Source organism: Macaca fascicularis, chromosome 15 (genome assembly GCF_037993035.2).
Source record: "Macaca fascicularis isolate 582-1 chromosome 15, T2T-MFA8v1.1".
NCBI lineage: Eukaryota > Metazoa > Chordata > Mammalia > Primates > Cercopithecidae > Macaca > Macaca fascicularis.
The window spans coordinates 5,759,055-5,897,683 of NC_088389.1; the positions used below are offsets into that span (position 1 = coordinate 5,759,055).

The 138,629-nt window shown below is 57.1% G+C and overlaps 4 protein-coding genes across 27 annotated transcripts in view; 3 read left to right on the forward strand and 1 right to left on the reverse strand.

Moving 5' to 3' along the window:
* The first annotated feature begins 215 nt into the window (after positions 1-215).
* On the forward strand, positions 216-35,067 carry FAM163B (family with sequence similarity 163 member B). 4 transcript variants are annotated; one of them, XM_074016078.1, is made up of 5 exons: positions 216-525; positions 27,772-27,909; positions 31,872-31,987; positions 32,691-33,131; positions 34,938-35,067. In XM_074016078.1, exons 3-4 carry the CDS (start codon positions 31,895-31,897, stop codon positions 33,096-33,098), a joined length of 501 nt encoding a protein of 166 aa, XP_073872179.1. In that variant the 5' UTR covers positions 216-525; positions 27,772-27,909; positions 31,872-31,894; the 3' UTR covers positions 33,099-33,131; positions 34,938-35,067. The 4 variants fall into 4 exon arrangements, with proteins under 4 accessions (XP_073872179.1, XP_015291733.1, XP_045228720.1 ...); XM_015436247.3 differs by having other exon boundaries at positions 32,691-35,067; XM_045372785.2 differs by lacking the exon at positions 27,772-27,909.
* Positions 35,068-36,577: 1,510 nt separating this feature from the next.
* ADAMTSL2 (ADAMTS like 2) lies at positions 36,578-76,898 on the reverse strand. 12 transcript variants are annotated; one of them, XR_012424141.1, is made up of 20 exons: positions 76,685-76,898; positions 74,803-74,893; positions 74,048-74,190; positions 73,169-73,244; positions 71,734-71,836; positions 70,868-71,013; positions 70,610-70,733; positions 67,000-67,080; positions 64,229-64,404; positions 55,907-56,264; positions 54,680-55,052; positions 49,346-49,443; positions 45,045-45,171; positions 43,618-43,831; positions 43,347-43,502; positions 42,546-42,716; positions 41,620-41,796; positions 38,424-38,706; positions 38,115-38,259; positions 36,578-37,347 (listed from the first exon to the last, which is right to left on the reverse strand). XR_012424141.1 is itself a non-coding variant. In XM_074016075.1 (19 exons), the coding sequence occupies exons 6-19, from the start codon at positions 71,011-71,013 to the stop codon at positions 37,229-37,231; spliced, it is 2,460 nt and encodes an 819-aa protein (XP_073872176.1). In that variant the 5' UTR covers positions 71,734-71,836; positions 73,169-73,244; positions 74,048-74,190; positions 74,803-74,893; positions 76,685-76,898; the 3' UTR covers positions 36,578-37,228. The 12 variants fall into 12 exon arrangements, 7 of the variants coding, with proteins under 7 accessions (XP_073872176.1, XP_005580557.3, XP_065385967.1 ...); XR_012424142.1 differs by having other exon boundaries at positions 41,620-41,867; XR_012424144.1 differs by lacking the exon at positions 38,424-38,706 and having other exon boundaries at positions 41,620-41,867; positions 70,873-71,013.
* A 6,058-nt stretch (positions 76,899-82,956) lies between these two features.
* On the forward strand, positions 82,957-97,483 carry MYMK (myomaker, myoblast fusion factor). Of its 2 annotated transcripts, none has more exons than XM_065529897.2 (5): positions 82,957-83,145; positions 91,269-91,383; positions 92,529-92,677; positions 95,909-96,025; positions 96,735-97,023. In XM_065529897.2, exons 1-5 carry the CDS (start codon positions 83,086-83,088, stop codon positions 96,882-96,884), a joined length of 591 nt encoding a protein of 196 aa, XP_065385969.1. In that variant the 5' UTR covers positions 82,957-83,085; the 3' UTR covers positions 96,885-97,023. The 2 variants fall into 2 exon arrangements, with proteins under 2 accessions (XP_065385969.1, XP_005580559.1); XM_005580502.5 differs by lacking the exon at positions 82,957-83,145 and adding an exon at positions 86,672-86,921 and having other exon boundaries at positions 96,735-97,483.
* A 36,334-nt stretch (positions 97,484-133,817) lies between these two features.
* Positions 133,818-138,629, forward strand: part of SLC2A6 (solute carrier family 2 member 6) — an 8,033-nt gene continuing 3,221 nt past the window's right edge. For 3 of the 9 annotated variants that reach the window (XR_012424163.1, XM_005580503.4, XM_005580504.4), the window contains exons 1-6: positions 133,818-133,949; positions 134,500-134,662; positions 135,648-135,854; positions 136,542-136,641; positions 137,267-137,478; positions 137,766-137,918. Coding sequence is in view for 6 of the 9 variants with exons in the window: in XM_005580503.4 (XP_005580560.3) it covers positions 133,858-133,949; positions 134,500-134,662; positions 135,648-135,854; positions 136,542-136,641; positions 137,267-137,478; positions 137,766-137,918 (927 nt within the window). In the remaining 3 variants the exon portion in view is untranslated. Of the gene's footprint in view, positions 133,950-134,062; positions 134,663-135,647; positions 135,855-136,541; positions 136,646-137,266; positions 137,479-137,765; positions 137,919-138,629 lie in introns of those variants that run through there. The other 6 variants (XR_012424164.1, XR_012424165.1, XM_074016100.1 and 3 more) reach the window with 4 other exon arrangements.

The following is a 138,629-nucleotide window of genomic DNA, read 5'->3' on the forward strand; positions in this document are numbered from 1 at the left end:
AACAGGCGGAGAGCAGAGGGAGCACCGCTCGGGCGCGGGCCGGGTTGGGGGCGCCCCCAGGCCTCCAGGAGGTCGCGCGGCCCCGGCGAGAGCGGACGAGCCGTCAGCACCAGGGACAGCTCCCCGGGCCGCTCCCGGCATCCCTCGACGACTGCGCGCGCGGGCCGGTGACGCGCGCTCCCCGCCAGACTCGGGCGCGCGCCCTCCCCGCCAGCGCGCGCCCTGCGCTCGGGACCAGGCTGGAGCCGCGCTTGCCGCTCGCAGGGAGCCAGCCCGGGCGTCCGGAGTCGCGGCCGCAGCGCGGAGCTGGCAGGGGTGCCCCCCCGGGCACGCAGTCGCCTCCCCGGGGGCCTCCAGGGCCTCTCAGCGCTCGCCTCGCCCGCCCAGCCCCACCAGGCGCCACCGCCGTGGCCTGGGCATGAGCGGCCGCCGCTAGCTGCGCCCTGCCCGGGACGGACGCCCGCCCGCCCCATCACGTGCGCCCAAGTCCTCGCGGCCGGGGCAGCGCCGTTCCCTTGCTTCAAGGTAAGGGCCGAGCGGGCCGCGGGTCACGGGGTGTGGGGCAGAAGATGCAGGCTGGAAAGCTCCAGCGGGGTGCCCACTTGTCCAGAGTGCCAACTGCAGCCTGCCCCGGCTGCCTCGCACCAGGTCCCCTGACCCAGCTGGCGTCACCCATCCCCTGGTTTCCACCCTCCTCCCTGAGGAGGAGACTGAGACCCAGGTGGGCACGAGGGCCTAGGGAGAGGCGGGGGACCCACTTTAGGAAGGGAGGCTTCATTTCCCTCGGAACAGTGGCCTGGGGGCGAGGGGGCAGTGGGGAGGGAAAGTTTCCCAGAAGAGCCCACTGGAAACCTGGCCCCCTTCTTTTCCTGCCAAGAGCAAAGACTTATTTGTTAAGCTTTGCCTTCTGCCAGAGCTGGTGCTGCATTTTCATCCCATCCCATTCACCCAACACCCATGAGAAAGGGGCCTTGGCCCCACTTCACAGATGCAGAAACTGATTCTTAGAGAAGTTTGGTCTCTTACCCAAGGTCACAGAGTGGGGAAGTAGTGGAGCTGGCCTCAAACATGCCAGCCTCTCTCACCACCACCTCACACCTTTGTCTGTTAGGAATCTCTGCTTCAGTGACAGGTGGGGGGTGCCTGATTGACACTGGGTTTCCTCGGCCAGAAAGGAAAAGACTGTACACATCAAAAACCCAAGAGATATTCGACATGGGTCCTCCGGACTCCACTGTCTTACCCCACTCATGTCCTGTCCTCCCACGGCCAGGGACTGCCTGGGCACAAGTGGTCCTGCTAATGTGTGTGTCCTGTAGCAGCCCCGGTGGCTCTGACACAAGAAACTCAAGGGTCAAGTTCATGAAACCTCCTGCAGGGTAAAGGGAGTATCCTTGAGGCCTGAGCCTCAGCATTCATCCTGGCACCTTCCCCAGGAAGTAGGAGCTCAGGAGAGTCAGGGAGCCACCCTGCCAGCCTTCTCCCCTGCATTTCCCTCAGCCCCTGCCAGCCCAGGCTCTTCAGGGCTTCTGGGGAGAGCAGTAATTGCCAACACCAAAGAAGTTCAGGGTTGCTGGGAAAGCACCTTTGCCTATCTTCCCACCTTCTCCCTCTTATAGAATAGAGTGGAGTGGAGGTGACCAGGGCTCTACCCACCTGAAAAGGTGAGAACCAGCACTTCCTGGGCTGGGCAAGGGTTGGTTTTAACTCTTGGTGCACTGACTGCAAGCTTCCTAAACAGCTTAGGTGCTGGCGGCTTGTGAAGAAATCTCACCCTAAGGCTTGGGGGCCCAGGAAATGTGGGGTTTTGTTCATTTGGTCTTGCACTTGCTGGCAGTTTGTTGAGCATCTGCACGACACGATGAAAAAGACCGACAGGGCAGTCTGTGTACCCTGGATCCAGCTGGGTTTTGGGTTCCCTATCAGCTGAGTTTCCAACGGGGCTGGCTTGTCTGGACTTACTTAGAAAGCTTGGAAATGGCTCCTGAAGGATTTGGGGGTCTGGGAAGGATCCGCAGGCTCCCAGCCTCAGTGCCCCAGTTGCATGGGGAGGGAGTGGGAGCTCCAGGGTGCACTGCTGGACTCTCAGGACCTGCCAACACCACTCAGAATCCTGGTACACAGAGGTGTTGCATCTTCTCCAGCCTCCCCTCTCCAGCAAGTAGGTAAAGGAGCCCCACAGAGCTCTTCCTACCCTTGAGGCTGGAGTCCCCAACACACGTCTGTCATGCCGGTACCATCAGCAAACATGAACAAGGGCGCCTGGGGAAAGGTAGGCACAGGTGGAGAAGTCGGGACTCATCTGCTGAGTTCTGTCCACCTTCTGGGTGACCTTGGGCAAGTCACTTTCCTCTCTAGACCTCAGTCTCCCATCGACAAAATTATGGGGTGGATCATTTAATGTCCCCTCTGAGCCATTGCAGTTGTGTTCGTCTAAGCCCTGGATGGAGTATGGAAGCTGAGAGGAATGCGGTTCCTCCCTTTTTGCCACGGTATTGAGGGGGTGCAGAGCGGTTTTGAAATCTTCCTACTGACCGGAATCCAAGCCCCCAATCCCTGCCAACCCTACTCCCTACTCATGTGATCACCCCTGTTTTGTATATTTAGGGCCGGCTCTATATTCCTGACTTTTCTGGTGCTGGTTCTGGGTGAGGCTTCACAGCAGGGGCACCCACTCCTGCAGTGAGACCTCTGGCTCCTGCCACGTGGGCCTGCCTCTGCAGCCTCATGGCAGCCGGTTCCAGCGAAGAATAATTACAGCACTCGGGAGGGGAGAGATTTATTTCATCTCAGTCAATTACCTCTGACTCTAAACTCTCGGGGCAGGAGGGGAGGCAGAGTAGCAGCCGTCCTCCACTCAGCTCCTGGCCCCACTGCCACTTCCCTCTTCAGAGTAGCAAGTCCTGATCTATGTGTCAGTAAAATGGCAATTTGTGTGGCAGAGAGAGTGGATTCCAGGCCAGACCACGGGCACATCACTCCACATCCCCATCTGCAAAATGAGGGTGCCCCTGCCTTTCCTGCTGGCACATGGGACACCAGGGCAACCGTGAGCCCGGCCGAAAGGCTTTTGGACACCGAGAGCATGTAGTCCCGGGGCCCACCCTACAGAGGCCAGGGTGGGGCTGGGGGGCTTCTCTACCAGCTGCTGCCACACTTGGCGCTGGTCCTTCTTGCAGTGTCTCAGTCCTTTTGGATTTGCTCCAGAGGGGATTTGATGAGTTCTGAGGCCTCAGTGTTTGCCAGCTCCCTCCCTCCACTGCCGAATCCTCCCGCAGGCCTTGGCCCAATCCCCGCTTGCTGGGGGTTGCTCGAGAGAGGAAGGAATCCTGTTGCCCCTGGGGTGATGTGGGCTGGTGGAGGTAGAGTTCAAAGCCCGGCTTTGCTGCTTTCTGGCTGTGGAACCCTGGGTCTGAAGCTCGTGGGCTGGAAAATGGAGATTGTGCCTCCTCCTTCCCTGGGGCCTCATCAGTGAAGGAGGAGGCCGGAGAGGCAGGTGGGGTCCAATTCCGCCAGGCTTGTAAGCCCTGCTCAGTGGTTGGACTTTCCGCCGAAGTACACAGGAACCAGGGCCTGTGAGCCTGGAGGGTCACGGTCGCCTCTGGCCTTTAGGGACCCTCTCTGGCTGCACCATGGGGAATGACTTGGAGAGGGAGCCCTGCAGGCAGGAAGCTGGGAAGGAAGGGAAACAATGGGGGCCTGGACCAGGGTGGTAAGAAGAGGGCAAGTGATAAGCATGTAGGGGGCTGGATGTTTGTGTTGGGGTGATGGGAGATGGCCTAAGACTGCCCAAATGTCCCTCCTATACTACTCCCTTAAGTCAGGCTCAGGCAGTGCCGGACACTCGGGATGGGCCACGTGTAGGCAGTGAGGATGCGGCCCCAGGGACCTGGGGGAGGACTGTTATCTCAGCAGCAGCTCAGTGTCAGAGCTGTCATTCCACTGGGCTGGATGTTACCGCCTGTGCTCTGGGCGCTCCCAGCCCTCAGGGAACCGTGCCTGTGGGAGTGGGTCCCTGCCGGACCGAGCTAGTCACCTCTGCCTTTGTGCTCAGTTTTCCCAGGTGGCAGAGGTGGAAGAAGGCTGCACCAGCTGGGAGGCTCCAGTGGAGGCTGGGCAGGGACTGGGACAGAGGCCCCAAAACAAGCCAGGCTCCCGGGGCTGCCACCTCGTCCACCACATTCCCTGGCTACCAAGGGTGGCAGTGTGGCTGAGTGGACAAGAGCACAGCTTCTGTGGCTAAGCAGAGCCGTGTTTCCATCCAAGCTGTGTGTCCCTCGTGAGGTTACTCAGCCTCTCTGGGCCCCAGGTTCTTCATTCATAAAATGGCAATCATTACATCCGCCTCAGATGTGCCAGCTTACCTCCCAGCCAGCAGACCGGGAGAAGAGCCCAGGCCCGGCCGAGCCAGGTGCCAGGTGCACCCCACGCAACCCCGACCCGTGCTCACTTCCTGGCTCTGCTGTGAGGTGGCCTCAGGGCCCACAGGCCTCGGACTGCACGCGGCAAACAGGCAAACCCCACACTGTGGGGCGGCCTTGGCTCCTGACCTCAGTGTTCACACAGGCATAACCATCGCCACCTCCATCTCTGTTTCTCATGAGCAGGTCCACAGTTTCTGCATGCAACAGGCTGGCCCTGTCTGGGAGCTGGGCCTGCTGGCAGGTCCCGGGTCCCTGGAGAACCGTCCTCTCTCTTTTGTAATCATCCTCATTTGCATTTGCTGTATTTGGCTGCACTACCTTATAGACATCAATCTGAAATTGGGCTACTCCAGATGGGGTTTGAGGACCAGCAGCAGCAGCAGCAGCATCCCTAGGAACCCGTGAGAAATGCAGGTTCCCAGGCCCCCAGACCTGTTGTAACCAGCCCCCAGGTGATTCCTGTGTTCCGTGGAGTTTGAGACTCACCACCCACCACAGCAGAAAAGAGGTTCTATTTGCATAAAGCAAGGGTGATTGTCTCCTTCATGTTCCTTATATATTTAACGTCATATATTAAAGGGTGTTTGAATAAAAGAAATACATGCTTGCGGTAAGAGAAAAGCCAAGCTATTCAGCTTTTGTTCGTTGGTTGGTTGGTTGGTTGGTTGGTTGTTTTTACACAAAGTAGAAGCCCCCGGTTTCCTGGGTGTGGCCTGCCCCCCAGTGCTTGGCTGTGTCAGTGACGTGTGTGTCAGCCACACTGGGCACCACCGAGGGACCAGTCTGTGTGTGTTCTTCCCTGTCCTTTGACTTCACAGGTCTTGGTTGTGTCTGCGTGTCGACACCCTAGTCTGTCATTGATTGACCTGGACCCCTATCAGTAAACAGTCATGTAGGCCATCCACAGGTTTTATGTTTTGTGTGTGTTCATTTTATATACTCGTCCACTCAAGTAATCACTCCAGGGAAGGATTTCGTAGTTGGACGAGGGATGTGCAGTGTGAATAGAAATAAATAGGCCGGGCGCAGTGGCTCATGCCTGTAATCCCAGCACTTTGGGAGGCCAAGGCAGGCGGATCACTTGAAGTCAGGAGTTTGAGACCAGCCTGGCCAACATGGTGAAACCTCTCTAATAAAAACACAAAAAATGAGCCAGGCGTGGTGGTGTGAGCCTGTAATCCCAGCTACTCAGGAGGCTGAGGCATGACAATTGCTTGAACCTGGGAGGCAGAGGTTACAGTGAGCCAAGATCACACCACTGCACTCCAGTCTGGGTGACAGAGTGAGACTCTGTGTCCCCCGCCCCCACACACAAAAAAAAAAACCAACAAAGAAAAGAAAAGAAATAGCAATGCAAAAGCAGCTGTCCATGGATTAGAAGATGGGTGCAAGGTAGCAGGTACCCAGATTCGAAGGAACGTATGCCCTGGGCTGGAGCAGGCAGGGAAGGCTTCCTGGAGGTGGGGCTTAAGCTAAGCCCTGAAGGATGAGTATGGAGCAGGAAGGAGTCGGTGTGGCATAGACATGGGGTCTCCTGTCATCACCAGGAGGCAGGAGGACTAGTCTGTCGACTTTGGCTAATGAGCGGTGGCCCCGCTAAAGATGCCCCTGAATTTCCTCTACTCCCTTTGAGGGTGGGAGAGAACAGGCTGGGCCACTTCCCTGTCATCTCATTGGCTTTTAGCTTTCCAAGCTGCATTGTGGCTGGGGTTGCTTTTCCCGCGTGCTGTCCCCCGACTCTCATCCCCTGGTCTCCACTCCGCTCACCAGCCATGCAGACCCTCCGCAGTTCCTGCCAACGCATCCCCCTAGCGTTAGCTCTGATTATTTTGCCAAGAGTGATCTGAAGCTCTGGAGGAAAAGGCCCGCTGCGGTGGGACGCGCTGGGGATGCACTGGACCCACAGCAGCAGGTGGGGAGGCGTCTGGGAATGGTTTCTCTGTAGCATTTGTCAAGGGCCTCACCTTTGTGTTTGAAATGTCATGTTTACATCCTGTTTTCGAGTCCTCCAGTTGGCGTTGGCAAATGCAGTCTCACTTGATTCATTAGGGAACTTTACTAAGGCAAAATAAAGATGTTCATTTTCCCAATCTGAAGGCGAGCACCCACCCACCCCAGGGGCCCTTTCTCCCTGGGCCAACCTCTTGCACTGGCCCCTCCTCTGCCCTGGAGCCCAGCAGACTCCACTGAAAGGAGACCCCATATTTAGGGCCAGAATCCCATCTCAGGTCTCCCCTCTAAACGGTTCAAAACTAGCCACTGCTTTAAGAGGGCTGATTCTGGGATATAATGATTCAATTCTGATTCAAAGGAAGGCAGAAAAGAGCATCCAGTATTTTACTAGAAAAATATCAGCTTCTCTGCAACATTGTCGACTGTGAGCTTCTGGTATTTACCTGTGTTTAGAGTTTGTTTGGTTAAACACTCATTACGCAGAAGTCTCCTGCCTCCGTGTGAACCCATTTACAAAATTAAAAATGTAGTCAACTTTAATTTTACCTTCATGGAACTTCCCACATGAGAGTTCCCTCTAATTACTGAACAGATCTCTATTTCAAAAAAAAAAAAAAAATTGTTTTCCAACGCAGAGTCTTGAACAATCACTCGCGTGGTCTTTTTTGTCACCCCTGGGCTGTGCCGTCCTGTTCACTGCTGGCCCTTCTCTTCCTGGGAAAATGCCTATCATTGCCCAGGCGCCAGAAGGGGAGGGGGTAGCACTGGTGGACGGAAGCAGGGGGAGGGAGGAGCAGGGAGGGCACATCCAGAGAACCAGTCAGATGCACTGAACAGTCGCAAGCGTGGGACCCCATAGCTCAACCCCACCAGCTGGATTCGAACTCTTCCAGCTGGTGAGCGTAGGCATGTTACTGAACCTCTCTGTGCCCTAGTTTCCCAGTCTATGAAACTGGGCCTGGCTCTTTCCTGCTTGCAGAGTGATGAGGACTCATGCATCGTCACCCATGGGAGATCCCAGGCCCAGGTAGAAGTGTGGCAGATGGAACTTGTTATATTGCGGGGTCTTGGGCATGGCTGGAGGCAAGGCCTGCCAAGTGGCCCTGTGGCAGTGCTAAAACTCCCTGTGTGTGTGTGTGTGGCGGGGGGGGCAGGGTTCAAACCCTGCTTAAAATCATTCCCAGCTGAGGATAGAACCCAGCCCCCGTGCAGCCCGTGGAGCCCCACCCAGGACAGACCCTGCCAGCCCCCAGCTTCCCTGCTGGTCCTCCCTGCGGTACTCCGTGTGCTGGCTACTGCCTGTTTCTGGAACTCTCAGAGTCCCTTCCTCCCTGAGGCTCCTCCCACCTACTCCCCTCTCTGCCTGAAGGACCTCCTGGCCAGTGCCAGGTCCCAGCTTTAGTCAGCCCTTCCGAGACGTGCCCTGACGCCATGGTGGTCAGATGGCTGGGTGTTTTGTGTGGCTGTGGCTCCCCCGGACCAAGACACCCCATGGTTAGGGACAGAGACGGCATCTGGTTTCCCATCAAAGTCTTCCCTCAAATGTTCAAAACCAGCAAAATGTCCTCAGGGAAGAAGGGACTTGCAGTGTTCCAGAAATGGGAGGCGAGCCGGCGTGTGGGAGCAATCCGGGGGGCAGCTGCGTCTGACCCGTGTGGCACTTGCCATTCTCCAGTTATGGGGGTTTCAGTAATCGGAAGGGAACTCCAGAGGGGGTGGGTCTCGCCTGGCCAGGCCCCTGGGGTTAATGCTGCTACTTGTATTGACAGCACGACCAGTTTCTAAAAAATCCTCTCATCTGCAACACAGACCCTTTCAATAGCACGCCTCCGCTCGTTTAAAAATGGCTGAGCCCAATTTCTTTAAAAAGGAAAATTAATGTTAAAAAAATTGCTCCGGGCGGGGTCTTTGCTGAAGGCTTGGCCAAAGACTGCTCAGGGCAGCGGAGTTACCGCACAAGTTATAACAGAATGGCTGAGTTGGCTCCACAGGCGCGCCCTGCCCAGAGAGCTCAGAGGCTCAGGAAGGGGGCCCGGTGGGTCTTTGTAACCCCTGTGCCTAGTACGGGGCAGTGGGTGGTCAGGGCTCCAGGAGGAGTGAATGAGAGTGAGGAATGGATGAAGGGTTGTCAGCTCACAGGCCCTGCTCTCAGACAGCTTGCAGGTGAGTAGGGCCCTCCCAGGGGTCCTCATGGCTGGTACTTGAGAGAGAACTTGGGGTGACCTCAGGGAGACACAAAATGTCTGGAGTTCAGCGAGGAACTCGAGGCAATGAAGCACCTGTCTACCCCCTACCAAGGGAGAGTTGAGTCAATGGCCTTGGATGAATTGTTATTTGCGAGGGGAAGAGGGGGTTAGGGGGCGTCTGCGATTGTTCACTGAGCACGCGATGACACCAGTTATCTTCTGAAGTCCCTTCTGAACCTAAGAGGAAAGGAGTCTCAGATTCTGAGCCGCCATTGGTTGTATGTTCTGATTTTCTAAGACTCTCAAATGTGGCTTTAAGATTCTGGGAGGCTGTGACTCCAGGAGCTTAGACCAACCTCTCCTCAAGCCCCATCACTCCCTGGGCTTCCACCCATCCTTTTACCCTCTGGTTTCACCCCTGCTCCCACCCCGTCCCACTGCAGACCCCATCTAAAACTCCAGGGAACACGCTGGGCCCAGCTTCAAATGAACTGCAGGAATCTAGAGGCCCAGCTGCAGGGGCCATCTGGGGCTTCTCTCGTAAGTGCCAGGTGCCCTGGGCTCCACTGAACTGAGAGTGGGTGACACCACAGGGAAACGGGTACCATGGCACACGCCCCTGCCCCGGCTGCCATGTGGGCCAGCCAGTCTCTTTGAGATGGGCCAGGCTGCTGGACTCTACCTTTGCCCCTGCATGCTGCTCTTCATCCACCCTCAGCACTACACACACACTCAAACACACACATACGCACACAGACCACACTCACACACCTGCACACAGACCGCACTCACACATGGACACATACACATATGCACACAGACCACATTCCCACACACACATGCACACAGACTCATATTCATGCACACACATTCACACACATGCACACATACACCACACACGCACACGCACACATGCACACAGTTCACATGCACACAGACCCACACACATGTGCACACACAAACTCACATTTGCACATGCACACAGACCACACACACATATGCACACAGAGACACACACACGTACACAGACACGCATGCACACATGCACACAGGCCACATGCTCACACTCACGTATGCACACACACATGCATACACACACACACATATGCACACAGACCACACTCACCCATACATTCACAGACACATGCACACAGACCACACCCACACTTGCACATGCATACACATGCACACAGACACCAGCACACACATGCACACAGACCACATGCACACACACATGCACAAAAACACACTTGTACATGCATACAGACCACACACATGCACACAGACATACACATGCGCATGCTTACACATGCACACACTTTCACACACATGAACACATGCACAGATACATGCACACACATATTCACACATGCACACAGACACATACATATGCACACATACACACACCCTTTACACATTGACACACATAGACACAGACACCCACAGACACAGATACACAGACAGACATTCACAGACACACAGACAGGCAAACACACAGACACAGGCGTCAGCTGCTGTCAGGCTTGCAGTGGGGTCCCGGGATCCAGGTTCCCTTTGTGGCACAATGCAGCACCGTGTGCTGGGAAGGGGAACCCAGAGGAGGCCTGGGAGGGCAGCAAAGCTTCCCCGAAGTCACGTCTGAGCTGAGAGCTGAGCAGGAGCCTGGCCTGACCATGCAAGGAGTGGATGGAAGTTCTGGGTCGATGGAGCAGTGTGTGCAAAGGCCAGGAGGCAGAGGCGAACTCTGTGCAGGTGAGGCATTTAAAGGCCAGAATGGCTACAGCCCGGAGGCAGGACAGGAGGAGGGTAGGAGACAAAGCTGAAAGTGCAGGGCTCAGACCAGGTGGAAGGTGCCCCCAGGGCACAGGTGCGAGGGCCACTCACAGGGAAGGGGAAAAGGCCCTTGGGGGAGGGGGCGCTGCCTGCATCCAGCAGGGGCAGGCTGGCACCCTTCCCCTCCATCTGCCCTGGGCTCTCCCTGATGGGGGTAGAGATCTCAGGGCACCTCTGAGCAGCCTGAGAGGGGGCACTGAAAGGAGCCCTGAGTGACAGGCACATGAACCAGCAGCCCAGGTATTCATTTACCACCTGTTTGCTGGTGCCTCAGGTCCCTGTCCCCAGTGCCCCACCTGTGAAATAAGATAAGGACTCCTGTCTCTAACTCTCAGGCTGCTCTCTCCGGGTAGATATAGACCCAAGAACTCAACCAAAACTACAGTGGGCCGAGGAGCATGAGCGTGTTATTCTAATTCACCACCAACATCACAGTCCTGGGAGAGCAGTCCCTCTCTCTCTCCCTCCCTCCCTCTCTCTCTCCCTCCCTCCCTCCCCCATTCTCTCCTGCCAGCAGCAGGTGTCTGGCTCCCGGGCCGAAATTGTCCAAGTGTCCCAACTGTTGGGTTAAGGAGAGCCCCACCTCCTCACCCTAGCACATGCAGTGCACAGCTGTAGCCATGGAAACTGCCTGTAACCTTGTGAACAGCTAAAATAGACGTTATATATTTTTTGGCTTGTTGTTTTTTCTAAAAAAAATTGCACGTCTCTTTTGTTTTCACACTCTTGTGGTGACGGGTAAGGATGCATAAGGGTCAGGGTTGGTGTGCAGAACGTACCTCGCACCCCAGCCTGTGATTTGTTCCACCCCATGCTCGCTCTGAAGGGCCTGGGCCCAAGGGACTGGGGTCCCCGGGGGAGAGGCCCTGAGGAGCTGCTGCTTCCTCAACCCTGCCTCTCACAAGACTAGCGTGATTCTACCCAGTCCCCCACGAGCAAAGCACCTCCCGCTGTCTGGCTCCCAGGGAGGCCTTGAAGCTGGGTTTTGTGAGATTGAAGGCTGAGCAGGGAGCCCCCCAGACTGGCCACTTCGATGTTGTCACCATGGCTCAGGTTAGGATCCAAACCCAGTGAGAAAATTAGAATCCACAGTGGTAGGTCCAGACCTGTGTGTCTGAGAAGGAGCTGGGTTTTGGGCCCTGTCCCCTGGACAAGTCTAGAAAAGGAGACAGTGTAAATGCTGCTCTTCATCTCCCCTTCATTTTGGAAGGGTTTTTTTTTTTTCTTTTTCTGGATTGGACATTCCAGGTTGATGGCCTTTCTTTTTTTAGTACTCAAGAGACACCACTCCACTGTCTCCTGGCTCTCATTGTCTCCAGCAAGGGGTCTGCCGTTATTCTTCCCTTCGGGCTCCTGTAGGTCATTCAGCCCTTCTCTCTGTGTTTAGATTTTTCTCTTCATTGCTGATTTTAAGCAATTTGATTATAATGTTCCCTGGTGTTGTTTTCTTCCTGTTTCTTGTGTTTGTGGTTTGTGGAGCTTTTTGGATCTGTGGGTTTATAATATCCAATTTGGAAATTTTTCAGCCAATATTTATTCTAATTGTTTTTTGCACCAGCCCCAACTTCTTTGGAGATTCCAGTTATACATATATCAGACCCCTTGAACTTCTCCACACCTCACTGACGTTCTGTTTGTTTTTTCATTTATTGATGTTTTTCTCTCTATTTTATTTTGGATCGTTTCTACTGCTCTCTGCAAGTTCACTAATCTTTTCTTCTGCCATATCTAGTCTGAGGTTAATTCCATCCACTGTATTTTTCATCTTAGGCATTGTCACGTTTTCATCTCTAGAAGTTTGGTGGGTTCTTTTTCATATCTTCTATGTCTCTACTTAATACACTCAAGTTTTCCTCTGGTGTTTTGAACCTATGAGCTACAGTTAATAACTGTTTTAATACCCTTGTCTCCTAATTCTATCATCTGTGCCACTTCTGGGTTAGTTCCAATGAATTGATTTTCTGTTCATTGTGGTTTGTATTTTTCTGCTTCTTTCCATGCCAGGTACATTTTTTACTGGATGCCAGGCATTGTGAATTCCACTTCATAGTTATATTGCAATACATATTTGTGAGGTCTGTTGTGGGATGCAGCTCAGTTACTGGGAAACAGTTCGATCCTTTCAGGCCTTGCTTTTAAGCTTTGTTAGGCAAGACTAGAGCAGCTGTTAGTCCAAACCCTTCTGAGTGCTGTACCCAGTGCTTCATGAATTAGAAACCTTCCCTGATTGGTGGGAAGAGGAACTATTTCTGGACCTGTGAGAGCTTCAAATATTGTTCCCTGGAATCCTATCAACTAGTTCTTTCTCTTGCCTCAGGTAGTTTTGTTCACATTAGAGTCACTGTTCAGCCAGCTACTCATGGGGGACCCTTTGCAGAGCCCTGTGGCCCCATGGTCCCCCACGGAGCAGTAGGCTACTCCCCAGTTCTGTGTCCTGTGACCTCCAGTGACTTTGGTCTCCTTGGGCTATCATCTCTCTCCGCAACTCAGGGAGACCAGCGGGCTGCACCTGAGCTCCCTGCACCATAGCCTGGGATTCCAGCTGGAGGGAGCTGGGGCCACCACAGGACCCTCCTTGTCTCTCCCCCATGGTTTGAGGAGTGCTTCCCTTCGTCACCTGGTGTCACCTTCAAGCGGGAGGGCAAGCCTGGTCCCCATTACCCCATCTTGGCTGAAACTCTGGCTAATGCTGCTTTGCACAACAAGGGTGAGGCCCCCCCACCGATTATGGAGTGACTTCTACTGTCATCTCCATTTTATCAAATTGAAACATGGAGGAACCAAGAAATTTAGCCAAGGTGATGCACAGCCCGGATTCAAGTGGCACCCACCTTGGTGCTCCCAGACAGGAGCATGGCAAACTCGGGGGCTCCCCGCTCACAGCCGCCCAGGCCAGAAGCCTCTGGTTTCCCAGGACTCCTCCCTGTTCCCCATCAAACCACCACCGAGCCCTGTTAGTGCTCCCTCCCACTCATCCCCCATCCCCTTCTCTCCAGCCCACCACCTCCTCCCTACAGTTGACCATGACAGCCTCTGAACGACTTCCTCCCACTCTGCCTCCACACCCACCCCACCGTACCTGCCTTGCACCCGCAGCCACAGAGCCACTCCCAAAAGCAGAACCGGTCCAGTGACTCTCCTGGCCAGCACCCTTCTGACCCTTCCCCTGGACGCATTCACTCCTCATTCAGCTGAGAGTCAACAGGTGCCCACCATGGGCCCAGGACACTGTTCCAGGCACCAGAATAAAGAGACTGAGCTCCTATCCTCAGCAACTCCAATTCCAGAGGGAAGAAACGACAGTAAATGAGGGTATACTATGCCAAGTATGGGGTAAAGGTACCAACCAAGCAGGTTAAGCGGGTGGAGAGTAACCATGGATCAGGGAATATTTTTGATACATGGCTTGGCAGCTGTAAAGAGCAGGAAGCCATCGTGGGAAGGGTGGATATGGGGTTGGGTGGATATGGGGAAGGAAGGGGAATCTGAGGCCTGACCCTGGGCCCCTTCACGCTTAGAGGTCAGGAGAGGAGGAGAAGCCAGCCAAGGAGGGAGGGAGAAATCGGGGAGAGCGCAATGTCCCAGAAGCCAAGGGCTGCAGCCCCTTGTCCTCAAAGTGTGATCCGAGGATGCCGCACCAGCAACACCAGGTGCTTGTTAGAAATGCACAGTCCTGGCTGGGATGCAGCTCAGTTACTGGGAAGCAGTTTGATCCCACAGGCCCGGTGGCCCACGCCTGTAATCCTAGCACTTTGGGAGGCCAAGGCAGGAGGATCACTTGAGGTCAAGAGTTGAAGGACAGCCTGACCAACATGGCAAAAACCCCGTCTCTACTCAAACTACAAAATCAGCCAGGTGTGCTGGCACACACCTGTAGTCCCAGCTACTCGGGAGGCTGAGGCAGGAGAATCACTTGAACCCGGGAGGCAGAGGTTGCAGTGAGCCGAGATCCTACCACTGCACTCCAGCCTGGGCAACAGAGGGAGATTCCATCTCAAAAACATAACAAACAAAAACAAATGCACAATCCTGCAGCCCTGCTCCCCAGGCAACTCGATGCACGTAAAATGTGAGGAAGACTGACCTGGAAAGTGTTTTGGAGAGGAAGGAGCACCAAGCTGTAACAGGGAAGGTAGGGACAGGGCTCCAGGAAGGCTGGCTTAGGCACCAACGCCCTGCTGCCTGCCAGGTCTCTGTTGACCTCACCCCTCTTGTCTTGTCCCCTTCCTGCTCTTATGCTCCAAGCAGGATGAGCTTCTCCAGGTCCTGCCTTGTCCTGCCCACCTCTGGACCTTTGCACATGCCATTTCCTGCGCAGGGTGCTCTTTCCCATCTTCTTGCTACTCATCCTCAGGTTTCAGCATCTGGGCCCCTCACTCAGGGCCATCTCTCCTGGCTGCCACCCCTGTTAACACTCCCCATTCTCCCTCTCTGCACTCCCAAAATCACAGTACGCATTCATGTCCCCCCACAAGACTGAAACCTTCACAAAAGCAGGGACCCAAAGCTAGGCCCAGGATGCAGTAAGAGCTCAAGGAATATTTGCTGCTGAATTATTGATAAACTGTAAATGCCAAACGTGGTGCAGACAGTGGGTGCTACTAGAGCCCAGAAGAGGGAGCCATCTTCAGGGGTGGGAATCAGGAAAGGCTTGCTCAAGGAGCATGGAGACAGATGGCCAGGAATCTCAGTATGCAGAGCTGGAGGGGAGTTCGAGGTCCTGGGAATGGCACTAGCAAAGACCCAGAAACAAGAAAATGCAAAGTTGGTGGCTGGGAGGCCAGAGGAACAACCTCTTACCCAGACAAGTCTAAAGGGCATTGGGGCAGTGCAGGTGAGGCTAGAAATGTAAATCAGGAGCAACCTTGGATGACCCAGGACATCAGATGTTTGGGGCCTAGGTCAGGAGCTGCGTTCCAGAGAGATTCCTTGGATGGACTGATGGGGATGCCTTACGGGAAACAAATGTGCTGCAAAGGAAACCTTAGCACTATTCCGAGAGCACGGCTCTGGACGTAGCCACTGGGACAGGAAACCAAACCGCAGCATGGTCTACACAAGCTGATCTTGTCTTGTTAAAACATAATTGAAGTCCTACCAGTTGGCACAGTCACAGAAATGTCCCCACAGCCCCAGAGCCTGCTCCACACGGGCCACCCCGTCATCTCTCACTGAGAGCCTGCCCCGTGGATCTGGGGGTGGCAGAGGGGGAGTAGATGTGGCTGAGACGGGCCTGCCCTGGAGCTTCCAGCCCAGACTTAGCAAGGGAAATTCCAAGGAGAGGCCAGTGAGGTGCCATCGAAGCCACTGGCACCGCCAGCCCCTGGGCAGTGTCTGAGGTTCAGGGCTGGGGTGCGAATCTAGCCTGCCGACAGCCCATCTCCCTCGGCCAGGATGAAGTAGGGACCCTGGCCCCGGCACCGGACTGTGCTTGGCACACAGCTGGCTCTCAGCAGATGCCATGGAGAGGAGGGAGGAAAGCTGGAGATTGTCATAATTCTCCTGTTTTAGAGACAAGACTGAGGCCATGGTCGCCCCGATGCTAATGGGGAGAGTCTGGATTCCTGCCCAACTCTTTCTGACTCCCAGGCAGATGTGGACACAGCCTCAGAGGCATCCAGGGCTGGGAGGGAGAGGTGGTATCAACAAGCATGAGCACAGGCTGCCTGGAGCAGGGGGCATGGAGGTGAGGGCCTGGGAGCAGGTGCATGACCTAGGCTGTCAGAGGAGGCAGTAGAGGTGGCCTGGGCTGGGGCTGGCAGAGGGCATGGATGGCAGTGGACAGACGCTGGACTCTGGAGCTACTCAGGAAATTAAATGGGCAGGATTTGCTGGAGATGAGATACAGGAGGAAACAGCCGACTCCAGGCGTCACTTTGCTTGGTTGGCTGAGCAAGAAGAGTTGCTGAGACGGGGGAGTCTGCCTCCTGCTGGCTGCGTTTCCTTGGCAAATCACTTCCCTGCTGTTTGCTCATCTGCAGAATGGGCACAGCAATACAGCGGGGAAACCTTCAACATGACCCAGGTCCCTATAAAGACTGATGAGGGGGCGCTCTGCTTCCTGCTGACCCGCACTGCACAGGCGCACACTGCATTCACACACGTTCCACGTTCCTAACTCAGAGGGCCTCGGCCTGGCCTGCACGTTGGTGCCACCAGCAAAGCTATGCACGTATTGGTTCCTGGGCCCACCCCTGGAGCTTGTCCTGTCAGTGGCCTGGGATGCTGCCAGGTCTGGGGCAGATGTAACTGCCTGAGGTGATTCGAATGTGCAGCCCGGGATCAGCCTGTTGCTCTCTAGGAGCATCGGTCAGAATCCTCTCGGGGGCTTGCTGGGCCTCACCCCCAGAGTTTCTGACCCCATGGGCCTGGGTAGGACTTGGAACTCTGCATTTTAATAAGCTCCTAGTTGATGCTGATGGTGCTTTAAGTAAAGAAGTCACAGGCCTGGGGGAGGCACAGACTGATAGTTATCTGCAAGGCTGCAGGACCAGGGTGGTGGCTGAAAGGCAAGGAGGGTGGCTGCGAGTCAGCAGTCGGCAGGCCCTTGGCTGGAGAGGGAAATGTTCACAGGCTCAGCCTCCCCACCCCTTTGAACTTCTTGTGTGAGCCCCTCGGCACAGCCAGCGTGGGCATCCTCCTGGAAGAGGGAAGGCACTCATCTATGGCTCCAGGCTGCCAGTCTGCCTGACCAGTGGGGTGGACATTAGTGGCTGCTGGACACACCCTCGGCCTCCCTCTCAGGCCGCCCAGGAGTGAGCTCAATTCTGAGCTCAGATTGACTTTTCCAAAACTTCCTCGATGGCAGAGGGGGGTGCATCTCTGCTCCCTGGAGTTGCAGTCGTGATTCTCTTACACAAGAAGTCCCACAGGGGCATGGCACCACCTCAGCCCTCCCAGGGTGCTTGGCTCCCAGGGGCTCTGCCTCGGCCAGTGATTCAGCCCACAGGCATCTATGGAGCACCCACTATTTACTAGGCCTGTGTATCAAGGTGAGACTGGGGGCCCACCCTTGTGGAGCTGGACACGAGGTCATAGTGTCCTCGGGAGGCTGGCCAAGGGAGTAGCTCCAGAAAAACAAGGAAAACGAACAGGGTGGGCCAAGCAGGAAGCAGTGGGGGAGGCCACGCAGGCTTCCTGGAGAAGGCGAGGCCCAGCATCATCTTAAAGGGCCAGAAGGAGTCAGTCACCTCGAAGGGAGAGGGCAGTGGGGGTGCCAGGGGTCTCCCAGGCCAAGGGACAGCCCCTGAGGCCAGCAGGTGCATCCCCAGAGCGGTCCCTGTCCTGAGGCGGAGGCCACACGGACAGGCCTAGGGTGAGGGCCAGGTTGGTCCCAAGGAGTGAGGATTCACTCAGAGGAGCCCCTGCTGGGCCGGGCCTGCTTTGGGGGCCATCCTTCGGGGCAGTGGTTCTCCCAGTGTGCTCCCCACGCCCGCAGCATCAGCATCCCCTGGGCACTTGGGAGAAAGGCATGTTCCCGGCCCACCTGAGTCCGAAGCTGCAGGGTAGAGCCTGCAGTCAGGTTTCAGTGCATTCGGGGGGTGCTGGTGCAATCCCAGTGTGAGGGACAGGCCGCTATGGGGGCACCAGGGAAGACCGGACAACCTCTCCTGTGGAGAGCTCACACTGGCTGTGGAGAAGGCCAGGCAGGGTCCCCTGCAGGGAGACAAGCCAGGAGGAGGGGCAGGATGAGCTTTTCTGTGCACGGCCCCAACAGGAGCAATGTGGGTGTCATTTCAGCCGCAGTTACCGCCCCCCCAAAACACCCAGGTGGGCAGTGCCCTGAGGCTGGGCCCTGATGTCTCCCCCATCTGGAACAGCACCTGGTTCCTGGCCTAGGTAAATACAAAGCCCGCGGTGGTGGACCCAGGATGGAGAAGGTTGGGAGGCAGGGGCCCAGTGCCAGAGCATAGCAGGTGCCTGCCACTGCGGAAGAGGCTGCCCCGGCCCCGGGAGGCTGGCTGCTTGGCAGGGGGTGGTCATGGCAGTGCAAGGTAGATCCAGAAGGGAGGCAGCTGCTTGTGAGTGGGGTGGGCTGGGCTTGGGCCTTGGAAGACAGACCAGGATACCCCAGTAGCTGGGCCCTGCCCTGTCCAGAGCCTGCCTGCCTGCTGAGGGACCCAAGGAGAGAGGCTTTTCTGCCAACGCAGGGGGCAGGGCCAGCAGCTTCAGGGCTGGTGCCTCTCTCAGGATCCCCGGAAGCTTCCTTCACAAAAGGCAATGGGAGTATCCAGGGTTCTTTCTCAACCTGGCCCCATGTGTCCCATGTCCTGGCCGAGAATGCTGTTCTGTTGGCCCCTTGACACCCAGCGGCCCCTCAGGCAGAGGAGAGCTTGGTAAGGGCTGGAATTCCTAGCTGGGGGCAGAGTTTCCAGCCCACGCTGCTGGCTGGGGTCTGGGGTGCCTTCCATGTGTCTACTCGCTCTCAGGGTTCTCCTGGGACTCCAGGCATGTCCCCGGTGAGCAGAGACTCCATCTGCTCCTATTCGTAAGGCTGAGTCAAAAAGGGCTTTACTGAGCACGCAGGAGTTTTATCGAACATTATCTCAACGTGCTAGGCCATTTTGGTGGGTAAAGGCCTGGAATTGTATAAAGCCTGCACTTCTTCCTTCTTTGTGCCTCCGTTTCCTCGTCTTTGCGTGAGGATGCTCAAAGTATCTATGCCAGCCGTGCCTATGGGATTCACTGAAGCACCGGGAGTCCCCAGCCCAGCACGGGGCTAAGTTATTTGTTTAATAAACGAAAGCTCTGGTAGTTCCAGCAAGTCCTGGCCTGGCCCTCCCTCCCGTCCACCTTCCAGGTCCTGAACTGGGACTAGGATCTGGGCTCAGTTTGAGGAAGAGGAAAAGAAAGAAAAGAAAAGAAAAGAGAAAAGAAAAGGGAGGGGAGGGGAAAGAAAAGAGAAAAGAAAGGAAGGAAAGAGAGAGAGAAAGAGGGAGAAAGGAAAGAAAGAAGGAAGAGAGGGAGGGAGGAAGGAAGGAAGGACGGAAGGAAGGAAGGAAGGACGGAAGGAAGGAAGGAAGGACAGAAGGAAGGAAGGAAGGAAGGACAGAAGGAAGGAAGGACGGAAGGAAGGAAGGAAGGAAGGATGGAAGGAAGGAGGAAGGAAGGACGGAAGGAAGGAAGGAAGGACGGAAGGAAGGAAGGGAGGGAGGGAAGGAGGGAGGGAGGAAGGAAGGGAGGGAGGGAAGGAGGGAGGGAGGAAGGAGGAAGGAAGGAAGGAAGGATGGAAGGAAGGAAGGAAGGACGGAAGGAAGGGAGGGAGGGAAGGAGGGAGGGAGGAAGGAAGGGAGGGAGGGAAGGAGGGAGGGAGGAAGGGAGGGAGGGAGGGAAAGAGGGAGGGAGGAAGGAAGGGAGGGAGGAAGGGAGGGAAGGAGGGAGGAAGGAAGGAAGGGAGGGAGGAAGGAAGGAAGGGAGGGAGGAAGGAAGGAAGGAAGGGAGGGAGGGAGGAAGGGAAGGAGGGAGGAAGGAAGGGAGGGAGGGAGGAAGGAAGGAAAGGAGGGAAGGAGGGAGGGAGGGAGGGAGGAAGGGAGGGAAGGAGGGAGGAAGGAAGGAAGGGAGGGAGGAAGGAAGGAAGGGAGGGAGGAAGGAAGGAAGGAAGGGAGGGAAGGAGGGAGGGAGGGAGGGAGGAAGGAAGGGAGGGAGGGAGAGGGGAAGGAGGGAGGGAGGGAGGGAGGAAGGAAGGGAGGGAGGGAGAGAGGAAGGGAGGGAGGGAGGGAAGGAGGGAGGAAGGAAGGGAGGGAGGGAGGGAGGAAGGAAGGAAGGGAGGGAGGAAGGAAGGAAGGGAGGGAGGGAGGAAGGAAGGGAGGGAGGAAGGAAGGAAGGGAGGGAGGAAGGAAGGGAGGGAGGAAGGGAAGGAGGGAGGAAGGAAGGAAGGGAGGAAGGAAGGAAGGGAGGGAATGAGGGAGGGAAGGAGGGAGGAAGGAAGGGAGGGAGGGAGAGAGGAAGGGAGGGAGGGAGGGAGGGAAGGAGGGAGGAAGGAAGGAAGGGAGGGAGGGAGGGAGGAAGGGAGGGAGGGAGGGAGGGAGGAAGGAAGGAAGGAAGGAAGGAAGGAAGGAAGGAAGGAAGGAAGGAAGGAAGGAAGGAAAGTTAAGTCCAGCAGCAGAGAAGGTTTTACAAACCCAACTTCTGCACGTTGTTATTTTTAAGGGAGAGAAAAAACCTGCCCCGTGGGCAGCTGAGCTGGGACTTGCCCGGAGTTTTCAAGCCCCACTGTCCCGCCCCCCATTTCCTGACCCACGGCCGGGAGATCGGGAAACCACAGCCCAGAAAGTTCTTGATGCATCTCATCTACCTTCTCCTGGCGGCCTGGAGCCCTGGCCTGGCCTACAGCTCTGTGCTGCTGTTACCGCCCCCTGGGAAACACTGGGGATCAGCTAGGTGAGGGTGGGGGTCACGGGGGCAGGAGCCCAGCCCACTCAGGGCCTGCAGTGCAAGTGTGCCCAGCGGCCCTCCACGCATTGGAATCAGCGCCAATGCTGCCCTACTGTGTGCGTGCACTGTGCCGCCCCCTGGTGGCCAGAGGACTGCAGTGGGAAACCAGGTTCTTGCCTTCATGAGGCTTAGGTTTGATGCAGGGAAGTGGGTGAGTTTACCCCGTCCCTACAGGCAAGCTGAGGGTGGGGATGGAAGGAAAAGGAGGGACATCAGATTTGATGTGGCACACCATGTTCACCCCTGGAGCCCTCACCCTTCACCATGTGACGTTGTGCTTTTCTCTCCCCACACTAGGCTCCTTGGCTCTCTTGTTTCCTTGCTTGCAAAATGAGCATAATAATAATCCTTGCCTTGGCTGTCCCAGCAATTAAAGGAGACGTTGGTGAAGGGTGCCATGCCCTCCTGGCACAGAGATAGTGGTGCTTGGCACAGGATCCTGTGCTTATTATTACTAAGAGGTATGGGGAGCCATGCAGGGTGTTTGAGCGAGGTAGCGACCTGTTCAGACTTACAGTTCGGGAACCCCAGTGGGGCAACACAGGATGGCATGGGCAGGAGCCCCAGCTCACGGGATTTCCCAGGTCCCAGGGGTATTGCTGAGCATTCTGCTTGTTGAAGAGCAGGTTTCTCTGCTGTGTTGAAATCACCAGTGTCAACAGTTGTAGGGCCTGACAGAAAGATGGGCCTGAACCACGAGCTTCTTCAGGGATGTGCATAAATATTTCAGATCACGAGGTGGTCAGAGCAGGAGAGGAGGGGTTTTTGGGAGAGACTGCTGAGCTCAGCATCCAGAAATCCAGTCCTTTGCCCTCCTCCCATTCCCTCTACCAACAACTTAGTGCCCACGACCATTCAGGGTGACTGGCCTGTGTCTCACTCTGCAGCAGATGTGCCCAGTGACCCTGGGCAAGGCCCCCTCTCTGGTGAGCACAGCCACCCAACTGCACAATGAGTGGGTCAGCAGCATGCTAGATGCCTCAATATGCTAGATCCCTCAACACACTAGATCTTTCAACCTGCTAGATTCCTCAACACACTAGATCATTCAACATGCTAGATCCCTCAACATGATAGATCCTTCAACATGCTAGATCCCTCAACATGCTAGATCCCTCAACACACTAGATCCTACAACATGCTAGATCCCTCAACACACTAGAGCCCTCAGCATCAACCTGCTAAATCCCTCAACATGCTAGATCCTTCAACATGCTAGTGCTAGATGCTTCAACGTGCTAGATCCCTAAACACACTAGATCTCTCAACATGCTAGACCCTCAACATGCCCGATCCCTCAGCATGCTAGATTCTTCAACATGCTAGATCCCTCAACATGCTAGATCTTTCAGCATGCTAGTGCTGGATCCTTCAACATGCTAGGTTGTTCAACATGCTAGATCCCTCAGCATGCTAGATCCTTCAACATACTAGTGCTAGATCCTTCAACATGCTAGATCCCTAAACATGCTAGATCTCTCAATATGCTAGATCCCTTAGCATGCTAGATCGCTTAACATGCTAGATCCTTCAGCATGCTAAATCCCTCAACACTCTAGATATCTCAACATGCTAGATCCCTCAACATGCTAGATCCTTTGGCGTGCTAGATCTCTCAACATGCTAGATCTCTCAGCATGCTAGATCCCTCAACATGTTAGATCTCTCAACATGCTGGATCCTTCAGCATGCTAGATCCCTTAACATGCTAGATCTCTCAACATGCTAGATCCCTTAACATGATAGATCCTTCAGCATGCTAAATCCCTCAACACATTAGATATCTCAACATGCTAGATCCCTCAACATGCTAGATCCTTCAGTGTGCTAGATCTCTCAACATGCTAGATCTCTCAACATGCTAGATCTCTCAGTGTGATAGATCCCTCAACATGCTAGACCCTTAACACATTAGATCCTTCAACATGCTAGATCCCTCAGCACAGTAGATCTCTCAACATGCTAGATCCCTCAACATGTTAGATCTCTGAACATGCTAGATCCTTCAGCATGCTAGACCCCTTAACATGCTAGATCTCTTAACATGCCAGATTCCTTAACATGATAGATCTTTCATTATGCTAGATCCCTCAACACACTAGATCTCTCAACATGCTAGATCTTTCAGCGTGCTAGATCCCTCAACATACTAGACCTTTAACAGGCTAGATCCTTCAGCACACTAGATCCTTCAACATGCTAGATATCTCAACAAGCTAGATCCCTCAACATGCTGGATCCTTCAGCATGCTAGATCCCTCAACATGCTAGATCCTTCCGCATGCTAGATCTCTCAACATGCTAGATCATTAAGCATGCTAGATCCCTCAACATGCTAGATCTCTCAACCTGCTAGACCCTCAACATGTTAGATCCTTCAACATGCTAGATCCTTCAACATGCTAGATCCTTCAGCATGCTAGATCCCTCAACATGCTAGATCTAGCAACATGCTAGATCCCTCAACATGCTAGATCCTTCAGCATGCTAGATCCCTTAACACACTAGATCTCTCAACATGCTAGATCCCTTAACATGCTAGATCCCTCAACATTCTAGATCCTTCAGCATGATAGATCCCTCCGCATGCTAGATCCCTCAACAGGCTAGATCTGTCAACATGCTAGATCCCTTAACATGCTAGATCCTTCAGCATTCTAGATCCCTCGACATGGTAGATCCTTCAGCATGCTAGATCCCTTAATAAGCTAGATCCTTCAGCATTCTAGATCCCTCAGCACACTAGATCTCTCAACGTGCTACATCCCTCCACATGCTGGATCCCCCAGCATGCTAGATCCCTCAACATGCTAGATTCTTCTGTACCACTGAGCCCACCCCCACCCCAGAGTTGAGATCCCACCTCCTTGGGCCAGACAGCCCAGGTGTTCCCTCCTCTGGGCAAGCAGAACCTGGAGCCAGAGGTGGCAACTCCAGGCCTGACAGCAGCGGCCACAACTCAAGCTTTATTTTTCCAAGTTATTCCCCAAATCTTTCTGTTCAAGGTCCTTAAGCAGCGTGGTAGCCTGCCTGACGGAAGGGCCCTACAGGCCAGGTGTCCTGCCAGCATGATCTTTCTGAGCCCTCCATGGCACACTGCCTGCTGCTCTGCCCCAGACAGGGCCAGTGGTGTCCCCATCTCCCACCATCTCTGACTCGGTCTCAGCAGAAAGGGGCTGGGACTGGCCAGTGGTTTTTGAGCAGACTCTGCGATTCCCTGGTGCCAAAGCAGGGAGTGCCACCAGCTTCCCCATTGCCCGACCTCACGGCTCAGGGTGTGGGGATTTCTCACCTTTGCCTCCATGGCCACTCCTGGCCTCCTGGGCAGATGGCAGCAGTGAGGTCCTGGCGAGCACTGGGCTCCCACCTTCCCCTCCCCTCCCAGGCTCGTCTCCCATTCCCCCATCACCGTTTCCTTTTTTCTGTCTCCTTTCCCTCTCTCTGCTCCAGGGACTCCCAGGGAGATCCCAGGAAAGAGCCTCAGGGACTCTAGCCTGAGAAAGTAGGGTCAGCTAGACTGGGCAGAAGCTGACGTTTGAGGCAGGCCTGACTCTTGGGGTGATGGTCTGAGTGCCCCACCTCCCTCAGACCACCCAAAGCTCCAGCCCAGGAGTCCCAGCCACTCATCTCCAGGAGACCCAGGGAGCAGCCAGGGAGCCCTCAGCCAGGGCCCCCTCTCCTCCCACACCTTCCTGGCGGGGGCTCTCTCAGCTCCACCTGACTCAGTCTCTAACTACACTGAAGGCTAGGCCCTGCCCACTGGGTCAGAGGAAGCAGTGACCCCTGAGGACCAGGGAGCCCCCAGGAGGCTTTGGCACAGCCCCATGACAGAGGCCAGGAGGCCTGATCCTGACACTCCCTGTCCCGCCCTATGGTTCCTGAGGTTGGCAGACAGTGATTTCCTGGGGACCAGGTCAGGGGGGACAATCACCTACTCCTTTCAGCTTCTTGCTTCCTGATTATGGCTCCAGGGCCTCCCAGCCATCCACAGCTTTGGCGTTGGTTCCAGCTCCTCTCCTCCTGGTCCACAGCACCCCTCGACTCCCCTTCTCAGCTCCACACCATGCCCATGGTGGGCCAGGCAGGGCTCCAGCCCTGGGTCGCCCTGGTTGCGTGTCAGCTGAAACTGGTCTTGAGACTGGCCTCTGTGGCTTGGACTCCAGACAGGGATGGGCTTTGAGCTTCAACAAGACTCCTTGAAGAGCAAGGTCAGGCGTCTGTCCAGTCGGGTTTTCCGTTGCTCAGTGGATCTTCTCACTCTTCTGGCCTCAGTTTACTCCCTAGAAAATATGGGTCAGGTCATCTCCTTGCAGAGATGTGTCAGACCCCCTGCTTCCCCGATGGCCTGGGGAGTGGGCTCTGGACGGTGGCTGAACCACTCTTGCCTCAGTTCACGCCACCACCTGGGAAAGCCGCCCGCGCTGGGGGGTCCCAGGGTGAAATGAGATGAATGTACAGAGTCCCACGAAGCCTGGCTGAGGTCACGCTGGTTCTTACGACCCCCGACATGGTTGAATGACAGTCCTGAGAAAGGCAGGGACCCATTGCTCCCCATCACATCCCACCCCTGCCTCACTCCCACCCAACTGCCCAGCTCCAGCTGGCCCAACATGGAAACGGCTTCCATGCTTCAAGAGCACAGAGACCCCCAGGCATCACCATTTGCGCTTTTGTGCCAAACACACTCCTGCTAGGCAGTGAACCACAGACCCTAAGAGCCCCTCCATGGTACTGACCCTAGGGGGCTCTCCAGCTGCTATCTGGGGGGAGCTTCTGGAAATCCGTGAAACCTCAGAAATGGCCAGCAACATGCCGTGGTCCCTGTGCTCTTTCTGGGGGCCCCTCAAGGAATCCAGGCAACCACGGGGGCAAACCCTGGGCACAGGCAAGTTTTCCGAACACCAGCTCCCCACTCCGTGCCAAGCCTGGCAGCACCAGTCCCCCTGCTATGGGCATTTTCTGTCTCCTAGACAGACCGCAAGACCCTCAGAACCTATAGTGGGCAGGGGTCTGATTCACTGCCCCCATTTCCCCCGCCGCTGAGCTGGGGATAGAGCTGGGAAGACAGACATTCCAGGTGCTGTGGGGAACTGCCCTCCAGGCCCCCAGACTCCCTCCTGCCGGCCCACTCCCAGCCGGGCTCTGGATAACGTCTCAGAGACCAACCGCGGCAGCGCAGGGCAGCCGAGCACTTCCTCGTCTGTTTATTACTGAACGCCGGCATCTGGGAGCCCGCGGAGCATGAAATTAGGAACAAATGTGCAGGAGGTCTAGACAGGAACTCTGCGGGCTGCTCTCCTTCGATCGAGGACACCGGGGCCCTTGGGCTTCCAGGTAGTGGGAGCGCGTTTGTAACCAGACAGATGTGTTTGTGGAGGAAAAGGCATTCTGAGTCTCCGTAAGCCCTCGACGAGACGCCAGCATGGGGAGGAGTCTGACCGTGAGGCAACAAGCCTAGGTTCCAGGTCCAGCTCTGCCCTGGGCCCCCAGGGTTGGCCTTCTCTGCCCTGGCCTCGGTTTCCCCATCTGGAAATGGTGGGCACCCGCCTCACCTGGTTAGAGGGGCCGCTTGTGAAGCTGTCAGATTGCAGGGCCTGTGTAACTGCACTGCCGTCGGGGCGTCTGTGTGTTGACCAGGCTTTCCTGTCCTGGGGCCCGGTTGGTTTGGAAGGCACGGGGCTGGATGAGCCAGAGGGCACAGCCAGTGCCGAGGATGCAGGCCTTGGCTTCTCCCTGGCTCCTACCACGAGCGCTGGGCATCTCAGGTGAATGAGGCAGACAGAAGCCTTCATTAAACGTCGCCTGGGCCCTGCACCATGCAAGGCAGTGGCAGGGGCTGGGGCTGGGGCACAAAATAAATAGGCTCTGGGGGTCCGTTCCTGTGGGCTTTAAGGCAAGTGAGGGAACATCTCCCTCAAGAGGCAAGAGGGACAGAAAACTAGCAGAGTCTGAAATTCAGCACAGGATGTGTGGCCCAGATGGCGGTGAGCAGGGGTTCTCCTGCCAGGGAAAGGCGGGTGTGGGGAGGGGGCTCCTGGGGGAGGCAGGTGAAGGCCGGTGTCTGGCTCTGCTGCCAGGTGTTTCCTGCCCCACCCCCAGCTCCACGCCATTCATTCCTCGGTGCCGGTGCCGCAGGAGACAACTGAAGCTTGTAAACGCAGCTGGCTCTCCCTGCCGGCTGCAGAGACTAGACAGGGCCCTCAGAAGGGGACTGTTGCCCGCCCAGGCCCCCTCGCCACAGACTCTGTGGACAGGGGTGGGGGACGCACAGGGGAGCCCCGTCTCACAACCTGTCCCTGTAAAAACCCGGGGTGGGAACAGGGAAGCAAAGCCACTTATAAAGCTTTAAAACCAATTATGGTCCCAGGGGGCAGATAAACAATTCAGCGCTATTCTCGCCAAATTGCCTTGGCTGGCAGTGCAGAGGCTTCAAGGGAGCTGGAAGAGGGGGGTGGCCCGAGTCACAACCAGGCGGCAGAGTGGCCTCCGCCAGGCTGTCACTAGGCCTGACCCGCATGGCTCTGCCTCCAAGGCTTGGCCTGGGCTGTTCCCAGCACCAACAGACCCTCTCCGTCTCCCAGCCCATCCTTCACGGCCCAGCTCAGAAACTTCCTCCTCCAGGAAGTCTCCTTCGGTTCCTCCCCTATCCATTACCACCCTGAGCACCCAAGTCCTCCCCTGTTCTCTGAGGCACTCAGCTTTCTCAGCGCACAAGTATCCTTGGGAGCCAAAGTGTCTGTGGCCCTTTCCCTTCTCTGCCTACCCTTGGAGGGTGTCATCTGGCTTTATTGCTTTATCACTTGATGCTTGTTTACATTTTCATAATCCTGACTTTGTTGGGTGTCTAAATCATCTGGATTCCTGGCAGGGCCGATTAAAACTCCACGTCCCCCAGAGTTGGGAGGAATCAGTGTCTAAACCCTGCCACACCCATCTTACAGATAAGAAAACTGAACCCAGGGAGAGGCCTCTGACCCAAGGTCGCCAGCAAGAGTAGAGCAGGACGGAGGCCCCTCAGGCGCGTGTCACCTGGGCCACAGCTGAGTAGAGTCCTGGAGTCCCCAGGGAGGAGGCTGAAGGTGAGCACTCAGGGAGGGCAGCAGGCGGTCCGTATTCTTCCCTCATTAAATGAAGGGGTGGGATGTGGTCCTTCTCAGCTCTGGTGTTTGAAGTTTTGAAGTTCTGTGGTGTGTGTTAAAGTTCAGGAAGGCTTCCTGGAGGAGGAGGGCGCGTGCTGGGCTTTGATGGTGTGGTAGGCCCGGGGGGGTAGGCATCCCAGAGGGTGCGGCACAGCAAGAGCAGAGGGGAGGCAGGAGGGTGGGGGCCCAGGGAGGCCATGTTGCTGGGAGCTGCTCGGAGTGAACTGTGGGCTGATGTCAGGCCGGGCGCTGGTGGAGCTGCCAACGGAGTGTGTGTCTGTCGGCCATGCCTGGCCCTGGGACCTGGCGCCGTCTCGGGCGTTGCTGCTCCTCGGCGGGCGTGTATCTGCCGAGCGAGGCTGAGAGGCTCCAGCTGGACCAGCCCGGGTGTTGGAGGGTGGCTGCTGACAGCCCTGGGCACCTGGCCTGAGCCGGCACCCTTCCCGTCACACCGCCAGGCCGCTCGCTGCTGGAGGAGACCTGGACCCAGAGGAGCTGCAGCCGGGCGGAGCCAGGGGCCAGCTGCATCTCAGACCTGAGAGAGAGCTTTGCAGCGAGCGGGGCCAGCTCCCTCAGGGACCCGAAGAAGGACTCAGACCCGGGGAGGGATGCGATCCTAACCACATCAGCACAGCACTGAGCACGGTGCAGCTGCTGTCCCACACAAACCCTGGGGGTCTCCCGTTTTATAGAGGAGGGAACTGAGGCAGAGGAATGGAGGCGTTGAAGGCCCATTCTTGCAGCTAACCGGAGGCAGAGCCAGGCTGGCACTTGAGGGCCCAGCCTGAGTGTCCTGTATGGCTCCGCAGTACCTGTCCCTGAGGGAGCGCCTCAGCCCAGCCACGGCCACCTGCAGTCTCCATCGTCCCTGCAGTCTCAGCCTGACAGCAGTGGGAGCCCCTCCACCCAGGGACATGCTCCCTATGGGAAAGCCGTGGCCCCCACTGCTGTCAGTAAGCCCCAGCCGTGGGCCCCCAGCCATGGCCCCTAGTGGAGGGTGGTGCTGAATTTTAATCCCTGCATGATCACAGACAACACTCGGGCATGAGCCTCAACCTCCCTGAACCCCTCCCAAGCTGTGCGAGTGCCCTCATTGGTGAAGTGGGGCCATAATTACCTGGGTGCAAATAGCAAAAATGCACTCCAGGTGACAGGCACACAGCAGGAGTCACTCTGCGGGTGTCAGGGAGGGATTGGTACCTGAGTCAGGACCACAACGGCAATCTCTCCCGCAGCTGTGACTGGCCTTCCTCGCCCCCTCCGGGGACCAGCGCCTTCTGTCTCTCCAACATGTGGCTGAAAACTCCACCCGTGGCTACAGCCTGGCCACAGCCTGAGCACTCATGTCTCTACCCAAGGTCAAGCGACCAGCAGGAACCGGCCAGTGTCTCAGGTTTTAATTCCATTTCCCAGGAGAGAGGCCAGCTGACCCAGTGTGGGGTGCACGTCCATCCTGAACCCAGTAAACTGGCCCAAAGGGCAGCAGCAGAGGGCTCAGATGTGGCCACCAGCCTCTTGGCTCAGAGCACAAAGAAGAGGGCCATGGCTAGGCCAGCACCCCCAAACCTGATATCAGCACAGCGTGTGCTTCCCCAAAGGTGCTGTGGTATTCAGGACATTCATATGGAGGAGATATGGGGTTCAGCAGTCGGGGTAGGGCGGCAGGGGCCCCAAGGTGGATGGTAGCAGCGGATCCACCCTGACCTGACCCAGATCCCTCATCTTACTGGTGCTGGGGCCTGGGCAGGTCACTTCTCTCCAGGCCTCAGTTTGCTCTCTAGTGGGATCATTTGAATATCAAAAAGAATCATGACTGCAGTGGATTGAAACACATCAAATATATTTTCAAAAATCAGTGAGATTGCACTGGTGAGTTTCCACACAGAAAGGCAAGCTGGGGCAGACAACAGGCTGGGACCAACAGGGACGCGGGGCCTGCACACGGGACGGGGCAGCCTTTGGTTCACTGAGAGGTGCGGGTCTGGGCTGGCCATCCTCCCGGCACACACACAGCCACAAACCTCAGGGCACCAGCTCATTCTGATCCCTGATAAAGAGAGGAACGGAACCTCTAAGACTTCCCTCTGCAGGCCACATGCTAGGGTAGTCACACAGATGATAAGGGAATGTGCTTTCGAGCTTTTTCAAGAAGAACTGGAGCTCATAAACGCGGAAGGAAGGACACCATTTGGAAAGTTACTACTTTGTAACTCCCAGTGAAGTAACAGATCCAGGTCATGCACAGGAGGCTACAGCAATGGTCCGGGAGACCCATGGGAACCTGGCGACGGGAGAACGGGCCGAGAGCAGCTGCGCCCATTAGCTGATTGTGATGTCAAGATGAGAGGGACAGCAGACATCAGGCCCCTGGAAATGATGCAACAGGAAGCCAGTTTAGAGGAGAAACACTGATAAAGGAGCATGTTCAATGCCATGCAAGGAATTGCGGCCAGTTCCAGTGCATGGAAAATTCCGTCAGATAAACAACCCAGTTTCTCTAATAAACAACGTGGGGGTGTGGGGCGTGAATGGGTTTCGAGCCGTTCTAGAGCAAAAGGAGCCAAACGCAACTACATCCTGATTTGAACTAACCAACTGTAAAAAAGGCATTTCCAAGATGACAGGAGAAAGCTAAACGTAGGCTGGGTAATTTTTTAAAAATCCTCCTCCGTCAGATTCTGCACTGAAGTATTTATGGATAAAGTGATATGCTCTGTGATTTCCTTTAAAATACTCCAATCTCTTCCTCCACCCCATCCCCCAGCAAGAAAAAAAAATGAGGCTTGGGAAATTGAGGAAGGGAAGTGGCGCCAGCTCCTACTGTTTTGTGAGAGGTGATTGTGAAGCATTCAGGAATGCTGTAAGCTGCTTGTCAAACCTTGCTTGAACTGCAACTGGCCATGGTAAGAAAATCTACACCACAAAAATCAGCAAATGCTCCCAGCTGGGAGCTTTGAGAGCTGGTTTATCAGCACACCCCAGGACAGGGATGAGCTGAATGCAGCAGCCACTGACAGCATCACTCCAGCCTCCCTGCATCATGTTTGGTGGACGTTCTCCGTAAGAAGGAGTTTGCAAAGGGCATGTCCCTAGGCCTGGAAATCCCACTTCTAAGAATGTATCCTGAAAGCCACTGAAGCAGGTTCCAATGGTTCCCATTACTTAGCTACAAAGACGCTTATTAAAACATTGCTAGAAATATTTCTTTAATGTAAGAAACCCAAACGTCAGGCAGGAACTGGTTTTCAGTTTCGCAAGATGAAAAATTCTGGAGATTAGTTGCCCAACAGTGTGAAATATACCTCATGCTACTGAGCTGCACATTTACAAATGGCGAAGATGGTACATTTTATGTGTGCTTTACCACAATTAAGCATTTTAAAGAAAAGGGGTCGGTTACATGAAACAATGGAATCGGGTTAGAGATTATGTTGCAGAAGAAAATGTAAGGATATGACAGAATAATGGTGACTGTGTGAGATGAAAATGCAGGGAAGCAGGTTACAAAACCATATGTTCGGCTTGACTGCATTTGGGTAAATTTTAAAACGTGCGAGCTTGTAGAGCCAGGCTGGAAGGACGCCATTCATTGAGAGCATGCTACGCTGAGCATGGAGAGACACGCTTGTAAAAGCGTCACAAAACCCTGGGCTATTAGCGTCCACCTTCTACAGATGTGGAAGCTGAGTCTGGGAGAGGGGCAGGGACAGAGGCCAGCTGAGGCAGAGCAGGGCCTGGGGCTGCTCCTGCAGCCCGTCCCAGGCAGAGCCCCTGCTTCTCCCGGGCACATCCTGGAGTGCTTTTTTTCCCCTCAGGCTTGTCTTCTCAGTTCTCTAGAATAGCACGGGTGACTTTTGTGGTGAGGAAGCGTGATGCTCTAAAGCTGGCGGCGTGTGTTGCAGGCTGTTGATGGAGAAGGGGGCGGATGACAGCCGGGACCGTGGTCATCACCGGGGGCATCTTGGCGACTGTGATTCTGCTCTGCATCATCGCTGTTCTGTGCTACTGTCGGCTCCAGGTACTCCCGGGCGGCAGGGAAGGGGATAGGGCGGGGAGGCCCGGAGGGTGCCCCTACCTCGGGAGGGAGCCCCGCGTGAAGGCCACAAGGGTCACGGCCCGGGAAAGTGGGAAAGCCCTGTGTCAGAGAAGACGCACAGCAGAAGGCAGCCAGGACCCTACCACGGGGTTCAGTAAGACATGCCTGACTCCCCTCACCCAGAGCTTTTAATGAGGCTCAGAGACGGGAAGGGACTTAGCCAAGGGCACCAGCTGCCCAGAGCGGGTGCCGCAGTAAGCACTCCCTTCCCGCCTGCACTCCAGGGCCATCCAGGGTCCCCATGTCTCCCTGAGAGATAATGGGGAGCCATCGGGGCAGGGCGAGGCAACACAGCTGCCAGTGCCTGTGACCCCCAGCTCTGCTGATGTGGGGCTGCGAACCCCTCCATGCCTCAGTCTCCCCACCTGCAAAATGAGATAACAGTCACATCTGCGTGTTGCTGGGCGGAAGAGATGAGTGTGGATCGTCGTGAAGTGCTCAGCACTGTGCCTGGCCTGAGCCAGACCCATAGCACTGGTTAAACAGCTGAGGTGTCAGGCCTGGGCTTGGGCCACCCGACTCCCGCTGTGCCTGTCTCCCCTCCCCAGTCAGGGGTAGCCTTTCCCGCGTGTGGGTTCTGGGGTGGGAGCAGGCGGCCACACGGTCACCGTCCCTCTGCCCGCAGTACTACTGCTGCAAGAAGGACGAGTCGGAGGAGGACGAGGAGGAGCCGGACTTCGCCGTTCACTCGCACCTGCCCCCACTGCACTCCAACCGCAACCTGGTGCTGACCAACGGGCCGGCGCTCTACCCCACTGCCTCCACCTCCTTCAGCCAGAAGTCTCCGCAGGCCCGGGCCCTGTGCCGCAGCTGCTCCCACTGCGAGCCCCCCGCCTTCTTCCTGCAGGAGCCGCCGGAGGAGGAAGAGGACGTGCTGAACGGCGGGGAGCGCGTGCTCTACAAGAGCGTGAGCCAGGAGGACGTGGAGCTGCCCGCGGGGGGCTTCGGGGGCCTGCAGGCGCTCAACCCCAACCGCCTCTCGGCCATGCGGGAGGCCTTCGCCCGGAGCCGCAGCATCAGCACCGATGTGTGACCCGGGCCCGCCCCCGGGACCCTGGCCTGGAAGGTCCTGAGACCATGGGGGGATTCCTGTGGCACACCCACCTGGCCCCAGGCCCCAAGTGGGGCTTGGCTGAGCCCTCCTCGAATCCCTGTCCTCAGGGGAGGCCCAGGCTTGGGGAGCCCCCAGGCTCACGGCAGGGATAAGGCTCACTGAACACAAACGTGTCCTGGGGGGAGGCACAGCTGGGGCCTGGGGCTGGAAGGACCAGGTGACCATACAGCCAGCCGGGCGTGCACCAGGGCTCTCAGGCTCGGAGGCCACCGATACTCCTGATGCTTCTGTCTCAGACCCAACAACTTGGCCATCCCAGGAGGTCTCCATGTGTCACCCCCTCCCTGGGTCTCAGCCTTCTCACCTGCTCAAGGAAGGGATGACCTCAGTGAGGCCCAGGGCTCTGCAGCAAGGCCCTTCCTGGCAATTGCAGACCAAGGATTCTGCCCCTCCACCCTGAACTCCGGCCTCTCTCTCTTCCTCTATTTTTCCCTTTCTCTCTCTCCCCTACCCGTCTGTCCCTCTCACACACACGCTCTCCAGGGTTCAAGTGCCAAATATCTGCCCAGGCTGAGACACATTGTGCTGAGCCCCCTGCAGATGGACAGGTTGCCCCCTAGAAGGGAGACTTTCAGGGGCAGCAGGGCCCTTGGGATGCTCAGCCCCAACCGGCTTTTTAGGGGAAGAGGGAGGCACGGGGAGAGGGAGAGGCCATGTCGCAGCCCACCTGCCGTGGGAGAGGCAACGCGGAAACGTATAGACCCAGTGCTCAGCCAGAAACAGGGCCAGCAAGCAGCAGTGCATGGAGGCAGCCCGAGGCTCGTTAGGTTGGGCAGAGCCGTGGCCCAGGGCTTGAAAACCGCCGAGTTCCCCATGAGACTTGGCTGACCCTTCCCACCTTGGGCCTCAGTCTCCCCATCTTGTGTGATGAGGGGCTGGTCACAGAGAGACCCTGAGGACAGAGGTCTTCAGGCTCTGGGTCTCAACAGGAACTGTGAGCTCCAAGGGAGACAGAGCTGCAGGTCACCTCCCCTACCTGCTTCTCAGCAGGACCTAGGAGGCCCGTCCCAGCTCCTGGTGGACCCCAAGCAGCTGGAACCTACTGCTGCCATCTGAAGACCTCATCTGAGCCCACTCTCCCTCAAGCACACCCACCCAGGCTGAGGTCTCCTGGGAATTTTCACCCGCTCTCCTGCTGCTAAGGAAATGACGTCAGTGGTTACCCCAGAGAAATGCCCCAAACCCCGGGACACTAGCTGTCAGGAAGGCAGCCCTTCCTCAACCAGAAAGAGGCAACTATTTCCTCTCAGCAATCTGGCCCCAGGAGCCCCCTTCCCTCTCTGGGGCTCTCCCTCTCCTTCTGGGCCCTGCCATGGAGCCCCAGGGCCGGGGCAGCCCCTCTCTGCCCAGGGAAGGCACCGTCCTCAAAGACAAGGCTTTGCAGGGCAGTGGCCTTCCCTGAGCTGAGGGGGGGCCTGCGCAGGACACTTCTTGCCCTTACTCAAAAATGAAATCACCAGTTTCCAGAGGCTGGCGAAGACATAATTGTTATGTTTTCAGTTGTTTACCTCTTCTTACTTTCTCCCCTGCCTGGTTGGGATAGGCCAGTGGCATTCACCCTTGAGGTCCCTCGAAGCCCTGGCCCCCGGGCCCGCCCACACCTCTGGCTTCCTCTGTGCATCCTGTGAAGTGTGTTTCTGATGCGTCAGCGTGGGGGGTGGGCTGGGTGGGGTGGGGGTGAGGGCCCAGAGCTGGCCCGTGCTGTGGCTGTTCTGATTCAATTTCCCACTTCCTTTCTGGTCTCCATTCTCTCTGTAGATATGTAGATCTCTTTGAAACGAAGTAAACACCCATCCCTCCCAGCTCACTCTTCTCCACCGTGGGGACCTGCTGGGGGAGCCGCTGGCTCCCTGAGGAAAGTGAAGGCCAATAAAACATCTCCCACGTTCCCGTGCAGCGTCTTCAGTCCTCCCGGGTGTCCAGGCCGTCCACACCCACGCTCTTCCAACTTCTAGGAGGCAGAGTCAGCTTCTCCCTCAGGATGCAGCCAGTCAGGCCAGGGCTCTGCCCGGCGGGGCCGAGAGCTGCTCTCTGGCTGGGGGGCACAGCAGTGGGCCACGTTTGATTTTGAGTTTCCCCGGTGGCTATCCATCTTCCAGCATTGAGAACTACCAGGATGGACTCTGAGCCCCTGGACAGAGGGTGGTTGGGGACAGGCTGGGTCCCCTGGGACAAGTGACTGAGCATCTCTGGACCTCAGTTTTAGCCTCCTGGGGACCTTTGGAAGATAAACCCAGGCACAGCCAAGGAGGTGCTGGGCACAGAACCTGGCATACAGTAAGGGTGCAGTAAGTGTTGGCAGAAAGGAGAAGCTGGGAGGAAAACAGTAAGACAGGAAGAAGATGTGGATGGCGGGAGAGAGGAGGAGAGAAGAACAGCGAGGTGAGGGGGGACACAGGGTGAGGTGGACAGAGAGGCCTCAGACCCCCAGGTCTCAGCGACTTGGCTCTGCCCGGCCCAAGCTGGGGACCTTAAGCAAGTCCATCCCAGGGGCCCCTAACTCTTGGACTTTAGGGATGGAAAGGACCATCCTGATTGCAGCCCCTCAATGCACACACATGCAGGCACACTCAGAGACAAGAACGCACTGGCAGGGGGTGCTGCCTCAGTTTCCCCAGAGCCCCAAGTCCTTCAGAAGCCACCCTAAAGCTGCGACGGACCCTGCTCTGGCTCCCAGTCTGAGGACAACCTGGCCTCACATTGAGGAAGCAGCCTGGCAACCACTCCCCTCCTGGCCGCCTGTGTGCACGGAAACACCTCCTGGGGCCCTCTCCAGGCAGTACAGCCCCGTCCTTCCTCCCATGTGGCATCCTCCAGCGGTGTCGCTTTCCTCTCCCAAGTGCTCTTTCCCACCCTCTTGTCTGGAAAAGCCACTCCTGCTGCTGGGTCCACGAAGCAGCCCCTCCCCAGAAGCCCGGGTGTTCCTGCAGCCATGAGTCCAGGTCAGGAAGTCCTCCATGAGCTCCAGGAATGGCAGTGACGGTGCTGCTTCCCAGAGCTTGAGGTGGGCCCCGCCCCGCGCCCCGAATACCTGCCTCATCTCCTCTGTTCTTGCCCACGTGCTTGGAGGTGGGTGCCCTACACCTTAGCCAAGGTCCCTGACCCCTGCTCCCACAGGTCCTGTACCACTTGCTGATGGGCTCGAGATGTCAACTCCACTCCTCCTCCGGTGCCTGAGTCCCAATGTCCCCAAACGCCTTCCCTGTATGCTTCCCACGCCTCTCGTTGCCTTTCATCTGCACCTGTCTTTCTCCTCGGAGCAGGTGCTGTGGCCCCCGCCGGCCCACCCTTGCACTCCAGGCCTCAGCAAGCTGGAGAGACCCCACAGAGCCAGGCCCGGGCCCACCACGCCCCCAAGCAACCCACTCCTCCAGCCAGAAGCAACTGAGACCCCATGATGCCACCATAAATAGGACCACTTTATTAACGTAGATGAGCACTGACGATGACTGCAGGGGCGGGGCCCGCGGACCATCCCCAAACGTCCCGTGGGCAAGCGCCTCTGCCCGGGGTAGAAAGTGCGGCGGGAAGAGAGCTCCACGGGAGGGGCTCTATAGGAGGGAGCACGCCTGGGCCTCCTTGGCTGCCTGTGTCCCTCTCACCCTGTGGTCTCCGAGGGAGGGAGGCTCCCCCCACATTGGGCTCGCCTGCAAGTTTCCTTGAGAAGGCCCTGCCACCTAGAGAGGGCGTGGGCTGCCGGCCCGGGGCAAGACACCTCCACTGCTGGCTGTGGGCCTCGGGCCCCTCGGCTGGGGGCTGCTGGGGGCTGGGGAGTGGGAGCCACACACACAGGATCCACGCAGGAACACAGACAGGTTCCCACGGCACGGGTGGCCCTGTCTGGGGGAGGCCAGTGGGTGCCGGAGTCTCTGCCCCAGGAGCCCAAAAGTCCATGGGCCGTGGGAAGTCCCCTCTTGACAGCCGAGACTCAGTGCCACGTCTCAGGCCAGCATGCCCTGCAGGAGGGGGGTCTGTGGAGGCCCCAGAAGCTGCAGCAGCCCCAGGAGGGGCGCTGGGTCTTCGTCTGGAAGGGGCTGCAGCTGCCGGGCCTAGGAGTGGGGGGGCCTGCAGGAGCGGCAGCACGCCTTGCTGTAGTACCAGTGCCCGCAGAGGTTCACCTTGATGGCCAGGGCACAGTTGGTACCTGGCTGGTCCTGGCAGCTGTCATCTGGAGAAGGAACACAGGGTGAAGCGGGGCAGTTTCAGGCGGTGCCCAAGGGGTGAAAACCCCAAGGACCCCGACGTGAAGTTTTCCAGGGGCAGGTGCCGTGGGCCTCCCACCCCATGGTGGGTCTCCATCTCTAGCTCTCTGCCACCTCTTTCCTGGCCCATCTCTGTCCCCAAGATGTCGCTGTCCCAGATCACAACAGGTGATTTGATCTGTGTCCCAAGAGGAGTGATGCCTAGAGGAGCTACAGATGCCACACCTGGAGGCCTAAGCATCCCCACGCGGTCCACAAGGGCCGTCCACGTCCACCACTCAATGTATCCAAAACAGAACTCATCACGTGCCCTGCACCTGGTACCCCCTTGGAGCCTGTCCCCTGTCCCTCCTCCAGATGCCCAGGCCCTGCTTCAGCTGTTCCCCTCCCTGCCCCCTGTGTGCCAGCCCCTGGCCATTCCAGCTGAGTCATCCTGGATTCAGTGGCCCCGCCATCTGAAGCTGACACTTTTCCCAAAGTACAGGTCTCAGCATGGCTCCTGGGGCCACGGAATCCCAGTCAGGCCTCCTCCATTCCCCTTCCCACTCTCCCCTCCCAGTGGGGCTCAGCCATGCTGGGAGGGAGCCTCCACTCCCGGCACACCTTGGTCTCTCAAGCTGGTTCCCAGGTTCGCCATCAACGTGAGCAATGCCTGCTCACCCTTCAGACCCTGATTCTGTCCTCACCTCCCCCGGGAGGCCCCAGACCCACTCTCAGCCTCCCCGCTCCTCACCTGGGGGCTCCGTGGGGCAGGGCTGCAGATCACAGGCCTGTCTGCCAACAGGTTTCACCAGTGGATCGCAACCACGGACAATGTCGGTCCCCTGGTAGCACTTGACATCTCGCATCCTCACGCCCACCCCGCAGGTCTTGGTGCACTAGTGTGGGAGAGACAGAGGGCCTGGGGAAAGCCTCCTGATGCAGCAGGGGCCTTGGCAGGAGGCGGGGAGCCTGCGCATCCCCCCTTCCCCACCCCACCCTTCCCAGGTGGCTGTGAGTCCCAGCTGACACAGGTCCCGTGGAAGCCAATTTGAAACCCGACCTGCAGCTCCAGGGCTGAGTGGAGGTGCCGACAAAAGGGCATTGGCTGGCAGTCGGGAGGCTCTGATTGTCTCCCACCGAGGGCTGCCTCAGTCTCCCCGGATGCACAGTGAGGGGTGGTCCTTCCTCTCTCATCTCCCAGGGGTTCCGGGCACTGGCTGGCAGTCAGGAGGCTCTGATTCTCTCCCCACGCAGGGCTGCCTCAGTCTCCCCAGATGCACAGTGAGGGGTGGTCCCTCCTCTCCCATCTCCCCGAGGGTCCTCTGGCCCCAGCTTTCCTGGGTCTGTGGTGCAGACTGTTTGTTGTGGGCCGATCAAATGCATCTCGCGAAGCCACCACCCCCTCCAGTGGCTCCCTGTCCAGATGTTCCCCTTGGAAAACCCCGCTGAGCTCCCCAGAACACCAGAGACATGTGGTGGCCCCAGTCACCCTGCTGTCCTCCTGCCAAGATCCCACAGGCGGTGGCTCCTTCACACTTCCCCCCACGTGGGTGACCCCACGTCACCCAGGCACGTCTGGGACCTGAGCCCTCGGTTCTCTGAGGTGGGCGGGGTGGGAGGCCCTGGCCCTGGGGCCCACTCTCCACTTCTGTTTGCAAAGGAGCAGGAGGACCGATTAAGACTTGGCAGAAAGACTGCCGCCTGCCTGCCTGCCTGCTCCGAGCCAGGGGGTGGGGGCTGGCACCGTCTGCAGGCGAGGAGAGGCCGGCTTGGCGCTGACGGCGTGAGGACAATCAGCCTTTGGCAGGGCCCCGAGGAGCCTCTGGACGTGCCTCTGGAGAGCAGCACATTCCCGGCCAGCCCTGGTGCCAGCTCCTCTGCCCCTGGGGAGTGGATGGGACTGGGCAGCTTCGGGAACAAACACTGACTGAGCCGCCGCCGTGCACCGGCATCGGGGGGGCAGCCGCCAGGAAGGAGGAGTCCATGTGCCCACCAGCCATCTGTGCCAGCCACGCCTCATCCAGCCCTGCCACCTCCTCATCAGGGCTAGGAGGATGCTCCTCCCCAGCGTCCCAGGCTGTCCTTCTGGGGTCCCCCCTTCATGGTCTCCCCGTGCCATGGCTCATCACCCTCTGGGGTCGCCCCTTCATGGTCTCCCCGTGCCATGGCTCATCACCCTCTGGGGTCCCCCCTTCATGGCTTCATGGCCCCCCACGCCATGGCTCATCACCCAGCAAGGTACCTGCACCGAGTGGGTCCCAGTTTCCTGGCCCCACAGTGGCCCCCCATCTGAAGCTAGTGCTCTTCCCAAACTACAGACCTGGGCTGACTCCCTGGGGCCCTGGAACCCCAGTCAGCCCCCCTGCCCCTTCCCACTCTCCCCTCCCACCGGGCTTAGCCTTTCCAGGAGCCTTCATGACCCAGCACACTGTGGTCTCTCCAGCTGACTCCCAGCAAAAGCCGGCTCACCCTTCAGGTCCTGGCTCTGCCCAGGCCTCCCCCGGGAAGCCCCAGGCCCACGCTTAGCCTTTCCCCTCCTCACTTGGGTGTCCTTTGGTGGGCAACAGGGAATGAGTGGGTGGGTGTTCTCCCTCCTGAATAAGCATGTGTGCAATAGGGCAGGCAGAGGCCCTGGGGGATCAGGGTGGACGCCAGACACCACCCAGTGTGCACGGAGAGCCTGGGGCCTGGCGAGGGCCCAGGACCTGGACCCCAATCTCTGAGCAGGGCCACACTGGGGTCCCCGCTCACTCCTCACAGACTCTTGGACTCTCTGCCTTGAACTCATAAGGTTTAGGATTTGGCACCCACCCGCCACAGTGACCAAGACATAGAGCCCTCGGGTACCAGGGCCTGAGACACAGTGGGGCACTTCACCATGAACGTTCCAGGCCCCGAGTCCCATCTGACACCCCTATTTTGTCGCCTGGGTATTCAGAGTTGGCCCATGAGGAAACTGAGGCTACAGGTAGCTGGAGACCCCAGGTAAACAGCCTGGCTATGGCAGCCCCTGCCCAGTGATTCCCAGATACCCTCTGGACACTCCCAGGTCCCCCTCTCAGAAGCTCATGGCATCGCCAGGTGGGAGGGGCTGGGACTGGCGCCAGGGCTGGCGCTGCTGTGAAAGGGGCATGGAGGGCTGGCGTGTCACAGCCGATGTGAGTTATTCAAGCTGGAGTCTAGACGGGACTGCCTCCGTGGGGCCCAGAAGGCGGAGGGGCACCCACTGGCACAGGGCAGGGCTCTGGAGTCTCCTGGAGGCCCCACAGGAAGTGGCACAGAAGGGGAAAACAGCAGGGGAGGTGAAAGTAACCTGTTTGCTCTGCAAGACAACTGGGGGTGAGGGGGCGCCCAGTTTGCCACCCCCTCTGTGAAACCAGGGCTGCCCACCCACCTCGGGGCTCCCTGCCCAGGGCCCCTCAGGATGAGCTGGTCCAGGCCCCCCTTCCCTTGCAGATGCCACACCCCACCTAGGTTTCACTCTAGGGCCATGGACAGGCCTGGCCTCCAATGTCTGCTACAGCCCCCAGTAACTGTGGGACCCCGAGTGGGCCAGAGAGTTCTCTGAACTTCAGTTTCTTCCTCTGAGGAATGGGGAAAAGGACCCCTCCTCATGGCACTACTGGGAGAGAGGAGACCCTTCCGGCAAAGAGCTGGGCCAGGGTGGCCACACATGCCTCAAGGCCCCAGGATGGGAGGGCTCTCCTCCCCTCTACAAAGACAGCCAAGATCTCAGCTCTGTCCTGCCTGACATCCTGACGCTGGGGCATTCTGGGGGCCCAAGAGTCAAAGAATCTCGGAGGGGCCAGACCTGTGCAGGAAACTTACTGCCCTTTCCTCTGGCCCCGCCGGTGTCCTGACCTGGGGTGCATGTGTATTACGGTCTCCCTAAATCCCAAGTCCTACCTTGGCTGTGGCTCCCGGAGGGCCAACCCTGTGTGTGCCTCAGCCCAATCTGCTCCTCCCGCCCACCTGGGGCCTGTCTATCCCGTGGTGTCAGGCGCATGGGCTGCCAGGCGCAGGATGAGTGCCACAGGGATCCCAGGGACAGGATCAGAGAAGGCTTCCCGGAGGTGCTGGCTCTGGCACCAGCTGACGTGGTGGAGTTGAGCAACCTTCCTGGGAAGGAAGGCCCTCACAGAGGCTGTCGGGGAGGGAGGAGCGGGAAGCACTTAAGGAGCCTTGAGGCAGGAGGGGCGGGATCAAAATTCAGGTCTGGCCTCAGGCAGCCTCAGAGGGGCCAGCTGGGAGCTCACCTCTGACCACGGGCTGGTGTACCACTTGAAGCAGGGCCTCTCGAAACACGTGCTCTCCTCGGGAGGCTTCTTGGCGAGCCCACACTCGGGGCCGCTGCGCGTCTGCGGCTTCCCGTTGGCCAGCTCCATGCAGAGCACCAGCCGCTTCTTGACCCCGCGCCCACAGGTGGTGTTGCACTGAGGCCGGGGCAGAGGGAGCGGGTCAGCGCCAGGGCCCAGCAGGACCCTATACAGGGCCCACGGCGACTCTGGTGACAACGGTCTGGTCAATAGCAATTGGGTGAGAATGCTCCAATGCATTACAAACTGGCTGAGAACTCTCTGTTCGATAACCATTTGGCCCCAAATGGATTTGATCAAAAGCAATTTAGCACAAAACCATCTGTTTTGAAACAAATTGGCTAATGACAATTTGGCCAATGATGATTTGGCCAAAATCAATTTAGCAGAAAACAATTTGGCCCGAGATTATCTGGTTTAGTGATCTGCCTGGAGCTGCTGGTTGAAAGCAATTTGTGGAGAGCAACTCGTCTGAAATGGCAAGTTGATGACGACGACAGGTGGGCGGGGAAGACACACTGGTCATGATCAAAGGTTGCACAGGCCCCTGGGCCAGGAGCAGGCAGCCGGAACATCCCCCGTCCTTAGCTTTCTGCATCCCAGGGACTTGGGGGCCCAGGCTGGGGACAATGCCAATTCTGCACACACCACTGAGCCATGCAAAATTGGGATTTGGGGACTTGAAAGGTGTTTTCCTACCTTTTAAGCCTTTTGTATTCGAAACTAATTTTTAGGGAATGGTCCCTCATAATTTGCAATGAATTCCTCTTTTCCACCCATCTGTGGTCCCAGCCACCTGGCTCTCCTCTCCGGCCAAATGTTCTCCAGACACTGGGAGGCCCTTCAGCGGGCTCTGGGGCACTCACCCGCTCCCAGTCCTGGGCCAGCCAGTGGGCGGGACAGTTTTTGTCCCCACAGGGGTGGATGGCCAGAGGCTTGGTCTCCATCTGGCACTGGGACTCAGGTACCACTCGTCCGTCGCTGGTCTTGCAGTACACGTGCCTGATGGTGCGGCCTTGCCCGCAGCTTCCACTGCACTGCAGGGGAGAGAACAGGCAGGGGACATCGAGTGAGAGGCAGCCACGCCAGGAGGGGCCCTGGATGTCAGTCCCAAGGGAGAGGAGTGGCTCCCAGGCAGTGTCGAAGCGGTTGCCATGGTAACCACTTTTTAAATAACATTTTCTGTTCTAATTACAGAAATAATGCATGCTTGATGAAAAGCACACAGAGAAAAGCACACTTAAAAAGATCTGTGCACCCACCACCCAGAGGCGACCCCAGCTAGCATCTGAGTATCTCTCTCGATGAGAGAGACCGGGAAAGAGACAGAGACACAGAGAGACAGAGATAGGGGGAGACAGAGAGACTCGGAGACAAACAGAGACAGGGAGACAGAGACAGACAGAGGGACAGAGACACAGACACAGACAGGGAGATAACGGCAGAGAGAGACACAGAGAGATAAACAGGTGATAGAGGGAAGGTGATGCTGGTCACGTGTTTGGAGAGAAGTTTTGATTCCTATGGTAACACGGGAGAAGGCTGGTTGGACAGTCTTCACCTCACACCCTTGCCTCAGAAAAAATGGAAACAGAGGCACATCAAGGCAAAGCTCTGGGACCCCCTCACCAGCCACACGCCCAGCCACCCCTCAGTGCAGGCCTCACCGGTCCCCAATCGGAGACAGTCCACTGCCGGTCACAGGGCGGGCCCGTGCAGTTCTTCTCCCCTACAGGCCTGGTGTTGGGGTCACACAGCTTCTCATCCTCTGAGCAGCGGATGTCCCTGGTCACCACACTGCGCTCCCCACACTTGGCAGTGCACTGTGGCAGCAGGGGGAGGGGGTGGGGGGGCATGGTGAAGGTGTAGCCACCTCCATTTCCCAAGCCCAGCTCCCCAGCTCTTCCTGACCCCCGGCTTGCTCCCGCAGGCACTCACCTCGGACCACTCTGACATCTCCCACTGGGGCCCGCAGGCGGGGTTCCGGCAGGTCTTTCGTTCCTCAGGCCGCACGGCCTCGGCTGCCTCACACAGGTCGCTGTACACGGAGCTGTCGAAGCCGGGCGAGAGCATCTTCCAGCAGCGCACGACGCGGAACTGGTAGCCCTCTCCGCAGGTGCGCGAACACTCGCTCCAGCTGCTCGTCTCCCACCTGCCCCGGGAGCAGATGGCCTTCAACGATCCCCCTGTGGTGACCGGGACCCCATGCAACCCACACCCCTAGAGAAAACACGGTTCCTCCCTCCCTCCCCCATGTGGTCCAAAACCACACGCCACAAGCTAAGCTGGACAGGAGGGTGTCGAGGCCCAAGGGTGCAGGCTGGGCCATGACGGCCCTGGAGGTCTTCAGGGAGCACCTTAGCAAGGTGGTTGGCGGGTGCCCTGAGTGTGGGCTCGGCATTCCTGCCCCTTTGTGCCCTGCTGTGTCACACAGGTGGCTGTGCCCCCATGGGACTCTGACGAGGGTGGAAGTGAGCAGAAGGCACATTTCTGGATCTGTGTCCAGAAAGGGGGCCTGGCCAGCGTGCTGGGGAAAGACCTTGTTCCCCTCAGCCTGAGCTGGGAGAGGTTATGAACAAGACTTGGAAGTCTTCCAGGCAGATAGACTTGGAATAAGAGGTCCAAAGCTGATGGGCTCTGAGCGGAAGGACAGGGCCTGCTGGACGCCACCCCTGGGCCAGGCTTAGCAGCATTCTGGAGACCCTGGGCGTTCTGCCCTTCCCAGAAAGGAGCAAACGTGCAGGATGCGGGAGGCCCTGGATGGAGCAGCCCAGAAAAGAAGAGGCAGTGTGGTTGTGTGCAGGGAGCAGGAGAGCTCAGCCTCCAAGGAGCGTGGGATCCTCGTTGGTGGAGGCCGGCACCCTCAGGCTCATCTGGGGACCCCACTTGTCACTAGGGGTAGGATGCACTCAGCTCAGTCTGACTGCGTCCACAAGGCAGGAGACGAGGCCCAGGGGTCAAGAAAACAGGCCTCCACCCACATCCAAGGGACAGTCAATAGGCATGGAATCGTGGAAATAATCCCTTTGGGTTTCTAAAAATCCTAGATGTGCCAAGCGGACCTGGTGGGGCAAAGAGATCTCTGTAACATAGAGTAATGTTGAGAATGGTTTCTAAATCTATGGTGGCAAGCATTTATGGAGCACCTACTGTATACGAGGCACAGTGACAGATTAAACTGCAACTCCTGGGAAGACACAGAAGGTCTCTGAGAGGTGAGGTCTCTATGCCCCTCCTCAAAGCACCCCCACGGTCCTGCACACAAAGCACCTCTACGGGGCAGCGGGGTAAGTCTGACTGCTTCTCTGGGCAGAGCCCCGCACGCCCCTTCCAAGCCCCTGCCCAGGGCCCCCGGTGGCAGGTACCTGGGCTGGCACTCCCTCCCGGCACAGAACTCGTGTACAGGCTCGGGACGAGTCAGGGCATCGCAGTAGCTGTCATCCACCTCGACCCCATCGTAGCGGACACACATGGCGTACGTAGACATGACCCCTGGGTTCGGGACAGGGGAGGGCCTGTAAGCCATGCCAGCACCTCGGAGCCCAGGAGACAGGCCTCAGGACTTGGGGCAAGTCACCTGACCTCCAGCTCAGCTTTCTGGCTTGGGGATCAGTCACAGCTTGTGGAACTGCAGCATTAGAGCAGCACTGTGGGTCTAAGCTGTGCGGGTCCGAGCTCTTCTCTTTGCCCCCCGACCCCGCCCCACCCATCCCGGCTGGGCTCCCAGTTCCCACGTCACGGAGTCCGGGCTTTGAGTCCACTCCAGCTGGCCGCCGTGGAGGTGCAGAGGCAAACACAGTCAGGTGTCCCCCATTGCCAGGCGTTCAGCAACCACCCATTGCTGGGTGGACGGGCAGGTGGGAGTGAAACCTGACCGCTCCAGCCCTGTCAGCCCCCTCAGAGGTCATGGTGGGGGCTTGGGTGCGCCCTGCCCTCTACGGCATGCCCCGGACTTAGCAAGCATCATCTTGAACTTTATTTTTTTGAGATAGAGCCTCACTCCGTGGCCCAGGCTGGAGTGCACTGGTGCAATCTCAGCTCACTGCAACCTCCCCCTCCTGGGTTCAAGCAATTCTCCTGCCTCAGCCTCCTGAGCAGCTGGGATTACAGGGACCTGTCATCACGCCCGGCTAATTTGTGTATTTTCATAGAGACAGGGTTTCACCATGTTGGTCAGGCTGGTCTTGAACTCCTGACCTCAGGTGATCTGCCCGCCTCGGCCTCCCACAGTGCTGGGATGACAGGCGTGAGCCACCATGCCAGGCCTGAACTTTCTTTAATCATCACTGTGTGCCTGTCTTTGCTGGTGCCCCATACTCTGTAATCCCATCGGGGGACAGTGGGTGACAGGCAGCCCTCACCTAGCAGTGCCACTTCCTTGACCACATCTCCACCTTTTGCTTCTCTTGTCCTCGCCCTGACACCCTCACCTGGTACCGAACTGCCACACAGGCCCAGCTCCCTGCCCAGGAGCAGGATGATGCTGGGGGAGCCGGCAGCAGTGGGAACAGGCTTGGGCTGGGGTTAGGGTTTGCTGCTTCTGCTGTGTGTGTGTGTGTGAGAATGTGAGAGTGTGTGTGTGTGTGTGTGTGTGTGTGTGTGTGTGGCCACCGGAGACAGACCCAGCCTTCCGGGATGACGGGCATCATGGAACGGTCTTGGCTGCAGCTGCCAGTTCCCCCAGAAGGAAATCGGTTTCCCCATACCCAGAGAGCCCAGCCACCCAGCGGCGCGTGTCTGCAGGCCAGCGGCTCCTGCCTCTCCAAGCCCCAGCCCTGGATGGAACGAAACAGCCTGGGAAGCAGCCGACAACGGGATTTTTTCTTTTTTCCGTCAAGGACGAGCCAGGCTGCAATCACGGTTCCTCTCCCGCCAGAGCTGGGCCGTGCAGCCTTTAGCCTTCTCTGAGGGGGAGGCAGGCTTCCCGGCCAGGTCTGCTCGGAATGTTCCAGGCCTCAGAGACACCCGCTCTGGGGCCCAGGGAGGTGCGGGGCTGGGGACTTGCAGACCATCGCCAAGTGCCTGGTTATTCATTCGCTCCTCGTCATGGAGTGGAAACGCGGCAGGCCTTGGTCAAGAGAGACTGGAATCCAAGTCCCAGCTCAGTGCCTCCCTGGGGTGACGTGACCGTGACCGGACTCCAGGCCTCAGCGTGCTCCTTCCCAAAATGAGAACCTTCCAGAAAGCGGGTGAGAATCCAATGCCAGGATGTTTTTTCCTGGGCACCCTCTTCATGACACCCATCTCGAAAAGGGTGCTTTTCAAACCTCCTGAGCCACAGAACCCTCCCTGAAACAAAAGAAAGGGGAGGATGAAGCCTGGGGGCTGCGGGATCCACTGTCCTCACCACGGTGCCCTGGAGCACCGAAGGGCAGCAGACACTTCCGCCTGTGACCCAAGCTGAGGCCAAACTCACGCCCCTCTGTTGCTGTGGCTCCAAAAGAGTGTCTTCAAAGAAAAATCTAAAAGCAAGCCTCCCCACCGTGGCCAAAGCTCAGGGCAGGCTGACCCGCCCCACTGATGGCACTGCCCTGTGCCTGGGTTCTTGCGAAGCACAAGATGGAGGGTGCGCCAATGACCATCCATGAGACATCCACATGGACACAACCTATGAAAAGGGTAGACCCTGACTCTGTTATTTCTGCCCAGTGCCATTCAGCACCTCCCACAGTGACAGGGAACTCTCCCTCCCTCCTGCCCTCTCCCTTTCTCTCTCTCTCTCTCTCTGTCTCTCTGGGTGGCTCATCTCTATTTCTGAACAGCCTCCTCTAAAGCAGGCTTCCTTCTTCCAGAGCCAAAACCTGTCTTTCTGATTTCCTGTTGTCCTCTGCTCCACTGCACCTTGGGCCACGCTGCACAGACCCAGTCCAGCCCCCTCCCTGCCATTCTCTGGGTGTTGGGAGACGGTACTGTGTCCTCCCTGGGGACGTCTTCCACACAGGGCTGCCCATCAGGCCCCTCGCCACCGAGGCTGCCTCACCCTGCAGACGTCTCGAGCGACATCCCCTCCCCAGCCAGCGATGTGTCTGGGAGGAATCACAGATGTTTGCAGACACTTAGTGACAACGCCCACAGGCTTGACACTTACTGACAACGCCCACACACTTGGAGTCCCCTGGCCGGGAAGTGTGGAGGAACTCAGGGCAGGTCCGCAAAGGACTTGGCAAAGCAGACCCCCGTGCTGACACCCCGCCACCAAGCTCAGCTACCCTCGGGGCCTGCCCGGAAGGCAGGTCACATGGCTCACTTCCGAGGCCAGCTGTTCCTGGGCATCGTGGAAGCCGCACCCTGCGTCAGGTGGTGGCAGCCACCCTCAGCACAGCAGCATCCATTGACCTCTGACCAGGAGAGGTTATTTCTTGTTTCATGTGGATCCCCACAACCCACCTTTGACATGAATATGTGTCCCAGTTCACCTGTGGAAAATGGGGGCTCAGAAGGATTTGGCAATTTGCCCAGGGCCCATGGTGTGGTCAACCAGGCGGTGCAAGCCTGGCCGTGCAAGCCTGGCCAAGCTGGGTGCTCACCACACCACCCACAGCATTTGTTTTCCCTCCAGAATGCCAGGTGCAGGGGCAAACACAGCATGCCCCGTGGCTATGCCCTGCTTGGGGGCTCATATAACAGGAGACGGAGCCCTTTCTTCAGCCCCAGAGAGGCAAGGCCAGTGTGAGCAGAGCCTGCATGGTTGCCCCAGCCCCTCCCTCTCTTGGACCCATCTCCTGAGATGCCAGCAGGGCTGCAGAGGGGGTGGCCAAGCTCAGACTGCCCAGCTGCATGGAATCCTCACTGGCCAGAGACTGTAAGGGCATCAAATGCCCTGGCAAATGGGGGGCACTGGGGTGGGGCCAAGAGCATCAAACCTTTTGAGGGGCAGCTGGGTGTCCTCTACATCCAAACATGAAGCCCCAAGAATAGATAAAATGCGACCTCAGAGCTGGCACTGGGGTCTCCCTACCACATTTTCTCCCCTGTCAACGCCCCTGTATCCTGGTCCCGGGTTTGACATCCGACCTTGTGGCATCCCCCAGGGGAGGGTACCAGAGTGGGCAGCAGAGGCAGCTCCAGCTCCCAGCAGCTGTGGCCAGTGTCTCGGGGCGATGGTGGCTGTGCAGCCAGACAGCTGTGGGTTCAAATCCCAGCTCAGCTCTTACTAACCACACACATCTGTCTGTCCAGGAACCACTGCAGAGGGTCTTTTTCCCCTTCCTAATTCCTCTCCTGCTGATGAGGTCCTAGAAATTGCCTACTTCCCTTCTTCATAGATCACAGGGGCCTGTGACTCCCTTACTATGTTTGCTGGAAGCAAAAGTAAAATCTCTGCTACCTAAGATTTCTTACTTTTAACCCAAAGGATGTTTGCCCTAACAAAACATGGTATCACTGGCAACAGACAAGGGATCATTGGTGGTGGACTGGGTGACCCCCTGGGGGCCTGGACCCGACCATGGTCTAGCACACTGTGAGAACGAGGGTGGCCTCACCAGACACCCAAACTCCTATCACGCCACACCGCCCCCGAGTCAGGAGGCCACCAGACAAGCACCCCGAGGGCAGTTTGGGGTTGTAAGCTAGTGGGTGGGCCCGACAGCCCCAGCCCGCGTCTGTGGAAATGGGTTCAGGGCAGTTGCTGCCCCTTGGCACCCATGGCACCCATGACCAGTACCTGTGGTGCAGGTGGCACTGCAGGGCTCATGGGATGAGAGCTTCCACCGGTACATGTCCGCGGGACTCACGCCTTGCTTGCGCGCCTTGGGCCTGGTCCTGAAAGCGAGATCAAGCAGAGAAGGCGATGAGAAGCTCCATGCCTCACCGGCGGGCTCTGGCTTTTCAGGTGAGTGTGTTTTCTTTGGAGAGTACGTTCACCTGAAGCACACACCTGTCGGCCCCAGGCCGACTCTCCACCCGCTACAGTCAGAGTTCCCACTGTCTGAAGTGGAACGGATGAGGCGCCCCCGGAGATGCACATTTTAGGATCGAACAGACATTGTTTCCATCTCAGTAACTGCATGGGAGCTGCCCAAGCTCCTTCTGGGGGGCAGGGTGGCCGGAGAATTTGGGGCCCCCAGCACTGTAGTTGCTCCTGCACACACGCAGGCTTCTCGATATCACCTTCTCACATCAGCTAGTGGGTTCCTTCTTCCCACCGGGGAGGGGACCTCAGAGGGTGTCTTATGTACTAAGAATGTTCCAGAATTCTCTCCCACCCCCTCCTCCAGCTGGGACTCTGAGGGAATGGGGGACACTAGGCATCCAGCTTCCAATTATCAAAATTAAAAAGCTCGGCTGCTGGCAGAGGTGTGGCCACAGCCTACAGTGCAATCCGGGTTGGCCATGGCTGCACAGACCTGCTGGGGTTGGGGGAGGCACGCTGGGTCCCCGCCAGCCACCAGCTATGATTCTTGGCTGGAGCCTACGCAGCCAAAGCCAACTATTGTTAGGACTGTTTGCTTCTTTGAACCAGTAGGTGTGCCTGGGCCCAAGCTCCACATCCAATGTGCAGGCTGATTCTGGACTCGGCAGGGGAGGAGGGAAGCAGAGGCAGAGGCAGCTCCACAGCCCGGGCATCTGCTCTGGCACACTGCCATGGAGTCCCGCCGCCTCCGAGCCAGAGAAGGGGCGAGGGCAAGCCAGCACGGTGGACAGCAGGTCCTTCGAGCTTCAACTTTTTAAACAGGACAGTGCAGCAGGTGGCCCTGCCCAATTGGCTCCACTTTCCTCTGGGCCCAGAGGGACTGGCTAGAGATGACCCCGAGCTGCCATACGTCACTGGGCTGAAATGTGGGCCAGGTCACAGGTCCTTCTTCGGGACCTTCCGTCACCTGGGGGTGGTCAGGCTTAGAGCATTATATTCAGAAAGCCTTTCGGATTGACTCCGTGACAGAGACATGCGTTTGGATTGAACGGGGAGTTTACAATGTGTTAGGCAAGTGGGTGAGGATTGCTCTTGTGTTTTGCTTGGACTGGAATGGGAGGATCCCAAAGCCAGGCAGAACTTTTGGGGATGAACGTTGCCTTGACCACACATCTGAGGCCCCAGGAATGATCTACCCACAGGAGCTTCAGCAGTGAGTTCACCGGTGTGGTTCCCTAAACTCAGGGAGGGAGAAGACGAGTGAAGGGAGAAGGGATGAGGACCAAAGCCCAGGAAAGGCAGCAGGCTGGGGGCTGATCCACTTGTTTCTTCAAAGCCTCCCTCACCTGGGAGCTTCAAGCCAGGAGAGTCTGTCCCAGCCCATCCTGGGGCTCGAGGGGAAGGGGAGAGTGCCTTCTCCTCCCTCTTTAAAACTTAAAGCTTTAAAAACGGGGGTGGGGGCCAGGCGCGGTGACTCACGCCTGTAATCCCAGCACTTTGGGAGGCCGAGGCAGGTGGATCACGAGGTCAGGAGATCGAGACCATCCTGACTAACACGGTGAAACCCCATCTCTACTAAAAATACAAAAAAAATTCACCAGGCGTGCTGGCGGGCGCCTGTAGTCCCAGCTACTCAGGAGGCTGAGGCAGGAGGATGGCTTGAACCCGGGAGGTGGAGCTTGCAGTGAGCTGAGATGGCGCCACTGCACTCCAGCCTGGGCAACAGAGCGAGACTCCGTCTCAAAAAAAAAAAAAAAAAAATGGGGGTGGCTGGGGGATTTCCCAAGACCCTGTCATATCAGAACAAAAGTTTCCTGGAAATCTGGAAACCTGTCCCAATGGGGGCCACTCAGAGCACCCAGATCGGGATGAGTAAGTCCTTTTAGGGAAGGGAGAACCTGGAAGACCAACCCTTAATGTTTGATTCAGAAAACACTAAACTGTGCTGACCAGGTCCCTACCTACTTTCAACAGCTTTAAATTCTCCCCAAGAACAAAAAGAAACGAAAAGATCCAACCCATGCCCCTCCACCCCACCCATGGAGGCGATCCGCCATCTTTATCTAATTACACGCTCTGAGCCAGCAGGCAGCATGACTCATGCCTGACTCAAGAGAGAGCGGGCCTGGTTCAAAATAACCCTTTGGATTTTAAGCACCAAAGGTATTTCTGGAGGGGCTGCCCACACACTCTTCGCAGCAGCACGTGTGGGGCATAGCAGATGCAACTCTCGAACATAACCCTGCATATATTTGCACAACAATGCAACGCCTAGCAGGTTCCGTTCTTGGAAGTAGCACAAGGAAATGGGACACCCAGGAAATCGCTGAAGCACCAACCCATCGCTCTCCTCCATCTGGAAGGAAGACACTGCCCCTCTCAGCTGTGAAAGTCAGAGCTGCTAGACTGGGGCTGGTGACGCCCGTGGAGTCACCACCAGACCGCCTGTCACTCCTCGGGGTCCTTTGCCCAGCTGCCTGGGCAGACACAGGCTCACGGGCTCCCCAGGCAGGAGAAGCTCTGAAGCCACCGTGTTTGTTTATACACAAGCCAGAAAGTACTCTGTTCTTCTCTCCCCCTAAGGCTTCGGAGAGGGACTCCGCGTCTCTGTGTCTCAGACGCTTGTTCCCAAAGTCGGAGTCTGGTGACAGGGGCCCCTCCCTTGATTGTTTGAAGCTTTTCTGGAAAGATGAAAATAGCCTTTCCTTTCTGGGCTGCCCCTTTGATTTTGCCTTCTCTGAGCAGACACGACTTCCTGTGTTTGGACAACGCGGCCGAGACGTGGCTATTTTGGCCCTGGTGGTTTCCCCCGCTGCCTCCCTCTGCCCTTTATCTCTCCAGGCCATCTTTGGTCCCTGGGCGGCAGCATCCTTTGATGGCAGGCCGGTCGGGGGAGCAGCGGCATCTCGGCACTCGGGAACTTTCTGAGGGCTGACAACCTAGTTGATCAATCCTTGAGGCCCCTGACAGGCGCTGGAAATTCAATATATCCTGGGGCGGGGGGCTAGGAGGGGAGGGTAAGAGTCAACCAAGATGGGGCGGGAGAGACTCTTTACAAAGCGGCTTGACGATCAGAAAGCTTGTGCCATGACCCTGGCCTAAGGATCACTGAATATTTGACCTGGTGGGCCCTAAGGGCACCCCCTGACAAGCCCCTCAATGAGAGGTGGGGAAACTGAGGCCCAGAGGAAGACAGAGATGCTCAACTCACATGGTGTCCATGCCTTTAGCCAAATTCCACAGTGAGGTCTTGGTGCCACCCTGATAAACCTTTTCAGAGGGCTCTGACTGGCAGAGAGCTGGCCTCCCTGACCCAGGCAATGGGTCCTGAAAGGTGCCCCCCACTGCTGCCACTTGGAGGCTCAGTTTTCTACTAATAGCTTCTGCTTACGGGAGGCCTTACCGTGTACCCCACACACGGAATACCAGGTAATGCCCTGGACCGCCCTGGGAGGTGAGGAGGGCCCACGCTGAAGACGCAGACAGACTGGTAGCCTTGAGCAGTGCCATTCCCACGGGCAGGCACTGTCTGGGTCCGTCCCTCCCGTCCTTTGCCCAGGGTCCCCTATCAGACTCAGACATTGTACCCAAAGCAAGGCCCGGACTCCTCACCCGAGTCCTGAGAACCAGTCAGAGGTCCCACCTACCCAAGGCTTTGAGCATGTCAGGGTAAAGGGTGAGCAGACAGCCCTGTGCCACCCCTGCGGGAAGAGGGGTAGCTGGAGGAGGCTCCGGGCCCCACTCTGTCCACATCTGCAAAGTAGGGTTCTGCCCAGAGCCTGCCAGAAGTGTCCAGGACATCCTCCCTGTGCCCCACAGCGCCAGGCACCTCAGGGGCCTCAGAAAACAGTTTGAGCAAAGGGGCAGGCATGCCCTGGGGCCTCCTGGCTCACCAGGGAGGCTGGCTTCGTTGCTGTGGTCCCAGGGCTGGATGGGTGGAAGGGTGGCCCCAAACCACATCACCTCGAGAGTGAACCCTGAATCTCCCATCAAATTCAGTCCCTGAGCCCCAAGAAGACCCACTCAGCACTCCCGGCCCAGGCCGGGTTCAGTCCATGCTTGCGACTAAAGTCAAGGGGCTTGGGCTAGACCTCAGAAAATAAACCCAAATACCAGTGGGCCCATGCCTGCCTCCAACCCCCACTCAACGCCGGTTTAAAATAGCTCCCAGGCGCATATGAGTTGCTGGGAGACAGTGTGGGGACCTTCAAGGGGGGCCCACCCTCTATCTGGGGGTGGGGGGAGCTTGTCACCAGGGACTATGCTCCAGTAGGGACATGGCAGGTCTGGGGTCACCCTGCTCACAGCTGGCCCCTGACCCAGGGACGCTCCCAACCTCACGCTCCCCCAGGTCTAGCTGTGACTGCCCAGGCATCCCCAGCTGTGACTGTCCAGACATCCCTGGCTGTGACTGCCCAGGTGCCCCCAGACATGGCTGCCCATGTAACCCCAGCTGCGGCCTTGGCTCTAGACGCCTGGCCCCAGGTGGACTCTCTCATGGCCCTCGCCAGCTGCAATGCCAACCTTGTTATTCATCCCTGATTTCAGGGTCGTGGAGGAACCCACCAGATCCTCTCCAGCCCTTGCTGAGGCCTGGGGCTGAGGCACTCTGCACTTGGGAAGCTGCCCGGACCTCTGCCTCCTCCTAAAGGCGTGTCTGCCATGACTGTCCAGACTTCGAACTCAGGGGTCCCAGGTCCTCGGGCTCTGGGACCTCGAATACACCGCTAGCCCTCTCTGAGCCCACAATAGCCACCCCACCGCTAAGGGCGGTTGTGACAATGGCACGTGTCTATGCATATAAAACGCTGAGCTCCGTCCCTGGCTCACAAGCAGTGCTCAGAGCTGTTACCTTCCAGCCTCCCTTCCCCGCATCAGCTGCACACATAGGGGCTCAGCCCTGGATCCTAATCCACGGACGTAACTTTTGGGGAAAATTCACTCCAGTCCAGGCCTCTGACTTTGTGCTCAGATCCACAGGGCAGTGAGTGGAGAACTGCAGGAAGAAGGGGCCCTCTCTCCTCTATTTCTAGGACCCCAGCCCTTCTGGCCAGACCCCCCACAGTAGGGCCTCACTTTCTACCTGGCCTCGGCCCCCTCCTGCCCCCGAGGGCCCTGGTCAGGGCTCAGGAAAGTGCTTCCTACCTGGCCTTGTGAGTCCTGTTCCCGGCCGAGGTGGGCAGGCTGGTGCTGACGTTGGGGAACGGGGCCTCGGCGGAGCTGTTGGCAACCCTGTCGCTGCTCAGCTCCAGGTAGGACCCGTTGAGCAGGTAAGCACCAGCCCCCTCGTTCTCCTCATAGTCCACGAAGAAGCTCTCGGCCAGGGAGCTCCTCGGAGCACCCTGCGCAAAGATGCTGTTCACAGTCTCATTGAGGGTGAAGTCCTTCAAGTCAGAGCCTGTGCCCAGCAGCTGGTCGGAGATGGCATTAGCCGAGAAGAACTCCTGGGAGGCGAAGTGGGTGTCAACCTCTTGGTCATCCTTGTCCCCGGCGAGAGGAGTCCCTGTGATGTTGAGATCTAGAGAGGAGACAGGTGGCTCAATCATGAGTGTACCCCAGCCCTGGGGGCAAGGGCTGCCCTGGGGAGGGGACCTGGACGAGGGGCGATGGAAACGCCGAGCTGAACCAAGAAGCTTCCAGAAGGAAGGCTTCTGCCCAACTAGAGGATAAAATTCGGCCAAGACGGAGGCACGAAGCACACCTGGACCATCTCTCGCTGACGGACTTCTGCAGTGGATTGACTAGCATCCCCCCAAAATTCATACCCCGCCCCCGGAACCTCAGAGTGTGATCTTATTTGGAAATAGGGTCATTGTAGATATAATGAGTTAAGAATCTTGAGATGAAATGATCGTGGACTGAGAAATATCCTTATCAGAAAGGGACAGACAGAGACACTGTCACAGAGGAGGAGGCCCGTGAGGAAAAAGGCAGAGGCCAGAGTGACACGGTCACAACCAAGGGGCACCTGGGGCCCCCGAAGCTTTTGCTCCCTGTGGTGTCTCAGCTGAGGCGAGACCAGGTGCTCGCTGAATGAGCGATGGGATGGGCGAGAGATCAGACCATCCCAGGTTTGACTCCCAGCTCCTCCACGGTGGACTGTGTGACTTGGCCAAGCCACTTCCTCTTTCTAAGCCTCAGTCTCCTCATCCATCAAATGGGGATAACCGCATCTACCTCAAAGAATGCATGGACAGAAGGACCTATCCCAAGTACTTAACCTGCGCTTGCCCAGAGGACATCTGCAGGTACTTGGCAGCTCTTACGAATCTCCTCTGTAGGTTTGCAAAGGGCCTGAGACCCCTCCCCCAAGATCTCCTTCCCTGGGCTGCCTCCCGGGCCCCACCCCCATGCCTCCCTCCTCCTGGTTACCTCGGAAGCCCTTGCCCCTGGGGGGCCCCTCGCAGGCCCCGCCGCCGGCCTGCTCGCACACCTCGTTGGTCTCCTGGCCCTGACTCGGGCCCAGCTCCATGTCCAGGCCCGGGTGGCCAAACAGCCGGTTGTCCAGGCCCAGCCGCTCTGAGGAGGCTTGGCCGTAGAGGGAGCCGTTGTGTGGGACGAAGCCCATCAGCCCGGCCCCGTCCAGGCCCTGGCTCTCAGCGCTCTCGGAGGCGGGCTCGGAGAAGCCGTAGTAGACCGGCTGGGGGCGGCGCTCGTGCGGCTCGTGCGGTGGCTGCAGCAGCGTGTACTCAAAGGTGATGGAGGGGCTTTTGCCATTCTGGTTCCACACCTAGGGAAAGAGAAGTGGGGCCCCAGCCCCTCCTTACTCTGTCCAGCCCCTTCCCCACCAATCCCCTTCCCACAGAGCTGCTGGGAGGATTGTCTGCTGTGACTCACAGCTGAGTCCCCCCAGGGAATAACACTGCCTTGCCCAGCCCAACACAGTGTCCCTGCCCCAGGGGCATCCAAGTCAAACCCTGAGAACAGGGCGGGCGCTGGGGGAGTGTGGTTGGGGGAATGGCCCGCCCTGGGTACAGGTAACAAGAGGCAGGCTGTATGTGGAGAATTTAAGTAATGAAGTCAACTAAAACCTGGCTTGCATTTTCTCCTCACCACGTGCCAGAAATCCTAAGTAATTAGTGTCCTCCCATCACCCTCCAACCCAGAGCCCCACCACGCAGGCCAGCGTGGGAGCACAAAGACCCAGGGTCTGCCTCAATTCGAGACAACAATGAAGGCTCATCCCCGCTCCAGGGCTCCCTGTGGGATGGGCTGAGGCCGCTGGCAGACCCCGGGGCAGCCCGGCTTCTCCCTCTGCAGACCCCTGCTGCCCCTCTCTCTAGGAGTTGCTCTTTCCAGAGATTCCAACCAAAACCAGCCGGTGTCAGGAGCAGGGAGGCCTAGGAAGCAGACTCTAAAATGGGGTGTTGGAGAGGATCACCTGCTGGCAGAGGCAATCAGGGTCCATCTGGGAGTGGCTGGAGCACGAAGACCCCCGGAAGACAATGCCGTTGTGAAAAGGTTCATTGGGAACTGAGAGGGAATGCCAGTGAAAGGAAAGGCACTATTGGTGTGATAGCTCAAGTGTTTGAGAGTTGGCTGGGGCAGGGGTAGCGATTAAAAACTTGTAAAGGGGCCGGGCGCGGTGGCTCAAGCCTGTAATCCCAGCACTTTGGGAGGCCGAGACGGGTGGATCACGAGGTCAGGAGATCGAGACCATCCTGGCTAACACGGTGAAACCTCCTCTCTACTAAAAAATACAAAAAACTAGCCGGGCGAGGTGGCGGGCGCCTGTAGTCCCAGCTACTCGGGAGGCTGAGGCAGGAGAATGGCGTGAACCCAGGAGGCGGAGCTTGCAGTGAGCCGAGATCTGGCCACTGCACTCCAGCCTGGGCGACAGAGCGAGACTCCGTCTCAAAAAAAAAAAAAAAAATTGTAAAGGACTGTGGAAGTAAAGGACCCCAAGAATGAAAGGACGGCCCGGAAAGGTGAGGGTCTGCGCAGTAGCAGAGAAAGACACCCTCGTGTCAAGCAACTGGAAGGTGGGAGAGGCAGAGGTGCCTCCAAGGAGCAGAGAGTGTGCTCCTCCCAACTCTGCTGGGCCTGCTATGCCCAGGACAGAGTCCAACCAGAAGAGGGGGACCTTGAGACTCAGGGTGTGGGGATCTGAGTCAATACGCTTGAAAAACTTCAAATCTCAAAAGTCCCAAGTCTTCGGAGCCTAAAAAATGGGTCCGTCTCATTCCTACCTGTTAAAGCCAGCACTACTCCGGCCTGAAAATGACAGAGAGACCTCTGCCTTCACGGCCACGTGGACCTCCCACAGGACTTGGCCTGCCCTTCTCTCCCAGCCACCAGAGCAATAGCTTGGATTAAGTCACATTCTCACCCGGTCCGGGGAGTCCTGGGAGAAGGGACTGTACACCAACAGAACGTCAGGACCAGCCCTCAGGAACTGCTGGGTGCATCCTCTCATGACAAAGACTTTAGCACATTGGTGAGAACGTGGGGAGAAATGCTACCAGGCTACTGGGATGGTACTTAGAAGCATGGAGAGCAGAGATGGGCACGGTGGCTCAAGCCTGTAATCCCAGCACTTTGGGAGGCCGAGACGGGTGGATCACGAGGTCAAGAAATCGAGACCATCCTGGCTAACACGGTGAAACCCTGTCTCTACTAAAAAATACAAGAAACTAGCCGGGCATGGTAGCGGGCGCCTGTAGTCCCAGCTACTCGGTAGGCTGAGGCAGGAGAGCCGAGATCTGGCCACTGCACTCCAGCCTGGGCAACAGAGTGAGACTCCGTTTCAAAAAAAAAAAAAAAAAAAGAAGCACGGAGAAGGCAGGGGCTGACCTACATGAGGCAGATGTAGCCAGCCCATCATATCCTGCATTTTTTTTTTTTTTTTTGAGACGGAGTCTCGCTCTATCCCCCAGGCTGGAGTGCTGTGGCATGACCTCGGCTCACTGCAAGCTCCGCCTCCCGGGTTCACACCATTCTCCTGCCTCAGCCTCCCGAGTAGCTGGGACTACAGGCGCCCGCCACCACGCCCCGCTAATTTTGTTTTTGTATTTTTAGTAGAGATGGGGTTTCAGTGTGTTAGACAGGATGGATTCAATTTCCTGACCTCATGATCCACCCGCCTCGGCCTCCTAAAGTGGTGGGATTACAGGCATGAGCCACCGCGCCTGGCCCACATTCCGCCTTTAACTCAATAGTTTAGCCTCCACAATAACCAGACAGACCCCGGAGGATCTGCCATCTGAGTCTACATGGGTACTGCATCCTCCACCAAGCGGGCACCCTCCACTGCCAGAGCATGACCACTGTGTTCTCTCTCCTAGAGCGGATGAGCATGGCCTCATGTTGATCCTAGGTGGCCACTGATCTGGAAAATATGTTCTTTTCTATCCCTGCCAAGAAGGTGGACCAGAAATGATTTCCTTCCCCTGGGGCGGACAACCGTACACGTTTACAGTCTTGACCCAGGGCAATGCTTACGTTTCCGCTCCCAATTACAATACACCGTAAAGGCATCTGGACCACTCCAAGAACTTGACCTTTGTCCTCTGCACTGATACTTAGCGGCTCAGAGGAGCAGGCACTGGCGCTAGAGGTCTTGGTAAAGCACCTGCCTTTCAGAGGAGCAGAGATTCAACCCCGTGAACATTCAGCGGCCCCCTACATTAGTGGAAATGTCAGGGTTCAGTGGGTTGGGGTACGCCAGACATCTCTTTGAGAGGAAGGGGAAATTGATGGCATCTCATCCCCTCCACCACGAAGAATAATTCTGAAGCCAGCATATTCTACATCCAAGAATGTTCAATTCATCTGCTGGGTGACATTAAAAGCTGCTGCTGGACAGGTGCAGTGGCTCATGCCTGTAATCCCAGCACTTTGGGAGGCCGAGGCAGACAGATCATGAGGTCAGTAGTTTGAGACCAGCCTGGCCAACATGGCGAAACCCCGTCTCTACTAAAAATACAAAAATTAGCTGGGCCTGGTGGTGCACGCCTGTAGTCCCAGCTACTCTGGAGGCTGAGGCAGGAGAATCATTTGAACCCAGGAGGCGGAGGTTGCAGGGAGCCAAGATTGCACCATTGCACTGTAGCCTGGGCAACAGGGTGAGACTCCATCTCAAAAAAACAAAACAAAACAAAACAAAACAAACAGGTGCTGCTTTGGGTGGAATCCTGAGTGGAAGGGGCCCCACAGCACGTCCAGGCTGTGAGGCAAGCAGCCTGCCACATGGAAAGTATGACCTGGCGGATCCTATAGGAATAGAGGTATCTGTGGTAGGGAAAGATGTCAGACGGAATTTCTGGAAAGCCTTTAGGGAAAGCATAACATAGAACCCTGTGGTTCTGGAGCAAGGCCATCTGCAGCAAATAAATATACATCAGTTGCAAAAAACTTCTGGCACGCTGTGAGGCCCTACTAGAGAAGGAACGCTTGGGCTGCGGGACATCAGGCGACCCACGCAGCCAGAGCTGCCTCCAACATGAGTCCTATCAGCTCCGCCAGCAGCAATCCATCATAAGGTGGAAGTGTTACACCAGGGCTAGGCACAGGCACGGCCAGAGGGTACGAGCGCGCTGTGTCAGCAAGGGACCCAAACTCCCCCATCCAAGACCCTTGCACCCACATCCCCTTTCTAGCTCACAGCTATGGCTGGCGGGTGGTGGGCAGGGGGGGCTTGTGATGAAGGGAGAGCAGAGAAAAATGGCCAAACTTGATTCAGTGATGGGTTGGCTTGCCCTGAGGGTGCAAGCTGGAAATGGGCTCTACTTCACTGAAGCCCCATCCAGGGCTGGCCTGGAAAAATGGCAGTGAAGGAAAATCTTCCCTACAGGCTTCAGGCAGCGCACGTGATGTGAGCGTCGGTGTGATGGGAGGCAGGGCAACCCGAGATGAGAATATGAACTGAATCACGGTCGGTGGCAAGTGGCTCGGCTGGCTGGTCAGGTCAGGAGCCTGGATGGGAAAGATCCGAAGGCTGGAGACCATGAGGTCTGGAGGAGGCCCCTGTGGCTGGATCTAGGGAGTGGGCATAATGGAGGTCCTCATTTCACTTGTTAATTTGTACCAGGAAGCATCACCATGCGAGAGGCACTAAACACCCCAGTAGAAGACAGAATGGCCTTGCCACCGGACACAGGCTAGTCGCCGGCATCAGTCACCCCACTGCAGGCACAATGAATCAGCGTGGAGGAACACGGCTTCTCACTCACCACAGCCACCATAGCTCCTTCCACTCCTGAACGTCCAGTCTCTGGCCTCAACACTAAGCCTCTAAACAGCACCGCCTCTCAAGGAGGCCACTCAGCTACTGGGTGACAACCTGATCACAACAGACCGCTTCCATCCTGGAAGGGGAAACGCCGAATCTGGTCCTAAATAAAAGTTGCGTTTCCTGCCCACAGAACCTCAGCCAGCCCTAACACCCAAGGGCTCACAGAGCATCTGATTGACCGAGACAGGATACCAATAACATGGCACTGGACAAAGGGACCCCCTTTATATCAGAGGACGTGACACAACGGGCACACGACTGTGAGATCCACTGGGCCTGCCATATCCTACAATACCCAGAAACGCCAGCCTGATGGAGCAATGGAGGGGGAGCCACGGTGCCAGCTGAGAGGCCACACACCTGTGAGGGTGGAGCATCCCCCATGAGGTACCACCCACATAAATCAAAGGATTTTCCTTCACTGCCGTTTTTCCAGGCCAGCCTTGGATAGGGCTTTAGTGAAGTAGAGCCCATTTCCAGCTTGCACCCTCAGGGCAAGCCGACCCACCTCTGAAAAGAGTTTGGCCATTTTTCTCTGCTCTTACTTCATCGTGAGGGCCCCCCCCCCCGACACAGCCATAGCTGTGAGCTAGAAAGGGGATGTGGGGACGAGGGTCTTGGATGGGAGAGCTTGCGTCCTTTGCTGACACAGCTCTCTTGTACCCTCTGGCCCTGTGCTTCGTCCTGGTGCTATGTGCCCAGTACGTAGATGACATGGGTCTGGGACGCAGGAGAGGCAGTAGCAGTAGCGATCATTCCCAGCCACCACTTGGGGACTGTGTGTTCCCCATCCCTGCAGCTCTGGGGTCTGTGGTCTAGAGGCCTTGGTTTGCACAGGGGGAACATTTCCATCCAAAGATGTAGCAACAGTTTCATTACGCTTTAGGCTGTGGCCACACATGGTCCGTTTGAACATTTTGTACCAAGAGACCAGCAGCATGGAAATGAGTGGCCGTCCTGGCGGGGTGATCGACCTTGATGATCAACAGCAGAGAGGCCAGGGGAGGTGGCTCACGCCTATAATCCAAGCATTTTGAGAGGCCAAGGCAGGAGGGTCCCTTGAGGCCCAGAGTTCGAGACCAGCCTGGACAACATAGCAAGACCCTCTCTCTTATGCCGGGCACAGTGGCTCACGCCTGTAATCCCAGCACTTTGGGAGGCTGAGGCAGGCGGATCACAAGGTCAGGAGATCGAGACCACGGTGAAACCCCATCTCTACTAAAGATACAAAAAATTAGCCTGGCACGGTGGCAGGCGCCTGTAGTCCCAGCTACTCAGGAGGCTGAGGCAGGAGAATGGCGTGAACCCGGGAGGCGGAGCTTGCAGTGAGCCGAGATCGCACCACTGCACTCCAGCCTGGGTGACAGAGCGAGACTCCATCTTAGAAAAAAAAAAAAAAAAAAAAGACCCTCTCTCTATTAAAAAAAAAAAAGAGTAGGAAAGGCGTTGTTTGACCCTGGGGCCAAAGAATCTATGTGACACCTGCTGATGCCCTGGGCATCTCTTGGTATCCCCCTGCCCCTTGTGATGATAACTGGACAAAGCCAGCAGCCTCAGGTTGAGAAGGCCATGGAGACCAGGGTCACTTCACCAGGTAGCCACCTGGCCCCGCTGAGGTGCTAGCTCAGGCTAAGGGGAAATACAGCATGTCACAGAAGGAGGAAACTGAGTGTCAGTTGCAGCCCCTACACCAGCTGCAGTTCAGCCCACCAAACTTCCTCCTGTAAGGCTCCCCAAGAAAGAAACCAACGCAATTCTAGAGGAGCTGTTCCCTGCCAAGGCAGACTCATGCAAAGCGCATGGGTCCAAGCCATGCCGGGGGTGGACCACGGACCTCACCCTTCGGTGAACTGCCTGGGGTGGGCGTGCGACAGTTCACAGCTGTGCCCCGCCAGGCATTTCCCTCAGCCAGAGGGAGCTGTCTCTCCCCAGGTCATGCCCCCAACAAGAGGCAACTACACGTGGCAATACATGATGCCCTCCTGCCCAAACTGGAGATAATGCGATCCCGGGGGGACTGGCCGAAGCCCACAGAAACTGCATCACAGCTCAGCTGCCCCCTCTGTCTAGTCCCATGCTCTCCTGCCCATACCAGCCAGTGTTCCCAAGGCCGCTCCTGACACTTCCTCCAAGCCCTCTTGCACGCAAACCCCCACCTCAGAGTCTATTTTCTGGGGACCCTGACCTACAAAACAGCCCCTACAGCCAGGAGGCAAAGCCAGGTGGCCAGTCCACCTCCAGACACAGCTCCAGGCAGGGCCAGGTAAGCATAGACACAGAGATGTGTGGCCCGCATTTGATTCCGGGGTCACCAGGAAAGCTCTTCAGCCAAAAAGCAGTGTGAGGAGACGGACAAGCACCCCCAGTTACAGACCCCTCCAGCACAGCAGCTAAACAAAGAACAGGCTCTGGCAACAGGCAGGCCTGGGTTCAAAGCCCAGTCGTGCCACTTACAATTCCATGACTGCTCAAGTCACTCACCTCTCTATGCCTACATTTCATTACCTGCAACGTGAGGCAATGAAACCCACTACAGTGATATCTGGAAACCAAAACAGCTTAGGTAGGGAGGGGGCGCGGCTCCATCCCTGCTGTATTCCCTCGGCCTCCAGGAAAGCCAGTAGGCCTTGATGGCCACCACAACTGCCCATCTCAATGTCACCTGACTTTGGCGACATGACAAGTCCTTTACATATTTTCAGTCTGAGGCACCAATCCACCAGGGGCTTCATTTCCAGATGCTAGCCATAGGATAACTCGTGGCAAGCCGGGCATAACAGGCCCACATTCTCTCCTGCCTACTGCTCGGGCCCTGAGCCCCACCCCAGAACCCCTGAGTGTCCCGGGGAGGCCATGTCAGGGGAGGGGCAGGGGCCACAGGAACTACCTTGGGCCCTGGCACTAAGGACCCAGCACAAACACCATAGTGCCCAGGGGGGCGGAGCATGAAGCTAGATAGGGGCATAAACCCCTCCACCGTAGAGTGGGGAGGGGTCCAGCGTCGTCCTTAGTGCCCCGAGCTCCCTGTGGACTTCCCAAAGGGCAGGAAATGGGCAGCATGGAAACCCCGCTGGTCCACCGCTGGACCCCGCTGGTCCACCAGGGAAGCTAGCCACAGTGAATGGATGGATGAATGAATGATTTCAAGAAGTGGGTGAGAGAGTGGGTGGTTGAGTGAGAAGTGAACGGGTAAATGAATTAATGAACTGATGAGTGAATGGGAGACTGTGAATGAACCAAAATCTGAGTGAATGAATGAACAAGGGAGGCAGTTAGTGAAAGAACAAGTGAATGAGTAACAGTGATTGCACGTGAAGCCCAACCCAGAGTGGTGAGGCTGCCAGGGGCACGTGCACAGTGGCCCTGGGGGTGTCACAGGCTGGAAGCCCCCACCTGTGGCCAGATTCTGGGGAAGCAGTGCCCGGGGCCTCGGGGGCCCCCAAGGCCTGCGGCACACGCACCATGACGTTCAGGCCCTGGTTGGTGGGTCCCTGTGCCACGATGTACTCGATTCCGGTCTCATAGACATCCATGGGCCGCCGGTACTTGACCACGGTGCCTGCGATGTTGAAGTTCTTGGGGCTGTCCACCTTGTAGTTGCCGTTGAAGAAGTAGTAGCCAGCTTCGTCTGCAAGAGCTGGAAGGGCAAAACCGCCGGTCACAAAGGGCCAAACTGGCTGGGGGAGGAGGTAGTGTCACCGGCTCAGGGAACCACCACCGCCAGCCCTGCCCTCCAGAACCCCGGCCCAGATGCCCCCGAAACAGGAAACTCCCATCATGGAGAGTCTGGCCAGTGAATGCAGAGGAGGCGCAAACAGACATTCCTCTCAGCCTAAAATCAGCAATGAAGGACTTGTCTAGATGCTGAACACGGCTGGCTAGGGACCCATTTGCAGCTGCCTTTGAAGAAGCTGAGGCGCTGCAAAGTAATGAGGTCGCACCACGACCAAGGGACGCAGTCTGGAGCAGGACAGTCTGTGGCCTGTGGAAGGCACACATGAAGCTAGATAGGGGCATAAACCCCTCCACCATGAGGTGGGGAGGGGCCCAGCCTCGTCCTTAGTGCCCCGAGCTCCCTGTGGACTTCCCAAAGGGCAGGAAATGGGCCAGCACAGAACCCCCACTGGTCCACCAGGGAAGCTAGCCACAGTGAAAAGATGGATGAACGAACGATTTCACCAGCAGGAGTCCTGGGTGCCCCTCCCGTCGTCCACACAGAGCGACGCTGCAGCCCTGGCCTGGCCGGCATGGGGGGTGCCGACCACCAGGCCCTTCCTGGGGATCGCCCTGAGCTGGCCAGCTCCATCCTCTTCATAGGAGCAGAGACTTCCTGCTGCCCTTGCAGGCAGGGCCATGCTGACCCTTCACCCGTTAACGCGTGCACCCGGACCTGGCCGAGGTGCTCAATCAGGCCAGGACGGCCTGGCGCAATCTCAGCTGCCCTCTTCCTGGGGCCGGGTGGGTGGGCACTCCCAGGGCCTGACTCCAGCCTGATGGACGCTCAGGATGGAAACAAATGGTCCATGAAAGCCGGTGACCCCTGCAGACTGGAACAAATGCCCAGAGTTGGTGGGGTTTCAGGGGGAACTGATTCTCCCTGGGGCCATGGAGAGTGAGAAGAGGCAGGGGGCCTCCAGGGCTGGGGACGCGGGGAGGAGGCTGACTCCGCGCTCGGGACACTCTGTCTTCCAAAGGGTGTCCTTAAAGCCAGTTCCAGGAACTGGCCCGCGGGAGAAGAGGAGTTCGACTTCCAAATTCCTGATGCAATATGAACAGAGGAGCCGGGGCAATTAATTTATTATCAGACAGACGCAACAAGCAGGACATGTCTGCTTGAAAAACCCCCTTAACGTAGAAAAGTCAGAAGATAACACACATTAGAGTCCAAGTTCTGCGAGGGGAGTGTGCTGGGGCCTGGCTGTCTCGGCCCCGTTTCCAGGTGTATGCGCAGGGTTAAATCCGAGGCTCTCGTCCAAAACCTGTTTCCTGACAGTAATGACCTTCCTTCCTACGGCTTTCCCAGTGCTCCGAGGCCACCCTTGGTATTTCCACGCGTCTGTTTCAAGAGCGAGAGCTCTGCAGCCAGCTCAGAAAACGTGGAGTTTCCTGGCCTCTCCACTCTCCCGGCAAGCAAGCGACAAAGCAACCGGCCTGGCGAGAGGCCCAGCTCCCCGCTCAGGCCAGGGAGCAGCCCCCAGGGCGCTGGGTGGTGGAGCCAGCGTCTGCAGCACAGACCTGCTGGGGTGGGGGCACTCAGACCCCAGGGCACATACGGAGGGCTGGCCCTTGGGCTCTGGAGAGGGGATAGGAGAACCCGAAGTGGGTCCCAGCCTGAAGACCTTCAGCAAAGCCTCATCTTCCAGCACCCACTTAGGAGATGGGCTTCACCCCACCAGTTCTGGCTCTCAGGAGGAGTGGGAGGCAGTGGGGGGAGTAAGCCCAGGTAGTATCAGGTTTGGGGCTACACCTGTGTCCAAAAACAACATCCCCTTATAGCCTGGGTCACCAGCCCGCCCCGTGAAGGGCAGGGTCGAGCACAGAGCAGCTCACAGGCGTCAGCACCTGCCCACCGTGGCCCAAAGGGTGCAGACATGGCTTGTTGCTCGGCCAATGATCCAGCTTCACAGAGGGCCCTTCCAAAATTTGCCACCAAGGCTCACTACACTCAAAATTTGCCACCAAAATGGGGTCTCACCACTCCATCCATCATGGAAATAACTCCAGAATCCTCAGGTTAGAGGACTCCCCTCCCACGGCCCAGCCTCCCAGTGGAGACTGACTAATGGCAAGAACATCAGCATGAGGCCCCCAGACCTGAGTCGGAATCCTACCTCTGCACCGACTTCCTCTCAGTGCTACCTTGACCTCGTTACCTCCTGAGACTCACTCCTCGAAGCCCACAGGGATCTCATCTGCAGCAACCCCCGGCTTCTGCCTGTTCCAGGCTCTTGAGTGACAGGGAGCTCCCTACCCAACATCACCACCCTCCCATTGGCCAGCAGCTCCGAGTTCAAGGTCCTTCCACGCACAGAGGTAAAGCTGGTTCCCCTGTAAGCACCTCAGCCACACCCACATAGCTGGCTCAAGTTCTGGCTCCTGCAGCCATGCCTACGGCAGTGGCCCATCCCCGTCCTGGAGGAAGGGGTCCAGGGTCAAGTGCCCCTTCTCCGCCATGCACAACACCCCACAACCAAAAGCTCAGTGAGGCAGCCGCCAGACGCTGCGCACCTACCTAGCACGTCAGCGGACTTCTTCCTCTCTACAATCTGGATGTCTCGGGCGCCAGCCGGGATGTGGGTCACCAGAGAGTAACCTGGAGGCAAATGGATGACAGTGAGCCCCTCTGGATTGGAAAGGCACCTTTGGATGGCGCTCGCCCACTCCACAGCTTTTGGAGGGTGAGTGGTGGCTGTCTAAAGGCTAACCCACCCCCCACGCCCACTTGGGTAGCTCAGCTCAGACCCATCCTATTGCAGAGGTTGACCAACCAAGCTGGGCACCTGCCCAGGCTCACCCCTTCCTACCAAGGCCACGGGAGGGCTTGCCCGTGCTTGCCCCAACCCCTCCTAAGGGACAACGAGGGCCACAGTGATGTGGAGCACACTGGGAGTTCAGTCCCACTCTGCCATGTGTCACCTAGGAGACCCTGGGCAGCCGATGGGGCCCCAGCTCCCTGCGTGCGTTATCACTGCCATTTTAAAATCCTGTCTTGTCACAACACCACGTTGACTTTCAAGGCTCGCTACACTCAAAGACGTGGGTGAGAAAGGACAAGGAGAGCTGCAAATAGAACCTCCAACTCTGCCTACGCCCTTCCTAAGCGCCAGGCCCCAGGCTGAGGTCCAGATCGGACAATACCAGCCGGCTCAGAGCCTGTCTTCAAGGCCCCCAGGCCCGTGGGGAGGCAGCCATGCAGTCCTCCCAGCTAGAAAGAAACCAAGGGTCTGGAGGGGAAATGTTGAGAGAAGGAGAGGTGTTACTGGCAGGCAGCTGAGAGAGGAGCCTGGGGAGAAGGAGACATTTCAATACGCCCCAGGACAGGAAAGAAGGGGCTCTCCAGGTCGGACGTTTCCTGGGGTTTGATGCTTGTTTCACCTGATCCCTCCAGGAGTGGAGGACTCCACGTGGGCCTCCCTGCCGGGGTTAGTGTCTCCCGCAGGCCAGCACCCGCCTGCCATTCCTCCCCCAACACCATCACACCTACAGGTCTCCGGAGATCCTGACCTGTCCCTCACGGACAGCAGTGCTCTGAAAAATGTTTAACGGTAGGCTCTTTGGAGACATGGGGAAACAGGAGCTGTGACTTGTAGCACTGGCCAGTTTCCGCGGTGTAAACACCCCTGCTGTGGCCAGTTTCACGCTACTTTAACTGGGCAGCTTAACTTCAAAATTCATTTTAAAACTTTTTTTTTTTCCCTTCTTTGGGTTTCAACACATAAACTTGAAGCAAGCGACTGAAGCTATGTTTGTTTACACCATCAACATGATGTCACTAAGCGTGGCATTGGGAAGAGAGGCTGCAGCACACCCGTATATGGTGTTTTTGCCACACAGATAAAATAGTTACACACTTTGGGAGGCTGAGGCGGGTGGATCACCTGAGGTCAGGAGTTCGAGACCAGCCTGGCCAACATGGTGAAACACTGTCTCTACTAAAAACGCAAAAAAAAAAAAAAAAAAAAAAAAATTTAGCCGAGCATGATGGTGGGAGCCTGTAATCCCCGCTACTTGGGAGGCTGAGGCAGGAGAATCGCTGGAACCCAGAAGGCAGAGGTTGCAGAAAGCCGAGATCACATCATTGCATTCCAGCCTGGGCAACAAGAACAAAACTCCGTCTTAAAAAAAAAAATTAGTTATAGACGTCAAAGGATTAGAAAGTGGTGACTTTGTTTTAAATATAATGTAGTTAAATATAGGCTGTTGTACTTTAATTTTCAAATTAGCAAGATAAGCTCACAAGATTCTTGAGCATTTAATACCCCAGCCCATCCCACGGCCCCCAGCATGGTTACCAAGCACAGCTTGCCCGGGGAAGGCATATGGCTCAGCTGGGAGGATCACAGGCCAGGAGCAGGCTGCCTGGGTTCAGGCCCGGTTCTGCCTCTTGTGGCTGTGTGACCTTGGATGAGTTATTTAGCCTCTCTTTGCCTGTTTCTGTATATTTCAGCAACAGTCATGTGGCAGCCTTGCAGAGCTGTTGCCAGGCATGAATGAGTTACCTTGTGAGCATGCAGAATGAGGAACGTTGTTTGCACATCAGTCCCTGGGCCCCAGGCTGAGTTCCACGAGAATGTGAGCCCTATCTCTCAGGTCTCACTGTGTGCACAGTGCCTGGCACACACTAGATGCCCTATAAGACACACGCTGCCCCAGTGCCCACTCTCCCTCTGCATGCCCTGGGTCCAGCAGGAGGCCGTGTAAGCAGGTTTGTGGGAGGAAGGGAGGAAAATCAAACACCTTAGCGCCTCCTATAGCGAGGCCACCAAAGAAATGTCCTGTGCCCCCCTCACCCTGCTGGACACCCAGCCCGCATTACTCACACCTCTGCCTGGTGGCTCTGCCCCAACCCTGTCCCTTGTCAGTCCGGCATGCCCGTCCCTAGGTCCCATGTCCAAGCCCCATGCTCTCCAGTGCTCTCCCACTGGCACCTCCTGGAGCTGACACTCATGCCACGGTTAGCCCTCAGTGGCAGGCGAAGGTCATTCTCTCAACCTGTAAAACACGGCCGGGTCCTCCTTGGCCCTAACAGGCCTGGTTCTAATCGAGACTTGACTGGTCTCACCGGGACCTTGATAGATTATTCCCACTCTGGGCCTCGGTTTCCCTGTCTACTAAGTGGGTCTGAAGCTGCCCTGCCTTCACCAGTCTGGAGGTTGCAATAACCCAGTTCCATTCCTCAAGCTTTTCTCCAGACCCAAAAGTGTGTTCAATCTAATGCCAGGCATTACAAGTGACATCCCTCCAAAAGTAGAAAGTGCTGTCCCATGCACAGACACCCACGCCCCCACGAGGGTTGGGACAGAGCTGGACACAAACATCGGCCTGAATGCCCGTAGCTTAGGAAGGGGACAGGTGCTGCCCAAGGGAAGGAGGGGGTCTGGGCTGGGTCAGCCTGGAGCTGACAGGGAGCCTCTGAAACTCAGGCCCCAGAATCCAGTGTGCCAGAGTCAAATCTCATATCTGCAGAGAAAATGCGTCTCAGGCCTCAGTTTCTCCCTTTTTAAAGTGTGGTGTTAGCCGGGTATGGTGGCTCATGCCTATACCCCAACACTTTGGGAGACGGAGGTGGGTGGATCACTTGACGTCAGGAGTTCAAGACCAGCCTGGCCAACAGGGTGAAACCCCGTCTCCACTAAAAATACAAAAATCAGCCAGGTGTGGTGGCACGTGCCTGTAGTCCCAGCTACTTGGGAGGCTGAGGAACGAGAATCGCTCGAACCTGGGAGGCAGAGGTAGAGGCTGCAGTGAGCCCAGATCGAGCCACGGCACTCCAGCCTGGGCAACAGAGCAAGACTCTGTCTGAAAAAAAATAAACTAAAAATAAAAAGAAAGTGCGTCGTTAACACCTCCCTACAGGCTGTCTCAAAGGGCAAATATGACCCCCAAGCCAAGTGTCCACTGGTACCCAGTAGGTCCTCAACAAAGGGTTGCCCATTTTTACAAACCAACAGAGGCCTACAATCACCAGGCCAGTTCGCCTGGGCCTGGATGCAGAATCCGGTGCCTCTAGAGGGGAAAGACTTGCCCGGTGGTACCCAGGAGGCTACAGACAGGAGCACACTCAGGACCCCCGATTTCCAGACTCAGCTCTGCTTGGACTTCAGGGCACGCTGCTGCCTTACCGAGGTGGGTGTTCCCTTTGCGATAGTTGCCCGTCACGTGGGTGCAGCTGCTACCGTCCCCCTGGCAGACGCCGCACTTGTCCAGTGTGTGGGTGGAGAAAAGCACCCCGTCACAGCCGATGGGCTGCAGGAAGGGAGAGGGAGAGGGCTGCTGGGAGGGCGCTGTGGCCAGGCCTCGGGGCCGCCACTGCCTCCCACAGGCGGGCAGGCAGTCAGCACAGTGAGACCGGCGGTACTTTTGCTACAACGTTTAACAACCTCACATTTTCCAGACACGCAAACCCCTCGCAGGTCGGTGAGCTTGCAGGACGTGCCGTCGCGGGCGGGCACCATGAGCTGCCGCTGGCCGTCCACGGTGGTGCAGTGCAGGTCACACGGTTTGCTGGAGATGTGGACATAGTCATCTGGTGGAGGGAGACAAAGACAGAAGGTCTCAGCGGGACAGGAAATGCCGGATTCAGGGGACTTCCCTTTTCCTCCCTCTGAGACAGCTTTCATTGCATAGATGGGGAAACTCAGGCCTGGAGAACAGAAGGGACCTGTCCAGGTCTCAGTGGCAGAAACTGATGGGTTGTCCGGCTCAGCCCACACCCCGTGAGATCCGGCTTCTACCTCCTTGTGAGTAGGGAGCGGCGCCTGAGACCCACACTGGGGTTCCCCCTCTGCAGGAGGTCTGAGCCAACTCGACACCCCTGTGCTGCTGGCCCTGGGCACTCCAGCCCTGGCCCTCGCGGGTGAACAGGAGAAGGATGAAGCATTTAAGCTGTTGCCTGAACTACTTGCTTTCCATGGGACCGCATGGGCGGTCTCCATTTGGGATCCTCTCGGCTGGTTCCTGACTGTGCCCAGGAGCCAGTCAGTGGGAGAGTCACTATTGCCCTCAGAGGTCAGGCCTGCAGGGAACTCAGCCCTGTAATCTGTCCTGCGTTGATGTCATGGGTGATGGGGGAGGGGACAGACCCCCGGGCCAGGGCTCAGGAGACCCAAGTTCATTCCTGACTCCTTGTCTGACCACCTCCATTTCCCCACCTGCCCACCCGTCGAGTTTGGTCCCAGGTGCCAGAAGGGCCACCCCCAAAGCTCAGTCAGCTCCCTGCAAGGTGGGTCCCCAGGGTGGCAGGTACCCGGGTACAGAGGCTTCCACTGGTGCGTCCGCCCGTTGTACACGTGGGAGTTGAAGGAGACGCACTGCTCCTCGCGGAAGCTCCTCCCGTCCGGCGGACACTCCTGGGAAGTGAGGGGACAGGGAGGCTCCAGGAGGAACTCGGCCCGACAAAGGCATTTTTGTCCAGGCTAAGCAGGAAGTGGCTGCAGCCGGGACAGCCGTGCGGGGGCCACGGCCCATGGGGTGGCCTCTCGGGCTCCTGCGCGCTCCCACGCACTCTCCGGAGGGAGCAAGGACGCAGGCAAGGGCAGCTCTGCCCTCCACGCCAGCCCTCCGCCTGCTCTAGACGCAACCCTCCCATTCCCCACCACGCCTTCTCCCAGTCTTGTGGTGGAGGGGACATGACCCTACTACGGCTGGCAAGGATGTTCCCCTTGCCCCCGTCCTCAGCAGGCCCGGACTGTGTGTCCACGGCGCCGGAACAGGACCTGGCACATGGTCTGTGGCCACACGCACCGCCTGAATCAGGAAGATCGTGGTCCGGACTCCATAAAGAGGAACCCAGATTGCAGACAGGAGACTCGTCCTCGGGGGGACCCAGCTTAGTCGTGCTGGGGCCAGAGCTCAAACCTGGGTCCCTCTCGTGCTGGAGCTCATAAATGCCCTTCCCCCAACCCCTGGTTGCACCATCCTAGGAGGGCAGCTGACCAGGTGACACCAACACAGAAGCTGTGGCTACTTGCCTCCCTCCAGCCCCTCACTCCCTGCACGGGAGCACACGCCCCCTGAGACACACAGACACAGAGCCCTCCAGCCGCTCCACCTTCCCTGACCAGGCAAGCCACATGAGCCACTCTGGGAGGCCCAGACCCCAGCTCGACATGACCCAGCCCCACGCCCGGCGGTCCTTGGAAAGGTGTTCAGGTTCCAACTGCCCCAGGCCCCACTGGGAGCTGCCTGGTCAGAGTCAACACCTCCTCTCCAGCCTCGGCTACCCAAGGAAGCTGATGGAGGCTGGAGCAGAAGGCATCTGAGAACAGCCCAGGGAACTGTTTTATGGGGTGGGGGGTACTGTCTCATGGGACGGGGAAGCCTGCCAACTGCTGGGTCTCTGTGAGCACCAGGTGCACGAATGTTGTGAGTAAAGTGGAGCTGCGGCCAGAGACCCCAAACCTTGAGGCTGCACTTGAAGCTCCAGGAGCACAGTGAGTCCGCCCGTCCCAGCATCGCTGAGCACTTGTGGGCACACAGACAGTGGTCTGGACAGTGGATGGCTCCGTCCTAGCCCAGGGCCCCCCGCAGCCTTCTCTTCAACCCTGCTCCTGGGCTCTCCTTGAAGTGCAGGCCCAGAACAGAATGCCCAGGAGGCCCAGGAGCCACCTGGAAGACCCCCTGAAAACTGCATGATGACGGGGAGAGCAGGCCATGGTGCCCCTGCCCGGGCCGGGCCTCACCTGCACTCTGCAGAGCTGGTACCGCTTAGACGTGCCCGTGCAGGTCCTGTTCCCGGGGCCTGGGGCGGACTTCCTCCTGGCAGAAAGATGCAGGCTCGGAGTGAGAGCTGCAGAGGAGTTTCAGGAATGTCGCCTGGGCTGGCCCCACGGCCACTGGGGTCCAGAATCTCCCCTGATTCCCATGACCCAGAGGGCTCCCTTCCTCTCTACTCAGCTCCCACCCCGTACACACACCAGAGCCGAGGGAGAATGAGATTTGATTCACTTCTACGTCAGCAGCACATAGCACAGGGGCTCAGTACACAGAACTGAAACAACCACGTGAGTTGCGTGCCAGGCCTGTGCCCAGGTGCACACACACGTGTGTTCTCAGAAGCATGAGATGGGACCAGCACGCTCTCCATGCCATGGATGAGAAAACTGATGCCCAGAGAGGTTAAGTGACTTGCCCAAGGTCACACAGCAAGGGAGTAGCACAGGTCAGATAGGAGCCGGGTCCATCTGGCAGTGGAGGCTTTCACTGCCAGTCCTCTGCTTCTCCCGAGGCTCCCTGGCATTCTCTAAAGACCCTCACTCAGGTCTTCAGAAGAGAAGGCAGGGTGGTTCTCTGCCTCCAGGACAGACCTCTAGAAATGGCTCCTGCCCTCTCATGAAAGGGCTTCCCTGGTGCCCTGAAGCATGAAGGACCCCAGCGCACCAGTGCCAGGGCCCATCCATAGCTGCATCCAGCAGAGGCTGATGGTGGACTCAGCCTGTGCTGCCCCCAACCCGAGAACCCTCCCAGGGGGAGGAGCCACCAGGCTGAAGGGCCAACTGCCCTCTCCTGCCCGCTGCCCTGCCCTCATGCCAGCCCTCAGGGCCATGTGCCCCACCTCGCACCTCTGCTTCAGGCAGTGCCGCTCCTGGGATGTCACCCCACCTCCGCAACTGCGGGAGCACGCCGTCCACTTGGTCCACTCCCCCCACCAGAAGGCCGTGGCGTCGGTGTCCCCCTCCAGGCTATTGGACGTCGGGCTATTGTCCTGGATGAGAGGGACCCCCAGACGGTAGAGGGCTCGAGTGCCCAGCAGGACCAGCCTGCCCCCACCCCATGCCCGAGGGCATCACCATCAGCGGGACTAGAGGACACAGCCCCCTGGCTGGACCCCCCTGCAGGGTCACTCGGCAGCTTGGGTTCAGATCTCCTGGGTGGCATTGAGGGGAACCCCCAAGGAACTGTAGACCACAGGTCAAAGAGGGCCTCTTTGACCTTAAGGTCTGGGATGGCCTGGGGGCTTGGCAAGCTCCTGGGGCTGCACCTAACTGTCCTCACTTTTCCTGGAGCAGCTCAGGGCCCCTCTGCGTTCTGCAGGACACAGCCCACCCTGGCCATGCTGGGGCCTTCACTTGGAAGGGAAGTACTCAGCCCCCCCAGCCCTCTCCTGCCCAAGTCACCAGAGGCCCCACAGTAGCCAGGGGCCCTGTTCAGAGAAAGATCTGACTGGCTCTGGGAAGAAGTTTCTAGGAGCCAAGAGGGGTTCTGGGACCTGGGGCATGTGCCCACACAGCCCCCTCCAAGCCAGTCCATCTGGGAGCGATCACAGCACTTGGGGAGGGGACTGGCATGGGCCCTCAGACCACAACACCACACTCACCGTGGACCCGGTTGACACTGTGTCCCCAGCCACAACCGCCAGAACCAGCAGGGACCAGGTCCAGCAGGAACATTGCCATCTGCCGTCCATCCTAGGAAGCAAGGCCACTGTCACCACCAGGCAAACTCCGCTCCTCTTCCAGACGAGCAGGGTACGCTTTGGGAAGAGCCCTCAGGGCCCAGCCAGTGCCTAGGCCTCAAGGTTATCTGGGACTAGTTGGTTGTGGTTGCCTGGCAGACCCTGTTGGGAAGGATGAACCCGCCGCCCCAGTCTAGGCTTAGCAAGAAGGAGCTTGGAGAATGATTAGTAATGCCTGCTGCAGGCAAGACACCCAGCGGTGGTGTGCGTGCTAAGCCTGCGCCACCCTTGATCCAAGGGCATGTAGGGAAGCATGCCACGCTTTGCCTCCAAGTCCTCAAGCACCCTAGAGAAGTGCTGTGGAGACAGACAGCCTCGGCTGAGGGGTCTGGGGACCCAGGAGAGGGGAAAGGCTGTGGCTCAAAGGGATGGGCCTGGGCTCAGTCCAGCCCCTTGGCAGGAGCACCTTGGGATTTTGACTGGCTCAGCTCTTGCTGGCCTCGTAGGAGAATGGCCTCTGCTACTGGCTGCTGAGGGTCAGTGCATGGGGATGGGCTTGGCCAGGTCCCAGGGGAACATGCAGCCTCGCCCTAGACGAGCAGCTCCACAGTCAGCATCCAGCAACAGACGGCACTCAGGTGAGGCAGAACCCAGGTACCTATGCCGCCTCCCCATCCCCGGAGACATGGAATTGGGAGAGGGGCGGGGCAGGAGGAGGTATAGTTTGTGCCAGCGTATCAGCAGTCCAGGGCCACACGGCTGACCTCCTCCCAGCAGCCAGCACCCTGGATCAAAACACCTGCCAGAGGTCAAAGCAAGCCCACTGGAAGGGAGTGTCCAGCCTCTGGGCCCTCAGCCCTCCCCACCCCCTCCTCAGCACTGACCCTGCCCTGTGGAAGGGAAGAACAGAGATCAGCCATGGCCTCTGTCCAGGCCTTGCTCAGGTGCTGAGTGTCACTTGCCAACAAGTTAGAGAAGGGATTTCAGAAACCACGCAGCCTGCACTCATAACCTGGAGCCCAGAGACAGGAGCCAACTTGCTCAAAGCCACACAGCAAGGCAGGACACTAGCAAACCCAGGGACTCAACCCCCATGCCTGGCCAATTCCAGGGGCAGAAAGCATGGAGGTCATTCCTCACCCCTGCCAGTCCAGAGGCCATCTCTGGCTCTGCCCCTCCCTCCTCAGCAGCCTCCATCCAACTTGAAGAGTTTCCTTGCAGGCCGGACACCTGCAGATTTTCAGGGACTACTCCAAGGACACCGCTGCAGCCCGGACGATGCGGCAGTGCACCCTGGAGTGGGGAGCCTGAGTCCTTGACCTCCCCTGCCCCCGCCGCCTGCCCCCCACCTCCCTCCCCTGCAGACCTCCACCTGTACTCCCAGCCTCACACCCACAGGAGCCCCCTCCACTGTGCCATTGGCTAACGGGTGCCCCAGCCTCTGCCTGCCGGCTGAAGACAGGTGCCAGCCGGCCTCACACTTGCTTTTCATTAAGGCTTCCAGACACCGCTGGCTTCTGGCCAGGCCTCGCTCACAGGGATCCCTCCCTCCCTGGGGTCCAAAAGCAGCGGCTGGCGGCAGCAGATAGGTCTGCCTTGCACACAGAGCTTCGGGCGCACAAGGCTAGGTGCTGAGAGGCCACCCTGCCCCGTGCTCTGCGGCCCGACCCCTCCCCACAAGCCTCCCCACGTTATGTAACGGCTCCAGAGGGCGCGGGGTGGTCCTACCCCCAAACCCACTCTGAGCAGTGGGCTGGCCTGGTGGACGCTGCAACGTGAGGGGGACTGGGACGAGGTGGCCTACCTGGCTTCGGGTCAGCAGGTTGTCCTCCCAGAGAAAGGGGCGAGCGCTGCGGAGGGCAGACGGCGCCAGGTGCGCTGTGCGTGCGGGGGCGGCGTGAGTGCAGAGGCTGCGGCCCGGCCTCCCTCTCCCCTTCCCCTCCTCCCCCGCGCCGCCTCCCTCTCCCACTTCAAAGAGCATCCAAGAGAGGGGGTTCCCGGGAGGGGCGCAGCCCAGTGGCGGCTCTGCGCCGGCGGCCGCCTTTATAGCTGTCAGGCAGACGGGGAGGAACTCACACTTCCCACCAGGCCGCTCCCCCGCCCGCGCCGGCCGGCCTGGCGCACACTTTAACCCGCTCTGCGCCTCTGGAGCCCGGCCAGACCGGCCCAGCTGCCTGTTGGCTGCTGCCGGCGGCGGCGGCCCAGGAGCGGCGAGCAGGGAGGCCTTCTTCCCGGGTCTAGAACTGAGGACCACATGTCGGGTGTCCAGACGGAGCAGCCGCTGGCCGGAGGTTACCGGGGAGGCTGGCAATGGCAAAGCCCCAGCCCCGCCTGTCCGACTTCTGCCTCCAGAGCGGGCCCTGTCCCTGGGGCTCCTGAGAATGGGGTCTGGGATGTATGAGGCGTCCCGTCTGACCGCTCCGTTGTACGGAGGGAAAAGCTGAACTTCCGGGACGACCATGCCCCGGGTCACCAGCCTCAGAAAGCTCCTGAGATGCAGGGGCCTAAGCAGGTGGAGGGACCAAGGGAGAGACCCAGCAAAAGTGAACCAAGGGCTCCAGGGAGGAGACAGATGTGCCCATGGCCTGCTGACCAGATGGCTAGAGCAGCCAGGGCCAGGGCAGAGAGGCGCAGGGATTCTGCAGATGTCCGGCACCAACTTGGCAGCCCCTGGCAGGCCAGGCCTGGAGCTCCAGCCCCTGTTCCGGCTGAGCCAGGGCACAGAGCAGAGCCAGAGTGGGTGGAGCGGTAGAGCCCCCCTGGGAAACCCCGGGCAGGCCCCAGACTTTGTGAGGCTTTCCTAAAGCAAGGCTGGGCACCTAGCCTCTGCACACCAGCTTTCCTAGAGCCCATCATCGGCAAACAGAGGCACCTCCAAAACGAGGAGGAGGAGGAAGCTGGGGCACCGTTCCATCAGGTCATCTGTGTTTTTTCATCCATGCCCCTGCCTCCATGCAGCGGATGTCCTGGGCCCACAGCGGTGCCTGGAAGGCCCTTCTCCTTCCCTCTGTCCTCCCTGCTGGAATAACCTTGTGAGTTCCCTCAGCTGCCTTCTTGAGGAAGTTCTGCCCTGTGTCTGACCAGCCACCAGAAAGGCTGGGAAGGAAAGCCACCAGTAATGTAGTGAAAGCGATAATACCCTCTGCCCTCTGTCCGGCTTGTCCTACGGGCCCAGAGCTGTGAGCATCCACCTTTATGATCTGCATTTCACAGGTGGAGGAACTGAGGTTCGGGGGCCGAGTCACCTCTCCAGCAGGCAAGGCTGGGATGCCAGTGCTCCTGGGAGTCGGGTCCCATCTTCTGCTGGGTTCTTTAAGTTCATCTCCCCGGGACCCTCGGCCAGGCAGGTCTTACTCATCTTGTTCCCCCTCTGGGGCCACTGGGGTACATGGTGGCTGCTCCTAGTCACAGAACCAGGACTAACCCTAACCCTAACCCAGGCCCACACTGCCCCCTGGGGTCGCTATGCTGAAGCACAGACATGGTGGCACCTGTCACCCAGCACACACACACACACAGGCACACACACACACACAGCCCCTCTCACATGACCGGATCGCACTCACTCTGGGAGCCTCTACCATCCCGTTCCTCTCTCTTCTGGTGACCGCCAGGCCTTGCACCCTTTGGCACAGTCCCTGAGCTCTGCTGGCGTTTGTGGCCTCACATCCAGCCAGTGCCAGGGTGACTAATGGTTTCCCTTGGGAGGCACCCCACAGCCTACCAACACAAACACTCCCAGTGTCTTCTCTTGGCTCAGCAAGATGGCACAGGCTGCAGGCTGGCCACCTGGGAGACGGGTCTGTGGGGCCAGCCATCCCCTGGCTCTGTGACCTACTGCAGGCGTGTGACCCTCCAGGCCCCAGCTCCCCTGGCCAGCCACGCTTCCACACCGCCCCCACCCCTTACCCCAGAGCCCCCAGACTTGAGGCCCGGAGGGAGCCATAACTGTCACGTAGCAGGTGCTGTGGCAGCTCCTGATGCCGGGGACTCCTTGCCCCTTAGGGAGTGTTGTTGAGGTGAGTCCTCCACTCTCCAGGCTCCCTCTTCGGCCTGCAAATTCCTGGCCTCCCATGGCCTCCCTCATGTAGGATGGTGTCAGCACACACCCACCGGCGCTTGCAGGGCTGTTGCAGCCGTGTGGCCCTGGTGCTGGAGACACCACCTGCCTTTAGAAGGGGATTGCTGGCCAGGCGTAGTGGCTCATGCCTGTAATCCCAGCACTTTGGAAGGCTGAGGCAGGTGGATAACTTGAGGTCAGGAGTTTGAGACCAGCTGGCCAACATGGTGAAACCCCGTCTCTACTAAAAATACAAACATTAGCTGGGTGTGGTGGTGGGCACCTGTAATCCTAGCTACTCAGAAGGCTGAGGCAGGATAATCGCTTGAACCTGGGAGGCAGAGGTTGCAGTGAGCCGAGATCTCGCCGCTGCACTCCAGCCTGGGTGAAAGAGTGAGACTCCAGCTCAAAAAGAAAAAAAAAAGGGGGGGATTGTCTCCACTTGTGTTTTCCAGATATCTGAGGAGCTTAGAAACAGGACAGCAGGAATATGTGGAGGGGATGCCCGGGAGGGTGGGGTTCGAGGAAAAACAAGGCGGGGATGGAGAAGCAGGCTTGGGGCAGAGGGGCCGGTGAGCTGTGGTCGACCACTTTGGAGGTTCCCTGGGATGATGTTAGGCGGCCGCAGTGGGAGCAGGGCCTGTCCTCACAGCAAAGTGGCCACGACAGGTTCAGGAGTTTAAGGACGTGGCCCAAGCTGTGGGAGGTGGGTCCCCTCTCTGGCACCCAGAGGCCTAGCAGGCCTAGCAAATTTATGTGTATAGTGTGGTTCACCTGACTGATAGGGCTGGCCGGCCACGGCCTTGAGAGAGGCCCACCAATACCAGCTTCCCTGGTATCCTGCGGTTCTTCTCTGTTGCCAGCCCAGGACCCAGAACATCCTAGGAGCCTCCTGGGCAGACCCTGCCAGAGTTCTCACACCCAACTGGGACGGGGCCACCAAGGGACCATGTGGCCAGCTGGGAGGTGGCTGGCAGGCCAGGAAGAGGACCAGGACTCAGAAGGCAGCCCCAGGGGAAGAGTGAGGGGCCCTCGGCAACCCCAAGGGCCATCCCTCTCCCCGAGCTTCCTTCCTGGCCCAGGATAGAAGCCAGCTGTCCCTGAGGCCCCCCGGGGCTGGACATACGGGAAGAGCCTCCCCCGCCTTCCCTGGCTAGTCCCAGGTCCATGCACGACCACTGACTGGCCAGGTCACTTCGGGCCACTTTTCCCTGACAGGCCTGGTTTCCTGGTCTGTTGCACAAGGTCAAGGTCCTTTTTTAGCCCCAGACATCTTACAGGCACACTCAAGAGACAAGTGAGACAAAAGCAGAGGAGAGGGCTCCTGCCTCCCCTCTTCTCCTCAGCAGCCCTGAGGCCCCTTCTGGGCACCAGGACTCCTGGAGGCGTCACCTGAAAGCTGGTCAACTGGAAGAACCCCAGCCCCCGGCAGCCCCTCGGGGGCTCTGCTCGCACGAGGCCGTGACCTCCAGAGATGCCCCATGTCAGGGACATCTGCTGGGGACAGGAGGACGTCACCCAGCCAGTGAACTCTTTCTCCCATGCCACCCACAGTGACCAGGGGTGGGCAGCCACTGGTGTCACAGCTGGGGGAAGCAGGAAACCCAGGACCTTGGATCCCGACACTGAGAAGGGCCCTGTCTTAGAGGCTCAGCATGCAGGCTCAGCATAGGAAGCAGCAGCTCTTCCGATAGCACGGCAACGGCGGCGTCACGTGGGAGTGCCTGGAGCCGGACTCCTTGGGTTCAAATGCTGACTCTGTCTCTCCCCAGCTGGGTGACTTTGGGTGAGGGCAGACACTTCTCTGTGCCTCCGCTTCCTCACCTGTGAAGTGGGGGTGAGAAGGCACTCCCTATGCTGGACTCTCGTGAGGCTGAAATGAGTCCATACGGGAGAAGGGCCTGGGATGGTGGTGGAGAAGGGAAGGGCTCTGCACGTGCTTTGCTCTGAGCCCAACAGGTAGCCCAGGGCCTGTGTCTACTCTGCTGTCATACTCCATCCTGACAATGCCACATCAGGTAACACTGTCACGCCCAGGCAAAGAAGGAAGCTGAGGCCAAGGCTTGGACCCCGCCTGTCTGAGGCCAGAGTGGACTTTCTCAGCCTGGTCCATCTCAGCCTGGCCACCTTTCTCAGATGGTCTCTTGAGTGTGCCTGTGAGATGTCTGGGGCTAGGATGGGGTGCCTGTCATTGGTCCAGGATGGGATGCACCTGGGTCCCAGGAGAGCCCAGAACACCAGGATGTGCTCAGCCTGCCCACCAGGACCAGCAGCGGGACCCTCCCCAATAGCCCCCACTGCTGTTCCTGTAGCCCAGAGCCTTGTGAGCCCTGACTCAGCTTCTCCTTTCCCTGCAAGGGGCAAGAGAGCCAAACCCAGGGATGTAGTGCCCAGGAGGGGCAAGTTTCCATGTAGAGAGGCAAGCTGGGGCAGACAACAGGCTGGGACCAACAGAGATGCAGGGCCTGCAAAGAGGGCAGGAGCAGCCTTTGGTTCACTGAGAGGTGCGGGTCTGGGCTGGCCTGCTCTCTGTCCTCCCAGCACACACACAGGGCTCCGATTCCCCTCTGGGAGTGCTCCCTGCCAACGTCAACCCTGCCGTGGCTCAGCCCACAGGTGGTGAATGGGCAACCCTGGGTGGTACCCCAATCCCCCCAATCAGAGCCTGCCCTGAGGAGGTGACTGCAGTCCCCGGGGTAACCAGCTGGTGCCAGACCACAGAACTTTGTTTCTCCTCCTCCTCTTCCTCCCCCTGAGGAGGGGTTTTCTGTTAGGCCAATGCTGAAAGCTCGAGTTGGGAGAGCTCAGGCCTGTGGCTAGCAGAGATTGCTTAGGCCATTCCTGGTCTGAGACTCCAGGAGAAAGAGGCTCCTCTGTCTCCAGATCTGGAGCAGATAGGGACCTGAGCAGCCCTGGTGTGGCCTTGGGCTGGAGTCGGGCAGAGCCCTGCTGTCTGGGAGACAGCTCTGGGAGGAACCACAGCAAAGGTGAAAGGCTTCCCAGCAAGCCTGCAGAAGAGTCTCCTGTCCACAAGGGCTCCCCGACAGTATCCCCACCAGCTGCAACCCTGCCACAAGTCCCGTCCCCAAGGGCAGGCTGGGTCCCAGGAGCTGAATTTTCGGGTCCCCAGAAGAAACTGTGTGCTGGGGCTGCTGCTGACCCAGGTGTGGCTGTGCCCTCTCAGTCACACTCAGTGAGTGGCATTTGCCAGGCACCATCCCACAGCCCTGCAGAGGGGAGCAGGTAACAGATGTGCAGTTTGGGCAAGCCCAGGTTCGAGCCCCAACCCCTCTCCCAGCTCCTGGGTCTCTGTAAATGGAAGATGGGTCTCCCCGCTTCAGAGGGTAAGGAGTCCCTGGTTCACACAACAGACATTAGCCCTTGCCAGAGGCCGGGCTGGCAGCTGAGCTGTTCACATCTGTGCATTCTTCAGCCCCTGCAGCAACCCTGAAAGGCAGGCATCCCTCAAGCTCCATTCTGCAGACGAGGACACTGAGGCTCCCAGGGCCAAGGGCACACAGAGGTCCTAGAGCTAGGATGGGCCGAGCCCCCCACCTGGCTCACTTGGCAGGTGTTCAGAAGCTGGGGGTAGTGTGCTGCTCATCTTCAGCCTGCAGCTGAGGACGATGTTGGATTGCTCATCGCAGCCCTGGCCGAAGAGGCACACGCAGAGCCATGTCCTGCGCGGGGGAGGACCCTGAGTGGCAGTCCAGGCAGGCATGGGGACCCCGAGGAGCAGGCAGAAGGCAGCAAAGCCTGTGCTCCTCCCAACAATTGTGGGGGAGCCTCCGTGGGCCCCACGGAGAGCCCAGGCACAAGGATTGCTGTGCGCTGGGGTGACCTAGTGCTGTAGGTCAGGTGTTCAAAATGTAGAGGACGCAAATGCAGCTGCCAGCCAGTCCTCCTGGGCCGGGCAGACAGACAGCTGTTGGGAGGCGGGAGCTGCCTGACATTCCAGGCATTTCAGGGCCTCTATAAAGCAGGGGCGCTCCTGCGGCTGTGGGGACTAGGGAAGGGGAGTGCGGGGCAGCCCCACTCACCAGCGTGGGACAGGACCAGCCCGTTGGAGCCCACTGGGGCCTGCCATCTGCTGGGCAGAGGAGGGCTGCTGCTGCTCCCTGGGCCTCAGTCTCCTCCTCTGTAAAATGGGGAGAACAGAGGCCTCCACCCCACCTCCCGGCTGCTGGAAGGGCCCAACGAGAAAGGTATGAAGAGTCCTTGGTACATGGCCAGCGCCAACCAACCATCTGTCCATGGACATGATTGGTTTTCAAGACACATTCAGTGCCATGGGGGTTCTGAGCACAGAGAGCCCACACCCCTCTGGGGGGTCAGGAGAAGCTGAGGCTACACAGGGAACCAGGGGAGGGTCTCCTGGCAGAAGGCCATGCAGAGGCCCAGAGCCTGGAGGGCATGTGGCTGTGGGGATCTGGTTTGGCTGAAGTCTGGAGCAGGTGAAGCGTGGGGTGGATGCCAGGGACTCCTGAATGGTGGGCTGGCAGGCAGGGGCCATGGGAGGTTTCGGGGTGGGAAGGACCAGGGATGCCAGCTCATGTCTGTGCTAGCTCAGAGCCTGTCCAGGTCGAGCAGCTCCTGGCCTGGCCCAATCCTGCGCCCCCCACCCTGTGTCTCCTGGGGCGGCGACACCCCCCACAGCAGCCGGTCTGGCTTTTCCACTCTGCCTTCCCCTCTCCCAGCTCCCCAGGCCAATCGCTTCCCCTGCTCCAGGGAGAACCGAGGGTCATTTCAGTCCTGTTCAGAGCTGGACGCCTTCCCCAGAGCCAGCTGGTCTGCGTCCAGGCGGCCAGGGCTCGGACGGGAGCCACACACAGCCCGCCCCCCCTTCACCTCCGTTCTGCACTCCACCACCTCCCTCAGAGGGCAGCTCACGTTCCAGCCTTTCTGCAGGGGCTCCTCGGGCTGCCCCAGGCCCAGCCACCTGTCTCCCCCCTTTGGGACTGTCCCTCCCGGCCCCCACTCTCCTTAATCGCTGCAACACATGTGTGGCTCCGCTTCCCTCTCCACCTCCTCCCCCTTTGCTTTTTCCCTTCCCCAAGCTTACAGCCCTGGCCCTGGAGTTTACAGCTGCAAAAAAAAACACACACACACTCATGCACAAAACCAACTGTGGAATGTTTTCCTGCTTTCGAGCGGGGTTTATGGCTCCAGAGGGCTCTCTCCTCCACTGCCTCTCATAGCACCTGACATCGAATTGTATTTCCTCAGCACTCTTTTCCACTCTTACTGAAAGCTGGGCTAGGGGCTGGAGACTAGGGCCCAGTACGAGCCGGAGCAGAGGGGCCGAGAGGTGAGGATCAAGGAGGATCAGGGCCCCCGCCGTGATAGGCCCACAGGGGATCGTGCGCCTCCTACCAGAGCCGCACACACAGCAGGTCTGGTTTTTCCATTTGGAGAGGGAACTGGGCTCCTCAGAGGCCAGACTGAAGTGTGCGGCAGCCCCGCCTCCTTGGACTTTCATTCATTCTTTTAACAAAGTCATTCATTCAGCCAGTGTGCGCTGAACACCACCATGTGCCAGGCTTGGGCGTCGGGGGCGGGGCAGGGAGCCAGCCAGCCAGAACCCTGGGCCCTGGATCCTGCAGTCCAAGGGGGCCACAGTCCAGACAACCCAACACCAACATCTCGGCTGAGGTGGCTGGTGCTAGGTCAGGAACGACGTGGCATACAGGGCACTGCGTGGAGCCCCTCAGCTTTCCTTGGGGGCGGTGGGGGGCGGGTGCTGTTCGTCACAGAAGCCTTCCCCACAGACAGGCTGTCTAGGCTGCAGGCAGAGGGAGCAAGGCATTAACCAGAACAGGCGGGGCAGGAAGTGCCTCCCTGCAGGGGAGGTGGGAGGCTGGGAGGAGAGGAGGCAGCGTCTGAGAGTGTGCATGGGGGCTGGGGGGACGGGTCTGGGCCGTAGATGGCCTGGTGGTCTCTGTGAGCACTTGGACTTCACCCTTCGGGCTGTGGGGGCCTCAGAAGAGTCTTAAGCAGGAGAATGAGACATATCAAGTCAGACGTTTCATTGCAAACAGCAGAAATGGGCTCCAGCCAACTTAAGACAAGAGAGATTTCTGGAAAGGTCTGTGGGAGCTCCCACATGGAGGGAAAGGTGGAACAGCCGAGCCTCACAAGGCAGGACTGGCCCAGCAGCCTCTCTTGGAGTGGCCAGTGCTGAGACAGTCCTCGGTCTTGCTGTCCTCAGATTCTAATTTCCAGGAGAACAAAGGTGCGGGAATACTACACTGGACGCCACCCACCAGCAACCAAAGGGACTGGCCACCAGTAGGGCAGGGACAAATTGCATAGACATTACATTGTGAGCAAAAGAAGCCAGATCCAAAAGAGTCCATGGTCTATTTGTAATAGGCAGTCAGGTTACGGGGGCAGAAATCACATCAGTGGCTGCCTCGGCAGGGGGCTCACTGGAAAGGGCTCAGGAGAATATCCTGGGTGGGGAGGATGGACACTGTGGTGGTTACAAAGGTGCATTTTCATCAAACTATACATGTAAAATCTGTGCATTTTGTCCTATGTGAATTACATCACAGTGAAAAAAGAGAATGGAAGTAAAAGCTGTTCTTTTGCGAACAACAAATCAATTAATCCAGGGAAAGAGAGTCTGCCTGGGTAGCTCAGACCACACACACCCATCATTCCTTGGCCAGGGGATAGGGGGCACCCTGCCAGACAGCTCCCCCAAGACCTCTTACAACGAGGGAAGGTAATTTCCAGAAGGCCAGCCAAAGAGCTGTTGTCAATGGAAGACGGAAAAAACACCAAGAGGGCACGCACCGGCCTGGTGCTTGGAACACTGAAAGAGATGGTCCCCGGTTGTTTACTTATAATGTGAAACAGTGTAACCAAGTAGAAAAGAATGTTAGTTTCATTAGTCTAGCCACCACGGAAACCTGTGTGGGGCAAGAGCTGATGAGTGAGAAGTATATGTGGGCTGGTAAGGTGGGAAATTTATCTACAAGGTCCTTTTAATGATTGGAATTGGCAAAATCTTGGGTTCTCTCACCTCAGGCCACCCATGGACACGTGACCCAAGCAGCAGCATCCACCAGGCTTCTCATTCTGGGGGGGAGGACCAGGATGGAAAATGTCTGGAAGGCAGGGATTGTCCTATTGGGGACTTTTCCCCAAGGTTGTTGCCTCAGATAAAAGAAATGTGGTCTCCTTGAATCCTTGAATTAACTCCTCTGGCCTCAGGAAGGAAGGAAGGAAGGAAGAACGAACGAACGAAAGAATGAACGAACGAACGAAAGAAGGAAGGAAGGAAGGAGAGAGAGAAAGAGAAGGCCAAGTGCAATGGCTCACACCTGCAATCCCAACATTTTGAGAGGCCAAGGTGGGCGGATCACCTGAGGTCAGGAGTTTGAGACCAGCCTGGCCAACGCGGTGAAACCCTGTCTCTACTAAAAATACAAAAATTAGCTGGGTGTGGTGGCGGGCACTTGTCATCCCAGCTACTCCAGAGGCTGAGGCAGGAGAATGGCATGAACCCGGGAGGCGGAGGTTGCAGTGAGCCGAGATCACACCACTGCACTCCAGCCTGGGCCACAGGGCGAGACTCCGTCTCAAAAAAAGAAAAGAGAAAATCAGAGACAAGTGCTGGTCACGTGGCGCGTCAGCTGTCGGCCCTCCCCATGTGTTGCTTGACATGTGCACGTACATCCCCGCCTCCGTCCAGGGCATTTAAACCCTCTCGTGGGCGCTCCCCGCAGCTGCCATCAGAGCCCTGCCCAAAGGGAGCTGGCCTTCCCCCTTCGTGCTCCTGTGCTGGGGACCCAGGGCGCCAGCACCCACCCCGCCCCAGCCAGTGCTTCCCTCCAGGCCTATGGGGACGCTGGTGGCCAAGCTACTCCTGCCCACCCTCAGCAGCCTGGCCTTCCTCCCCACTGTCAGCATCGCGGCCAAGAGGCGGTTCCACATGGAGGCCATGGTCTACCTCTTCACCCTGTTCTTCGTGGCGGTGAGTCTGGGGGCCGGGAGGAAGACCCGCACGTGCCCCATCTTGGAGACAGAGGAGAGGCTGTCTGTCCACAGCGTTCTTGTATTGAGTGATGGGCAGAAGTGATTTGAAAATGAAAGAGCAAGCCCAGGTGGGGTCTGGAGACTGAAGAGAGAGGACTGGGGGAGTCCCTTCCCCTCTCTGGACCTCAGTTTTCCCATCTGTGCCAGGAAGTTGCTCTGGGATCACTGCCTGTGTGAGACCAAGCCCGGGGTGGAGCAGGGCCATTGAGTTGAGAGTAAGCCCTTCCAGGGTGCCCCTCTTCTCAGCTGCTAATCAATGCCCCCACGGCTGCCCATGGGCCACCTCCGCTCCCTACCTCTCTTCCAGCTCTACCCACAGGCCACGATGGAGCAGAGGTGGATGGAGAAAGCCAGGCCTGGGAAAGGGTCTGTGGGGTTTAGGGAGTGTGAAGGCTGGGGTGAGTGAGTCTGATTTCCAGAATCCTGGAGCTGCCCTGGCTCAGGAGGGCCTGCTGGTCTCTCCCTCTTCTGGGGCCTACTTCTCTCTCTGTGGATCCGTCTTTCTCTTTCTATTTATATGTCTGGCTGGCTGACTGTCTCCGCTCTCTCTCTCTCTCTCTCTGGCTCTCTCCTGCTCTCTGTTTCCTGGTACCTGTCATTGGGTGATTTTATCCGTCTTTCAATGGAGCACCCGGAACCCCATCTGTCTTTGTTTCTGAGGTCCCTGTTTCTGGGACCCCTGTGTCCCCTGTCTTCTCTCTCTGGGTCTCTTTCAATCTGTGTTTCTCATATTGGTTTTCTATGTCTAGTTTTCTCTGTTTCTCTTTTTTTCCTTTCTCTGTCTGTCTGGTTCTCTTTTGATTCGTGGAACTCGATTCCCATGGAATTCACTCTCTCTCAAGCTCTTGATCCCACCCTCACTGGTTGTAGTCCCCTGACTCTCCGTGTGTCTCTCTGGTGTCTATCCACCTCTCCAACTTCTCTCTATGTATATCTCTCCATCTATCTCTATATCTACCCATTCATCTACCTGTGATCTATTCATCTATTACCATCTCTCCATTCAGCCATCATTTATGTGTCTCGGTACCCCCTGCCTGCCTGCCTCTGTCTTTCTGACTCCGCTAACATGCCCTACTGCTGGACTCCTACAAGTGGTGCCCCACCTCTTGCTCTCCCGAAACCTTCGTTGCTCACCTTCCATCAGACCCCTCCTTCAATGACAGCCCAATCCCCAGCACGACACCCGCTCTGGGGAGGCAAGCATCCCACTAGCCTCCTTCTTGGGGCAGTGCTGGGCCCAACCTGTGAAAACTCCACCTCCTCTCCCCAGACAGCCTCCTTCTCCAGCAGCAGGGCCTCTATAGGCAAGAATGCCAAGTGCATGTGAGTGCACACAGGCAGTCCTGAGCGGGTGAGGCCCGTGAGCTCCCACATGTGTTTGCAAGTGTGTATTCACATGTTATGTCTGCATCCTGAATTGGTCAAGTCCAATTTTGCCTGCAATGGCAGAAGTTGAGTGTGTGTGCGTGGGCTGGGAGCAAGGCATCCCCTCCAGTGTGTGCCGCTCCTAAGGGTGACAGTGGCCTGGGGCAGGCTGGGTCCATTGTTGAACCAGATGCCCTGGAGCTTCTGACTCCACCTCCAGAGCCAGCACCCAGGGTAGGGGACTGGGCGGGGCTCTGTGCACAGCATCTGATTCACCTCCCCCGCAAGCCCAGGATCTTGATTCCCGTTTGGCAGATGAAGAAACCGAATCCCAGAGAGGCAGAGTCACTTGTGCCACTGTGAGATCAAACTCTTCAGAGCTCCCGACTCACCCAAATGCCACTGCGTTCGCTCCTCTGGGACTCCAGCCTGGGCTAGGGCTAGGAAGCCTCTTGGACAGATGAGAGACCGAGGCCCAGAGCAGAGCCAGGATTTCTCTGCAGGTCCCAGGGCCTTAGCGCAGGGAGAAAAGCTGGGGTCTTATTCTCAAGACTCCTGTTAGACCTAGCCCAGCAAACCACAAGCACCCACCAGGCCACCCCTCCCTGCCTGGGCCTCGGCTGGCCCCACAGCTGCCTCTGCACTGGTCTCAAGGGCCCCACCCTACCCCACCCAGAGTGGCAGGGGCAGCTGCCTCTCGTGACAAATGTCCTCCGGCCTCAAAGCCACACTCAGTCCCTCTCAAAGCTCTGCCGTCCGCATGGCGTCCCTTTCCTTCCAATCAGGCCCCTCCCATGACAATCTCCATGTCTGTGCCAGATGCCTTGCTGTGGGTGCAAACCCCACGGAGACGGTGTGCTCATCCCCATACAACAGAGGAGGCTCCCCCTGCCAGCCACTCACCTGAGCTCCCACTGGGAGCATCTGTGAAGTCAAGCACCCAAGCCTGAGCTCTGACCCACCGGGTCCCCAGCCACACCCACCCCGCCAGTGCCCCAGCTAGGCCAGGTCTGCCCCTGCACTGCAGGATGGCAGGGTGCCAAGCACTGCTCTGTTTCACCTCTTTGGGAGGCAGTGCTCCTCTGAAGTTCACTTTCCCCACCTGTCAAACAGAGCTAAGTTCCCACCATCGGGAGGAGCCAAGGGCCTAGTGGCAGAGGCTCTGGGTCCCCAGGGTGAGCCAGCTCTCCTTCAGACTGCTCAGAGCCTGGCCTCCCCATCCCTGAACACACACAGCAAACACTCTATGTTGGGAGCCGTCCATGCAGCTGGGACCAGACAGAGCCATTCCTGCTCCTGACGGGCCAAGGGAATCTCACAGTGAATGCCTTAATCACACGTGACGATCTGTGCTCCAGGGAGGTGCACAGACAGCAGGTGATGGGGCTGGGGTCGGGGATGGGAGGGAGCCAGGAGAAGAGGAGAACAGCCTAGGGCCGGAGTCCTCCTCACTCCTGTCTCCCACAGAAGTGTAAGCACCTTGATCAGGCCCCTCCTGAAGCTTCCCTGTCCCCAAGGTAAACATTAATGTCCACCACTGGTCACCCTCCTCTAGCCGCGTCTTTGCCAGTCTCATTTCAAGAAAGGTGCGCCACAGACAGCTCAGCATAATCTTCTGGATGAACCTGACAAGAACAGAGAGAAGCCAGACTGCCTCCTCCCTTGTTTTACATACTGGATCTCTATTAATGCCTCCTAGGTGCACCTTCCCTTTAGGCCATGTACAATTGCCATTGGTAGGAGCACTCCACTTTGACCCCGACTTGCCCGCTCCCCAGATCACCCAGGGTCCCCGCTCCATCTGTGGTGTCCCTGTCGCCTCCAGACACGGGCTGCTTTCCAGCACGCCTGCTCCTCCTGCTGAGCTGGGCTGACCAAGAGTACCCCGTGCTGGTTCCCAAGCTTGTTTGTGCCAGTTGAACCTGTCAAAATAATTATGTCATGTAATTAAATATTACCTAAAATGATGAAATGCGAATGCAAAAGGAGGGAGAGATGTTTCCATAGAAAAGTGGTTGACTGCTTGGAAAACACTCCCTTATAAGCGTTTTGCTTTAAAAATTGCCATGAAAGTGGGTGTTGGGGAGGCGACTACGAGAGTGTAGGGCAGGGATGGACGAGCCTAGGGGGCTGTGTTCAGCTTCTGCGAGGGGTTCTCCGAGATCTTCATCCACATTAAGGCAACAGAAACCAGGAGCTGCAGCCTGGCTTTCAATGTGGGCCCTGCCAGCCACAGCAGCGCCACGGGGAATCTGTTCAAAATGCACGTTTTTCTGTTCAACCCAGCCCTCCCGAATCAGCAACTCTCAGGCAGGGCTCAGTACCTGTGTCTAAATCAGGCCTCAGGTGTTCCGATGCCCACTCGAGCCTGCGAACACTGCTGCAGTGTAGACCAGTCATCAGAGGGGTAATGTGTGCAAGAAAAGGTCCCAGGAGCCCCCGAAGAGCAAAGGAGCCCTCAGAGAGGCTCTGGCCTCACATCCAAAGATTGACGAATGAACTCGCTGCTTTGTGCTTCCAGGAAACGCAGATGCTGAAGGTCCAGGGAGAGCCATGTAGGGTCCCCCCGGAGACCGCCCCACCTAAGCGGGCTTCACCTGAGTGATCACTCAGTCTCCACCCAGTCCTGCCAGTGCAGATGAGCGAATTCTGCTGAGGTGACATTCAGTGAACCCTTGGCACACCCCAGCCCCTGGACACCTCACTGGCATGAGCCAATTAATCCCCACAGCACCCTCTGCGGGAGTGCTCGGCAGTACCCCCATTTTTCAGATAGGGAGACTGAGGCACACAGTCATTAAGTGACACCCCGAAGTGACTTCTCGCAGCCAGCACGTGGTCTGGCGCTCTGGGTGCCGTGGCTCGGGGACCAGCCCCGGCCTCTTTGTGCTGTGACCGCCTGTGGGTTTTCCGGCAGCTCCACCATGCCTGCAACGGACCCGGCTTGTCTGTGCTGTGCTTCATGCGACACGACATCCTGGAATACTTCAGCGTCTACGGAACAGCCCTGAGCATGTGGGTCTCGCTGATGGGTGAGTGGCCACCCCCTGCAGCCAAGCCTTGCAGACGAGGACCGGCTCCCCAGTGTCCACACGCCCACCCTCAAACCAGCCCCGTCCCAGCCCTCCAGCCCCACTCACTCCCATCCCCAGAAACCTCTTCCCTTGTCTGGGTTTCAGGGTTGTGATTATGAAAAAGAATATACACCTCTTAAATGCCTTGATGCCGATTTTTCATATCCATTTAAAATGACTCATTTAGTAAAAGCTTGTTGTGACACATTTCAGCAGCAGAGGCAGACAAAGGAAAAACTGAAAATGTTCCCTCCTGTCGCCCCTTCCCTGGGAGGACCGCTGTTCACTGCTCAGGGAATTGGCTTCCTAGACTTTCATACAGACATCCGCACACGCGGGTGATATCCAGCCTGGGAGGCAGGACCGTTCATAAGCCCCCTGTCCCACCATGTTTTTTTCCACTTACTGTTGTCTGTGGCAAGGTCCCCATGACCTGAAGGCTCCCTGCCATCCAACCAGGCCTGGGAGGGGCTTCGCTTCTTCCCGTGAATCTTAGTGTCTTTGTCCTGCGATCCTATGGGATAGATTCGATCCCATTCACTTTGCATAGTGATTATGGATTTTTAGTCACAGAGTCTCACTCTGCCACTCGGGCCGGAGTGCAGTGGCGTGAACACAGCTCCCTGCAGCCTCGAACTCACAGCCTCAAGCCACCCTCCCACCTCAGCCTCACAAGTAGTTGGGATGACAGGCATGCACCACGACACCCACCGAATTTTTTGTGGAGATGGGGTTCCCGCTATGTTGCCCAGGCTGGTCTCGAACTCCTGGTCTCAGACGATCCTCCCGTCTCGGCCTCCCAAAGCACTGAGATTGTAGACCTGAACCACCACAACTAGCTGTGGTCTATTTATTAAAACAAGGTGCTGGGAGCACAATCCAAGCTGCTGTGTCCATGGGGGAAGCAGCAGGCTGCCGGTCCTCTCAAATTGGCTGGAGTTCAGACCCCTTAATGACCAGGCTGGGCCTCAGGGTCTCGCTGGCTGAGGGGATGCCGAGAGAGGGCACCTACAGTTTGCCTCCTGGGGGGTGGGGGGTGGGGGGCAGCCAGGAGGAGCGAGAGGGAACACTCATCTCCCCCAGTGTCTCCCTGGCCCCTCCAGCACTGGCCGACTTCGATGAGCCCAAGAGGTCAACATTTGTGATGTTCGGCGTCCTGACCATTGCTGTGAGGATCTACCACGACCGCTGGGGCTACGGGGTGTACTCAGGCCCCATCGGCACAGCCATCCTCATCATTGCGGCAAAGTGGGTGCGTACCGTGTGAGCCTCGATGAACAGGGACCCAGGAGGCCCGTCACCTCTCCCCTGTCTGACTCCTCCTGCCTTGGATCTTCGTTTACCTCCTGCCTCACAGGCAAATGGGTAGATGCAGGAATTCAGTGAAAACACATAGAAAATGGCCATCAGGTGCTCCGGCTGTGCAGTGTGTGACTCTTGTCTGTACCTACCAGCTCCAGACTGAGCCCAAGTTACCCAACCTCTCACCTCCATGCCCGTACCTGTAAAGCAGGTGTTGTCATTATACCCCCTGCCTGTCTCATGGGGTGGTTCAGGCACCTGAAGTCCTGGCATGCAGCCTGGCTTCCAATGTGCTCCACACATAGGAGCTATTTATTATCACTCTCATCATCACTCTTACTACAGCTGCTTTAGAGATGCAACATTAACTTGGAAAATGGCCTGGGGTAATCTGGGAAGACTTCCTGGAGGGAGTGAGCCTTGACTTGGCTCTAGCCAGGAGGGAGAGTGTGGTATGAGAGTGAGGAAACCTGGGCCAGAGCTTCTAGCACAGACAGCCTCTTGCAGAGCAGCAAGGCTCTGGCACCCATGAGGCCCTCACACAGTTCTCAGTGCTCCCTGCTCCCTCTGTCCTATCAAAGCCCTCCTGGCTCAGGACCAAACCCCACTCAAACTCGCCCAAGCTAAAGAGGGATCCTAGGGCAGAATAGACCCGGGGCATCTCCTGGGACCCCAGAACAGGAGGGAGCTTACCCTTGCAGGGGTCTCGCAGACCTGGGGGGCCAGCAGGCTTCAGCCTGAGCCTGCCCTCCAGGCCTGCAGCAGCCGAGGCACCTGAACATCCGTCTGCTGCATTTCACCTCTTTGGATGCCACCTGAAGTCTCAGGGTCCCAGCTGCAAGTGCTAAGAGAGGACCTGGCCTGGTCCAGCCCAGCCACACTGCCAGCCCCAGTCAGGACCATAGGGTACCCAGCAAGCCAGAGGGCAGCTGTCAGTGCAGGAGGGCCCACGGCTGTGAGGAGAGCAATCAAGTTCTGGCAGGCAGCTTGCAAAACGTGTCCCAATCCTCCCCACAGCCAAGGAGCACAGAACTGATTTGCCATTTGGCCTATGAAGAAACTAAGGCATGGAGGCCTCAGCAACTTAACAGGACATTATGGTAGGGCAGTGGCTGGGCCAGGACTTGACTTTTTTTTTTTTTTTTTTTCGAGACGGAGTTTCTCTCTTGTCACCCAGGCTGGAGTGCAATGGCGCCAACTCCGCCTCCCAGGTTCAAGTGATTCTCCTGTCTCAGCCTCCTGAGTAGCTGGGATTACAGGCGCCCGCCATCATGCCCAGCTAAGTTTTATATTTTTAGTAGAGATAGGGTTTCACCATGTTGGCCCAGCTGGTCCTGAACTCCTGACCTCAGGTGATCTGCCTGCCTTGGCCTCCCAAAGTGCTGGAATTACAGGCGTGAGCCACCGTGCCTGGCTGGACTTGACTTTTTGAGCAGGAGACAGAGGACCTGCTTTCTGTCTCCAACTTGAGGAAGCACAGCTAACCCTGGGCTGACCCAGAAGGCCCCTGGGAGTTGCCTGGCAGGGAGAGAGAGAGCGCTGGGCATCAGTGGCCTGGACCAAGGTGGGTGGCGGCAAGGAGCGTGCTGGGGCCCTGGGCCCTGGCCACCCACCTCTCGCTTCCTTCTGTCCCCGAAGGTTGCTCCTCCCGCTGGTCTTGGCCAGGTCTGAACTGGGCTGAATTGTGATTGGCCAGAAGAGAATTCACTGGTGGGTTTCCCACCAAGAGCCACGAGACTGCCAAGGCCCTCAGACTGCAGATCCGGCCACAGGAGCCCAAGATGGGCCGCCCACCTCCCCGCATCTGGGACTCAAATTGTTGTTTTCTAGACCATTTATTGTGGAGTTTATTTTAGATTTTCAAGGGCAATTGTTTCCTGGAATGAGGGTGGATTTTTCTCCCTGAGCCTCGTCCCCTCTTGGGAGGGGTAGAGCAATGACAGTCCTGGAGAAAGAGGGAGGGAGGGTTGGGTGATGGCGCCCTTTCAATAGTGCCAGGCCCGCTGCGTGACCTGGGGCAGGCTCCTCCCTTCTCCCTGGTGTTACCACTGCAGGACCGGCTCGAGGTGGGCTGGCAGCCGTGGTCACTGCAGCCAGGGTCACACGGTCCAGCTGTCTTCACGCTACTGCGCGACTGCAGGTGCCCAATTCCTTGTTGGCAATGGAATTCCAGAAAACGGAAAGCCGGGCATCAATTCATCATTCACTGGGTGGCGAAACCTGACCTGACCCAGCATAAGGCTCTTCGTGCTCTTTGCATAGGCCACTCAGCAATGGGTGCAGTTAGGGGGTGCTGCCCCCACCCCCAGGCGCTTGTGCCACACGCTGTGTGTCTGACGGTTTATCCCACTGAAATCTAAAGCCTCCTGAGTGTACCCCATGGGCCTGGCCCCACTCTGAGGCCGCCAACACCCAACCCTCCCTCCTTCCTCCCCCACAAGGCTGTCGTTCCCCAGCCCCTCCCAAGAGGGGACCAGGCTCAGGGAGAAAAATCCACCCTCATTCCAGGAAAAAACTGCCCTTGCAAATCCCAAATAGACTCCACGTGAAGTGGCCTAGAAAACACAAGGCGGGTCCCAGGGATGTGGCCCCACCCTTCCCGCATCTTCCTCGGAATGCAAACCCCTCTCTAAGCGGAAACGGCCACGTGAGCCTTCCTAAGCACTGGGACCTGAGAATCGGTGCTGGCCAAGTGTGTCTAATGAGGACTGAGATAGGTCCTTTAACTAGGAAAGCAAAAGATGCTTGTCCGTGGCTCAGGGACCACCACAAGTGCCACTCCCATGGGCCACACTGGGCTGGCAGGTCCAGTACCTTCCTTCATAAGCAATCATGGAGTCTAGTCCCCCTGGGGCTCCCCTCCGGCGGAGAGGAGACATGCAAGGGTGGCGTTGTCACATCCCAAAGAGGCGGGAGGGCAGCGGGGTCCTCACGGGGCACACGGCCTGGAGGCTCCCTTCCCAGCCATCCAGTGTGGGGTCTCTGGTGGGTCCCACCGTGAAGGGCCCTGTCCAGCAGAAGCCATCTGAGGCTGGGTGTGGCAGGAGGCTCCTGAGCCTCCTCTCCTGCCGGGAGAGGGCTGGGGTGAGCCTGTGCAGGGCCGGCTCTCGGGCTGGTTTGGGAAGGGGCGTTCCCGAGTGCTGTGACCTGAAAGCTTTGCTGTGGCCTCCTGTCCCCGCAGCTGCAGAAGATGAAGGAGAAGAAGGGCCTGTACCCAGACAAGAGCGTCTACACCCAGCAGATAGGCCCCGGCCTCTGCTTCGGGGCGCTGGCCCTGATGCTACGCTTCTTCTTCGAGGTACCAAGCCCAGCGGGGAGGTGTCCTGTGCCCCAGAGCCCACTCGGCGTGGCTCTGCTCAGCTGGGAAACCAGGGCTGTGCCCATGTTGGGGGGACTCTGACAGCCCCAGGCCAAAGTCAGGCATTAGTCCCTGCTCACTAACCCCTCCCAGAGCTATGTTGGGGGCACTGCCGTCCCCGGCACCACCAGCACCATGGCCTGTGTGGATCTGGAGGTCACAGAGAGACCAAAGCTGGCCGCCTACAGAAAGCTGGCATCTCAGATGGCAGCACAGCCTGAGAGAGGCCTGGGGCAGGTGTCCGACACCTGGAGGAGGGAGGGAGGGAGGGGAGGAGACAGGGAAGGAAGGAGGGAGAAAGTGGAGAAGGGAGGGAGGAGCAGGGGAAGAGGGATAAGGAGAGAAAAGAGGGGAGATGGAGGAAGGGAGGGAGGGTAGGAAGGAGAGAAGGATGGAGGAAGAAAAGGACAGCAGAGAGAAGGGATGGGGAGGAAGGAAGGAGTGCAGCCTGGAGAATGGCACAGGCCCTCACTGCTCTGGGGTTAGGTGGAGAGAAAGGCCACCATGAGCGCGACCCTGGGGGAGGATTCCTGCAGGTGTCCCAGTGCCCAGGAAGAGGCGCAGGCCTTGAGGGGCTCGGCTGGGTCTTGCAGAGGGAGGAGCCTTGGGGAGGGGCTGAGGCCCCAGACTGATCGCCTGCCCCCCGCAGGACTGGGACTACACCTATGTCCACAGCTTCTACCACTGTGCCCTGGCCATGTCCTTTGTTCTGCTGCTGCCCAAGGTCAACAAGAAGGCTGGAGCCCCGGGGGCCCCGGCCAAGCTGGACTGCTCCACCCTGTGCTGTGCTTGTGTCTGATGCTGCGCCCAGCCCGGCTCTGAGCCCCTGCCCTCCCCAGCTCACGCTTGGCCAGAGTCCCAGACAGTTTCTCCTCCTGCAGCTCCTGCTGTCCTTCCCTGCCCCAGAGCATCCAGGAGAAACATCTCTTGCATACCCTAAGAGGCCCCCGGGGGTCTGTGAAGGGCCCATCACACTGCACTAAATGCTTCTTAAGAACCCGCTTATTCCGTTGTGACGGGGTGCACAGCAGCAGGACCAAGCTGGAAAGATAAGAATGTTCTCCTCCCAGGCCTTGTCACGACCCATTGGCGTGTCTGGTGGAGCCCTAGGTCTGGCGTCTGCCCACCCCACTGCTGGCCAGCGGCCCAGGAGTCCCAGCCGTGTGCCAGCCATGACGGGGGGGCTCCCATGTCTTCAGTTTTCTCCTGGGAACTGCTATCACCATCTCTGTCCTGTGTCCTCAGGCTCCGAGCAACCCCATTTAGGAAGCTGGGACCATCGGGGCCAGCTGGATCCCTGGCCCAGGCCAGTCTGGCCCCACCCCTTCCGCTGGGTCCCTGAATCAAGCCGTTTTCATAATTATAACCAATAAGAAGTGCCTCAATGTATCAACCTCACTGCATCCCAGACACTTTATATACATCCTAACCCTTAAAACAAGACTCAGCCAAGCGTCATCCCACCCCCACCAAAACCTTGTTCAGGGCCCGGAACGGGGGCTGCCTCTCTAGAGTGGGTGGTGTGGGAGGTGTGAGCACCGCTTCTGGTCCTCAGCACCCACATGCTGGCTTTTAGCCCTGCACGCCGTCCCCAGCGTGGAAAGGTGATGGGTTTGGGTGCGGTGCCCGTGAGCAGAAGCTGCAGGGCCCAAATGCTGGGCTCCCTCGGCTGGGCCTCCCTGCTGTGCGGTGGGCGGTCCTGTCTGTGAAGGACTGCGGGGGTGGCGGCAGTAGGTCCCAGACATCACCTCACAACCTGCGTCCCCCGGCACCCAGCGATTCCAGGCCCATCTGTCAGGCAGGAAGTTACCTACACCTGTCTGGGGCCTGTTTGTGTTTCCAGACGGTGCCACCGGCTTGGGAGTGGTTGCCCAGGTCCACTGCCCATGGAAAGAGGGCGGTGATTTGTCCCGGAGTCACCCCCTGCTCGCCTCCAGGGCTGGGAGAGAGCTGGCTCAACTCCTGGGCTGGGGACAGGGCCACCCTCTAGGCTCCTCCCCCATACGGTTGCTCTGACTCCCTGGCCTGGTGACCCCATCTGCTGCCCTGCCTGCCTGACAGCCTGGCATCCCCCAAGTCTCAGGGGTCCCTGGCCTGCCCCTTCCTCACCCGGCGTCCCTCCTGGCCTCGAAGGGCAGGCACAGAGGACAGCCAAGCTCAGCCCTTTCCTGGCCCTGGAGTCTTTGAATACAGAGCAGCCCACGGCTGGTGCTCTCTCCCCAGCCCTCAGGGTATGAGCAAGCTGAGGCTCCGGCATCCAGGGCTCCAAGCCCATCCACCCAACAGTGGGGCAGGGACATGTCCTGTGTGTCGCCATTATAGGGCCAAAGACACCCAACTTCTGTGCCCTGACCTGGGGTTGGGGGGCAGGCATGGCGCTGCCTCTGTGGGCTTCCAGTCCACCTGAGGACACCACACATACACACACGCACGTGCACACATGTACACACTCCATACACCACAGATATGCACGTGCACACATGTACACACTCCATAAACCAGACATACACACACATGCACACATGTACACACTCCATACACCACACACTCATGTGCACACATGTACACACTCCATACACCACACACACCACAGATACACACACATGCACACATGTACACACTCCATACACCACAGACCACACATACATGCACATGCACACATGTACACACTCCATAAACCACACATACACACCACACACACACGAGCACACATGTACACACTCCATACACCACACACACCACACATACCACACATACATGCACATGCACACAAGTACACGCTCCATAAACCACACATACACACATGCACATGCACACATGTACACACTCCATACACCACACACATACACACACATGTGCATACATATACACACTCCATATACCATACACACCACACATACACGCACGTGCACACATGTACACACTCCATACACCACACACACCACACATACACGCACGTGCACACATGTACACACTCCATACACCACACACACCACACATACACACCACACATACATACACATGCACACAAGTACACGCTCCATAAACCACACATACACACATGCACATGCACACATGTACACACTCCATACACCACACACATACACACACATGTGCACACATGTACACACTCCATACACCACACACACCACACATACACACCACACATGCACATGCACACAAGTACACGCTCCATAAACCACACATACACACATGCACATGCACACATGTACACACTCCATACACCACACACATACACACACATGTGCATACATATACACACTCCATACACCACACACACCACACATACATGCACGTGCACACATGTACACACTCCATACACCACACACACCACACATACACGCACATGCACACATGTACACACTCCATACACCACACACACCACACATACACACGTGCACACATGTACACACTGTATACACCACACATACACGTGTACACATGTACACACTCCATACACCACACACACACACGCACCTGCACACACGTACACACTACATACACCACACACGTACACACACGTGCACACATGTACACACTCCATACACCACACACATATACACACGCACATGCACACACGTACACACTCCATACACCACACACATACATACACCTGCACACACGTACATACTCCATACACCACACACATACACACACGTGCACACATGTACACACTCCAAACACCATGCACATACACACATGCACATGCACACATGTACACGCTCCATACACCACACATACACACACATGTGCACACATGTACACACTCCATACACCACACACACGCACCTGCACACATGTACACACTCCATACACCACACACACCACACATACACGCACGCAAGTGCACACACGTACACACTCCATACACCACACATACACATGCACGTGCACACATGTACACACTCCATACACCCACACACGCTGCACACACTGAGAAAAGACAGGGCGTCCTTGAGCCGGTGTCTTCCCCTCTGGCCCCGTGTGGAGACCACATGAGCCTCACACCAGGTATTGTAGGGGACAGGCTCTGGGGGCCCCGCAGCTGGAGAGCCCTGGACATCCCTGCAGAAGCAGGCACCTGCACGGTGGCCGCCCCACCTCCCTCCCCGCCACAGCTAGCAGCCAGCACCCCCCCTTCCCGCCCTGCAGCAGCAGCACATGGAAAGTTGGAGGCGGCAGGCCACTCCGAGCAGGGCGGCGGCGAGGGCCCTGCCAAGCGCGAAGGGTCACGCTGGCAGGCTCCTCACTGCAGCGATTTACGAAGGCCGTCCGGAGCCTGGCCAAGTCTGTAAGTCACGGACAATTAGGAGGCGCGCTCCAGCCCTCAGTCCCTGCCCACCGCTGCAGGCTCCCGGGCTCGAGGCCCAGCCTCGCCCCTCCCGACGGGGGCAGCCCCCTCCTCTACACAGGCAACCCCTCGGGGACCCCAGGCCACAGTCCTGAGCCCACTTTGCTAATAAGGACACCGAGGGCCAGGGATGTCAGACAGCTTGGGATGGTGGCTGCTGGGTGGGAGACAGTGCCAGGATCTTGCCAGTCCCCCAGCTGTGTCTCCCTCCTGTGGCCTCGGGCACCATGGCCTACTTTGACATCTTGGGGGCTTTGACCAGAGAGCCAGGTAGGGAGTACCCAGGAAGGGGCCACCCTGCTCCCTTGACACCAAGAATGGTCACCCCAATGCTGCAAGATGACAAGAAAGAAACATCGTGGCCTGCAGACGCAAGCACCTCTGAATCCCTGTGTCTACCAGCCCCAAGGGTGTCGTGTCCCTGGAATCTGAGAAAGGGCCTCCAAGGCCGCCCCAGCCAGAACTCCCTCTCCCCGGCCCTGATCGGGAGACCCGGAGACTGTGAGTCCAGTGCTTGGAAAAGTAGTTCTAGATGCCACTAGGAGTCCCCAGATAGCACTGGCCAAGAGGACTTGCTTTAGTGGTGGGGACACTCTGGGCTGCCCGGCACGCCTAGTGCCTGGGCATTTGCAAAGTGGTCGGTACAACCAAGAACCTGAATCTTTAAATGTTAGCTCATTTTTATTTTATTTATTTTTTTTTGAGACGGAGTCTCGCTCTGTCGCCCAGGCTGGAGTGCAGTGGCGCGATCTCGGCTCACGGCAAGCTCCGCCTCCCGGGTTCACGCCATTCTCCTGCCTCAGCCTCCCGAGTAGCTGGGACTACAGGCGCCCGCCACCTCGCCCGGCTAGTTTTTTGTATTTTTTTTTTAGTAGAGACGGGGTTTCACCGTGTTAGCCAGGATGGTCTCGATCTCCTGACCTTGTGATCCGCCTGTCTCGGCCTCCCAAAGTGCTGGGATTATAAGCCTGAGCCACCGCTCCCGGTCAGCTCATTTTAAATAATTTAAATTTAAATAGTCACATGGATCCGGCCAGGCACGGTGGCTCACGCCTGTAATCCCAGCACTTTGGGAGGCCGAGGTGGGCAGATCACGAGGTCAGGAGATCAAGACCATCCTGGCTAACACGGTGAAACCCTGTCTCTACTAAAAATACCAAAAAAAAAAAAAAAAAAAGTCACATGGGTGGCATTGCAGATGAAATCCAGGACGCCCAGTTGCGTTTCAATTCCAGATCTATAGCAGATGCTCACGTAGCATAAACCCCGTGAGCTACTGGAGAGACACTTGCATGAGACACACCTACACCAAAAAATGATTCATTGTGTATCTGAAATCGAGTTTAACCCTGAGTTTTCTGTTTGATTGGGCAGCCCTGTCCATGTGGCTAGTGGTTACTGCGCAGGACGGTGCATCTGCTGGAAACAAAAGGGATGGGACAGCTCTGAGGACTCTTGGTGACTGAATGGCCATGTGCTTCCCCGGCTGGATCATTTCCCACTCTGGGGGGATGAGTGGGCACACACCCAGCAACAGCCTCCCTGAACCTAGGAGCAGAAGCAGTCTGGGCCTCACCCATCACAGTGCCAGGGTCAGCCACACCCCAGCCCCACGCCCCGGCCTGCCCACGCCTGTGCCCCGCTGGGGCACACACCATACCCCGTCCTGGCACACATAGCAGGAGCCCAGCTCAGGGGAGACTGCGGCACACCTCGGGCAGCACCAACGCAGAGACCGATTCTAAACACTTAACGGCAACATAAACAGAACAGGCACCTTCACCTCCCCGCAGCTGGTGTGAGGCTGGCACGGCATGGGGCAGTGCTTGGGCCCCCAGCCAGGCCGTCCTCTGTTTGCACAAGCGGAGGCGTTTTTTGTCTGAGGGCAGTCTGCGTGCTGTGGCCTTTGTCGTGTCTGCTACTGAAATTTCCTGTCTCTGTTATTCTCTTCTCCAGTAAGACGATCTGAAACCCAAAACTTTTATTGCCCCTTTTAAAAAGGCTTTACAGCTCCCCATCTACTTCATAGACTGTCCTGCTGTCAGGGCTGGGATTGTAGTTAGGGCAAGCACACACTGGACTCCGGGAAAGGAATTCACCCTGGTCTCAGCCGCAGGGGCTTGGCTGGGAGGACATGGAGGAGGAGGGGGGCAGGGGATGTTTCTGCAGAGTCGGCAGGAAGCCCCGGGGTGTAAATCTCCTTTGCCGGTGAGCTGGTTACCAAAGCTAGCAGCCTAAGGTGGTGAGAGGCAGCAGAGTGCGTGCAGCCCTGGGGCCCCCTGCCAGGCCACCTCTCCATGTCTAGATGACCCTGGGGCCATTTCTGCCGAGCTCTGCATCCGGATTCCCCACCTGTGAATGGGAACAGCAGCCTCAGCCCCGCCGCCCTGCCGACCATGCAGGTCCCTTTGAGTAAATTAAGTCAGTGGCTGGCTGACTAGAAAGGTGGCAAGGGAGTTTAAAGGGCAGAAGAGGCAGGAGGCAGATGGGGCAGGTGGGGGTCAGGACCCCAGCTCTCCTTCTATGAGCTCAGGCAAGTTCCCTGCATTCTCTTGGCCTTGGTTTCCCCTTTTGTAATAGTGACTGCCTCGTATGGATGCTGTTAAGATTAAATGACACATTTATTACAAAGCATCCAGCACAGTATTTTTTAAAAGACTTTTTTTATGGCAATCATTATTATTTTCATTATTATTGGTCAAGAGCAAAAAAATGAATATATATATATATATATATACACACACACACACATATATATATATATTTTGTTGTTGTTGTTGTTTTGAGACTGAGTCTTACTCTGTTGCCCAGGCTGGAGTGCAGTGGCGCAATCTTGGCTCACCACAACCTCTGCCTCCCGGGTTCAAGCGATTCTCCTGCCTCAGCCTCCCAAGTAGCTGGGACTACAGGCGTGTGCCACCATGCCCGGCTAATTTTTGTATTTTTAGTAAAGACGGGGTTTCACTATGTTGGCTGGTCTCGAACTCCTGACCTCATGATCCGCCAGCCTCAGCCTCCCAAAGTGCTGGGATTACAGGCGTGAGCCACCGCGCCCAGTCAAATCTCTAGACTTTAACAGGGGTATCTGTCCTTATCATCAGGGAGTATTCACTGCAGTTAAGGAACCAAATACCCACGTTTGCCAAGGAAACAAATTGCTTCATACCAAGTGCCCAGGAATTAATTATGGATTAAGAAAGTAAGGAAGGAAGGCTGCCTGAAAGAGGAAGGTTGGAGACTGAAACTAGAAAAGCAAAGTGGACTGAACCCTGTGAGCCTGCAGATGCCCAACTCTCGGGCCATGTGTATGATGGCTTCTTCATTCCATGGTTCTGAGTCTAGCCATGGCCCTGTGCCCTGAACCTCCCCAGATCTGCTGTACCCTTCCAATCGGGGCAGCAAGAAAGCCGCCACTGCCCACTTGGAGAGAACGGTGCCAGCAGGAGACCGTGTGTCTGTTGCTGGCTTCTGTCCCAGGACAGGGAGATGGACTGAGTCTAGGGTGTGTCTATCCTGTGTTCATGGTCACCTGTGGCCAAAGGCGGAGGAAAAAGGTGACTTTGCTGGGCTTTTCTCCTGCCCTCCCTCAAGAGGGAGGATTTGTGGCCAACTGAGCCCATGAGCAGGACTTGGGAGGCAGACGCAGGCTGGCCTCGTGGTGTGGCCTTGCGTGTGAAAGTACTGACAGGCGACCCTTCCCCTCCAACCATCTCAGGTGAATCGTGCCCTGTGTCACATCACCAGCTCTGTCCTGGGCTTTCTGTGGCACCCCAACACCTGACCTGAAACAGCAGGAAACAGGGGGCTCGGTCCCAGGGTCCAGCTTAAACGTCACCCCTTCCTGAGTGTCTCCATGTGCCGCACAGCTTTCCCAACCCCAAGGAATCACACGAGTCCAGCAGACCCGGGCTCTGCCTTCCGATGACGCACAGACTGATGGGGAAGGCAGACCCAGACCTGAGCCATTGCAGGGGGTCGGGGGAGTGAGGTGCTGGTCAGAAAGGCTGCCCAGTGCGGGTGCTGCTGGGAGACCCGAAGGAGAAGGGGCCAATGGACCAGGGAGAGGGAGAAAGATCTAATGGGGTTTGCCTGGGAACTGCAAAGGTGGGCGTCAGTGGGCAGGTCCTGAGGATGTGAGGGTTTTAGATGGGGGAGCCTGACAGTGGGGTCTGGCTTCCATGAAGAGGTGGGCAGTGGTAGAAAGAGACGAGGAAGGCTGCTGCCCACTGGGAGGGAGCCAAGCCCACCAGGCAGGAGTGTGGGGAGGAGGGAGGCGCTGGGAGAGCGAAGGTGGCATCAGCAGGACTCGCTGGGGGCCCACCAGTCCCCCAGCTGGTTTTCCAGTGGTGCAAAGTCCAGTCACCGGTCACTGGTGGTGCCTGGGACATATGTCCCTCCTGCAGTTCTCAGCCATGGCCCCCAGCCTGAGGGAGCTGCCCTGGTCTGGGAGGGATATTGAGGCAAACTGTTGCCAGCAATCATAGCTCAAAGCTTTTGGACAGCCGGCTTGCTTGTTAAAGCCACAGAGAGTCAAGGTCACCCCCAGTTGCCTAGTCATTCATTCCCCTGCAGTCTTTGCACGACGGGGGTGGCGGGAGAGCCGTCGCTCAGGGCCCAGCCTGCATTGCACAGGCCAAGACCATGCCCAGCAGGCCAGGGGCGGATGTGCTCCCATGAAGCCTGGAAGCTCGGCCCAGGCTGGGAGTGTCTCGATCAGCATCGCGTTCCCGCGCTCCGCCTGGCGGGCCTTAGGCAGGCACTTAACAAATATTTGTCAAATGAATGGATGAGTGGATTTTTCCATATCTGCCTTGGCAAGGACAGGTTTATGCCTCCCTGACGAGTCCACATGCAAAAACAGTTAGTCAGTGACCACAGAAGACGGCCTTGACCCCGCTGACCTGCGCACCGGCCGCAGGCGGGAGCAGGCCATGAGCCGGAAAGGAACTGGCTCTGGAGTACCCACCCTGGGGCTGTGTGACCTTGGGCAAGGCCCTTCACCCCCCAAAACTTCTAGCAGTGACACCTGCTTATCCTACCAGGGCCATCCAAGGGAACAACACAAGTGAAAGTACCAGCCCCACCCAGCCCACCACTGAGAACCTGGCCTGGGTTCAGTCCCGCCCGGGGCCAGGAAGGCAGCAGAGGTGCACGGGCCCCTCAGTCTCATCAGCAAACTGTACCACGTTGTTAAGCTGCCATCCTGTCTAGGGCAATAGGGGCATGGCCCCCACACCCCCTACCCGCACACACTGTGGAGAAGCAAAAGAGACAAAAGCTGCATCCTGCTCACAGGGAAACCCCTGTAGCCCAGGGGGCCCAGTTTCACCCCAGGAGGAGCCCCGAGGAGCCAGCAGACGGCCGTGACCACCCCAAGCTCAGGGCCAGTGGCCGGGCCTGGCCAGGGCTTCTGCCCCATCACTCCCTTCCCTTCCGAGAAGCTGGGCCCCTTGGGCCTTCGTTGGGTTTTGTTTTCCTAACAGCTCGGCTAACAGGAGCCCGCTGGCCTAGAGCCCCGGCTGGAGCCAGGCTATCGAGTAGCTGCGGCCACATCTGGAAGACGTTTGGGCAGAGTTCGCCACCGCCCCCCCTCCCCGCACCACAGCAGGCTGATAAGCGTCTGCTGCTGGCTTGGAGCTCCGGGAAGCCGCAGCCTCAGACCACCGGCCCTGGCTGCCTGAGCCTTCCAGAGGTGGGAGAGGAGGGGCGGAGGAAACTGGGGCGTTCTCTGGCCCCTGGCCTGCCAGCCCATTCCAGAAACCGCAATGGCAGAACCAAAGGATGTCAGCACAGAAGGCAGCCTCAGAGGCCCCAGAGCTCCACTTGTGCCTCCTGCAGACACCTGCTCTTCTATGCTGGGTCCCGTGGTGCCTTCGTCCTGCCAACTGTCATGATCACTCCCATCACGGTCTTTGGGCCTGGACCAGGCTCTCGTACCTGGGACCACTTCCTCATCACCATGCATCTTAGTCATCTTGGCTTCCCCATTTCACCGGCTGGAAAACCAAGGATCCACGGAGTGTCCGCACAGGTGAGAACCCGCAGTGACAGAGCCAGGACACAGCCCCAGGTTTGGGGTCTCTGAGTCCTATGTGCTGTCCACTGCACTCACGGCCTCCTTTGTCCTGCCCTGTTCTGCCACTGGATGGCCCAGTGGAGGTCTTCACTGTGGACCACGCAAGCCCCTAGGCACCGCCTCCTGAGCTGTGAGCACGCAGGGATCTTGGCTGTTGGGCTCATCACAGTGCGTTGGGACAGAATTGTGGGCAGCCAAGTGCCCGACTGATCCCACAGACAGCACCCAGCAAGTAACAAGTACGTGAATCAGAAAACGAGTCACGAAGGAGGGAGAGGAGGTTGAGTCGCCCGTCACTGGCTCTCGCAGTGCCTGCTAGACACAGAAGTGCTTTATGTGCTTGAGCCCAGGAGTTCGAGACCAGCCTGGGTAATCTAAGGAGACCCTGTCTCTACAAAAAAAATAATAATGATAATAATGATTTTAAAATACGGGCCACGTGCAGTGGCTCACGCCTGTAATCCCAGCACATTGGGAGGCTGAGGCAGGTGGACCACCCGAGATCAGTAGTTCAAGAACAGCCTGGCCAACAGGTGAAACCCCGTCTCTACTAAAAATACAAAAATTAGCGGAGTGTGGTGGCGCACACCTGTAGTCCCAGCTACTAAGGAGGCTGAGGCAGGAGAATCGCTTGTACCTGGAAGGTGGAGGTTGCAGTGAGCTGAGATCACGCCATTGCACTCCAACCTGGGCAACAAGAGCAAAACTCCGTCTCAAAAATAAATAAATAAATTAATTAATTTTAAAAATTAAGAAGTGTTTTCTGGATAGCGGCTGTTAGGTCTCTCAACTGCCCTGTGAGGCAGGTACCATGACTGCCCTCCTAATATTCATGATGATGTCTTCTTCCTTAATTTGCAGATAAGGGGGATTTCAAACTGTTTTATCGCCATCATCATTATTGTTCTAACCAGTACTGAGGTCGGTCAGAAAGCACAGTCTCCGAGAGGGCAAGCCTTCACAGCAGCTATCTCCCTCTATGGCCCAGCATGTGGTCAGCTTCCATAACGGCCCCATGTAGTCCTGCCCTTGGCCTTCTGTGTGAGTCCGTCAAGTCAAGCTTCTTGATGGTGCTGCTTAAATCTGTCATTACCAAGTATTTGACTACTTGCTATCAACTCCTGAGAGAGAGGTGTAAAAATCTCCCGCTCAGGCTGAGTGCAGCGGCTTACACCTGTAATCTCAGCACTTTGGGAAGCTGAGGTAGGAGGATTGCTTAAGCTCATGAGTTCAAGACCAATCTGGGCAACATAGTGAGACCCCATCTCTACAAAATAAATTTTAAAAATTAGCCAGGTGTGGTGGCGCACACCTGTAGAGTCAGCTACTCAGGAGACTGAAGCAGAAGGATTGCTTGAGCCCAGGAGGTCGAGGGTGCAGTGAGCACTCCAGCCCGGGTGACAGAGCAAGACCCGGTCAAAGAAGAAGGAGAAGGAGAAAGAGAAGGAAATAGAAAAGAAAAGAAAAGAAAAGAAAGGAAAGGAAAAGAGAAATGCCCCACTCTGCCAAGGACAGCCTTTAACACAAATAATGCCGGAACAAATGAATGTCCCGAGGCAACAAAGTGAACCTCAACCTTTTCTTCACACCCCACCCCAAAATTAACTACAAAAACCAAAACAATTCTAGCAGAAAACATAAGAGAAAATCTTTGTGGCCTTGGATTAGGCAAAGATTTCTTAAATATGACACCAAAAGTGTGATCCATCAAAGAAAAAACCAACTAGACCATCAAAATTGTAACATTTACCCTTCAAAAGACATCGTGAAGAAGCAGACTGGGAGGAAACATACATAATAACCCTTTAAAGGGTTAGAATGTATATGCTCATTCCATTCTTTTAGTGGTAGTTCATCAAAGTCTGTAATAAATTCATATCTTTACTCTCTCCCTGAACATCACAGGACCACAAACCTTTTAATTCCAATTATTTCCCTCCTAACTTTAAGACCATTATTACCTTGTGTTTTTCTTTTACCTTCGTTTAGATACCACATGACATTTTTACCACCAATAATTGTTTAGATTTGCCCCCATATGACAATCTGTTCGACTTTCATCTCTTCTTATACCCCAATTTTTCCATCTGAGGTTATTTTCCTTCTGGCTTAAACATATATATATATAGATATAGATATATATATATATATATATATATATATATATTTTAGATGGAGTCTTGCTCTGTCACCCAGGCTGAAGCACAGTGGCATGATCTCAGCTCACTGCAAGCTCTGCCTCCTGGGTTCACACCATTCTCCTGCCTCAGCCTCCCAAGTAGCTGGGACTACAGGCGCCCGCCACCTCGCCCGGCTAATTTTTCGTATATGTAGTAGAGACTGTGTTTCACCATGTTAGCCAGGATGGTCTCAATCTCCTATCCTCGTGATCTGCCCGCCTCGGCCTCCCAAAGTGCTGGATTACAATCGTGAGCCACCGTGCCCAGCCCATATCTTTTAAAACTTCCTCAAGCAGCCGGGCATGGTGAGCTCATACCTGTAATTCCAGCACTTTGGGAGGCCAAGGTGGGTGGATTGCCTGAGCCCAGGGGTTCGAGACCAGCCCAGGCAACATATGGAGACCCCCATCTCTACAAAAAATACAAAAATTAGCCGGGCATGGTGGTGCACACCTGCAATCCCAGCTACTCAGAAGGCTGATGTGGGAGGATCACCCAAGTCTGAGAGTTCAAGGCCGCAGTGAGCCATGATTGCACCACTGCACTCCCATCTGGACAACAGAGTGAGATTCTGTCTTAAAAAATAAAATTAATTTTACAAAAACCTTCCTCAAGCAAGGGTTGTTTGTGAGACACCTTCTTGATTTTTATTTGCCTATGGTTGTCTTTATTTTTTTCACTGAATATTGAATTCTAGGTGGGTAATCTTTTGTGTCTTCATTTTTTCCACTGGATATTGAATTCTAGGTTGACAATCATTCACGTCTTTAATTTTTTCACTGGATATGGAATTCTAGGTTGGTAATCATTTGCTCTGAGCATTTTGAAGACATCATTTCTCTATTTCCTAACTCTCATTGTTGCTCCTGAATAGTAAGTTCTCAGTGTAACTGCCTTTGAAGATAATCTATATTTTCTCTTGTGCTCTTTTTATAAGACTTCTTTTGGTCTTCAGTGTTCTGTATTTTTATTCTTATGTGACTGGTGTGGAATCCTTTTTCTTTGGCTTGCTTGAGAGTCATTGGGATTCTTAAATTTGTGGGTTGCTATCTTTCATTATATCTGAAATAGTTTCAGCCATAATCCTCTTCAAATATTGCCCCTAACCCTATTCTATCTCTCTCCATTTTCTGGAAGTCCAATTAGCAATATGCTTACATTTGCATGCTAGTCCTCATGTTCTTTTTTTTTTTTTTTTTTTTTTTTTTTTTGAGATGGAGTCTCACTCTGTTGCCCGGGCTGGAGTGCAGTGGCCGGATCTCAGCTCTCTGCAAGCTCTGCCTCCCGGGTTTATGCCATTCTCCTGCCTCAGCCTCCTGAGTAGCTGGGACTACAGGTGCCCGCCACCTCGCCCAGCTAGTTTTTTGTATTTTTTAGTAGAGATGGGGTTTCACCGTGTTAACCAGGATGGTCTCGATCTCCTGACCTCGTGATCCACCTGTCTCGGCCTCCCAAAGTGCTGGGATTACAGGCTTGAGCCACCGCGCCTGGCTGTATTTCCCAGTTCTTTATCTTTCAGGAGTGCAACTTTCCTAATTTCTTTTGCCTTATCCTTCAGTTCATCACTTCCTTCTTTGGTTGTGTCTAAACTGTAGTTAAACTATCTTTTGAGTTTTTCATTTTGATTGTCATGTTTTTATTTCTAAGAATATGCTTGGTTCTTTTTCAAGTATGCTTGTCCTTCATTAATATATTCAATCCTCTTTTATTTCTCCCATAAAACACATTTATTTTCCAGTCCTGATATTTTTAGTATCTAAATATTTGGCTGATCTGATTCTATTGCTTGTTGTTTCTGTTGACTTTCTGTCATGGTGTCTTGCTTTCTTGTATATTTAGTGATTTTTTTTTTTTTTTACTGTGAACTGCTCATTTGCTGTGGAACTTTATGGAAATTTTCTGAGGCCTGAGGTAAAGGCAGAGTCCTTCAGAAAGTAATTGTATTTACTGCTGTCAAACAAATGAGGCACTTCCAATCTGAGACTCCTTTAAACTAAAATCCCTTATTTTGGATAATTGAGGAAGTGTGGATTCAGGCTACATACACACACCTGAAGGTCAGGTTAGAGTTATTAATTCTTAGAGAATGCTTTTCCCCCTCCACTTGGCACCAAAGTGTGCTACAGGCAGTGTTGATGTCGTATCCAATGGGGAAATAGATTTTCTAGTTTCCCATGACAGTGAGGTGGAGCCCATGCAGTTCCATAATGAAGGAATGGTCTTCCACTAGACTCTCCTGCATGGCCAGGCTCTGTGCTTTGTCTTTTGACCTCTAGCCACAAAAGTAGTCAAAAAATGATGCTTAGGTTTGCCTATGATAATAAAAAATTTCAATTCTCCAACTTCAAAAAGAAAAGACAGGCTGTTTTCTGGCCATAGCAACAAGCAAACACCAGCATGAAGTCCATCTCAATCTAGTAGTGACCACTTTCTTTGATCAAGCAACCAGCAATAACCGCTCTCCAATAACTAGTCTCCCTCTGTTAAAGATCAATCAATCCCTAAGCTCTCCCACTTCTGAAAGCCTCCTATGCCTGAACTCCACTCTTCCTGAAATGTTATGAAGGCCAGCAGTTCACTTTGTTCGGGGAATCTGAGCCTTACAATTATAGCTCTCCCATGCTTAACAAGCAATAAGTTCAGCTTTTTGTTTCAGAGATGGAGCAGTGGCCACATCTTTCCATACCTCCCAGCAAAGCCAGCTTCAGTGTCCACCTTCCTCTCTGGGTCCCATCTTTTCTCCATCCTGGCCTGAATACTCCACACTTCCTAGTCAGCTCAAGATAATAATCAACAAGATAGGCATTTTTCATTCTATCCAAAATCTCTAGCTGCTGTTAGTGGGAGGGTTTGTACAGGTTCTTAATTGGCCATATTGATAAGAACAGAAATCTTTTGACTTTATTTTACAGATGAGAAAACTGAGGCATAGAAACATTACACAAATCACTTAGAATTATGGAACCAGTATATCACAGATTCAAACTTTGGAAGCCAGGCTCTAAGGTCTGTGACCTGATGCTCTACCACACCCAACAAGTGAGTCAGGAATTAGTGAATTCATCCATCCATCCATCCACCATTTATTGAGCTTCTTCTACCAGCCAGCCACAGCTTGAGGCCTTGCACATTGTATTAGTCCATTTTCACACTGCTATAAAGATACTACCTAAGGCCGGGTGCGGTGGCTCACACCTGTAATCCCAGCACTTTGGGAGGCTGAGGCGGACGGATCACAAGGTCAAGAGATCGAGACCATCCTGGCCAACATGGTGAAACCCTGTCTCTACAAAAAATACAAAACGTTGCTGGGTGTGGTGGTGCACTCCTGTAGTCCCAGCTACTCAGGAGGCTGAGGCAGGAGAATCGCTTGAACCCAGGAGGCGGAGGTTGCAGTAAGCCAAGATCGCACCACTGCACGTCACCTGGTGACAGAGTGAGACTCTTATCTAAATATAAATAAATAAATAAATACTACCTGGGTAATTTATAAACAAAGAAGGTTTCATTGACTCTCAGTTCCACAGGGCTGGGGAGGTCTCAGGAAACTGACAATCATGGTAGAAGGGGAAACATGCACCTTCTTCACAAGGCAGCAGGAGAGAGAGTGAGCATGAGCAAAGGAAAAACTGCCCCTTTTAAAACCATCAGATCTCATCAGACTCACCCACTATCGGGAGAACAGTGTCGGGGAAACCACCCCCACAATCCAATCTTTTCCCTCCCTGGACACACAGGGATTACAATTCAGGATGAGATTTGGGTGGGGACACAGATCCAAACCGCATCACACAGACAGCACCAAATGAGAAGGGCTGAATTCCTGCCTTCAGACTGTGTACATTTCAGGGGGAGCCGGCACAGGAGCGTGTGGAGGATGCCTCGGAGCCCCTCGGAGTGTGCAGAGGCACTGGGAGGAACCTGCAGTCAGGGTCAGAGGCAGCAGCCAACGGGACACACAGCTGCCATTCAGGCTGGGTCTCCAGGTCACGACCCCTCCACTAAGTCCCCAAGACAGATCCCATATGCCCCTGGGAGGCAGCCACAGGAATGAGCTCACAGAACCCACGTGAACCCGGAGGCACAAAGGTTTGCAACTTTCCCAAAGTCTGTGGCCTGGCCGACATTTGAACACAAACTGACAGGTTCTCCTCCTCCCTTTGAAGACGAATGCTCCAACAGGGACTCAGGGAGGAGCTTCTGGGCCGAATACCCATGGAGTCAGGGAGGGCAAAGGTAACAGTGGCTTCTCTCTGCCAGTAACCCTGGATGAGGAAGTCACAATCTGTCTCATTGGAAGCCAGGCCCCTCCCTTACTTCACAAGCCTGAACGTAGGGCATCTCGTGGAGCTGGGCTGTAGACAAACCTTCTTAGCCACTGATATCCCCCGAGGCCTTTAAGAAGTCACCACATTTCCCCAAACTCTGCAAGCCAAGCAGGTCTTGGCCTCTGTCCTGTTACCCTAAGGCTCATGGGTCGCCAAAAAGGCTCCCACAAGGTGACGGATGGTCGGCAGAGCGGCGGGGGCGGGGGCGGGCTTTCGGCACCATGTCGTTTGGGGAACAGCTGGGCACAGCTGTGTCCTGAAGACACTGCCCCAGCCCCGCTGGGAACACAGGGTCAGATGCCATTCCCAGCACGGACACCAGAGGCCAGACCAGGGGACAGTGTATCCTGGGGCTCGGCTGGCCCCGTCCTAGCCTAACAAAACAGCCTCCCCCGACTCTAGGCCCAGCCAGAGGAACATTAAGCTTTTTCTCTTAGGTCTTCCCAAGCTGGGTGCTGTCTGTCCAGCAGGGACAGGGTGCTGGTGTTCTCCCAGAGTGGCAGGGGTCCAGCTGGCTGGGCTTTGCAGCTTCTGGAACCTGCACTGTGGCTCTCACCAACCTGCTTCGGAGCCACTTGGGGGAATCTGGGGACCCAGTGAGGGGTGTCCCAGGACCCACACATGCAAGCGTGAGCCGAGGCTCCCCTCTGGTTAGGGAGAGCTATTCAAGGAGACTGCTTTCCTGCCCTGCGCACAGCAGAGCCCCATTTGCCTCAACCTGCAGCCCCAGCTCCAGAACCTCTTACAGCACCAGGCATCCCCTCCTGCCACCACTGTGCCGAGCCTGGGCACCTTCCAGCAGGCTGGCCTCCCTGCCCTCCTCCCACCTTGTCTTTCATCAGGTCTCAACTCCAGCCCCAGCATGCACCTCTTCCTTCCGTGTGCACACACACACACAAACACACACATTTGCATGCATACACATGAATCCTCTCACACACTTGTATGCAAGCACAGACATGAGTGCACACACACAAATGCAAGCACACACTTGAATGCACACACGTGTGCATGCACACGTGAATGCAAGCACGCATATGAATGCACACACAAATGCATGCACGCACATGCGAATGCATGCACACAAGAATGCACGTATATATAATGTATGCACACACACACAAATGCACACACATATGCAAGCACACACATGAATGTACACACACAACTGCATGCACTCCCGTATGCACGTGCACACATGAATGCACACACATACATAAATGCATGCACACACAAATGCACACGTGCACACACATATGCACTGTTCCCTGCACCTGGACACCTTTGTGTGCGCCTCTGCTCCCTGCCTGTCGAAATCTTACCCGTCCTCCAAGACCTGGCTCAAAGTCCACCACCTCTACAGCCCCTCACTAGCCCCTTCAAGTTGCCCTCTTCTGAGCCCTCCCTCCACTCAGCCCTCACCTTGGGGAGCATCCCACCTCTACAGGTGTCTCCCCCACCTGACAGAGCCCTAGGGAGCCAGGACCAGCCCCACTGACTCCGTCTCCCCTCCAACACCTCAGCACTGCAATCAGCTGCTACCCCGCCAGCGTGTGGTGGGTTGAAAGCTTTCAGATGTTTCTTATTTTTATTTTTACTTTTTTTTTTACCCCACAAGCAACACGTGGGTCAATGATGATTCTAAGTTTGTTCAAAGCAATGTCTACCTTTTTCAAAATTACTCCAGTCATTCGTATTTGTTGCAGGAACATTCAAACATGCAGATAAACAAAATGAAGACCATTAAAATCATCAGAAACTGTAGACATTTGTGTCTGTGGTCACTTACGTAGGGCTGGTGATCTAAGTCTGTTCCACGTATTGACTCATTTAATCTGCGCAATACCCCTGAGTGACAGGTTTGAGCATCATCCCATTTGGCAGCTGAGGGCACTGAAGTGCAGGGCTGTTTGGCAGCATGTCCAAGGTCAAGGTCATCTGGAAAGTGACAGAGCTGGACTTGAACCCTGGCAGCAGGCTCCAGTGCCCACAGTCTTGACCGCTGTGCCCTGTCTTGTGCATAATTAGGATCATACAGCACTGTCTTCTGTAAGTAACCCCCCACCCGCCACGACTTAGCATGCGTCTCTCATGAACACCCTCCAGGCAGGATCACCACATCATTTTTCAAGCCCGTCACATCCCAGACCTCCGGGTCAGCCCACGCTGAGACAGGGTGGACAGGAACTGCTGGGAGGGCTGCACCCTCAGTCCATCAGTCAGAGCCCTAGAGTCCTTCCCAGACACCTGGACGCTGTTCCACCCCCAGTCCCCAGCTGGCTGGTGAGAGTCGTGGATTTCAGCTCCCGATGGAGGAAAGGCCAACACAGCAGCAGCTCAGCTTCTCAGAGGCCAGGGGCCGGCTCCAGGTCATCAAGTCTGCATTTCAGGCCAACCGGCTTCAGGGGGAGAGTCGGGAGGCCCTGAACAGCGAGAGCGCCACCCTCAACTTATGCAGACACTGTGGAAATGTCTAATCCCATGAAGCCTCCTCCTGCCTCACCCTAAGGACCACCGTAAGTGCATGGACGTGTGCATGGACATGGGACAGTCAGGAGAAAGCATTGGCTCCAACAGTGGACCCGGCTCTCAGAGCCTCAGACACCAGGGAGCCTCCCTAGCTCAGGCAAAGCTGCCAAGGGAGGGTGCGCGCCCCCGCCGCGGAGAGGCTCCCCAGCCACCGTCTGGAGAGCTACAAGTTTTGAAATATCAGCCACCCAGAGAGAGGTGTGGAGCTGGCTCCCCCAGATCTGGGGGGTCTTCCCATGAGCCCCTTGTTCCAAGTGCATCTGGGGGAGATTTCAAAGCCAGAGTGTCACTGACCCAAAGACCACCTGCCTGGCCATTTCAGGGCCAGACCCCCAGGCATGGCATGCCTGACTTAGACACATCGTGTCCGGACTTTCAAAAAGAAGGAGGGAGGCAGTCTGGGGACGACTTCCATTCCTCAGGAAGAACAGAGGGGCCGGACGGGCACGCGCCTTCTGTTCTGATAGGAAGGAATCTGTGGAAAGAGAAGAGGCAACAGGAGGGTTGAGCCCTGGGGGCTCCAAAGTGGTGGAGGCAACAGCATCCCTGATGGGCCACAGGAAACGCAAGCACCATGGCTCTAGCCTCACCCACAGATGGAACGCGGAACCCGGCTCGCTGGGATACTCACTGGGGACGGTGCCCAGCAGTGGGGCTCTGGGGCTGTGCATATGCACACACGTGTATGCACACACACACACACACACAAGCGCACACACATACAAGCTCACACACACACACAAGTTCACACACACACACACAAGCTCACACACACAAGATCACACACACCACACACACAAAGCTCACGCACACATGACACAAGCTCATGCACACACACAAGCTCTCACACACACAAGCTCATGCACACACAAGCTCGCGCACACACACAAAGCTCATGCACACACACACACGTGACACCTAAGCTCACCCAAAACACAAGCTCTCACACACACAAGCTCATCATACACACAAAGCTCACACACACACACACAGCTCACACACAAAGCTCATGCACACACAAAGCTCAGGCACACACACATGACACATGACACATAAGCACACATGACACAACACATGAGGTCACACACACAAGCACACACACACACAAGCTCACATACACAACACACGACACAAGCACACACACGACACATAATAAGCATATGCGCACACGACACACAAGCTCACACACATACACATGAGCACACACACACAAAGCTCATGCACACACACACAAGCTCACACACACAAAGCTCACACACAGCACACAACACAAGCACACACGACACATAAGCTCACACACATACACACGTGCACACATAAGCTCACGCACACACACACAACATAAGCACACACGACACGTAAGCTAACACGCACACACACACAAGCTCACGCACACACACATGACCACATGCACACACATACATAAGCTCACACACATAAGCTCAAGCACACACACACAAGCACACGTACACACATGACACATAAGCTCATGCACACACACACAAGCGCACACACACATGAGCTCACACAAGCACACACTCACACAAGCACACACACACGCATGAGCTTACTTGAGCGCACACACTTGTACACACAGGTTCACCATTCCCTGGGGGCCCTTGGGGCTTCTCGCTAGGTGAGGCCCATTCCACAGACAGAACGAGACCCCCCTGATTGTTGTCCCAACAGAACCCAGATGAAGACAATGTAGAAAGAGAGCCAGGCAGTGTCTGCACACTGAGGCACCTGCTCTGGCCCTGAAGGGCGTCCAACCGCAGGCATAGATGGGCCACAAGCAACAGCCAAGAACTTCGCCCAACTCACCCCATCACCACGGCTCCTGGGGCTCCCACCAGGGTCCACAGGAGCACACTGAGGCCATGTTCTGCCCAGGCCAGGGCTGTCAGACCTCTGTGCAGGGGTCCTGAGGAGACACAGCTGGAGGTGTCTGGAAGCTGCGTTCATGTGGTGAGCCCATCTTTTCCACTTGAATGGTACATTCATAAGGCCCCTGCCCACACAGGACCCAGGAAAACAGGGCCAAAAGCTGGAAAAGAAAAGGCCACACAGCCACAGCGTGAGGCCGCCAGCCTGGGGGACGCAGGGGAGGCCGGGGCTGGGTGAGTTCAAGGTCAGTTCGTGTCCCAGCCATGGGGGTGGGACACCCCTGCAAGCTTTCCAGCCCCTGCTCTACAACTGAGCCTGCAGGCCTGTCCCTTTCAGGACAGCGGAACCCTGTACCCATCCTCCAGGCATGAGAAGCAAACCCCACTCCTTATCTGCAGGAGGAGCCGGGCTTCTGGGTTGATATGGGCTGGGTTGATATGATCAGGCAGATATTCCCATTCTTCCAAGATGAAGCCTTCAAACATTTTAGGAGGCAGGCAGGCACCCCATCTCCTCCTCCCCCTGAAATCCCAGATGTAATTACAATACATGTGGCAACCCAGGGCGACAGGACCAGCTGGAAGCTGGACTCTGGCCGTGTGGACACAGGTACACGAGACACGCAGTGGGCACACACACGCAGACACCCACACGGCCCCTGCAAGCATCGCCCACACCCAGGCCAGCACTGAGCCACCCAGTCTGGGCTCTGCCTTGGCAGGCACCAGGGCAGGTGCACCTGCCACCAACGGCCCCAACACCCACCCAGGGCTACCTCCCTCCCAAGTACCTGGGGCAGCCTCGCCCTGTATAACCTGATCCCCTGGCTGGCCCCACACTTGTGTTTTCACTGAGCTCAGGCGTCACCTCCTCCAGGAAGCAGCCTGTCCCTGCTCTCCTGTGTCCGGGGGCCTGTGTCCCTCTGCCCTGCCCCGGCTCTCCTATGTCCGGGGGCCTGTGCCCCTCTGCCCTGCCCCGGCTCTCCTGTGTCCGGGGACCTGTGCCCCTCTGCACTGCCCCAGCTCTCCTGTGGCAGGGGACCTGTGCTCCTCTGCACTGCCCCAGCTCTCCTGTTTCCGGGGTCCTGTGCCCCCTGCCCTGCCCCGGCTCTCCTGTGTCCGGGGGCCTGTGCCCCTCTGCCCTGCCTGGGCTCTCGTGTATTTCAGTGCCTCTGCCCCTCTGCCCTGCCCCGGCTCTCCTGTGTCTGGGTGCCTGTGTCCCTCTGCCCTGCCTCGGCTCTCGTGTGTCTCGGTGCCTCTGCCCCTCTGCCCTGCCCTGGCTCTCCTGTGGCCGGGGACCTATGCTCCTCTGCCCTGCCCAGGCTCTCCTGTGTCCGGGGGCCTGTGCCCCTCTGCCCTGCCCCAGCCTGTTGAGGATGTGATGGCTTTCAGTTTGTCTCCCTTCTGGACCTGGGGTTCCCTCGAGGCAGGGTTGCCCCCCATCTCAGTGCCTGGTATGAAGCTGGGCCTGAGCTTCCTCAAAAACGTTTGATGCACAAGTGGACGTGGTGACAATACCCAGGAAGGGCCACCCTGAGCCTGTCGGATAGGAGGCGGCGTTGCTTTGCTGAAGTGTGGGAATGCACACAGGCGTGTGAGCATAAGCCCTGGCCCTGGGCCGCCCCATTCACCCAGGGCCTTGCTGGTTCTTCAGGCCCGAGAACACGACGTCCGCAGGCTCCCAGGAACTGCAAGCGAGCAAAGTGGCCGGGAGCCGTGACCCCAAGACAGTAGCTGAGCAACAAGGGGCCCCCAGCAGGTCAGGCAACCCAGGCCCGCAGGTGACATGCCCCCTCGCCCCAGGCACCCCTCACCCTGGCCACGGCCTGCGTAGCAAGCCACTGCCATGAAGCCTGGGGGGGCTCCAGGCGCGCTGGGCCCGGGGGGGCTCCAGAATGGCTTAAGGTCCTGGCAGTGACTCTGGAATGGAAGTGCCAGGGTGCAAACTCCAGCACCACCCCTTACCCATGACCTGCAGGGCCGTGGCCAGGCAGGAAGCCCCCTCGTGCCCAGGTTTCTTGAGGGCACCGTGGTTTCATGGCAGCGTCTGCCTCCCAGGCCTGCTGCGGCGGGGAGAGGGAGGGACCCGGAGCGCTGGAGAGGTGCTGCTTGCCAGTGGGGCCCCAGCGGATGGAGAGAAGTCTCAGGGCGGTCCCCTCTGACCTCCAGCCTTCCCCCCAACCTCCTCCTGCATCCACCTGGCTGCCAACTGGGCAATTCCCACGAGGGTGAACAGAGCAGCCGAAGCCCGAAACGCAGACATTTAATTTCGGAAAGATCTGATTGGTTGGGAAGCCCCCTGCCACCCCGGGCAGTGAGAAGAGGGCCTGGGCAGACCCTGCCTTGCTCCCCGTGGCCTCCCCAGCCCCCGCCCCTGCCATCCCTGAGACGGGGAAATTCTTCTGGGCTGGAAGTGCGGCAGCCCATAGGACAGAGAGTGCAGCCTGGGCACGCCCTCGGCCCCTTCCCTGAACCTGTTTCTTTTTCTGTAAAGTGGGAGAGAAGGACACGCACAGCTGGCAGAGGGCACAGGGAGCATGACCACAGCCGAGCATGCTGTGCCTGTGGGAAGCAGCCAGTGGCAGCTACAGACAAACAGGCTCCAGCTCCCCCGTCCTCCTCCTCCTCATCAGCAACCCAAAGGTCTATTCCGGGGACCCGGGGCCACAGCTGGGCTCCCGAGCCCCACATCCCCCACCCGGGGTGCCCTCGGGTCTTCCAGTGGAACATTTTTGACATAGTCTAACCCATCAGCAAAACAAGATGAAAAGTCAGTAATTGCTTTTGGCAGGGAGTCCATGGGCCAGCACAGAGGCACAAATAACCCCGGGGGAGTTTCCTGGGCCACCTGCAGCCCTGGGGGCCCGATCTAGGCTCCGTCTGAAAACAGGCCAGAATGGGTCTCGGCCTGGCCCTGCCAAGCCAGCCTGGACGAAGCAGGGAGGCGGGCAGGGGACTCGGGGGGCAGCCGGACAGAGTGAGACTGTCACTTAGCACACTTCAGGCCAGGAAGTGTCCGGCCATCCAGAAAAATGTAATGTCATACTTTAGCAAGAAAAGCAGCTGTCATGCTACTTAGCAGCCTACAGATAGTTGGCTGAGTCCTAGAGAGGGTGTTGGCTGAGCCTGGGAGAGCAGAGACGCCAGGCTGGCAGGGTGGTGCGGGCCTCGTCTGGCCAGGTGGTATTCCCTCCCAGCTCCTCGCTCCCCCAGTCTCCCCCAGGCCTGGCCAGTCCCCAGCAGGCTGTGGGGGACGTGAGCCCCCCAGGGTTACAGCCCAAGGTTACTGCACATCTGGCCAGGGTAGAGGTACCTGGTCTGACCCCTCCCTTAATGCCTGCTGGGCAACCCCGGAGGGGGCAGGAGCTCACTTCACTGGGTCAGAATCAGACCTCCCACCCACATCCTTTCCTCCGGGCCTCAGGGCCTCATCTGTAAACTGAGGCTGTCGAAGATGGTGGTCAAGGTAATAGAAGCCCATTAAGTAGCCAGACAGCCAGGCTCAAGGCTGACCACCACGCTCTCCTCTCACCATTTTACAGATGAGGAAATGAAGGCTCACGGAGGGAAGACCACACAGCGAGGATTCAAGCCCGGGTGGGACCCCAGGAACAGAGCGGGCAAGGAGAGCGGTGCCCCTAGGAGGGGCTGATGTCTAGCAGAGGGGACGGGCCAGCCTCACCCTTGCCTTGTCCAATTCCTTCTTCCTCCCCCTAAATGGGATGCCCAGAGTGCATGTGGGTTGCCTGAAGCCCCTTGAAAGCCCCCGGAGTGTCCGATGGGGGGTGTCCAGCCAGGTTTTTGGTTGAAGGAAAAGAGAGGGAATCCACCAGAGCACAGCCCCAGGCGGGCTTCGCCTGCAGGAGGAGCCCCGCCCCGTGCTGTCCTGGTGAGGAAAGCAGGCGACACCTCTGCACCTGGCCATCTGCTGTCTGCGTACCTGCTCCTGTCCGGTCTCAGTGTCATTGGGTGTTTTTCATTCTCACCTTCCAGAGGATACCGAGGCTGGAAGAGGCACAGTGACCTGCACAGGCCCCGGGGTCCTGGGTTGTAGTTGGTCTCGGATGAACAGGTGACCTAAAGCCACCCACCTCTCTGGGAACCTCCTTCCCTCTCCTCCTCCTCCAACTCCTCCTCCCCCCGTCCTCCAGCTTTTCCTCCTCCCCCTCTTCCCCCTCCAACTCCTCCTTCTTCCCCCTTCTCCTCCTACTCCTCCTCCCCCTGTCCTCCAACTTTTCCTCCTCCCCCTCCTCCCCCTCCAGCTCCTCCTTCTTCTCCCTCCTCCTCCCTCCGTCCTCCAGCTTTTCCTCCTCCCCCTCTTCCCCCTCCAACTTCTCCTTCTCCCTCCCCTCCTCCCTTTCCTCCTCCCCCAACTCCTCCCCCCATCCTCCAGCTTTTCCTCCTCCCCCTCCTCCCCTTCCAACTTCTTCTTCTCCCTCCTCCTCTTCCCTTGTCTCCTCCTCCAACTCCTCCTCCTCCCTTCTCCAGCTTTTCCTCCTCCCTCTCTTCCTTTCCATCCTCCTCCAACTCCTCCTTCTCCCCCTCCCCTCCTCCTCCAGCATCTCCTCCCCCTCTTCCTCCTCCTCCAGCTCCTCTTCCTCACCTTCTCCCTCTCCTCCTCCTCCCTGCTTCTCCTTCTCCAGCTCCTCCTCCCTCTCCAGATCCTCCCCATCCTCCTCCTATAGCCTTGAAGCAGCAGGACCCGACCGTCTCGAGAGCACCCCTGCACACCTCTGAGGACGATTCCCCAGTGCCCCTCAGGGTGCGGCAGTGAGGAGGGTGCCTAGATCCAGAGCACGTCCATGAGCCAGCCCCTTCCAGCCTCCAGGTCCCTCAATCCGCAGGTGAAGAGAGGGTGACATCAGGTGTCCAGCAGGAGTGCCTGAGGCTGCAGCAAACAGAAGCCAGCCCCATCACTCCACGTGGACATCCAGGCACCAGACGCTGCCTGAGAGCCCCTGCCTGCGTCCTTCCCCGGCAGCGTAGCCTGGCTCCCACCCTCCTGCCTGGGTCTTGGCCTCATGACTGGGTCTCACCCTCATGGTTACCAGTGAGCAGCTGTCTCCCCAGGCCACGCGATGGGATTCCAGGCAGGAAGAAGAGGGCAGGACCCAAAACGTTTTCCAGTGAGCCTTTACCTCTCCAATCAGGAAGAGCTGTCCCAGACCCTCCCGTCTAGCCCTCATGACCTGCACCGACACGTGGCCACCTGGCCGCAGGGAGGGCTCATTGCCACCCCCAAGCAAAATTAGGGTCCTTTTGGAAGGAAGCAGAAAAGAATGGAGGTAGCGGTATAGCCCCACAGCCCCCAGTGACTGACCTGGAGGAAGAATGACTTTCCCAAAGCCACTCAACTAAGGAGTGCTGGAAATATGGGCTGGATTGGAGCCCATCGTGGAGCCCACGCCCGCTCTTTCAACAATGGCATAGAGGAACCTCTTCCCCGAGCAGGGAGCTTGCCTTGCCCCTCTATGGGCCACTTTAACCTGGCCTTGCAAATACCCACCAGCCCGCAGCCAGGCTGGTAGAAAGGATGCCAGTGTCACTCCATACACAGCTTCCTGGCTAAAGACACACATCCATACACACAAGACACATGTACACATAAACACACACATATACACATGCACACACACAGGCACACACACATGCACACACAGGCACACATGCAAACACACATAGACACATCCCTACACACAGAGAGACACACACACACACATACTCTGGCGGGCTGCCTGCTCTCACACCTCTTTGCAAACCAGCTTGAGCTGCAGTCCCGCCAGCCCCACCCCAGAACCCTCTCTGGCCGGCTGGGCCCCATCCCCAGGCCCACCCTGTCACCCTTTGCACCGTCTAGCCCGGCAAAAGCATAAACTTTCTTAACCTCAGGCATCTGGCTGCCCAGCAGCCCCTGGAAGGTGGGGAGGGGAGGTAGGAGACAAGGCGGGAAAAACCCCAAGGTAGAACCACAATGTTTATAAAACGGGTTGCTGAATTACACAGAACAATATTTTCCTTGCGGATGCGATTCCTTCCCGGCCAAGCTGCACGCAGATGCCTGCTCTCACCCCAGGCCCTCTCTGCGAGGGCTTGGCCTGCAGGAGCCACCAGAGCTAGGCGGGTGGAATGAGTTGGCCCCTGGAAATGCATCGGAAACCACACGGCCTTCTCATGGGCGCTGGTCAGAAATACAAACGCACACAGCAGGCACACGCTGCCCTGGTCGGCCTGCGTTTCTCGTTAGCACCTGGCCTGAAGGCAGGGCCGAGGCCCACGGTGGCAAGGACCAGAGGCTGTCCTCCCACTGCCCTGCTCCGGGCTCCTCAGCCTGCGTACCTGGGCTTCCCTGCAGCCCTCGTCCCCAGTCCTGACAGCTCCTGGACAAGGCTGGAAGCCACTTCTAAGAGTGCGAATGCCTGGAACTTTCGGACCTGATCTCAGCACTTGGGAGGAAGAAGCCGCAGGTTCTGCCTCTGCCTTGAGCAGCCCTCTGAGGGGGTGCGAAGAGGGACGTGGGTTTGGGATCCCCCACAGCCCAGCCCAGACCACCCTGGCAGACTCTAACAGCCTGTACTGTGAGTCACTAACACCACCCCCCAACCTCAGAAGGTGGGTCTCAGGGTCTCCGTTTTCCTTTTTTTTTTTTTTTGAGACAAAGTCTTGCTCTGTCGCCTAGGCTGGAGTGCAGTGGCGCGATCTCAGCTCAGTGCAACCTCTACCTCCTGAGTTCAAGTGATTCTCCTGCCTCAGCCTCCTGAGTAGCTGGGATTATAGGCATGCGACATCATGCCCAGCTAATTTTTGTATTTTTTGTAGAGACGGGGTTTCGCCATCTTGCCCAGGCTGGTCTCGAACTCCTGGCCTCAAACAATCCACCTGCCTCGGCCTCCCAGAGTGCTGGAATTACAGGCCTGAGCCACTGCACCCAGCCTTTGGGGTCTCCATTTGATAAGATGCATTGAGGGTTGAACATGGAGAGGCAGAGAAAGCTGGGGCCTAGTGGAGCCGGGGGAGTCAGGCACCTGCCTGCAGCCACTTTCCTCCACCCATAGGGACGGGACGTGACAGCGGGAGCAGAGAGGAGAGCCCCCAAGGAGCCCCTGCTCCCGGGGCAGAAGGCCAGAGGCTCCGGGGGCCGTGCTTGTTGCCTCCCGCAGGCCATGTGCTGCTTGGGGCCATGCGGAGCCTCACTCTGACTCTGTAGCATCCCCCATGTGGGTGTGTGGGACAGGGAAAAGGCTCATAGAGTGGCTTGTTGGGGGAGGCAGGGAGGATCAGCCTCAACATTGCTCTGCCAGGAACTGGCCTCCCTCCTTCCTCCAGGTGTGCCCCTCCTGTAGCAGGCAGGATAGTCAGGGAAGGGAGGAGCCTCCGTGGCCCGCCCCCATGTCCTGTCCTGCGCAGGACGGCTCAGGGAGGCCCCGGTTTAGCCTGCAGGCCTTTGCTCTCTCAGTTGCCCCACCTGAAAGGCCACCCACTGCTTCAGGAGGTCCCCCAAACCTCCAGGCTCTACCTCCGTCTCCCCCTCTCCACGACACCTCTAAAGCCCCCGCCTGCTTCCCAGCTCGGCTTTTCCAGAGCAGCGGGGACAGCCTGCTGGACTACGGTCCGCCCAGAGACAGAGACAGATAGAGACAGAGGAAGCATACAGCCCCCCAGCTGCCCCATCGTGGATACTGAGGTGTGTACTTTGGCTTCGGGAAGCTGGAGGAGGGAGAAGAGCCCCACCTACAGGGACCCCGGGAAGGACAAAGCTTGGTTTGGGAACGTGGAACCACAGCCTTGCCGCTCACTCGCCCCTTCTCGGTGGCTGCTTCTCGGAGGCTCCAGAGGGCTACAGTTCCCCGAGGGGAGCAGTAGCTGGTGCAGAAGAACAGAGTGGCCTCTGAACTCCCCACAGTCTGTTCCTCTGCCTGGAACAGCCTCCCTGGGGATCCTGGCCCTGGCCCACTCCTCCTACACCCCAGAGCTCATCTGCCCCTTCCTGCAGGCCCTGCTTACCCAGTCCAGCCTCAACACACTGCAGTGAGCCCAGCTTTCCCATTCCCGGTCAGATCCCAGCTGCTTCGGGGATCCTGTTTACCCTGTTTCCCCACAGGGGCTGGCACACAGGAGAATTTGTTTTTAATTTTTTTTTTTTTTTTTTTTTGAGATGGAGTTTCGCTCTTTTGTCCAGGCTGGAGTGCAATGGCGCCATCTCGGCTCACTGCAACCTCCGCCTCCTGGGTTCAAGCAATTCTCCTGCCTCAGCTTCCCGAGTAGCTGGGACTACAGGCGGCCGCCACCATGCCCAACTGATTTTGTATTTTTAGTAGAGATGGGGTTTCTCCATGTTGGTCAGGCTGGTCTCGAACTCCCGACCTCAGATGATCCGCCTGCCTCGGCCTCCCACAGTGCTGGAATTACAGGCATGAGCCACCGCGCCCGGTCCATAGTAGAAAAGTTGACAAGTACTTGTTCCGTGAGAGACGGGGGGTCATGGAGCCTCCAGGAAACCTTCCAGCCCGAAGGTCTCCCACACTCCTCCCAGCCCTAAAAATGCTTCCCTGCTTCCTATGTCGAGGTCAGGGATGGAACTGTTGTGGGGTAAGAGAGCACCAGGGCCCTGGGCCTGGGCCACAGGCAGCATTGTCTGACTCGAGAGCCCGGCTCACAACTTACCTCCACCTATGATTACCTTTTGTTAAGGAGATTATAGATATGGAGTTGGGGAAAGAAGATAAATAGACAATGTTAAAAATCTGTTCTCTCTGTATAACAAGATTTGTGCTTATCCACAATCTCAAAACGTTCTGTACCAAAAAATAAAAAGCCTTCAGCATCTCAGTCCTGGCCTGGGCTACCCAGAGGGGACCATGCAGGAGATGATGCGATTCTGTTTGTAGCCACCTGGTGGCGGCAAAGACCATGGCATCCTCCTGGCCCAGCCCCAGCCTCCCACAGCACCTGCCTTCCCAACAAGGCCCAGAAGTGGGTATTGTGAGTCCTGTTGGATGACCAGGGAAACCAGGATCCAGGTGGGAAAAGGCACTTGTCCATGTCACAGCCCAGCACGGGCAGAACCTGTACTAGAACCCCCGTCTTCCAATTCACCCGCTCATTTCACCAATACCTAGGGGTCACTTGGCTTTATCTGCGATACCCAAAAGGGCCTTGCAAAGATTCAGACAGGGCCGAGGCCCTGCAGCCAGCCTGGAGAGGACGTGGATTTGAGTCCCATCTGCCTGAGCACTGGGGCTGCCTGAGCCTCTCAGCCCAACATCCGGGGCCGTCCCCGGAAGCACGCTCCCTGCCTTCAATGGCAGAGTCTGGTGCCACCCAGGGTCCCACTGGGGAGTCTTCGGGTCCCGCTGTGGCTGCTGTGGAAAAGGGTGGAATGGAGCTGGCCCAGGGTGTCGCTAGGAGGCCCGGCTGTGCCTCTCCCAACTCTGTGCCAGGCCCAGGCTTCAACCCTGCCCTGGAGCCCACATTAGCAGCAGCCTTGGCAGGGCCCGTCCCACACCAGCCAGGCCGACAGCAGGAGGAACAGCAGGATAAGGGCTGCAGCCAGGGTCATGGAGGGCACCAAGTCCGAGTCTTCAGGGCCAGGGATGACATCACCAGGGACATCTCTGGGGACATTGGGGACACCGGACAGCCGGGCACCAGAGACCTTCTCCCCTGGGGGCCCTGGGCGGCCCATCTGCGGGAAGGAGGAGGCAAGGGGCAGGCCCTCCTCGGGGAAGGGCCCCACCTGCCCACCTGCCCACCCTCTGCTGTCCCTCTGGTCCACTCCCTCAGGAAGGCCTGATGTGGGAGGCATAGGCCAAAGCAGGGGGCATGAGGTGACCCAGAAGTGACCCTGGGCAGCAGCTCTGAGCCTCAGTCTTCTCCTCTGTAAAACGGGGTGAGGGAGACCCCAAGGGTTGGATGAGCACCCCCCGGCATCTGCTCCCCGCCTCCTACCTTCCCAAGACACGGCAGCCCTACTGTCCCCTCGGAGACCTCGGCCCTGGTGTCAGGTCCTGGAATGCAGCTCGGCCCGTTTCCGGGGAACTGGGAAGCTGTCAGACTGGTCTGGGGGGACCTTTGTCAAACTGCAGGGACTGTATCAACGCAGCCAACTGCCCTGCCCCCACACAGCAGCTGTGAGGTGGGCACAGGTGACATCCATCCTACAGATGAGAAAAGTGAGGCTCAGCGGGACCAGTGGCTCCTGAGAAGCCCCAGAGATTGGCAGAGGCCCCTACAGCAGCCCCCATGGAGACCTGGGAAACAGCTTCCAAGTGCCAGGCCTCAGCCCCTCCCCTGCAACAGGGCAGAGTCTGGACCAGATCATTTAAGACCCAGTGCCCTGGACCAGCAAACCAGCACCAGGGATGCTCTGCCCTGCCCCCTCCAGATCCTGCCCCCAAGCTGGACTCCAAGCCCCTCCCTCTTACCCCAGCTGGGTGTGCAAGGCTCGGTCACCTTCCAGCCACGGGAAGTCCCACGTCCTGGAGGGGCCTGCCCTCAGCTGCCGTGCTCCCCAGGGACACGCGGCGGGCAGTGGCAACTGAGTGCACCCCCTCGAGTTTTCCTCTACAGGACCCACCCCCCGTGGGGCCTTCCTTGGGGAGGGGCCCAGCAGGAATGACAGGAAAGGAGGGAGACCTCGCTGTGGGTGTGGCCAGCACAAAGGGGCAGTGGCTGTCCCAGGCACCACAGCAGAGCCAGGGTCCCCCCAGACCAGCTCTCTTTCTGCTGCTCTGAACTGAGATTCCTGCCCGGGGTGGGAGGCCACGGAAGGGGAGAGGACTCTGAGTTCAAGTCAGCAAGGGGCTTCCAGACACCCATTGTGTGCTCAGCACTATGGATTGGGGGGCGCCTCCACACCCCCTCAGAGGCCAGGTCCCCAAGCAGCCTGTCTGCCACAGACCCAGGAGAGAAGGACAGGAGGAAGGTGAGCTTCCCCATGAGAAGGTTAAAACAGGCTTTAGAGGTCACAAAAGCAGTCCCTGCAGAAGGAAATCATTCTTTAAAAACAAAGATGTTCACCATATATATATATTTTTTTTGAGTTGGAGTTTCACTCTTTTGCCCCCAGGCTGGAGAGTGCAATGGCGTGATCTCAGCTCACCACAACCTCCACCTCCTGGGTTCAAGCAATTCTCCTGCCTCAGCCTCCCAAGTAGCTGGGACTACAGGAGCCCACCACCACGCGCAGCTAATTTTGTAGTGTTAGTAGAGACAGGGTTTCTCCATGTTGGTCAGGCTGGTCTCAAACTCCCAACCTCAGGTGATCCTCCCACCTTGGCCTCCCAAAGTGCTGGGATTACAGGCGTGACCTACCGCACCCGGCCCCAGCATGTTAATTTTAACAGCAAAAACGGTTTGTTGGGGTTCAGACCATGATCCCCACAAGCAGGGTGCCTGGCACAAGGATTCAGGACTAAAGGAAACTAGAAGTCCTCTGGTGCATCCCAAGTCTTTCTCCAACCTTCTCCTCCTCTCTTGTCTCCTGCCCTCTTTCTCCCCCGCAGCAAGTCACAGAAGCCAGAATTCCTCTTTCCCCAGGTGGGTCATGGACACTGGAGCCCCTGTCTCCCAAAAGCCAGCCATGAGACCTAGACACACGACTCGAACCCTCCCTGCCTTTCTGGGAAGGAGATGGCCATGCCCACCTTGTCTGACTGTGGGTCGTAAGACCCTTGCTCCGAGGGTTCTGCCCCCTCCCCGGGGGAGGAAGCACTGCACAGAGAGGCCAAGGGGAATCTGCACAGCTGGCCTCGCCAGTCCACCCCCACAGTCCACCCCCACAGGCATCCCCTGCCGTCTGACACCTGTCCACATGGCTGCCCGTTCTCCACTGACTCTAAGCACAGGAGCCATCCTCCCTGGGCTCTGAGTCTCCACTTCTGATGGCTCCCTGTCACCTAAAGCTTTGATTAAGTAAATCTGGTGTGCTTTTCTCTTGTGAACCTGCCTTTTGTTATAGAACTGTCACCCATGGCCCTGATGATGATGATACCGTCCCTATAAACTTTATAAGATTAATCAAGGAAGAAGAAGGGAGGAAAAATGAGAATAAACCAGGCTTGTCGCACATTCAGCAACCATCACTAGGTCAACTTGCTCACTGACCTCAAAGTTTTTTGGTGCCCGTTGCATTAGAATCACACAGACTCTGTTACAAGATTGCAGCTCTCCCTCACTGCCCTATAGATAACAACTTGAACATTACAAAGGTTTCCTTTTTTTTTTTTTGAGACAGAGTTTTGCTCTGGTTGCCCAGGCTGAAGTACAATGGCGCAATCTCGGCTCACTGCAACCTCCGCCTCCTGGATTCAAGTGATTCTCTCGCCTCAGCCGCCCAAGCAGCTGGGATTACAGGCACATGCCACCCCACCTGGCTAATTCTTTGTATTTTTAGTAGAGGCGGGGTTTCCCCATGTTGGCCAGGCTGGTCTCGAACTCCTGACTTCAGGTGATCCGCCCACCTCGGCCTCCCAAAGTGGTGGGATTACAAGTGGGAGGCACCGCTCCCAGACAAAGGTTCCATTTGAGATGTTCTTTTGGGTCCTGTGTACCAATGAAACTACTGACACGGGCCAGGCATGGGGTCTCCTCCTATCTCCTTGCTCGTGCCCTGCAATCACTAACCTCTTCCCTGCTGCGAACCCTGCTGCCGTGGGGCACTGGTGTGTCATGGAGTCACTGCGGAGCAGGCACGTGGATCTGCTGGTCTTGTAATAATGGGTGAGGAAACAGATTCTACCCCTACAGTTCGAAACAGCTTTGATGCCCATGACAGAAGATTCATGACAAATTCAGGTTCATCCACCCAACCTTTAACATTAAAAGGCTGGTAAACAGGGCCAGGTGCGGTGACTCACGCCTGTAATCCCAGCACTTTGGGAGGCCGAGGCGGGTGGATCACGAGGTCAGGAGATCGAGACCATCCTGGCTAACACAGTGAAACCCCGTCTCTAGTAAAAATAGAAAAAATTATCTGGGCATGGTGGCAAGCACCTGTAGTTCCAGCTACTCAGGAGGCTGAGGCAGGAGAATGGTGTGAACCCAGGAGGTGGAGCTTGCAGTAAGCTGAGATGGCGCCACTGCACTCCAGGCTGGGTGACAGAGCGAGACTCTGTCTCAAAAAAAAAGGTGTTAAATGGTTCTGTGCAAGAGGGCTCACACCGGCTCATTCTTTTAGCAAAAAAAACTGTGCTGCATCCATAAAACACTGCACTACGCGGCTGCAAAAAAGGACACATCACTGAAAATCGGCATATAGATAAATCTCACAAACATGCTGAAAAAAGAAGGCAGACAAAAGAATACTTCACATAGGTTCTCTTTATAAGACCACTCTAATCTATTGTCACAGAAAGCTTAATAGATTTATAGTTTACTGATTAATAGTTTACTGGTGAGCAGATTAATAGTTTACTGGTGAGCAGGGAAAGGAGGCTGACTTCAGACAGGCACAAAGAAACCTTCTAGAAGGGTGGAAATGGGCTGGGCGTGGTGACTCACACCTGTAATCCCAGCACTTTGGGAAGCCAAGGCGGGCGGATCACCTGAGGTTGGAAGTTTGAGACCAGCCTGGCCAACACGGTGAAACCCTGTCTCCACTAAAAATGCAAAAATTAGCCAGGTGTGGTGGTGGGTGCCTATAATCCCAGCTACCAGCCTGGCCAACACAGTGAAACCCTGTCTCTACTAAAAATGCAAAAATTAGCCAGGTGTGGTGGTGGGCGCCTGTAATCCCAACTACTCAGGAGACTGAGGCAGGGGAATCGCTTGAACCCGGTAGTCGGAGGTTGCAGTGAGCCAAGATCGCACCACTGCACTCCAGCCTGGGCAACAGAGTGAGCCTCCATCTCAAAAAAAGATAAAAGAAAGAAACAGTGGAAATGTTTTATATCTTGATTGGGGGTGTTCGGGGTTATACAGTTGTCAAAACTCATCAACCTGTACTTAAAATGGATTCATTTTACTGTATATAAATTGTAGCTTTAACAAAGTTGACTTTTCTTGTATTTTATTTTTTCTTTTTTTTTTTTTTTTTTTTTTTTTTTTTTTTTTTGAGACGGAGTCTCACGCTGTTGCCCAGGCTGGAGTGCAGTGGCGCGATCTCGGCTCACTGCAAGCTCCGCCTCCTGGGTTCCCGCCATTCTCCTGCCTCAGCCTCCTGAGTAGCTGGGACTACAGGCGCCCGCCACCGCGCCCGGCTAATTTTTTGTATTTTTAGTAGAGACGGGGTTTCACTGTGGTCTCGATCTCCTGACCTTGTGATCCGCCCGCCTCGGCCTCCCAAAGTGCTGGGATTACAGACGTGAGCCACCGCGCCCGGCTATTTTTTCAAGAAGGCTCTCCCTCTCACTCCAGCACACAACAGACTGGAGTGCTTTGGTGTGATCACAGCTCACTGCAGTCTCAAACTCCTGGGCTGAAGCAATCTTCCCACCTCTGCCTTCCGAGTAGCTGGGACCACAGGCACTCGCCATCACACCTGGATAATTTGTGTTAGTTTTTTGTAGAGACAGGGTCTCACTTTGTTGCCCAGGCTGGTATCAGACTCCTGGCCTCAAGCAGTCCTCCTACCTTGGCCTCCTAAATGCTGGGACAGGCACACACCACTGTGCCTGGCCTAAAGTTGAGTTCAAAAGAAAAAAATACATTGAAAAAAAAGAGAAGGCCAACTGCAGTGGCTCACGCCTGTAATCCCAGAACTTTCTGAGGCTGAAGCAGGAGGATCACGAGGTCTGTAGCTTGAGACCAACCTGGCCAACATGGTGAAACCCCGTCTCCACTAAAAATACAAAAATTAGCTAAGCGTGGTGGCACATGCCTGTAATCCCAGCTACTTGGGAGGCTGAGGCAGGATGATCACTTGAACCCGGGAGGCGGAGGTTGCAGTAAGCTGAGATTGCACCACTGCACTCCAGCCTGGGCAACAGAGCGAGACTCCGTCTCAAAAAAAATACATATATATGTTTATATGTAAAAATGCATACATATATGCTTATATGTAAAAACACATACATATATATGCATACATGTAAAACACATACATATATGCATGTATTTAAACACATACATGTATGCATGTATGTAAAACAAACATGTATGCATGCGTGTGAAACGCATGTGTGCATGCGTGTGAAAACACATGCGTGTGTGCATCCGTGTAAAAATGCGTGCGTGTGTGCATGCGTGTAAAAATACATGCATATATGCGTGCATGTAAAAATACATATATGTATATATATGGCCATGAGGACTGTGCAGCCTGATCACTATACCGGGTGTGCCTGAGTCCAAAGCCTATGATCTTGACGGCAAGAAAACGATGATGTAAAGGGGCTACAGGATTTAATGAGGGCCCAAATACGCAAAATAGGCACATGGAGAAAAGACTGGAAGAAAAGAGGCTAAAATGCCTTCAAGATCAGGCTGACGGGAGATGGATGTGATTCTCTTTATTGTTCTATTATGTTTTTATTTCAATCATAATAAGGGGAATTCTAACTTTTAAAAATGCTTTACTACGTTAATAGCTAAACATGGGAAATGACCCAAATACTCAGCAACAAAGGATCCGTTTAAAAGCGTGTGTGGCACGTCCATCCAGCAGAGCAGGGCGTGATTTCGTCCTCTTCCCGAAAAGGCCCAAAGAGAGAGGTGGAACTGCTGTGGGATTTTTTGAGGACGGGCTTCCCGGGAATTTTCCATTTCTGCTTTTCTTATTTTTCAATGTTATCTTACTACCTGGGTGACGTGTCACGAGTTCAGGTTATTTCTACCATCAGAGCCTGGGGTGGAGGATACAGACCTCGCCCACTGCAGCTGCCCACAGCGCCCCGCCCGGCCCCTCCTGCCTCCTTCGTGCCGCACATCCGCTGCTGCCCTGACACACCGCGATTCCCTGGTGCCAGGGAGAGCCAGGGCAGAGGTGGCCCTGAGACGCCACGCAACAGGGAGAGCTAGAGCATAAGGCGGAGCGAGGTGCGCATTCGCTGTGACCTGGCGAGCGGCTTCACCTGTCTGGGCCTCGGTTTCCACCCCGCGGGAGCGGGTACGACGGGGCCTGCGCGCATTGCCGCAGTCACGCCTGCAAGACCCGGGCCGTGTGAGCAGCTCCCGGCGCTCCGCGAGGACCCCGGACTATCTGGCAGGGGCTCCGCCCTGGGACCCCCATCCTGTCTCGGGGTCGGGACCTTTGGGTGCGCACGCGGTGCGGGCCGCGCCCTGGGAAGCCGGGTCCGCATCCGAGCATCAGGACAGCGTGCGGCCGCCTCATTGGCCGGCGCGGCTCTGCAGGGCCATCCCGCAGCCAATCGCGACTGAGGGGCGGGGCCTGGCCGGTGGAGCTGCGGGCCTGGTGCGGCTGCTCCAGTCTGAGCGCCCTCCGCTCGCCCGGAGAGAGACCCGGCCATGCAGGAGCCGCTGCTGGGAGCCGAGGGCCCGGACTACGACACCTTCCCCGAGAAGCCGCCCCCGTCGCCAGGGGACAGGGCGCGGGTCGGGTGAGAGTCGCTGGGTTGGGGACTGGGGGTGGGGCCTGGGGGTGGCTCTGGTTCCCTGCCGCCGGCGGCGCGCTCCCACCCTGGGCCTCCCCTGACCTAGTCGCCACCGAGGGGCCATCTGGCTCCCTCCTGTCCCGGACAAGCTACTCCTGTTTAAGGAACCGGTGCCTCTAAGGGAAGGAACGATCCACGGGAGTACCGGGCCCAGCCCCCTACTGCCACAGACAGGAAGACTGAGGCCCCAGCGAGCAAGGGGTCTGCCTGAGGTCACACAGCAAGCCTCCAGCCGCAGACCTGGGGGCAGAACCAGAGCCTCCTCTTCCGGAGAAAAGGCCCCAGTACCAGAGGCTCAGCCACGGCGATGAGCTAACAATGGCCTGGGAATTTCCCAGGGGAGCTGGGGCTCAGGCCCTGGGAACCTGAATGGCCTTGGACCCAGGCCTCCCCAGCACTGCCCGCTGAGCTGGGCAGCCACTGGGTTCAGAAAAGGCAATGGTTCCTGGAGGAGGGACTCAGAGACCCTGGTCCTTTTGTCCGCCACCATCACCAGGGCCCTGCAGAACAAAAGGGTGTTCCTGGCCACCTTCGCCGCAGTGCTCGGCAATTTCAGCTTTGGGTATGCTCTGGTCTACACATCCCCTGTCATCCCAGCCCTGGAGCACTCCTTGGATCCCGACCTGCATCTGACCAAATCCCAGGCATCCTGGTTCGGGGTAAGGACCATCCTCGGAGGAGGGTGGGTGCAGGGAGCAGGGACCTGCTGAGCCTTGTCCCCAGCTAGGGACCTCCCAAATTCTCCACCTTGGGAGCCCCTCCAGGGCTCCCCCCGCCCCCAGCCATCTAGGCCACTGGTGGGTGGGGTAAAGCTACAGGATTCCTCTGAAATGAGGAACTGAAAGCCAGTGGAGAGGGTGAAGGAAGGAGCAGGTGGGGAGGTGGCTGTCAGGGTCTACACTAGGTAGGGTTGAGGCTTCCCCAGGTCCCCACACCCACAGTTGGCTGGATGGGGGCAAGGGTATCAGGTGTCAGTGGGGAGAGGCACTGGCTGGGGCAAGGAGGGTCTGCAGGATAGATTGTGGGCTGATGGAGAGGAAGATCCCAAAGTCCCAGAGTCTAGAATTACAATCTTAATAGCCTCAGATGTAGTTACAACATAGTAGTTAAGATAAGATTTACTGAGCACTTCCTATGTGCCAGGCACGTGTTGGGCACTGAACGTTCATTGACTCCCAGGGCCAACCCCACGAGGTAGAACTCTCCCCGTAAGACAGCCCAAGAAACTGAGGCTCAGACAGGCTGGGCAATGTGCCCAGGTCCCACTACCAGTTAGCAGAGTCCAGAGGGGGTCCCAGTTGCTGCTGTACAGAGAACTTAAGAACCTCCAAATCTTAAAGCCCAGGGCCTTCAAGTCACAGAATTCTCCTGTATTAAAATATTAGACATTTAAACATCAGGCTGGACAGAACCACTGTGTATATGTGGCAGTGCCTCTTCCTTAGAGCAGGACTCCCTGTTTGAGCATCCCTAACAAATGGCTGTCCCTTGAAGACAGGAGGCTCCCTGCTTCAAGTGCTTGACTTGGTCAAGTGCTTGACCAGCTCCTGGGGTCGGCCTAGAGAAGAAGCTGTCCCTGGACTCTGATGAGAGTGGGGTGCGCAGTGCCCAGACATATCTGCCCTGCACCCCCTTCCCCTGCAGTCCGTGTTCACCTTGGGAGCAGCAGCCGGAGGCCTGAGTGCCATGATCCTCAACGACCTCCTGGGCCGGAAGCTGAGCATCATGTTCTCAGCTGTGCCGTCGGCGGCCGGCTATGCGCTCATGGCGGGTGCGCACGGCCTCTGGATGCTGCTGCTCGGAAGGACGCTGACGGGCTTCGCCGGGGGGCTCACAGCCGCCTGCATCCCGGTAAGGCCAGACCTTCCCACCCAGGGGCCCCAGTGCCTCTGTATTGGTGCTGAGCCTCCATCTGACTAAGGCCTCCCGGCCTCCATGCCTTCTGGGCAATGAGAATTGTTTGCCTTCCCTGCGGATGCCCTCAGCTCACCCCCAGCAGGGCAGCTAATTTGGGGGAAATTGTCTCCAGGTCCCCGGCTGCCCCCTCTCTGGACTTTCCAAGCCTTCTACCCCATTTCTTGACTGGTCAGATGTATTACTCAATTGGAGAAAATCCGCATTGAGCAATGGGTAGGAGAGGGAAGTCCCTGCCCGACACCCGCCCTGGGACCTTCTTATTTTATCCGGTACTCCACACGGGGCCTGGTGAGCCCAGCAGAGGAGACAGAACTCACTGGGAGGCACGGACTCACCTGCTCAGCCCTGGAGCCTGGGAGCCCTCGGGCCTCCTTCCCAGCATCATGCTGCTCATTTCCGAGCTAAGTCCTTCCACCCACCTCACAGTTAGGGAAACTGAGGACAGAGGGAGATCAGGCAGGCCGCCCAAGGTCCTGCAGTGAGTCATGACCAGGACACAGCCCCACCAGAAAGCCTCCACTTCCCACTTTCCGGGGTTCACAGGGGCCGCCCCCCCCATCTTGGCCGGGCCTAGGAACCCGCATTCTCAGCAAAAGCTGGTGCGGCGGCTGTGTCTTGCAGGTGTACGTGTCTGAGATTGCTCCCCCAGGCGTTCGTGGGGCTCTGGGGGCCACACCCCAGCTCATGGCAGTGTTCGGATCCCTGTCTCTCTACGCCCTTGGCAAGTATGGCCCTGCACTCCTGTGTGCAGGCTGGCGGGAGGGGTGGGTGCCGCCAAGGTAGACGTGGGTGGAAAGGGAATGATTTGCCCCAGAACAGATCCTGGGCTGAGAGGCAAGAGATCTGGCATCCCGGCCCCACTCAGCCAGCACCTTGCTGTGCACCTCCAGGCAGGGCCTGCCCCTCTAGCCACAGGCCCAGTCCCTAGCTGGGGCAGCCAGGGCTTCTGCTGGACCCACAGTCGCCAGACTGTATTTTAACGGCAGAAAGCTTCCATCAAATGCCATCTCAGATGGGAAGTCCAGACAGAAAAGAAATCACAGCGCATGCAGCTGCTCAGTTGAAGGGGCGTGGAGGTCTTGGGTGGAGGCCCAGGGCCTTGCCTGCCCAGCCTAGTCCTTCCTCATCCGGCCCTGGCCCTAAGACTTTCCAAGGACTTCCCACTATGTGTCAGGGGCTGAGCAATCCCTGCAGCCCCACCCTGCCTGGGGCAATCAGGGTAGGCTTCCTATAGGAGGTGGCCCTTGGACTAGACTTTAAAGGGCAGATGAGGTTATTCAGAGGCTCCAGAGGGAAAGGGCTCTACCAGGCCTGGACCTGGCCCCTCACCCGCTCCTCGCCCCCAGGCCTCCTGCTGCCGTGGCGCTGGCTGGCTGTGGCTGGGGAGGCGCCCGTGCTCGTCATGATCCTGCTGCTCAGCTTCATGCCCAACTCGCCGCGCTTCCTGCTCTCTCGGGGCAGGGATGAGGAGGCCCTGCGGGCGCTGGCCTGGCTGCGCGGGACGGACACCGACGTCCACTGGGAGTTCGAGCAAATCCAGGACAACGTCCGGAGACAGGTGCAGGAGGGTGTGCGCATGAGCCTGGCAGGCCCGCCTCCCACACTTCAGCTGTGTGTGGCCGTGGAGGCTTTTCCTGGAAGACAGGACCACAGTAGTTCCCACTAATCCAAGTGCCTGGGTTGGGGTTGGGGGGCTGTCCCCAGAGCCTGGGTGGCCTGGTAAGCTGGTTCTCTCCTGGAGGAGGGAAAAGGGGGGTCTCCCACCCAACTCCTGGCAGTCCAGGGCAGGATGGTGCCTGCTGGAGAGGCTGGCCCAACGCCCTCAGTGGCGGCCTTGTGTTTCAGAGCAGCCGAGTGTCGTGGGCTGAGGCACGGGCCCCCCACGTGTGCCGGCCCATCGCCGTGGCCTTGCTGATGCGTCTCCTGCAGCAGCTGACGGGCATCACGCCCATCCTGGTCTACCTGCAGTCCATCTTCGACAGCACCGCTGTCCTGCTGGTGAGAGCCCAGCCCCGGCCGGCGCCCTGGGGACCACGGGGTCCCCTGGAGGCTGGCAGGGCAGGCCCGGCTTGGGAGGCAGGGCCTGCTCCTACATTTACCCAACCCCTGGCCTTGCCCACACCTGCTCTGTGCCAGGTGTCAGGGATGCCACAGCAAGATCTGAGATCTGGGCCATGTGGAGACAGTTCCTGTGCCTTCACCTCTTCTCAGAATGTTTTTAAGAAAAGCTGAAATGTTTTAAAATAAAATACTGGCATAATCCCAACACGAGACTGAGGCGGGAAGATCACTTAAGCCCAGGAGTTTGAGACTCCAGCGTGCCACGATCTCACCACTGCGCTCCATCCTGGTGACAGAGTGATACCCTGTCTCTAAAAACATATAGAATTTTTTTTAATTAAATAAAATACATGGGATTACAAAGGAAACCGGCTTTATAGAAACGTGGACCCCTTGAGGCGATAGACCCCAGGTTCAGAGCCCTGTGGCATCTGCCACTTGATGAGGGAAGTCACTTTCCCCTCTGAACCTCAACTTCCTCCTCTGCAAGAAGAAGATAGCAGCACGTCTCCGTAGGCCTGCCCCAAGGCTCAGAGTGAGATGAGATTTGGAGATTAGTAACAGCACGGTTTGGCAAGTCATCATCACGCCTGGATTCTGTGCCAGCTGAGTGTAGTGGTGGGCAGAGCAGATGTGTGCCTGCCCAAG

Bases quoted from the DNA above. Each gene is read 5' to 3' on its own strand.
- FAM163B (XM_015436247.3), top strand. From the start codon at position 31,895: ATGACAGCCGGGACCGTGGTCATCACCGGGGGCATCTTGGCGACTGTG. The intron at 31,988-32,690 runs GTACTCCCGGGC...CTCTGCCCGCAG, and splicing joins TGTGCTACTGTCGGCTCCAG to TACTACTGCTGCAAGAAGGA.
- ADAMTSL2 (XM_005580500.4), bottom strand. From the start codon at position 74,892: ATGGACGGCAGATGGCAATGTTCCTGCTGGACCTGGTCCCTGCTGGTT. The intron at 64,405-66,999 runs GTAGGTGCGCAG...TTGCCCTTCCAG, and splicing joins GAAGTCCGCTGACGTGCTAG to CTCTTGCAGACGAAGCTGGC. The intron at 43,832-45,044 runs GTACCTGCCACC...CTCCCGGGGCAG, and splicing joins GGGAGGGAGTGCCAGCCCAG to GTGGGAGACGAGCAGCTGGA.
- MYMK (XM_005580502.5), top strand. From the start codon at position 86,787: ATGGGGACGCTGGTGGCCAAGCTACTCCTGCCCACCCTCAGCAGCCTG. The intron at 86,922-91,268 runs GTGAGTCTGGGG...GTTTTCCGGCAG, and splicing joins TCACCCTGTTCTTCGTGGCG to CTCCACCATGCCTGCAACGG. The intron at 96,026-96,734 runs GTACCAAGCCCA...TGCCCCCCGCAG, and splicing joins TGCTACGCTTCTTCTTCGAG to GACTGGGACTACACCTATGT.